Source organism: Antedon bifida, chromosome 4 (genome assembly GCF_963402885.1).
Source record: "Antedon bifida chromosome 4, ecAntBifi1.1, whole genome shotgun sequence".
Taxonomy (NCBI): domain Eukaryota; kingdom Metazoa; phylum Echinodermata; class Crinoidea; order Comatulida; family Antedonidae; genus Antedon; species Antedon bifida.
In genome coordinates this window covers 22,387,438-22,531,616 of record NC_136229.1, presented here as the reverse complement: position 1 = coordinate 22,531,616, position 144,179 = coordinate 22,387,438, and the positions used below count along the sequence as shown (strand labels likewise).

At 32.0% G+C, this 144,179-nt stretch overlaps 5 protein-coding genes across 5 annotated transcripts; 2 read left to right on the top strand and 3 right to left on the bottom strand.

Moving 5' to 3' along the window:
* The first annotated feature begins 26,058 nt into the window (after positions 1-26,058).
* Positions 26,059-77,279, top strand: LOC144840776 (voltage-dependent T-type calcium channel subunit alpha-1G-like). The gene is made up of 34 exons (XM_078696794.1): positions 26,059-26,351; positions 32,795-32,892; positions 33,070-33,241; positions 38,974-39,256; positions 41,178-41,270; positions 43,819-44,605; positions 45,086-45,558; positions 51,842-51,993; positions 52,463-52,648; positions 52,981-53,098; positions 53,577-53,732; positions 58,658-58,787; positions 59,095-59,261; positions 59,437-59,603; positions 59,739-59,985; positions 61,735-61,838; positions 62,006-62,129; positions 63,169-63,422; positions 63,759-63,885; positions 64,030-64,155; positions 64,674-64,763; positions 64,931-65,123; positions 66,146-66,297; positions 66,656-66,765; positions 66,958-67,088; positions 68,161-68,231; positions 68,848-68,926; positions 69,092-69,213; positions 69,636-69,866; positions 70,335-70,373; positions 71,618-71,650; positions 72,088-72,141; positions 73,494-73,671; positions 74,037-77,279. Exons 1-34 carry the CDS (start codon positions 26,125-26,127, stop codon positions 75,254-75,256), a joined length of 6,894 nt encoding a protein of 2,297 aa, XP_078552920.1. The 5' UTR covers positions 26,059-26,124; the 3' UTR covers positions 75,257-77,279.
* Positions 77,280-77,931: 652 nt separating this feature from the next.
* On the bottom strand, positions 77,932-83,929 carry LOC144840796 (UNC93-like protein MFSD11). The gene is made up of 9 exons (XM_078696831.1): positions 83,726-83,929; positions 82,829-83,093; positions 82,236-82,391; positions 81,569-81,692; positions 81,108-81,142; positions 80,691-80,756; positions 79,912-80,206; positions 79,064-79,199; positions 77,932-78,626 (listed from the first exon to the last, which is right to left on the bottom strand). The coding sequence occupies exons 1-9, from the start codon at positions 83,822-83,824 to the stop codon at positions 78,468-78,470; spliced, it is 1,335 nt and encodes a 444-aa protein (XP_078552957.1). The 5' UTR covers positions 83,825-83,929; the 3' UTR covers positions 77,932-78,467.
* A 23-nt stretch (positions 83,930-83,952) lies between these two features.
* LOC144840815 (large ribosomal subunit protein bL27m-like) lies at positions 83,953-85,539 on the top strand. Its single transcript, XM_078696855.1, has 4 exons — positions 83,953-84,057; positions 84,495-84,656; positions 85,024-85,094; positions 85,255-85,539. The coding sequence occupies exons 1-4, from the start codon at positions 84,009-84,011 to the stop codon at positions 85,456-85,458; spliced, it is 486 nt and encodes a 161-aa protein (XP_078552981.1). The 5' UTR covers positions 83,953-84,008; the 3' UTR covers positions 85,459-85,539.
* A 1,733-nt stretch (positions 85,540-87,272) lies between these two features.
* Positions 87,273-95,086, bottom strand: LOC144840794 (ubiquitin carboxyl-terminal hydrolase 22-like). The gene is made up of 13 exons (XM_078696827.1): positions 94,913-95,086; positions 94,246-94,378; positions 93,941-94,039; positions 93,499-93,615; positions 93,150-93,319; positions 92,662-92,809; positions 92,265-92,367; positions 91,445-91,569; positions 91,103-91,196; positions 90,829-90,955; positions 89,922-90,079; positions 89,382-89,531; positions 87,273-89,013 (listed from the first exon to the last, which is right to left on the bottom strand). The coding sequence occupies exons 1-13, from the start codon at positions 95,030-95,032 to the stop codon at positions 88,971-88,973; spliced, it is 1,587 nt and encodes a 528-aa protein (XP_078552953.1). The 5' UTR covers positions 95,033-95,086; the 3' UTR covers positions 87,273-88,970.
* Positions 95,087-96,274: 1,188 nt separating this feature from the next.
* LOC144840777 (uncharacterized) lies at positions 96,275-143,532 on the bottom strand. The gene is made up of 52 exons (XM_078696795.1): positions 143,150-143,532; positions 138,918-139,028; positions 138,078-138,440; positions 137,417-137,530; positions 137,039-137,152; positions 136,604-136,717; positions 136,164-136,277; positions 135,463-135,576; positions 135,060-135,173; positions 133,971-134,081; positions 133,317-133,430; positions 132,391-132,504; positions 131,941-132,054; positions 128,625-128,738; positions 128,169-128,279; positions 127,298-127,411; positions 126,927-127,040; positions 126,475-126,588; positions 125,009-125,122; positions 124,313-124,426; positions 123,750-123,863; positions 122,653-122,766; positions 122,278-122,391; positions 121,358-121,468; positions 120,943-121,056; positions 120,653-120,766; positions 120,363-120,476; positions 119,734-119,847; positions 119,103-119,216; positions 118,420-118,647; positions 117,826-117,939; positions 117,002-117,115; positions 116,362-116,475; positions 116,022-116,135; positions 115,725-115,838; positions 114,936-115,049; positions 114,519-114,632; positions 113,549-113,662; positions 112,851-112,964; positions 112,350-112,463; positions 109,534-109,890; positions 108,950-109,066; positions 107,796-107,912; positions 107,281-107,394; positions 105,593-105,703; positions 104,720-104,836; positions 104,292-104,513; positions 103,619-103,732; positions 102,933-103,145; positions 101,804-101,924; positions 100,961-101,119; positions 96,275-98,460 (listed from the first exon to the last, which is right to left on the bottom strand). Exons 1-52 carry the CDS (start codon positions 143,244-143,246, stop codon positions 98,376-98,378), a joined length of 6,741 nt encoding a protein of 2,246 aa, XP_078552921.1. The 5' UTR covers positions 143,247-143,532; the 3' UTR covers positions 96,275-98,375.
* Positions 143,533-144,179: the final 647 nt, after the last annotated feature.

Here is a 144,179-nt window from a genome sequence, read left to right as displayed (position 1 = left end):
GAAGAGTATCCCAGTGATGAAGATGGAAGTGAAGAGGAAGAGATCTTTCGAGAGACCGTGTTTTATTGTCTTCGAAGAGAAAATTTCATCCGGAAAGCATGTATACAGTTAGTCTGCTGGCCATATCCTTTTTGAATTAATTATTAAAAAAATTTTTTTTTAAAGCATATCAAGGTAAGTGAATTTGTATTAAAATCGAAAACTTGATTTATTCAATTTTCAGTTGACTCACTTTAAAATTAAAAGTAAAAAAAAAAAATCTTTATTAAGTCATAAACAAGCAATTGCTGTCCTATTCTTTATAAATGCAAGTATTTTTGCATAATTTATTTGTAAGATGCTAAGTGTGCCACTATTCAGCGTTCACAACCAGTCTTGAAAGTAATTGTCTAACAATCAGTATTTGGTATGTCCATTACAATCTTCATTTGCATTAGTAGGTTATTTACCAAGAATTGGCTGATTAAATTTACTAAGAGTACACTGCTGCGATGGACAATATCAACTTTTTCATGACAATAAACTAGACTCAATAGTGAAATCTTTTGTGCATGTCTTCAACAGAAGGATCCAGGATTTTGAAATAGGGGTGCGGTCGGGTAGCCCAGGGCCCAAGAATGTTCTATCTTTTACATTATAAATTTTAAAATTGAGGCGGGTACCGGGTCAAACCTCCCCCACCCCTTGAATCTACAGTACTATGTTTTCTTCAAACATTTGCCTCAACTCAATATAAGCAGGCAACCTAGAGTGGATGTTTTATGTGTGTTGGTTCTGAATCAACATTCTTATCTCTGGTTTTTCCGTTGAGAGGTGCATGAAATGTTTATTCAAACACCTTTCAATCATGGTTATGTACTCGTATCGCACCAGGCTACACCCATTCCTAAATTATAAAATAATAAATCTATGATGCGAGTGCTACAACACAACTTAATGATAAATCTTGGTGATCGGAAGTTAAAATATCTTTTTAAGTTTGTTAATAGGAAAGCTTAATGATCATAAAATATATCATGGTGATCAAAAGTTAAAATATCTTTGATGATAACACCTACGGAAGCTTGATGATCATATAAAATAAATCGTCGATAGTAAAATGTATTTGATGATAATGTGTAGAAAATACTTCTACTAGCAGTTGTCATCAATTCTGGATGATATCCCTCAAGTTAGATGAGATTGCATCACTTACAAAATGTGGAATGTTATCTCAATTTGTCTAAGTATTAGCACATTGACACTAAACATCTACAATTTTGAATATCGCATTTAAATATGACATTGCACAATTTCTTGTGCTGGAATGTGCTTGAAAAATAATATTATAATATTATATAAAATATATACAATTTGTTTGTATTTTAAGACATTTTTTACGAACTAACATTAAATTGTTATATTCAACATAATAGTTAATTATGGAATTTTTCATTCAATCAGAAAACTTAATTACTGATTGATTAATCATTGATTGATATGAAATTAAAGATAAGAAAAATGCCTTAAAAACTTTAGAAATTTAGATAGATTTACCTGAGCGAGGTATTAAAATGTAATTGAAACTTGTATAAAAGTTTTGGTTACATTTAACATTATCAAATGACTGGAATTACTATCTAGTTTCAAATAAAAAAAAAAATATTAGTTTAGGTTTTTTAATATACATAATATTGGAATTTAAATGAATTACTATAGGGAAACCCAACAACAACAAAAATGATGTTTGAGAGATTATTTATAATTTTGTTTGCGTTTTTTATTTCGAATCTAATATAACATACTGTACAAAAATCATATTTACATTCAGGGTGTACTGTAGTAATCCTTATCTTAATGTTGTTCTTATTAAAACCCTAATTGTACATAGTGACTGGTTGGTTACCATGTCAATACAACATGCCTTTTTAAGTATACAGGCTATTGGTAATGTTTGCAAAGCCTGTCGTCCTCAGTTGCGTGTTTAAACTCACTTAATTCACACTCTTTAACCAGTTCTTTTAAGAGCTCTTTCGTTGTTTGTTCAAGCCTACGCCAGCCCGATAGCAACAGACCTACACTAATAAGTGATTTCCGTCGCATCATGTTGATTATTCAACAGTTAACCAAACATTTAACTATTAATAGATGAACTCTCTTTCATTGATACATGCTGATTGAAAGAGACCAGGTGTTCTAACCATGCTGATGGTGGTGTACTTTAAGTACATTCTCATTCTGAATTTTATCATGGTGTTATCCCTGAACCTGACATTATTATTTCTCTGTCATTTTAAAAATATACAGAATCTTGAAGACTCATTGAACCAGGTGTACATGCATGAAGATACTGTGAACTTTGTCAGTCCTAAACTTTGCCAATGAAAAGCGTGAGGAGGCTGCGTTCTTTATCCCAGTGAACTTAGGGCCTGTTCAGACCTACGGAGTTATGCTTTCGTATTGTACGCGGCGTACAACTCCATAGGTCTGAACCAAGAAAAGATTAGTGGAAGCCACCTCGTACGACACTACTCTTTCGTTCGTTACGACAGCTCAAGGTACAAGATTAGTGGACGCTGCTTATGATACGAAAGTCATGCATCAACAATTTTGACCTGTAACCAATCAAATTTACTCCTGCATACCAGATGTTCACCCAAATCGGTGACAATTCAGTTTAAAACGAAAGCGTTAGCTAGGCAAATCTGAACACTTTGCTGTTACGACGCTAATTATAATAATGACATTGCTTGCGATACAAAAGCATAACTCCATGGATCTGAACATACCCTTATATTCAGTATGGAAAAAAAGTACTGTAGGTCATAGGCATGAAGATATGCAGTGCTACAATACTTAAGCTTACATTTTGGGTCAAAAAGTAACTGCCCACTATCCCTTACCTGTGACTGTGGGCTTGATTTGAAAAATTAAATCATTTTATTATCAATCAATCTGCTACAGAAACCTTCTTTTGCCTGAACACTACAGAAAAAAAATGTATTGGCATTCAATGAACTTAAGTTCATTTAGATCGTTTGAAAATGCCTTCCAAAAATAACTCGCTTCAGTATAAATCAATTTTCTATCAGCTCGTCAATGTGCCCTTTAAAGAATATGAAGGCAAATATCACCTTTGTTTTGTATACAGAAATATGAACTTTTAAACAACCGATAAATTTTTTTTGTTGCCTGTATTTATACCAGGGAGTCCTGTTTAATTCTCTCCTCTCGTATAATCACCCAAGTAATATTTGTTAGTGGGAGGAATAAAATCATTAAGCCGTGTTAATAATGTGTTGGCTACAGATCATTTACCATGATAAAGAAGTGTGGTTATGTTAACTAAAGCATAGAATTATATTTTGTAAAGATTCTAACAAGAAAGTATGATAAATTATACTTTTTTGCCAGTTTTAAATCTAATTGCTGCAATTAGTCTCATAAGTAGACGTGATTATTTATGAAATATAGGATAGCGTTAGGATATGAATTCAACAAAACCATAAATATTGATGTTGTCTCATCGTGCCTGATATACCTGGATGAACCAAAAATAGCTTCTCTGAAAAGAGGACAATTCTTCAAATCTTTTGCAAAAAGCTCTGTCTAGACTATCAAACTTTGTGTGACAAAAAAATATGATGTACCCATACAGTATATGGACATGATGATGTCTTATCACTACCATATTTAAGTATATCATTAACATAAAGTTTGATAGTGTAGATATGGCTTTAAGGACGTACACACGTAACAGCGTTACATAAGGAAATGATGATTATACGTGGCATGGTACCCAATAGAGGGTGTATTTTGGTTTTCTTCATTTTGTAAATATATTCCTCTCTTCGGAGAGAGAGGCTTGGTGTATCCAGGTAAGGTAGCACACATAGACAACATAACTGTTGGTTTGTGTAATTATTTTATTGAATAAATTCAAATGATTTAACAGACAGAAAAGTAAATATTAACAGTACTACAGTAATATCTTTTTCATTTTAGACAATTGTATTGGTTCAAAACAAAAGAAAAAAAATAAATGACACTTAAATAATATATTGTATTAATTTTATTAGTATTCAATACAATAGATTAAATTGTATTGTCAAATTTTCAATTCTCGTAGCCTATTGTTGCTTACTGTAGTGTGACACTATGATATATTAGACAATTACAGATTTATAGATGTATTGTCGTTGTCGGCTCAGTATTGCATCACTAGCAACGATCCCTGTTGGATTAAACTGTACTTCTCTCGTTAGAATACTTATTCACCTCGGCATTCTACTGTTGCTTGGTCGGTTGCACTATATTTCAAAAGTTCTCTCAAGCATAGAGTTGTTTTAATCCGATCAATGATTTGTCGCAAAAGAACATTATTTTCATTGAATCTTGTTCCAAATTTCATTTGAAACATTTGATACATAGTTGTTAAGCTCTGTCTACACTTTCAAACTAGTTTGACAAAAAAGTGTGATGTACCCAAATATGGTAGTGATAAGATATCATTTTTTTGTCACATAAAGTTTGATAGTGTAGACAAGGCCTTAAAGTATGATAGAAGATTTGTCTGTATAATTATTTAATATTAATTACAGTGAATGTAAGTTGGCCCACTTTAAGTAATGAATAGAATATATTTTAACATTTTTTCAATCAATTTTACATCCACATAATTTAATTAATATTTATTCATATTTAATGTAGTTCCTAGTTCGAATCTTGGTTGGGGCGGCTTTTTGTCAATCTCATAGATTTTGTCATTTTAACAATTTCAAAATAAATTTTTTAAAGTACAACATATACCTGAACAGTTTAGCATTTTTTTATGTCTGCAATTTTTTGTTCAATTTTACATATTAATTATAAAAATTAATTTGTTTTTAAAAATGTTTGATGTATGATATTAAATCTTTATTTTATACCGGCATATTATAAATTACAAGTTGTGAGCCTTACTACTGTACATATTGATAATTATTAATGGGAAACTATAATAGAATAAAAAATATATCATATTCAACAAAGATATGAAATATAGAGCAACACAACACAGATATTTATTTAAATATTTTATTTCAGCTATTTAATTACACATCAAAATATGACATCTGTTATTGCATAGAATATTCCGTAGAGGAGTTCTACTCGCCCACTCTACAGTCATTTGTATGCATGTCCTAAAGAAACATCATTATTATTATGTTAAGAATGTTTGTGTTATTGAGAATGGCAGAGATGATTAAAAAGGGATGGTTGAGAAAATGAGGAGTGAGAAAGTGATTAATGAGGTGATTATTAGAAAGATGATGAGAGGCAGAAAGGAAGTAATGAGAAATGTGTTGATGATGTGAAAATATAGTTTGAAATTAATGAAAAACTAGATAAAAGAGAGAGATGGTAGATTGGTGTAGCGTGTTTTAGTATACTGTGTACTATATATTGCATTTTATTTATTACATTATTATTATAATAAGCATTTTAATATTAAAATTACCTGTAGTACACTTTATAGGTTATATACAGTAGATTTTGCATTCTAAATATACAGATTATGCTTGTCTATACTCAGAAAATATACTCATTATTGACAGCCAGATAAATGTCCAAATATGGGCATGGAGAATGAGTTAGCTTAATGGTTAAGTACCACATGCTTAGGCCAGTGTAGAAACTTAATTTTAAATTGCACATGTTTTCAAGTGTTTCTTGGATAGCATTTGTAATCCGCAGATTACGACATAGTGTAGGACATTGTACTCTGTATGATATTTAATTAATCAAGTTTTTCTTACTGTGGTGAAGTTACTGTACCAATACTGTCAACTTAAATCCAAAGATTTAATCTTCAGTTTGGACACAGAATAATTGAAATTAAATGATAATAGTCCTCAGGATGATGGAGCCCAATGATAATTTATTGTTTCAATCCATACACAACATTCTGTCTACTACAATGCGGGTGTTGTAGTAGTAGGATGGTAGACAGGCTGAGAATTTGAACTTAAACCATCAGTACCCTTCTCCTTACGTAAATTTTTTGTTCAAACCCCTATATAACTTAGTAGGTAGAATGGTAAACAGGCTGAGAATTTGAACTTAAACCATCAGTAACCTACTCCTTAGGTGGATTTTTTGTTTAAACCCCTATATGACTTAGTATGTAGGTAAGATGGTAGAGGGGCTAAGCATTTGAACTTAAACCATCAGTACCCTACTCCTTAGTTGGAATTTTTGTTCAAACCCCTATATAACTTAGTAGGTAGATAAGATGGTAGACAGGCTGAGCATTTGAACTTAAACCATCAGTACTCTACTCCTGTACCCTACTCCTTAATTGAAATTTTTGTTGAAACCCCTATATAACTTAGTAGGTAGGTAAGATTGCAGACGGGCTGAGCACTTGAACTTAAACCATCAGTACCCTAGCCCTTAGTTGGAATTTTCATTTAAACCCCTATATGACTTAGATGATGGTAGATGGTAGACAGGCTAAGCATTTGAACTTAAACCATCACCTTTGTTCAATAATGATTATCATCATCCAGTCCTCTTGTGACCGGTCTAATAGCATTAACATATCCTACAAGACAGTCAAGCATAATACTGATTGCTAAGTTGATGGCCTGTGTCTCATTGGAGTTTCTACTGTGAATGTATTATTTAATAAATTCCCTCTTCTCTTATTCCCTATTTGATAGACGGTACACGCTTGTTAGATGTGAAGCTTACTAATTAATTTGTATGTAAATAACTGCTGTTTATGTAATGTACTTTTGTTTATTTTGTGATTGTAAATGAATTTAACATTAGTAAATCAATAAGGATTTCTTTATCATTCTGACATTAAATAATAATATTCAAATGTGATGGTAGATTTGCTAATATAATTTACCCTTACTGCAGTAGAATTAAAGTGCAGTAACACCGTTATAAGTTATCATAGTATTATATGAATAATAAATATCATTATCTGCTGTCATTATTACCATCACCACCGCCATTCCATCGGCGTCATTGCTAAACTGCATTGCAAATCCTCATAGGTATAACCAGACCGAACCCATCCCTTCCACCATTACATTTTAAACATGTAAATTGAAATATAGGACATTTAGTTCAACGTTTCATTTAACAATTTCTACAAGGTCCCTATTTCAAAATCATTCGCCGCTGATAGACATAATCAGTTTATACTTGTAAACATCATTATCTTCATTGTTTAGTCCTGCGGAATCAAACCTCATTACTGATAATTCCTGCTCATCAATAATTATCAACTTGCTCATCATCATAATTATTGCATTGTTTCAACACCAACTGCAATGTCCTCATCCTCCTCTCTCGGTCTACATCATCAACATACATTAATTATCATACAACATCAACTAGCAACTTATTTAATAATATGTTTATCATTTTCCACTGTTTGTGTGTCTATATTACTTTCTAAAACCATTATGATGCATTAACATATTGTTATTGTTAAAAGTATACTTGGTCGTATGCTGTGATTTACTATCCATTATGGTGATATCATACCAGGATATTGGTTGGAAATATAAATTAAGTAAGATTTTTTAATCTTATATGAATATATCTCATTAACCTTTAGGGCCCATGTCAAAACTATTATTATACAGTACTGCAGTTTACTGAAGTAACTACATTTTGTTTACCTTTTAACTCGAGTATGCTATTATTTATCAAGCTCATACTGTTTAGTGTTGATTCATAAACTTCTATGCAAAAAAAAAAATCATATGCTATATTGCCCTGCAGTAACAAAAACAGTTACTGCAGTAAATTTAGGCATGACCACTTACATTGCTAATATATAATAATTGGGTTCGAAGGTTATTGTTTTTTTGATTGTTCTATTTTGTTGGTAATTGTTCTATAATTGAGGATAATTTTCCTGTGTATATATATAGCACATTAATAATTGGATTATTTTTCATATAATTTATATTGCATCGAAACATGAAATTGCCTACGTAAAGTCAAGGGCTTAACAAAAATTATAAATAATTGTTTTAATGTTTTATGTAGATTCATAGAGATGAACATTTCTGTCGGCATGTACTACTTGTGCAGAGACGGCAAACTTATACCTAGTCATATTCTGCCACTCCCTGTAGATTGTAGAATATACAAAAAGAAACACGCGCAAATGTCAAAGGAATTTGAAAATGTCCTGATCAATGTTCTGTTACATTCATTGAAAATGGCCTAATTAACGTGCTGACGTTCATTAAAATAAATCAGACGCTATACAGCAGACATCTATTAATGTTTTACATCTGATAACCTTGTAATCATATTGATATTCAAATTTTAACTAAACAAATATACATTAAACTTCAATTGTAGAAACCAGAACTAGAATATTGAAATTTACCCTGATTAGAGTATGATGATTATTAATCAATTCTATGAATATATATTATATTAATATTATTCATTTCAGTAAACTTACAGTATTGTTAGCTGGATGGTTCTTTAAGATAAATTTATTATTAGGACATTTCTATACTGTAATATTTACCTTTAGGCCTACAACAAAAAACTTAATAATACATTAATATGGTATAGATACTGCCTAATGAAAATTCTTCAGTCTAAATTTCAATAAATAATCACAGAAAATGACACAATTGAAGTGTTTGAGGTAAATTTTTTATTAGGACAATGCAATACTGTATAGTTACCTATTATAGGCCTATAATGTTTGCATATTTACATTAATACAGTAATATGGTATAAATATCTCCTAATGAAAAGTTCAGACGCTGAATTGTATGATATTAGCCATATTAATTGCGGCTGTAATGTTATGCTTTATCAGAATATCATTACTACTTGTTTACAAGCCTCTCAAAAATACAAAGATATCAGTGTCATCCCTTGGGGGTGCTACTTCTCACATACTTAATTACCAATGATGTATGCTTAGTCACATCTTAGTCTAACTTAAGCCAATTCTTTATTAATCTGTTCGTGTAATCGTAAACCAGATTTTGTTTTATAGCCCTTACTGAAGTAGGTTTGTTGTTGACATACAGGTATTATATACAATTTTCAATTCGTTTAATCCATATGATCAGTGACTGATACAATTGCTGAAAATATCAAAATACGTTTTTCAAATATAATTTTCTGTATTGAATCGGCTACCATAGTTTGTGTACTTTACTTAAATTTAATTCTGAATGGAAGGATATATAGTAGTTAGTTTGAGCATCAACCATTTGCAATGTATGAATAAATAAATAGATATAAATAAACCATGACAGACAAATTATCTAATGTTTGTTGTTAAATGACTTAAGAGCTCAACATGAACAAATTGCTTTCAATGATAAATTGAAGGACAAAATCTAAAATATGCTGTCCATTTTTCTAGGTACGTATACTGACCTGGAATTAAATTAACCTAGTTGTTCTTTGATTTGAAATTATACAATGGAAAGTGGAAAAGGTTGACTTCTTAGACATATCTTCGTAGATTCTTTTAACATTTGTCAAAAATCTTAGGCCTGATTGTCAGAATGAAAGATTTTAGGGGAATTTTCTGAGAGTTGAGTTCTGGGAAAGTTAACTGAAAAGGTTTGATATTCCACACACGCCTGTAGCCAAGATTTGTTATAGAGGGATACTTTTTCTCCGAAAGGAAATTTACAACATCCCCCTCTCATGGCTCCAGCCACCTCCCATGGCTCCAACCACCTCCGCTCTAGCATTCTTAACATTAGATAATGTCAATATTAATAATATGGTAATACAGTATATTTAATAAGGTAAATTTGTGAGATACAATCAAAGATCAAGCCTTTTGAAAAATATAATCACTAGTTTGAATGGGGCACTTCAGGAAAAAAGAGGTTCATTTGACCCTATTGAGCGTGACAAATGTGGTGTATCTTAATTTGTGCACTTAAAGTACACATAAGACGGCTTCACTGTCAGGCGGCATTCTCTGTATTAGCACATGTGATTAATTCTTAACAATATGTATTTGATATCATAGTCTAGATTAGTAGGGCATACACAAACCAATAATCAATGACGGCCTTATACCACAATGCCGTTAAACATGGCTGATTTAACTCTTCAATATCTTCATTTTTCTTTCAATTGATTTTAACTGAGCACTGTATTTTCTATATTCTGTATGTGTGAAATAGCTATTGTAACTATGGTTTCTGATATTATTTTATAACAAGTTTTTATTATTATTATTTATGCTACTGTACGTACATTATTACAGTGTGTTTTTTTTTAACGTGCATATATAATCAGAATATTTGAGTACAATTTGCTTACTATCCCAGCTAGGCTACTAGTGCTTGTGTAATACATAATGTGCTATACCCAGAACATGACATGAACATGAAGAATTTATTGGATATGAAATTATAATGCTAACTGTATATCCCTGTAAAATGCTTGGTTTGCCATTGTGGCTATACAGTATGTACTTAATACGTGAACTAAAAACAAGTATTAAAAACAGGTTGCTATTAGTATTAGTACCAAGAACCCCATAGAATAAGAATTGCTGTATAGGATGTACTTTTATTGTTATTGTGCCTTCAACTCTATAACCCTATTTTTATGACTTTATTATTATTATTATAATAAGACTATATTATATTATTATTTTGTAAGCTATTGTCACTTTCAATTGTCATTTTTACCACTTTATGTTTTGCTACTCCAATAGTATCAGAATTTTATTACACTGTCTATACACACACAGGTAGTGGATAAAAAATGGAATGTAGTGTTTAATCCACCAACTCTTTTTAGTTTCCATAAAAAACGTAAAGTATGATTCCATACAAAACGTACATTACAATTCTATACAAAACGTACAGTACAATTCCATACAAAACGCACAGTACGATTCCATACAAAACGTACAGTACGCTTCCATACAAAACGTACAGTATGTCTGTAAACAAAAAACGTAACATAGCACAGAGCTTACTCCAGCCACCACACCGAATCAGTACACAGCTTTTATAGCAATGAAAACATGCTTACAAATATATCTGAAATATAATTTTTAGCTTTCTTAAGTTGATTAATCATAAATATACCATACTTCTATAATACAGACTCAACCTGCGTAGAAAGGCAAGCCCATTTTTGGAGTAACAATGCAGTGATTTTACAATACAGCCTAGTCATACATTTATGTATTATTTCTAAATGGGTGGAAACGAACTGTTGGACTTATTTACCATAGATAGCAAATATGTTGAGTATGTGTACTTAACTTGTTGACATTGACTTAAGAATTTGCGACATATATTCAAATCTATTATCTATTAGTTCTTTTATTTAGTATTTCACATATTTCATCCATTATAAAAAGTAATTCACAGCAACAAGTTATTTTTTATCTACTGTAAAAAAAATAGTTTTACACTCTTATTATAATCATATTCACACAACAGGCAGATCTTTTTGGAAAGATTGGTTAGACAGTTGTTTTAGCCAAATTTGCCAGAAATGATTTGGTTTTGTAATATTCAATATTTGTATCATATTCATAACAATGCGCTCCAGTAAAATACCCGATTATTACATAAATAATATGTTATTTACACGAATGTACAGATTCAAAAGTTATTTCCATGAATATCTGGTATTCAACTGTTATGTACATGAAAATATGGTATGATAAATGTTACATGAATGCACAATAATATTCCACTGTTTTTCATTACATTAAATGTATCAAAATATTAACAAATGAAAGTGTTTTTTACATGAATATTAACAGTCAGTACTGTTAAACATACATTATTTATTACAGTAGTTTATGCATTTTAATCGTAAAGGATCCATAACAAATTCTAAGGATTCTCCTTAAGGCCGACTTTGATTTCATGCAGGTTCATCATCATAGAAATAAATGTTGTTATTTGATGCAGGAATTAAATACATACAATCCCTAGAGATCGTTAATTAGCCGTGCCTGTGGCCATGTTCAGTAAGCCGAACAGAGTAAAAAAAACCTTTCGACTAACGGTTTATTCGCACAACAGCAGACAATGAAAGATCGTTTGTTGACGCAAAAGCACAGTGTTTTACGTATTTCCTGTTCTTGTAGTAATGAGCGTTTTTACCTGCACACTGCCTTGCATGGATTATTCTGTCAACTAGATTTTGAAATTTAAATTGTCTGAATAAAGATGCTTTTCATATTGCACTATGCTTATCAATCATGTTTTATTTAGATCGTATTTTAATTTTTTTATGATGGCTTTACAGTTCAATATTGTACAAATAATGAATGTTTATGAGTGTAATGGTACAAATAATGGCATGAGGTGAATGATGAAAGGTTATATCAACGAGGCAACGCCGAGTTGATGTAACCTTTCATCATTCACCAAATGCCATTATTTGTACCATTACACGAATATTAAACATTCCTTATTTGTTTTATATAACATCTAAATAGATTCCTGTCATTTGAATCAAATATAAGGTAGCCCTAGCCAAGAGGCCTACATTTCATTCAGATTGATTAAAACAGTAATATTATAATATTAAATGTTAATGTTATATTTATATGGATTTTATAAACACACCTACTTTAGTGTTAATTATGTCAACAAACAACCAAATAATCCTATGCTTAGCAAGGCTAAAACGCCTAGGCTAGGCCTAGCCTAATACTAACAGGCCTAGCTAGGCTAGCTAGTGTAGTAGTACTAGATTGGCTGAAAGGCAAAACTTCGACAGACAATTGGAACTTATCTTGACTAATTATGGTTTTTCCAACGATTCCACGTCTTGTAGGGATGTCCCCATTAAGTAATCAAAATCCTAAAAACGATCTAAAGCTAATTTAAATGCCTTTTTGAATGAAATTAGTACATATATATCTCCAAATCGTACACAAAAATCTGCTGCTTTTGCATATCTCGCGGTGGTGTTTACAAACAGAGGCAGGACGACAGGTGGCGCTGTTGTATTTCAATGTAATTTTTGTATTCTAAATTTTTTTTCATCCGCGAAACGTTTTTTTTTTTCGTACACAAAATGTTTAAAAAAGTACTATTAAACGATCGTTTAATAGTGCGTACTATTGCACGCCATGTGACCCACAATCGTCCAATCAAATGACAGGAATTTATTTAGGTGTTATATAAAAAGCTCTAATTAAATGAGTATGCGTAGATTTGATTTAATATAACTACGTACCAGTATTTACACATTCAACAGTGTAAACACTGAATTGTATTGCCTAAAATATGTATAAACAATGCTTTTATTTGCTAATTGATAACGTGGTGCTAATAATAAAATGTTGCATAATTATAATACTAATATAATCTAATAATTTGAATACCCGGTTATATTTAAAACAAATTTTAAAAAAGGGATAATTAGGGAAAATAAAATAAATAAATACAAATTATTCTACTGCAGTTATTGCAGTAACTACATTTTTTAATGTTTCAATAATTATATAAAAGTGTATGAGGCAGTCACTGCAATAACACATTGTGAATGATTATTGAAAAAAAATTAATAATTACATAAACAGGTTTAAGGAGTAAACACAATGTAGTTACTGCAGTAAATGTTTTATTTACGTCCAACTCCCAACGACTTTAATTTCACTTGAACATTTGTTACTTCTTTTATATAAACATGTATAATACAATTTTATATCAAATTGATTTTGAATATTGGATTACATAAATCAGTGTTATGATGATTGGATGTAAGTAGAGCGCAACGCTAGGGCTTCAGGATCGAGACGAGTGACAACTGAGAGCGTGATGTACTGCCATGAGGGCGACTGTTATTAAAATAATGAAAGTCTAGGAATGAAGATTTTGAATTAAGATTATTAACTTTTCAAACATTATTTAAATTTGATTTCTTAATATAGCAATCAATCTATTCATGTCAATACATTTACATTTTTTTCTATCAGACTTCAAAATAGTAGAATATTGTTTTTTTGTCAATATAAGTAAATGTCAGAATGTTAATAATGCAAAATTTGCGGTGAATTCTTATAATCTCTTCTCCAAGAAGTTGTTTGTTGGTATTTCAATTGTAACGACAGTGAACATTCAAAGTAATTTGGTTAGAAAAATAATGGACTTTCATGTTTCAGAACCTGTGGGAATTGTCTAGATGAGATGACATTTACGATGACCGCATCTTCTGATGCCATCATCCTCAATTTATTTAATCTCTGGAGGAATGTTTCCGACTGAGATGATGGCCATTCCGTGTAACTTGGTAGTACTCCATTATCTTTTTATCTTTAAATAATATCAAGAGTCAGAATTAATTATAAAGGTTTTAATTCGTTTCCTCTGGATTCTTAGTTTTAAATTGATCTTCTTCTTTTATCAATTTTCAAGAGTCACTAAACTGATTAAGAAAGTTTGTGATCTATGTTGGGTGCCATTAGCGAAAGTATGCTTACCATGTGAAGATAAACATGGAACGTAGAGTTGATATAAACCATGTATACGCTTGTAATTCTTGAGCGTTACATGATAACGTCAAACTGTAGATGACACTCTTTATTTTTATTACTGATTATATAATTAATACTTTTGTACCCTCTCATTTCAATGCACAATAAGCAAACAATTTATGTATGTCGATGTTAATAAAGTAGAATCCTAAAGTCCCTGAATAGAGATTGGCTATAGTGTTAAAATATGTTGCTCCACGTTCATTTCAGAGGAAGGAGTGACACCCCCACCCCCCCGGCCCCCCCCCCCCCCAAAGGAGGAGTTCGACTGTATCTAGTTCAGAAAAGTCCAGTGTGTCGAGTCATTGTAACAAAATTATAGATCTATAAATTTTGTTTAAATCTTTTAAATATTACAATGAAAGAAATCTGCATGACTGTTTTATAGCTACAGTCTACTTGTACAGAGTTGCAACTGTATTATAAAGGTATGGTTGATTTATAGGCAAACATTTGTATGTGGTTTAAAAAAAAGACATCGTACAAGAATGTAGGCAGGAAATATCTGGCTGCTTAGGCTAAATTGTCTCATCGATCATGATCTACTGCTTCAAATATTTCAAACTTAGCAACACGTGCTGGACTGGTAGATAGATAACCTAGCAATTTTAGAATTCCATCAATGCTTGACAGATAGGCCTTTGATTTCTATTTTTGTCCTGAACGGTGGAAATATTATATTACCATACGTGTGTGCGTGCAGCGATAATTTATTGTTCACTGATTGCCAATGACCGTTGTCAGTTATTCTTCTCTCTGTGATTAAAATGATCATGTAATACATTTTACCAAATAAGCAAGTCCTATGAACAAACCCAGACAAAATGACAGGTTGCATGTTCTATTCAACATGTATTTAATAATTCATAATCTCTATGCAACTTGAATGAATGAGTTGTTCACCCGTTTCAAAGAAATTGGTCTGAAAAACACATGTTTGTGGAAAATTGCCATTATCACATAGGTCAGGAGGAGTGTGCCAACTGCGTGAGTTTAAGCTCTGTCTACACTATCAAACTTTTTATGTGCCAAAAAAATGTGATGTGCCCATATATGGACATGATGATGTCATATCACTACCATATTTGGGCATATCACTACCATATTTGGGCACATAACACTTTTTTTGTCAAACTAGTTTGATAGTGTAGACAGTGCTTTAGTAGCAAGTAGAATACATGCTTTGACACTACTGGTGTTAAAAGATAGATGTTATTAAATCATTTAAATACAGTCCATCAACAATACATAATAAATTGTTTTATTAGTTATCCGCTTGGTATACCAAGCGGATAACTCCTTGTTATTGTATGAGATCAATATTTTTGGTTATCCGCAACTTAGTTGCGGATAACCCATGTGATTGTAAATATCTTTTTTTTCATCTTCATCTTCTTTGTTATTCTTCTTTCTTTCCCGGATTTTTGTGCGTCGCATATCCCCTATTGCTTGTGAATATATCTTTTGTATAACTTTTTCATTATATGGACATTTACCTGAAGTTGTGCACCTCCATATTTTTAATGACGTTAGAGTCGCGCAGCGTAAGTTACGCGCAATTTTATGAATTTCAATGATAGGTCATAGATTATAAACCAAAAGTCATTTTGTATTGACACTTGGTAAAAATTTAAGTCATATCAAGGGCAAACTTTCTATGGATTAAAAATGACATGTTTCACAAGAAGTTACGCGCGCACGCGCATTTAAAATTTAAAAATGCGCAAAATTAATTTCTAATCAATTTTCTACGCTGATCATGACATTTTGAGCATGTAAAAAATTCCCACGCGCGCGAAAAAATTTACGCGTAAGGTGCGCACGGAGCATGAAAATCATGTGTTTTTTTCTTGAATTATGATTTTACAGCCTTTCTTAGTCATTTTAAAAAAGATTTACATCATTTCAAATTAAAATGACGTCATACGAATACGTTGATTTAGACCATTTGCGCGCGTTTTAGTTGCAAAAGTGACAAAATTTTGTCAAAATTATGCCTATTTTGAATCTATTATAGCTCCTCAGGATCAACCGTTACCCCCAATTTTTTTTATTTAATATAGAAGCAGATATGTTGTAGATATGAATTCATGCAGAATCTTTACCCCTCGGATGTTATGACGTCATCGTATGGCCAAACGAATGTAAAATTTTGGATTTTTGACTGTTTCGTTATTGCTCATTACATTAAATAGAGCGCATCTCGCTTATACGTATTCCATTTCCTCATATATTTTAATACTGTCTAGGTCAATCAACTATCTTTCGCATGAGTTAAAAATATTTTAATTTTTATGACGTCATCATGTCTAAAAATGTAAATAACGTGGGTCACCTATTTTCATCTTTACAGTAAATTTCAATCTGTTATAACTCGTCAGAATAAAAAGTGATAATCATGATTAAAACGTTTTCTGGAAGCTATTGGATTGTAGATACAAATTCATGTGAATATTTTGCCAATCAGATGTTGTGACGTCATCATATGGCCAGTTGAATTTAAAAAGTCATATTTTCATCTCTTGCGTAAAAGTTCATTGCATTTAAACGAGAGCGCATCTCACTTTTACGTGCTCAAAATTCTTCAAATTTGTATTAATGTAATTATTTAGATAATTACCTTCAAAAATTGTTATCTTTATATGTCAATTTGATGACGTCATCTTGTTAATAATTGGATTTAAACGATGGGTCTCGTAATTTCGTCTATGCTGCACTGTATATAACATACAATGTATTCTGTAAATACTGTAATATGCTGTATGCTACAAAATAGGTACAATTCAGCACTGTAAACATATTTAATTCATGTCATAGGATGGCATAATAATTGTCGGCGTTCATATATTTTAAACGTATGTGCATGTTGCGTTTGCGCGGATAACCCGAACTCGTCGAAGTGACGAGTTCAAATCTAGTTGGTTATCCGCAACTTAGTTGCGGATAACCCATGTGATTGTAAATATCTTTTTTTTTCATCTTTATTCTTATTTCTTTCCCGGATTTTTGTGCGTCGTATATCTCTCATCCTTGTCAACATAAGATAGTATAACTTTGTCAAAAGATTGACCTGTAGCTGTAGATGTGCAAGAAACTTCGTTATATGAATTTAGAGTCGCGCAGCGCAAGTTACGCGCGATTTTATGAATTTCAATGATTGGTTATAGATTATAAACCGAAAGTCATTTTTTATTGACACTTGGTGAAAATTTAAGTCATATCAAGGGCAAACTTTCTATGGATTAAAAATGGCACGTTTCACAAGAAGTTACGCGCGCACGCGCATTTAAAATTTCAAAATGCGCAAAATTAATTTATAATCAACTTTTTACGCTGATCATGACATTTTAAGCATGTCAAAAATTCCCACGCGCGCGAAAAAATTTACGCGTAAGGTGCGCGCGGAGCATGTAAATCATGTTTTTTTCTCTTGAATCATGATTTTACAGCCTTTTCTAGTCATTTTAAAAAAGATTGACATCATTTAAAGTTAAAATGACGTCATACGAACACGTTGATTTAGACAATTTGCGTGCGTTTTAGTTGAAAAAGTTATAAAATATTGTCAAAATGATGCCAATTTTGAATCTATTATAGCTCTTCAGGATCGAAGGTGACCCCCAATTTCTTTAACTTATTATGTTAGAAGATATACTGTAGATATGAATTCATGCAGAATTTTTACCTCTCGGATATTATGACGTCATCGTATGGCCACACGAATGTAAAATATAGGATTTTTTTCTCTTTCGTTATTGCTCATTACATTCAACAGAGCGCATCTCGCTTATACGTATTCCATTTTCCCCGAGATTTTAATATTGTCTACGTCAATCAACTGTTTTTCGCATGAGTTAAAAATATTTTAATTTTTATGACGTCATCATGTCTAAAAATGTAAATAACGTGGTTCACTTATTTTCATTTTTACAGTAAATTTTAATCTGTTATAGCTTGTCAGAATAAAAAGTGATAATCATGATTAAAATGTTTTCTGGAAGCTATTGAATTGTAGATACAAATTGATGTGAATATTTTGCCAATCAGATGTTGTGACGTCATCATATGGCCAGTTGAATTCAAAAAGTCATATTTTCATCTCTTGCATAAAAGTTCATTGCGTTTAAACGAGAGCGCATCTCACTTTTACGTGCCCAAAATTCTTCAAATTTGTTTTAATGTAATTATTTAGATAATTATCTTCTAAAATTGTTATCTTTATTTGTCAATTTGATGATGTCATCGTGTTAATAATTGGATTTAAAAGATGGGCCTCGTAATTTTGTCTATGCTACACTGTATATAACATATACAGTTTATTCTGTAAAATACTGTAATATGGTGTATGCTAGTGCTACATAATAGGTACAATTCAGCACTGTAAACATATTTATTTCATGTCATGGAATGGCATAATAATTGTCGAGGTTCATATAGTTAAGTATGTGCATGTTGCGTTTGCGCGGATAACCCGAACTCGTCAAAGTGACGAGTTCAAATCTAGTTGGTTATCCGCAACTTAGCAACTTAGTTGCGGATAACCCTTGTTATTGTCACGTTTCTTTTTTTATCTTCTTTGTTATTCTTCTTTCTTTCCCAGAATTTTGTGTCACGCATATCTGTCATTCTTGTAAACATGACATTTCATAACTTGGTCAACATATGGAAATTTACGTGAAATTGTGCACCTCCATATTTTTAATGACGTTAGAGTCGCGCAGCGTAAGTTACGCGCGATTTTATGAATTTCAATGATTGATCATAGATTATAAACCAAAAGTCATTTTGTTTTGACACTTAGTGAAAATTTAAGTCATATCAAGGGCAAACTTTCTATGGATTAAAAATGACATGTTTCACAAGAAGTTACGTGCGCACGCGCATTTAAAATTTTAAAATGCGCAAAATTAATTTCTAATCAACTTTCTACGCTGATCATGACAATTGAAACATGTCAAAAATTCCCACGCGCGCAAAAAAAATTACGCGTAAGGTGCGCACGGAGCATGAAAATCATGTGTTTTTTTCTTGAATTATGATTTTACAGCCTTTCTTAGTCATTTTAAAAAAGATTTACATCATTTCAAATTAAAATGACGTCATACGAACACGTTGATTTAGACAATTTGCGCGCGTTTTAGTTGCAAAAGTGACAACATATTGTCAAAAATAAGCCTATTTTTAATCTATTATAGCTCCTCAGGATCATCCACGACCCCCAATTTTTTTAATTTAATATGTAAGCAGATATGTTGTAGATATGAATTCATGCAGAACCTTTACCACTCGGATGTTATGACGTCATCGTATGGCCACACGAATGTAAAATATAGGATTTTTTACTCTTTCGTTATTGCTCATCATATTAAATAGAGCGCATCTCACTTTTACGTGCCCAAAATTCTTCAAATTTGATTTAATGTAATTATTTAGATAATTATCTTCTAAAATTGTTATCTTTATATGTCAATTTGATGACGTCATCGTGTTAATAATTGGATTTAAAAGATGGGTCTCATAATTTTGTCTATGCTACACTGTATATAACATATACAGTTTATTCTGTAAAATACTGTAATATGATGTATGCTACATAATAGGTACAATTCAGCACTGTAAACATATTTATTTCATGTCATAGGATGGCATAATAATTGTTGAGGTTCATATGGTTAAGTATGTGCATGTTGCGTTTGCGCGGATAACCCGAACTCGTCAAAGTGACGAGTTCAAATCTAGTTGGTTATCCGCAACTTAGAAGTTGCGGATAACCCTTGTGATTGTAAAAATCATTTTCATTAGTTATCCGCATTTAGCGGATAACTCCTTGTAACTGTCCTGTTTCATCATCTTTTTTTTTTTTTTCTGTATTCTTCTTTCTTTCTGTCATTTTTGTGTCACGCGTAACTCAAAAACGTGTAAACATAACATTTTATAACTTTGTCAACATGTGGGCGTTCACGTGAAGTTGTGCACCCGCTATTGTGAATGACGTCATAGTTGCGCAACGTGACTTACGCGCGTTTTTATGAATTTCGCGTATTTAACATAGATCGAAAACCATATAACATTTTAATTTGGAACTTAGAAAAAGTTTAAGTTATATCTTGCGCTAACTGACTGTGAGAAAAAAATGGCATGTTTTACACGAAGTTACGCGCGCACGCGCGTTTAAAATTTCTAAAAGCGAAAAATCAATTTCTAATCAACTTTCTACGCGTTTTATGTCATTTTGAGCATGTCAAAAATTCCCACGCGCGCGCATATTTTTTATGCGCGCGGTGCGCACGTAGCGTTAAAAACAATTTTTTCCGCGTGATTTATGTTTTTCCAGCCTTTTCAAGTAATTTTACCAACTTTTAAACAATTTCGACTTAAAATTAACGTCATACCAGCACGTCGAATTGGATAATTTACGTACGTTTTTGATGAAAAAGTTCAAAAATTCCTTAAAATTTGTCAAAATTATACCTTTTTTAAAACAGTCGTAGTTTCTAAACTAAACGGTAAAAGTTATTTTTATTACGTATTCTGGAAGATGATGAGTTGTAGATATCGTATCATGCATCAATATTGCTAACAGGACATTGTGACGTCATCGTATGGCCATGCGAATATAAAATATAGGATTTTTGTATCTTTTGTCATAGAGCATCACATTTAATAGAGCGCATCTTTGCTTATCCGTTTTTCATTTTAACCCAGATTTTGATATTTTTTAGGTCAATCAACTACCTTTCGCATGGGGTAAAAATATTTTAATTTTTTTGACGTCATCATGCCTAAAAATTTTAATTACGTGGGTCATTAATTTCATCTTTACAGTAAATTTTAATCTGTAATAGCTCGTAAGAATAAAATGTGATAATCACGATTAAAACGTTTTCTGGAAGCTATTGGATTGTAGATACGAATTCATGTAAACATTTTGCCAATCGGATGTTGTGACATCATCATATGGCCAGTTGAATAAAAAAAGTCGTATTTTCATATTTTGCGTAATAGTTCATCACATTTAAAAGGGTGCGCATCTATATTTTACGTATTCAAATTTCTTCTACACGTTAATATGTTGTTCCTGAGATAATTTCCTTCAGAAATTGCTATTTAAGTGTTTCTTTTTTATACCGTCGCCATGTTAAAAATTGGAATAAATGGCGGGTCCCGTAATTTCACCTATTCTACACTGTATGTAATATGTATACAGATTATACTGTTTGCATGTATATACTATATGACACAAATTGACAGAATTCAGAACTAACAGCATATCATATTCTTCAGTTCTTGTCATAATGCCATAATCTTTATCTGTGTGCAATATTCCAACGTATGACGTGCACATGGCGTTTGTCGTTGTGCGGATAACTAACTCGTCAAAGTGACGAGTTTCATGTCTAGTTCTTCTTTCCTTCCTTCCTTTTTGTGAGTCGTGTTCCTCTAAAATGTGTAAACATAACATTTCATAACTTTGACAACATATGGGCATTTACGTGAAGTTGTGCACCTCCTATTTTTGAATGACGTCATAGTTGCGCAACGTGACTTACGCGCAATTTTATGAATTTCAATGATTGATCATAGATTAAAAACCAAAAGTCATTTAGTATTGACACTTTGACAAAATTTAAGGCATATCAGGGGCAAACTTTCTACGGATTAAAAATGGCATGTTTCACAAGAAGTTACGCGCGCACGCGCATTTAAAATTTCAAAATGCGCAAAATTAATTTCTAATCAACTTTTTACGCGTTTCTTGTCATTTTGAGCATGTCAAAAATTCCCACGGGCGCGCAATTTTTTACACGCGCGGTGCGCACGTAGCGTTAAAATCATATTTTTTTCTCTTGAATTATATTTTTCAAGCCTTTCCTAGTAATTTTGAAAACAATTTAGACCTTTTCCAGTTTAAATAACGCCATACGAACACGTTGAATTAGACAATTCGTGCGCGTTTTTTATGAAAAAGCTTAAAAAATCTTCAAAATTATGTCTTTTTTTAAACAGTCATAGTTTCTAAAGTAAACCGTTAACCGTTTATTTTTATTACAAAATCTAGAAGTTGATGAGTTGTAGATATCGGATCATGCATCAATAAGGCTAAAAAAACATTGTGACGTCATCGTATGGCCACACGAATGTAAAATATAGGATTTTTGTCTCTTTCGTTATTGCTCATCACATTCAATGGAGCGCATCACGCTTATCTGTATTCCTTTTTCTCCTACATTTATATATTGTGTAGGTCAATCAACTTTCTTTAGCATGAGATAAAAATATTTTAATTTTTATGACGTCATCATGCATAAAAATTTTAATTACGTGGGTCATTAATTTCATCTTTACAGTAAATTTTAATCTGTAATAGCTCGTAAGAATAAAATGTGATAATCACGATTAAAACGTTTTCTGGAAGCAATTGGATTGTAGATACGAATTCATGTAAACATTTTGCCAATCGGATGTTGTGACGTCATCATATGGCCAGTTGAATAAAAAAAGTCGTATTTTCATATTTTGCGTAATAGTTCATCACATTTAAAAGGGTGCGCATCTATATTTTACGTATTCAAATTTCTTCTACACGTTAATATGTTGTTCCTGAGATAATTTACTTCTGAAATTGCTATCTAAGGGTTTCATTTTGATACCGTCGCCATGTTAAAAATTGGAATAAATGGCGGGTCCCGTAATTTCACCTATTCTACACTGTATGTAATATGTATACAGCTTATACTGTTTGCATGTATATACTATATGCCACAAAATTGAAAGAATTCAGCACTAACAGCATATCATATTCTTCAGTTCTTGTCATAATGCCATAATCTTTATCTGTGTGCAATATTCCAACGTATGACGTGCACGTGGCGTTTGTCGTGGTGCGGATAACTAACTCGTCAAAGTGACGAGTTTCATGTCTAGTTGAACAATTTCTGTTTGTTTAAAGTTCAGAAAATGATTGACATGCAATAGCATGTTTATTGCACTTGTATAAATTTGAATCGTCTCAGTGTAGGATTTGTTTCATTTTCTTTTTACTACGTCGCTTTCGCTTTGATAAACGAGAAACAAAGAATTTCTTGTGCCTTTTTTGCCAATATATTTCTTAGAAAATAGATACATTTATATTAATATATTTTATATTAGATAATAATATAATGTAACTTGAACTTATGATGTAATATGTCTTGAATTTGTTTCATTTTCTGTTAATACGGTATTATGTATCTCACATCCTTACAAAAAATTAAACAATTTCTGCCAATTTTCTTTATATAATAATTGTCTTCTTTATATTTCAACATTGTGGTTTTTCGATAGAAAACCACCAAAACACCAGATGTGGAAAATAAGTTTTGCCTCATAAATATGCATGAGACTTATATTAAATATGCATGAGACCATAAGCCTAACCTAACCTTATAGGTACCATTGTGACAGTGTATACAGAACTTTTCTATGATACTGGATATGCCATGTGGAGATACAGTACAGAAAATCTGGTGAAACGTGGTAGAATAGAAGAACATTGGGTACATTTGGTATTTATCAAATATGGCTTAAGATGTCATATCACTGTTATATTTGGGCATATAACTACCATATTTGGATGCATCACACGTTTTTTTCAAATTAGTTTGATAGTATGCCCTGTCTACATTATTAAATTTTATATGACAAAAAAATGTGATGTGCCCATATATGGACATGATGATGTCATATCATTACCATATTTGGCCAATCACACCTTTGTTGTCAAACTAGTTTGATAGTGTAGACAGAGCTTTAGTGTCTCTTGTACTTAATGCTATTACATGATATTCTGTATTATGATTGACAAATGTGATCTGTAGCTGTGTTTGCTTTGGCAATCTGTTGTATCTGTAAAGTGTGCACTGCATTACTAGGTTGAGGTCACATTGGAATTAATGGTCAAAGCAAACAATAACTTTGACAGCATTGACTTTGATTTAAAGAATTAATAGTAAAACGATGTGAAAACTCAAAATAATTTAATTATGATAGACATTACAGTTAATAGTTCGTCATTTCTGCAAAAATTTACCATTGAATTAATTTGATATGACATTATTATGATCCTTTTAAAAACATGACATTTTATTATTATTTATATATGCATACTAGTATAGAAATGTGTTATTTTATATTCTATTTCATGCCTAGCTTTTACTTGATTAGATGAAGAGAGAGAGCGCGTTATAATATGAAAAGACAAAAGACCATGGCCACACATGGAGACGCCCCCCCCACAAACAGCCGTCATCATTTCTTTTGTAATGTTGTTGTGTTACGAGCTACAGTACAAAGCATAAATGTAAATTATTTGACATTACCTTTTGGAACACATAAAATACATTAATGAAATGTCTCCACTGAACTTTAAAGTGATTTTTATATTACATTATCCGATCAATGCAATTTAACCTTTTTTTTTTATTGCAATGCATGGTACTGTATGTAATATTTTGTAAGGTATATTTCTTAGTGATTTTCTATAAACTATCTGTTTTTATACAAATTTATTATAGTTTAACTAAAACTGTGATTTGTAAACTTTAAAAGTTATAAATTACTGTAAGCTATCATTTAAAAGTTCATAAAGTTCCAAATATTTGTAATTATTTTTTCGACTTTCTAAATACCAACTTGGAATTTGTACTTTTTCTTCTTCAATCATCACTTTATATCCATCTCTTCTACTACATAAACCATGCATGATTATCACACGATTTACGCGTGATTAATTCCAATGCGCCTAGACACGCATAAACTTTCTGATGCTATTAACCACTGCATTGGTGTGAAGATCGCTTTTTAATACAATTTCAATGCATTGGGCACGACTCCCCGGAGACTGGACTCGGCTATCAATGCCATAGAATTTAGGTTAACATGAAGTTTGCAACGGTTCGCCAGATATGAAATTATTATTGTTTATACCATGCTGTGTCAGGTTTTCGCACAGAGTTTATGATTGTAAAATAGTCAGTAAAGAACAGATTTTAAATTAATTGTTCAAGTATTGGCTGTTTTCATAGTATTGTTATAATTCGTGGAAAATTAAAGATTGGAGATTACATTGTTCTCCCAAATTAAAATCAATTGCAGATCAATTAAGCAAGATAAAGATGAATGAGAAGATGTGATCTAATCTAATACAGAAATCACAAATGTATTATACTTTATCAATTGACAAAACAAAAACATTGTGTCTTGTTTAATCCTTTTTTTAACTTGCCAAAAAAATATTATTATTTACCAAAAGAATATTAGTATATTCAATAGTATAATGTATTCGTGTTCAATTACTAAAACATATTTCATAGTCTAAACACCCACTCTTCCATGCTTTCAGTCACGTTATGTCTTTAGATTATAACATGATAGAATTTTTCCATCCATAGAAACATTCGGCTAAGATATAATGCAATATAAAACAGTATAAATATATCACAATTTTTCCATTAAATTTTTTATATTATCTTGATAAATTATAATTGTTTTATCTTATACAATGGTTCTGTAGATGCATTCAGTATTCTTTAAAAAATGTTTTTCTTAACAATATATTTACATGGTTTGAGCGGGTCAGTATGCTAATAATTATCTTGAACTGTGTGACACTGGGGATGTATCGTCCGTGCGAGGACACAACATGCGACTCAACTAGGTGCCTGGTGCTAGCAGGATTCGATCATTTTATATTTGGATTTTTTGCTGTTGAAATGCTGATCAAAATGACTGCGATGGGAATTAAAGGGAAAAATGGATATTTGACGGAATCTTGGAACAAACTTGACTTCTTCATAGTATTAGCAGGGTAAGTCATTTTAATTACTTAAAATATTCTAGTCTGTTATAAACTAACCTGGGTGTATCTTTGCCATGTGATTGGTTGATTGCGTATCACATGCCATTTAATAATTCTACTATTAGAATGGAAAAGTGATATTTAGGCCCTAATTTTGACAATGAACAGTGCTAAAGAATGTTCAGGTTTTTTTTAACATTTTCTGTTGTTTAATATTATTTGTATACTGGTCTCTGTTTTGGTATCAGTAACTGACTATTCAAAACAACCTTCTAGTGTCAGTAACTGACTGGCAAATATATTTTTAACAATAATAAAATGCAAATTAAAAAAACAGATACACATAATATTGTATGTTTATATACAGTGCTCAACATTTATTTATTTTTTTTTATTTTCCCACTTAAATTTGTGTTTTTATTTCAAAATTCAGTTATTACTTGTTTAATTAGTGCAGGCAGCTTTTTAAATGTATATGCAGTGGGGTAATATTTGTTGGATATGATTAAAATTAAAATCAAAATGTAAAAGAGCTAAAGAGATGGCAAGATTTCTTTCATCGATGCTATTTTATTGTTACATTTGGTGTATTGTCTGCAATATGCGTAACACTTTGTTGTTGTACTGATATCATGTAATCAATTTACTTCATCATATGGCTTTCATGAAAAATGAACAAAGAAAAACGGTAATTAAGTCATCACCGACAAGTCCTTACTCATTAGTCCTATCTCATGTTAATGAACAAAGCCTAATTAGTACTTATTTACTAGAAACACCTATTCCAATTTTCAAATGTAAATTTATTTTTCACTTTGAAACCAATCAAGAATCTTGGAAGACTACATACTGGAACTAAAGTCTATGCTAACAGTAGTAAACACATTAGAAAATAATAATAATTATGTCATATTTGGACTGGATTTGTTTTTAAATTGAACAGATTTTTTATATTATTCAACAATATGGCTCTTGCAGCATAACAATATGGGAAGGTCTTAAGAGAAGGCCAATTTTATTATTATACTGTATTAAAACATTATCATCATAGTAAATATAATACTCCTCTACAAAAGACATATTCTGTAAAATAAAAATATTCTTTACAATTAAAAATATAGTTTTTTGAATTTTATGTGTAACTAGAGGGTATTCAAATGTTATGAGCACTATGATTAGTAACTGGCGTAACACATAGGGAAAATTAGGCCCCTGGTTTAGCACTCCTAAGGGGGCCCTCCAATGCTGGGGCGTTATTGTATTGGACTTCTCATGCTCTGGGGCCCATCCCCTAAGTTTAGCCAGTAAGTATTCATAGCCATTACGCCAGTGACTATGTTAATTTATTTTCAACAAATTCAAATTCAGCAGTTCAGCAGCAAAAATAAGAAGTCGGCCAGGTACTGCTAACAAGATATCTTCAAGAGACTATAATACTAACTCTTAAATATGAACTTTGTATCGTTTAATTAAAAAGTTAAAAGATTACATCATTTATTATAAATCTAATTTATATCACAGTATACGATTAAGCCTTTGATACCAAATTTGTTGCATTTTTAAATTGTTATTTCATCAGTAGACTAATACGATGACTATAATAAGGAAGAAAGAAATACAGAAAATCAGACCAACTGTGAAATTACATATTAAACTTAATGCTTGCTCTTTCAGCAATTTAAAGTCGCTCTTGTTTTCTCACATTTGCTTAAATCTAAAAGGTTTGCTTTTAAAACAACTAGTTTATTGAGAAGACTATGCCTAGGGGATGTCCAATACATAAAATCCATATTATACCTCTAATCACTGTTTTTATTTGCTAAGGTGCTGTATATATTTGAATAATTATAGTAATCCACGCGAATAATTACCATTAAGAATTTCTTGTATATATAAACATTTGTCTGAGATCATCTACAGTATAGTCTTTATAAATCTTAATTGTTTATATGCGTTATGACTATAGTGTAATATCTGTGACTTCCCCCCCCCCCCCTGTTCTGATATAATGATAAGAATATGTAATTACCACATTTAATACAAACCTGTTAATGTCGGTAGTCTTTCACACACCCGGTGCAATGATATCAAAATAAAGTGATAGTTCCTGCAGGTGATACTTTACATATTTCATCACCTGAAGAATGATGATAAAATATTCGGAGCCTTCAAAAACATCTGAGACTGATACCTCAAGAGGGATCTTTGATTCCAATGAGTTCAGGCAGCTAATTTTCACTTGCTACCACCAAATTCTTTGACTAATTAAAGATTATTTAACAAATAAAACACCTGGAATCGGTCTCTTTGTTCACACTGAAACAAGCATGAGAAAGTATGGCAGCAGTCTCAAAGTGCATTTGTATCTCATCATAAAACAGCAAATTGCTTGTAAAAATATAGATTGTCAGCACTTATTAAAAAGGTCATACTATAAAATTCAATATTGGTTGATTTAAAATTAACAATGGATTTTTGTTGTTGCATACAGGTACGATAATCACAAATAATAATAATATTTTGGCTAATTTAGATTTATATTAAATTTATTATCGTATGTTTGGTAGAAAGATTCAATGAAATCCTATCGACTTGGAAGAACTACAGAACTAACAATTTATGGTACACTATAACATTAAAACAAACATTAATATCTGGAAACCCGTCACACGTTTATATAACAAATTATGTATTATAACAAGTAATGCTCTTTAAAAAAAGTCTTTTTTTATCTTACATTCGGATTAATTCAACAAAATTATTGTTCTTCATTTCTCAAAGAATAACCATGTATTGCAAAATCTTTCTCAATTTATTTATGTAAATTACATGGGGATCGTGATCACGAACAGCGCCAACAATGTGTTTATATGAGAAATATTTATGATTTCTATGAACGTCGATAACGATGGTTCTTGATGTTATCAAATATATAAATGTCATTTCGGAATACTGAATGTTCGTATTTTTAGATTGCATTTCATGCACTTATGATTGCCTGTGCACCTTCAGGCAGGCAATCTCATTTTAAAGTTGATGCCTTTAGTAATTATTCAACAAGCTTCTCCAAAATGGTTCTCATCTCATCAAACTAACTGTTGCCATAGTGATAATGCTTAGACTCCTTGATAATAAGTGAAGAATAAAATACCGTATTATAATAATCATATGACTTCACGAATCTTGTTCTTTTAATAAAAATAACACATAGAAGATTTTGTATAACTCGATTTAATATTTTTTATTATCTGGATTGTTATTCCTGTATTTATATATCATTTATTCTTTCTTCAATTTCCTTTTTGTTGATTGCTTATAATAGGATTTATTTTTTCCTAACTAGGTATAAAATGCTTAACACCAAAATTTGACTTATAATTAATATTAATGGCAAAGAATCGCTATCCATTCCAACAAAATAATCATTAATATTATCATGATCTATGTTGACCTTTTATCATCATCAGTTTCCTCCTCAATGTTGCCGTCATCGTCATCATATCATCATCAGTTTCCTCCTCAATGTTGCCGTCATCATCATCATCATATCATCATCATCATTTTCATCATCATCAGTTTCCTCCTCAATGTTGCCGTCATCATCATCATCATGATCGTCATCAGTTTCCTCCACAATGTTGCCGTCATCATCATCAGTTTTCTCTACAATGTTGTCATGATCATCGTCATCATCATTATCAGTTTCCTTCTCAATGTTGTCATCATCATCTGTTTCCTCCACATTCCTGTCATTGCAGTGGTGTAACGCAGAGACCTGATGCCCCTGGCTTAGGAACCCCAAGTGGCCCTCCAACGCTGGAGGCCTCGGGTGGTTTTAGCCTTTTTCGACATATTTTAATGCCTGTGTTTTCCTCAGGGGCCCACATAAGATCTGGGGCTCAGTCAGTGAGCGCTCATAGCAGTAATACGACAATGCGTCATTGTCATTGCTATCTGCCATCATCATGAAAATCATAATTTCATTTTTCATCATCAATCAATGTCATTGCCATTATTAATGCCGTTGTCAGCAGTATCATTGTTCCTTTCATTGTCCGGTGCCATCATCAGTACTGTTGCCGTCATGTTCACTTCAATACTATTGATGTCATTACAGTTATTACATCACAATGTGAATTTTTATCGATTTCATTATGTAAATCACATTCACATTTTTGTGGCTGACGGATAATTCATCACAGTTCTCTATAAAAATATATTCATTGGTGACCTTAACATGACTTTCTATTCTATTTCATACAGTTAAAAAAAAATCTTAATAAATCAATCTATCATCTTTTGCAAATTTTTTTTTTCTCTTTCTTTCTCTGGGTCAAAGGTTAACCGAGTATATAATGCAGTAAGGATTTTTGCAGTATATTTCCAAAATAGATGCTTGTTAGAAAGAATGTATCATTATATATTGATCACCTTTGACCCCTCATCAGCCATTATCAGAAACACTCTACTGACAATGCATGTTTACCACAGCACATTTAGACATAATTAGGCTAGAATCAATGAGAATCCATCAAGTTCATTAGAAAATAGATACATCAACAGTGATGCTGGAAGAACACTTAACAGTAGAATAATATTAAGGGTACACATTAGGGGTGAAATGAGTGAGGAGAAATGTTAACACTATAGCTCCTATTAAGGGGACACTCCTATTAAGGGGACACTCCCATTAGGTGGACTCTCCTGTACTTTACATCTCCCATTAAGTGGACTTTCCTTTTAAGGGGATACTCCTATTAAGGGGACACTCCTATTAAGGGGACACTCCTATTAAGGTGACACTCCTATTAAGGGGACACTCCTATTAAGGGGACTCTCCTATTAAGGGGACTTTCCCATTAAGTGGACTCTCCTTTTAAGGGAACTTTCCTTTTAAGGGGACACTCCTATTAGGTGGACTCTCCTATTAAGTGGACTCTCCTTTTAAGGGGACACTCCTATTACAGGGACACTCCTATTATGGGGACACTCCTATTACGCAGTCACTCCTATTATGGAGTCACCCTATTAAGGGGTCACTCCTATTAAGGGGACACTCCTATTAAGAGGACACTTTGTTGCTATCCTCTAAATAAGAGTTGTGCTATATTTATACCACTAAATATACCACTTGTTAAAATATTGGCAATCATTTTAAGAGTTTACAGTAAAAATCAAAATTATCGATATATAATGCTAAAACTTCAGTGTAATTCTATTTGAGTATTATGTGTGTGTTCAAGATGCAACTCATAGCCATATCATGTTATATAACATTTACAGGAAAATTACTGCGGTAACTGTGTTATAATGCAGTAACTGTGTTATAAGATACATGTTTCTTTATTTATTCATGATGGACATTCTGTAGGCCTTCTGTATTTGCATTCATCGTTTGCATTTTTAGTTAGAATTTAATCAAGTATTCTACACCATATCACATGTACACTATAGATTCTTCTTACTTAATAATCTTATTAATGACATAACTTTGATAATTTTCTTTAACGATTTTGCATTAATTGTGTTCAATGTCATTCTAACATACTCAGAATATATTAACATTTAAAACTCGCATTGAATTTCAGTTATATACTTTACTTTAAGTTCTGAAGTTTATTGCAGAAAAACATTTTTTTTTAAATTTTTTACTTTATTGCTTAATTTTTATGATTTTTATTTTGAAGTTAATAACTAACAAAGCATGCAACATATGTGTGTATAGTTTGTACTTGCACTTTTATAACTATTTTAAAAAAAATCCTATTTCAAGAATGAAGTCCATTCTTTTTTGGAAATTTGGAAGGGTGTTTTTAAACGAAAGAATAATTATATAATTAAGAAAATTTATTATGTAATTATTAATATTTTTTTAAAGTCATGTTAAAGTCACCAACAGCAGGTTAAAGATTAAGACATGAATGTTTATCCATCATTTTCATAAATATACTTATTTATATAATTATTTGTATTTTATATAAAGTATCCATGTAATTGTGTTACCACCAGGTACCATTTTGTGTACTATATTCTTACTTCTGCAGTTGCTGTTCCCAAGAAAAGTGACTTCATTGCTGAAATGTCAATTTAGTTTATTAATATTTAGGGACCATGTCAATATCTCTCTACTGCAGTTACTGCAGTAACTACTTGTTTTTACTGTTTAACCTATGCAATTATTTAGGAAGTTTTTTTTGTGTGATCATACATACTGTTTATTAGAGCCAATGCCTCAATAACTTCTAATTGTCAAAAAAAAACACCATAAAGTTACTGCAGTGACTTCAATAGAATATTATAAATCTTGAATTGAGTTTTGTGTATGTATCTGATATGCTAATATTCTAGTTATAAACTATTGAGTCATCCAAATTATTTAATCAACTTTTGTATAAAATAATATTATTTTGTTTAAAAGTTAATCAATTTATAAATGTCTTATTCTCTTTTAGGACGCTTGAATATTCATTAGATTTAGATGGTGTGAATTTATCGGCGATACGTACAATTCGAGTGCTTCGTCCTCTACGTGCAATTAATAGGGTTCCAAGTAAGTTTTGATTTGTTTTTCTACTTGGGTTTTGGGTCTACAATGCCTTGTCTACAATTCTTTGTAGTTTATATGTATTTTTTTATTGTAATATTTATGCTAGCTTGGAGACTGCTCAGTGTGTGGTATATTTCAACAAATGTTAATCCATTCCTTTTCTTATACTTCTTCATATAGGTTTACGTATTCTTGTAATGTTGTTGCTTGACACATTACCAATGTTGGGGAATGTTCTTCTTTTGTGTTTCTTTGTTTTCTTCATCTTTGGTATCATTGGCGTTCAACTATGGAATGGATTGCTTCGAAATAGGTGTTTCTTAGATCTTCCGACGAACTTAACAACATTTGAGTAAGTACAACGTTTTAATGACTTTATTTGAGCGATAATTAGAGCGTGGGATACAATTAAGCCTTTAGGAAGTTGTGTTGTATTTGAAAATAAACTATTAAGAAATGAGATTACATTTGAGCAAAACTAAGGAGTGGGATTATATTTGACAATAAACTAAGAGTTAGGATTATATTCAAGGCTTATCCTTTGTTAAATACAGTCAATGAAAATAGAATTTATTTATTTTTAATGATCACAGTAACTAGTTATTTAATGCACATAATTAGTTATCCGCTTGGTATACCAAGCGGATAACTCCTTGTAATTGTATGAGATCAATATTTTTTTTCTGTATTATTCTTCTTTCCTTCCTTCCTTTTTGTGAGTCGTGTTCCTCTAAAATGTGTAAACATAACATTTCATAACTTTGACAACATATGGGCATTTACGTGAAGTTGTGCACCTCCTATTTTTGAATGACGTCATAGTTGCGCAACGTGACTTATGCGCAATTTTATGAATTTCAATGATTGATCATAGATTAAAAACCAAAAGTCATTTAGTATTGACACTTTGACAAAATTTAAGTCATATCAGGGGCAAACTTTCTACGGATTAAAAATGGCATGTTTGACAAGAAGTTACGCGCGCACGCGCATTTAAAATTTCAAAATGCGCAAAATTAATTTCTAATCAACTTTTTACGCGTTTCTTGTCATTTTGAGCATGTCAAAAATTCCCACGGGCGCGCAATTTTTTATGCGCGCGGTGCGCACATAGCGTTAAAAACATATTTTTTTCTCTTGAATTATATTTTTCAAGCCTTTCCCAGTGATTTTGAAAACAATTTAGACCTTTTCCAGTTTAAATAACGCCATACGAACACGTTGAATTAGACAATTCGTGCGCGTTTTTTATGAAAAAGCTTAAAAAATCGTCAAAATTATGTCTTTTTTTAAACAGTCATAGTTTCTAAAGTAAACCGTTAACCGTTTATTTTTATTACAAAATCTAGAAGTTGATGAGTTGTAGATATCGGATCATGCATCAATAAGGCTAAAAAAACATTGTGACGTCATCGTATGGCCACACGAATGTAAAATATAGGATTTTTGTCTCTTTCGTTATTGCTCATCACATTCAATGGAGCGCATCGCGCTTATCTGTATTCCTTTTTCTCCTACATTTATATATTGTGTAGGTCAATCAACTTTCTTTAGCATGAGATAAAAATATTTTAATTTTTATGACGTCATCATGCCTAAAAATTTTAATTACGTGGGTCATTAATTTCATCTTTACAGTAAATTTTAATCTGTAATAGCTCGTAAGAATAAAATGTGATAATCACGATTAAAACGTTTTCTGGAAGCTATTGGATTGTAGATACGAATTCATGTAAACATTTTGCCAATCGGACGTTGTGACGTCATCATATGGCCAGTTGAATAAAAAAAGTCGTATTTTCATATTTTGCGTAATAGTTCATCACATTTAAAAGGGTGCGCATCTATATTTTACGTATTCAAATTTCTTCTACACGTTAATATGTTGTTCCTGAGATAATTTCCTTCTGAAATTGCTATCTAAGTGTTTCATTTTGATACCGTCGCCATGTTAAAAATTGGAATAAATGGCGGGTCCCGTAATTTCACCTATTCTACACTGTATGTAATATGTATACAGCTTATACTGTTTGCATGTATATACTATATGACACAAAATTCAGCACTAACAGCATGTCATATTCTTCAGTTCTTGTCATAATGCCATAATCTTTATCTGTGTGCAATATTTCAACGTATGACGTGCACGTGGCGTTTGTCGTGGTGCGGATAACTAACTCGTCAAAGTGACGAGTTTCATGTCTAGTTTATTATTATTATTATAATTTATTCAGGCAAAAGATACATTTTACAAAATATAATACAAATCAACAAATTAAACAAACACGACACAAGAAGAAAACATAAAATCATAGTCACTAGCTGCCAGTAATGCACAAAGGCAGTCTAAGCCACTGTCACCAATTAGGTGTGTACCTCCAACCAGTGACTACCGTACTGACGCGGGTATAACATGAAATCACGTCAAGTTTGCGGGGTGGGCTTATACCCGAGATAGTCAAAAACAGCACATGGACATTCCTCCTCACGACGTTGCCTAATACACGAGGTGTAGAGTGACGGAAAATTAAGCTTATAGTTCGTGTAATTTATCGTAGAATATCTTATTTTAAACATCAATTGAACAAGAATTTATCGAGCAGAAAAGCAAGTATACAATGTTCGTTAAATAGAAATGTACCAAAGAAATTTAATAAGCTTGTTTATGGCAGCCGATACCAAATAGGGGTTTTCCGTTTTGGAGACTTGTGAATCGAGCGTCGTGTGTGAAGCGATCTTCGACCGGGATGAAGTGTAAACAAAACAGGACCGCTAGACCTCATATGGCCTAGCGTATATTACCCTGGCGTATATTATTAGCCTAGCTTAGTTATGATCAAAGGTGTATGGACGTCGCCAAATGCAAAATAATGTATTACACACACTGTAGATCTTTGAAATAATGGGTGGGCTTATACCTGAGTGACTCATTTTTCATGAAAATTAGTCAAAAGTCGGGGGGTGGGCTTAAACACGAGTATGGGCTTATACCCGCGTCAGTACGGTAATTATAATTAATTATAGTTTATGAAAATTGACAAGATAACAGGTATCATGAGACATTTCATTTCTGGAAATGAAGTAGTTTAACAATTTCATAATGAATGAATGATAAATGTTATGTTGTAAAAGACAGTACATTAATGTAGTATCGTTCTATTTAATGCATATTTCATAGTATGCTGTATGCTGTAAATTATGTAAGCTATGTGGATTTAGATGAAGGAAGATATGTGTTTAATATTTAGCAAACAAGATAAAATTGTTTTTTTCAAAAAGGGAAGGCTGATGTTCATGTTTGCTTAATTAATATGGGAAGTTATGTAAAACAAATGTACGGACACACTGGGTCACATACTCATTAAATAAACCTGTCAAAATTTAAAATATAAACATTTAAAGCATAAATTTTCAAGATAGTACCATTTATTTTTGATTGAAATCGTAAGGGTGGCAACATTTTAATGACTTTCTAAAGAGCAATTTGTAAGCTGCGGATGTTTCACGTTAATTAGAACTTGTTAATTTATTGATGAGATTACTACTGAGATTTTCGATGTAGTACCGGAAAAAAAGGCGGTAATCCATAAATAAAAAATGAATAATTTATGTGAAACATTTCACTTGTGTGACTTCATTTCAATTACGTTGATTTGCTGATAAATAAAGCAAGATTGTGTTTTGCCTTGCGTGCGAACAATTAATAAGCCAATCAACACATCCATCGTTATTGATAAATCAATAAAACAAGTTTGATTCGCATGTCAACTACCTCAGTCATGTGGGATAATTAGTTTTAGTTGAGGGCATAAGCAAAAATTCAAGTATGATGCTCAGTTGACATTGTGGGTTCTCCGAGTGTAAGGGCCCGTCCACCTACGTGTTATGCAAAATTGTAGATCAACCTACTACTTTTCTTCCCTAAGTTATAAATAATTTACATGACATGTGGGAGTTTATTATATCTAATAATATGTTTTTTAATATCCCAAACTTTAGGCCATAGTGTCGTATATTTTAATATTTAATATATTCTTCAGTCATTTCCTGACAGCAAATTCCATTAAAACATGCAAGAGGTGTATGTAGAAATAATTGTTTGTACAGAGGCCCTTAAAAAATCGAGAATTTTTTCAAGTATTTATGTTGAGGCAGCTTTTGTATACTTCATAGTACAAATATATATAAATAGAATACAGGCAATATAGAATATTAAGCATTAGTAATGACCATTCTTATAATGAATACACTTAAAACGAAAACCTCTATTTATGGGACATCCCTATTAAAGGGACACTTCCCTATGAAACAAATGGGGGGGCAATATGTTTCAAAGTCCTGTATACACTATCAAACTTTATGTGACAAAAACATGTGATGTGCCCATATATGGACATGATGATGTCATATCACTACCGTATTTGAGAATATCACTACCATATTTAGGCACATCAACTAGTTTGATAGTGTAGACAGAGCTTAACATTATACAACCAACCCCTAATCAGGGGACACTTTTTGTGTGTATTAAAACATGATTAATTTATAACATAACAGATAATGTCAGATTAAAGGTTTAAGAACAAAGTTATTTTTAGTTTTCAAAACATGTATCACATTCCTAATTGAATCTCAAATGTAAACCCTTTAGCTGTTACATCATTGAACCCTTTTAACAATTTACGATAAAACTAGCAATATTTTTTTTCAATAAACGTAAAATAATTCTGTAGAAATAAGGTCTAAACAGATCGCATCGAGTTGCACAGCAGTTATTGATTTCACTTAATATTTATACTTTGTCTCGTGTTCAGTGATCTACGTAAATACGCAGTAAATCACATAATTGACCATGCTCTAAAAAAAGGGATTGAAAGTAGATGTTGCCTATGGTAGTTGAATTGATTGACTTACGAACATTCTGATTGGCTGCGTTACACACCTCATGACATTTAATGCACTATTAGCACACATTAGCATTGTCGTCAACACTGTGAAATATATAATCATATTTAATACATTATTATTGAGATGCAGTCAGTCAGCATAAACAGAGCGTTTGTGCGCATACTGGTAGTAGACTGATTATACTATGTCTTGATATCTCTAGTTAGGATAGGTTTCAATCAGAAGCAACAATTTGAAATTGTCACCCAGATGAGACAAGATCACCTAACTGTTATTCAATAAGTACATTATAGACCATTTAACAATTACTCTAACTGCAGTTACTGCAGTAACTACATTTTGTTTACTCTTCTTTTGTAGTTATTTTGTAAACCTAGTTTATGCCATTATTTACCTGTTTTAAAGATAATCATACACTGTTTTTATCGCAGTGACTGCCTCATATAAACTTCTACATTTAAACAAACTAAAGTCATACATTATTGCAGAAATTGTAGAATCCCCTATGAACCTGTAAAGTTTGCAATTTTGAGGAGGGGATATAACTGCACATCATTCTTGGCATGTGTAAAATACACTCTAACATTCACTGTGAGCTTTGCATTTTTTTTTGTCATCCCTTTTCATTTGTCTTGTTTTCTTATATTTCAATTACGCAATTAGATCAAAGAAATAAATGAAAATGCTATTGTCATAATTATTATTAATATTAGATAAATATGTTTAAATGTCAATTGATTATACAGAATATCAAAGTAAATAAAAACAAATCCACATTAATGTCTTGAGCAAATGTGCTTATCAAAAGGTCCTTCATTTCTCAATTCAATAAGCACATAATGTTGATGACGTCAATGCTACCTTATGTCTGCATTAAGATGTTGTCTTTAATATCAGATTGATTCCTAATTGTTAAATCTGAAGTTAAAAATAACTTTTTATCGATTTTATTCACTGCTCTCAAGGTACCTCAAGTATTCTTGTACAAAATAGTAACTTAACACAATTAAAACAAGGACTTATAACATTTACAACATATTCAAAGAGGAAACACATTAATATAGTGTTTTGTATGCACAAGCCTTGACGTGGCATTTTGCAATTCATAATAAAACATATCAAGAATATGTAATTTACCATAAATAAATATAGACAATGTATTATTCATATTCACAGAAATTTGACCGATTTTTATCGACCTGATGACGTGTACGAGGACTTTGTGTGCAGCCTTGAAGGAGACAAGGGGATGCTGCAGTGCACTGATGATATCAAGCCGTCCTATCCAGTAGATGAGACTATTTGCAATAACACCATGTTCATAGGCAATGGGTCTGATGATGGACAATGCACAAACTGGAACCAATATTATACTGTTTGTAAAACTAGTTCGTTCAACCCATTTCTAGGTTCAATTTCATTTGATAACATCTTATACGCATGGGTAGCAATCTTTCAGGTTAGTTACATTTATTAATTTAATTTGCCTTCATAATTATTTCAATATATCTCCAATTCAATGGCCAGCTTTGTTTATTATAAATTATAAATAATAATTAAAGATATATAGCTCGACGTTATGCATTTTGCAGACCCTTTATCAAAAATGTTCTCCAATGGCCCACACAGACCCTATATTTTCACCAGTAATATAAACCAAATATATTTTTACAGGCCTTTGAACTTGTATCAGGCCATTTACTTCTTCAATATTATATTGACTTTAAAATCTGTACATGACTATATAGTTGCAGGAAAGGCTGGGGGAGGAGGGTACATAATTTGGCAAAAATAAGAGGAATAAGATTATAAATATTATATTATTTGTTATATATTCCAAGGGGATAGGGGCAAAATTGATAACTATTTTGTTCTGTATATGTTTTGGCAAGTTTCAAGTTTATTACAGGTGCATGCAATGCCGGTATATTGCATAATAATGGAATGATAGCCACTATTATAATTTAATTGCAATTATCAACTTCAATACGTAGAAATTTAGAAAGGAAATTAAGTACATAGCATGTTTTAAGTAGACTGTTTGTCTACTGGTAGTGGCATGTTCAAAGGTGTTCACACCGCTTCTTAAATGTTATTTCCACTCTAGTAAAATAGAAACCAAATTGTTCTTCATGGATTGAGACATCAAAAAACGAAGTCAATTATTGCCTTTACAAGAGATACATTTGTGTCTTTTAAGAAGCAGCACTCCAATTTAAACTTAATCATCACTTGAGTTCTCACTTGTTTATTTAAACCAAATACTTACTATTATTCATGTGATGCCTTTTACATATGTATGTATATAAAGCCAAATGCTGAAAAAAATTACAATGCAGTGTGTATTGATGGCTGGATCTCAAATAAAATAATTAGAAATCTACATCAAAACGATGACGTAAAACAGCCAGAAAGAACATGGCAAGCTTTTGTCAAATACTGCTTTCTTGATCAGATACGGTTCAAATTTGATTGGATAACAACTATTTAATACTCTTGTCCTGGTACATATATATATACATTGTAAAATTGATAAACTAAATAATGTATTTTATCACTTATTATTTTATACTTGCTTATTTCACTGGTGCTTGCAATGAATGATTTCAATATGAATTGATGTTCACATTATAATTTGCCCCCATCAATAATGTTGATGATAAACCTTGATGCTTGCCATATTTTATTAAAACCTCACTATTTTGTTTCTATTCCCACCTATGATTTTGGTGCTTGACTCAGTAGCTTATTCAGAGTAGAAAGTGAAAACAATTAATAAGATATTATACGGAAGAATATAAATGAAGTTCATGTCGAGTGCCTTGCTTACCTGGATAAACCGACAGTAACCCATGGTCTTCCAAGGAAGGGCTAGGATTCAAATAACTTCAAGTTCCTAGAGCACCCCTACCATAACAGTCTATTCTGTCACCCACACCCTCACATTGGCATCAGGGGTGGATCCAGCATTATAGATTATGGGTGCAAAATATTTCATAAATGATAAAATCGGGTTGCAGAAAAATAAAAATAGTCATTATTTTATTTTAAAAAGACATCGCTGTTAAATTTTAGGGGGTGGGGCTAAATCGCGCCTGGGCATCCCTATGTACAAACATCATCATTTTCAAAACATGAGAACGGTATTCCAGCTAAGCAGCACTTGTAGTCTATCCAACACCACTATTGGTTCAAGTGTATTTTATCTCTGAATGAGCTACTAATGATTATTTTGATTACCTTGGATGATCCAATATTAATCCCCCTTTTCATTGGATAATCCTGTTTTCCTATACCTACCTGGATGATCAAACACTGTTAATCCCCTGTTTTATAAACAGTTAGTCAACCCATGAGTTTGCTTACTGCTTGTAATTTAGATCATCAGCCTTGAGGGCTGGGTCGATATACAGTACCAACTGCAAGACAGTCACTCAAAATGGGATTGGATCTATTTCGTTTTTCTGATTGTAGTAAGTAATAAGTCGCACGTGACAATTCCTGGTTTGTATCATGCATTACCATATTCATGCATATTAACTCCCAGCTAACTTTTTTCAAATGGTATTTTTCTGGTTGCACTATTTGTTTCAATATTCTAAACAGATTTTTCTCATTCAAATTTCCAGTAATGAATGCTTGATACAGTTTTTAAGAAAACATAGCCTCTTGAGGTTTTGTTGGCCAAAATTTGTGCTTAACATTATTTATGGTAATGTTATAGTCTATTAAAAATAACTGTATGAGGCTATAAATGTATACCCAATATAATTTAACAATTTTGTGGAACTGATTTAAAAAAAAAATTGACAATAAAATAGTTAATTTGTAAATTCGGTGAAAAAAATCTGTTTGGAATATCTATCCTGCTAGAATCATTGTATGCACCGCACACATTTCATTCCTCCACCACAATGTAGTCCATTGATTTAGAGGGCTCACTTCATCGCTGTTTCTATCTGACAGGTTATAACCCTGGAAGGTTGGAGTGAACTAATGTATTATGTTCAGGATGTCCATAGCTTTTGGAACTGGACATACTTTGTTGTTCTTATTGTAGTAAGTATTTCAAAGCTTACGCTATACGGAATACTATGATGCATTAGAGCATAACACCTGCACATGCTTACAGACATAGGCATTAAAGTCGGTACATGTTGTGAGCATGTGCAGATGTATTATACGCTCTATTGCTTTGTAGTCTAATGGCCAACTCAGACAGCATCATACTGTGAGGACCGACGAAACGTCTTGACTCGTCGGTGCTGTCTGAGTTGAATCCCGAGAGGCGAGTCGTCTTGAGATATCGTTGTGCGTAGTTTCAGTTAAATTTTCTCTCGACAAGATGGCTCGTCGGTCCTCATCATACGACGCTGTCTGAGTTGGCCTTAAGTTTACTGTGTTCAACCACACAGTGAATCAAACCCTAATTGCCAAACCCATGTTCACTCATAAACCTAAGGGATAATTAATACCTTAATTTTAACAAAAACTTGCTTTGTGATTCTATGCTTATTATGCTATTTGGAAAAAAAGTTAAGTTTTTGTGCATAGGATGATGTATGGTAAGTATAATTCAGTTTTCAGTTGCATATCCAGGGGTTACTGAGGGTGGTCCAGATATAACATTTGTACTGACTTGATAATGCTGAATGGTCAATAAATACGTGAATAATATTTATTAGTTCTCCTTTAAAATGGAGGAACTTGCTTATAACGAGAGGTTCAACTCATACAGAAAGTTAAAGACAAAATTAAATGCTGTAGTTTATGTTGGATACAATAATGTACATCAAATGGTAATAACTGCTTATTTGCTGGTTGTAAAATTATAATTGTTACTGTATTAACATTATTACAAATGCTAATATGGTAATTGGGTTAAGTTGGTCTGAAACCAGAATGTTAAAACCAAATCTTTTATTTGGCAGGGATCCAGCATTAGAGGGGCTAAATATTCTTAAATGATAAAAACGATCCATCAGGTTGCAGACAAATAAAAATAGTCATTATTTTATTTTAAAAAGACATGGCTGTTGCCTGTTTAGCCACCGTGCCTGTTAATTCCTGGACCCATTCTAGCTATTCCCATCCTAAGTTCCTGGATATGCAACAGGTTTTCATACATTATATGTAACATTTCTATGTATAATTATCATTCATTGTTCAATATTGAACATTTTAGATTTATGTACATTAAACAGCACTGTTTATGAATTTGCTAAAATAATGCACACATTAATTTGTTATTTGCATAATATTTTCTTAAAATACTTTGTATTCATGTTCAAATATATTAATAATGTAGCTTATATATGGCAGGATATCATCTAATAATATATTAATTATATATAAATATATATTAAATCATGTATATTTTCTCATTTTATAATATTGCCATTCTCATACTGTAAATATTATGTAATAATAATGTATCTCTTATTCAATTATTTAAACTACTTTCAGACAGACTTAAAATAAAAATAAATACACATTCATGGTTTGATATAAACATTTAGAAATGTAAACTACAAAATAATTGATTGAATTGTGTGAATATAAATTAAGGCAATGCAATATTAAATAATGCAACATTAATACAAATAATATCAATAATAAGCTTAATTTATTACTGAAACTTAACTCTACTATAACATGTTTTTCACAGTAAAGACCTTACTCAAAAGAAAACAAATACCTATAAAAATATGTTATTGTCATAGAATATAAAACAAACTTTAACTAAGGTTTTTAATGAAAAATATAAGACATTTACATTGCAATTGAAATAGAATAAAATAGTATAGTGTATTATAATATTACTACCATTTGAATTACAGTACCTGTATAATGAATGCATTTAAACTTTGTATTGTACAATAAGTATTCTACGATTTTGCAATTAGCAGTTAAATATAAATGTGTTTACATTAGGATTGCTAATGGACCTAATTAAAGAATGCCAGTTACTTCAATTAAAAGCATGAATTAATTATTTTATTAATTTATTTTCCTTTATAGATTGGTTCCTTCTTCTTGATAAATCTCTGCCTTGTTGTCATAGCAACACAGTTTTCTGAGACAAAGCAGAGGGAAAACCGTTTAATGGCGGAAAATCGGCGGCGATTTAAATCGACAAGTACTTTATCAACGTACGAACAAGGAAGCTGTTACGGAGAAATATTGAAATACATCGCGCATCTTGTACGTCACGGTAGACGTAAGTTAAGACAGTGGCGCAAAGGTATGGACGGTAAAAGCAAAATTACTCCTGCATTATCGCTTCGTAGAAAAAAGAGAAAAAAGTCAGTGCATCTGCATCATCATCATTATCACCATCATCATCACTATCATTTTGGTAACTGTACGCCTGTACCACCTCATGCAAGCCCAGAGAGCAGTGACATTGGATCGTCGCCGACTCGTCAAAATCGTTTTTTAGTTCCACCCACGAACAATCTAATGCCAAGCTCAGATTCGTTGCATTCCATAACATATTGCACAGAAAGAATTGCTCACGTGGATGCGGAAAAAAGTAAGAAATTACCAGAACCAGTTAGGTCGCCCCGTACCCACCTTATTACAACACTTTCAATTCATCGTGCTTCATCTATTAATTACCCAAATACGAACTCAAAGGATAAAAGCCAGGCTTCGGTGGCGGCTAATCCTAATGCTAGTGAGGGCGCTAACATTGATTCATCAAATAAGCTCCCTGAGGAGTGGCAGCGATTTAAGGATACAGACTCGTCCCTTAAACCTTTAGCCCGTTTACCTGCCATATCTAACACGTCTGCGGATACTTCAGGTAGGATCACTAATTAACTTGCTTGTTCCAGAAAAAATTTCCCAAAATTGTTAATAAATATTCATACGAAATACACACAAAAAAGAGCAAAGCAACAGCTGCAATATTGCTATTTTAAATAACTTAACTAAATTTTAATTTTGCTTTGCTTTGTTTTAACCATTTTGAACATATTTCTTCAACTATATATGATCACTCTTAAAGTTCACCTTTCCTGAACATGTTGGGGTTTTTTGATTATAATAAAATGATGTTAGGAAGGTGGAATTATATTAAATAAGTTCATAATCATTATTCTATTCTAAAATTATATTCATATTCATTTATTTTACAGTGTTTGATAGCATTAGTAGAGCTAGATATTATCAAATAAAATTAAAACTTGGTTACTTCATAAAGCACCAACATTTTAATTTGACTGTATATTTATTTTATATATTTTTTATAGATTTTTTAATAATATTGTTTTTTATCCTTCAGCCTTAAAATCTCTACGTCCTCCGAAGCACCAGCCACTTGCCGAGAGACTTTCTGCCCCTTGCTCTCTAGTTCGTGACTACCCTCCGTCCCCACTACCAGCCATACGTAATCAAGCCTGCCTATCAACCCAAGCAAAATGCCCTATTCACAACCCATGTCCCCTTCACAAGCCTTGCCCCTCACACTGCAAACCGTCGTACCGTAACCAATCTTGCCCCCATACCTGTGACGAACATCACACCTTGCAGTACGAGTATACCGACTCGGATTCAGACAACAGCGAGTCTGCATTGAATCAATCTGAGGAGACATGCATCACTGGACGCAAACAACGTTGTTGGAGATGTAAGAACCGTTGTCGATCTTTTCAACGCAAACTTGAGGGAATCATTGAGAGTGACTTTTTTATGCGAGGAATTCTAGTGTGTATCTTGATCAACACTTTGAGTATGGGTATTGAATATCATCAGCAGGTATGTAACACTTTTTTTTTTTTATATTTTAAAGCCTTGATTTCTTTCAAATATTGTAGCCTATATGGCATACAGCAATGTTTCTTTCAACTTGACAACCTATGACCTAGGAAGTAGTTACTTGATGTTAATTCATTGTGCGTATGCACAGATATTGGGATGTGCTTCCTTAATCGATTCATTACACAGATTCTAGGTCCAGGTGGTAACGACCATAGACACAAATAGGATGTGAAAGAAGGTCCTAGGTCCTAGGTCATCACAAATAGAAAGCTACCTAATATAAAACCAGCATCTGTTCCTCATTTCTTAAAAATCAGTGACAAACAAACATAAATGACTACGGTACAACTGGTTCATATCAGTCTTTTTCTTAATGAGTGCTTTTATTTCAAATTTTAAAATCATAAAAATCTACTTTATTGGCAACGGGGCATATAAAAGTCAGCATAAAATGTGAAATAAAATACATCAACATTAGGAATATGACAAGTTCGATTTAAAAATCAGCATAATTATGCATTGACGTTTGCATGATGAATTCAGATAAAGACTTCTCAGAGCAGAATACATTATTTTATATTAAGGTTATTTTTGATCTGGAAGCTTATTCATTATTAATAAATAAAAAGAGAGGGCGCTTCTCAAAAAATAATTTAATAGGGTTTTCTTCTGTGTACTGTATTGATGTTTACAATTTGGATGTATGTGGGTGTATGCTTTTTAGGACAAATAAATATGTGAAAAACTAGTCTAGGTTCATTTTGGCACACATGGCATGTCATACATAAATTTAGAGTGGAATAGTAAAAAAATCAAAACGGCTGCAGAATTACTAACAAACAAAAGACAATAACACACGACCTTGTTGAGAACTGTGATGATGTTCAAAATAACTCCGTGTTCACATTAGAAATTGTATATATATATATTGATTATTTTTAGCTTAAACTCATTGAAATAATACTGAAAATAGCCTGTTTGTTTATATTGCGGATATTTGTGTGGATTATGATTTATACAGCTGTCATTTACTTAATAGTCATGTGACTTTGGGGTCAATGAACGCACAGAATAATTCATGGAACATCTTCAACTGCGAGGTACAGATATAGATTTATGGTCGAAATGTACGATTGAAAGCGAAACATAACTGCTATAAATTTTGTGCAAGATATGAACATATACTGTACAGTGTTTAGTCTGGACGGTCAATGACCTTTTACAGATTAGTTTTAGGCTAAACATAATTACCGTAAATGCGCAGGTGCTTCATTGAACAGATTGGAGGATTCAACGATGATTTTATAAGTTTAGATGAATACAATGCTTTTTATTTGTTTTCTATATTAAATAAGATATTTATACTAATGTATAATAGGCCTACTGACACTAATTTTATAGTTCTTTCTTTGACCATGCCCATTAATAAAGCAATCCACAGTAGTGATAGCTCCCATGATTACCCCAATTTCCAAATTCCTACCAGTGTAAAGTAGTAGACATTTGGTCGGCCATGTGATCATTGTTGCCACTGAAAATTAATAACCAGATTGCAATATAAAGCACTACTAGATATATTGACATTTAGAATAATATAATTTATTCATGTAATTTATTATTGCTACATATGATGGTAGCAAACGACTTGCCTTTTGTTGTAATAAATGCAACATATTGTTGATTATGAATATATTGATTTAAATACATATGCAACATTTCAATGTGTTTCCATCAGACATAACATTTTAATGTGTTATTATAAGCGTAAGTTGCTAAATTTATAGGTAGGCAATTTTACACTCTGTTAAAATGTCAGGTGGAATATCCTGTATTTTGTAAAAAATTAATAATTGGAATTTTCAGTACACAAAAAGTGTACTTCAATAAATAATTGTATGTTGCTTTATGTTTATTGAAAAAAAAACATTTTACAATATTATCATAATTTTTCTTTTCTGGAGATTAGTGTATCTACTTTTGCTCATCTGTAATAATAATAATGATAGTTGAATTATATAGAACCAAATACAAATTAGGTGCAATAACCGTATATGATTGACATTATATACCAACTCGTAATACATTATATAATTAATTGATATTGGATACTAGATACAAATCTTCTCGAATTATGTTTCAATACAGATCTACTGGTCTCCAAACATGTGTCTCTGCTTTATACAAAAAAGTCTTTAATAATATCCTAAAATAACTAAAGCATATTGAAGATAATACAGAAGAACCATTTTCACTGTTTTCCAGCACTTTGAAGCTACCAAATGATGAGAGCTCGTCGGAATAGAAATCACAGGAGTTCAAGTGAAAATGGCGCTTACTAATCTATTTTTTTTTTAACCCGGTAATAAATAATAAAAGAATGTTCCAGAATACAAAATCTATAAGTGTACCTGCCTATGTAATATACTGTATAACATAATGTTTTTAAAATGCACCTCTTTTATAATGTCATTTAGATCAAGACTAATAATTCAAACATAACCTCAGGTTCGGAGACCAGAGATCTGTAATTAGTCATTATGTTTCTTCACGATCTATTATTATAAAAAAATATCCCAGAATAAATAAATTATTACAAATGCACCTTCGTTATAACGTTATTGATAACAAAACTATTTAAATAATTCAAGCAGAACCTCAGACAAAATATAAATATTCATTATCTTTCGTTATGATCATAATAAATGAATATCACAGAATAAATTTTGTAATAGATTTCTTTAAAGGAATCTATTACAAGTGCATGTTGAGATCAGCACTATACTAATCATTCAAGCAGAGACACATGTTTGGAGACCAGTAGGTCTGTATTGAAAGATAATTCGAGAAGATTTGTATCTAGTATCCAATATCAATTAATTATATAATGTATTACGAGTAGGTTTATTCTATTATGTCAATCATATCCGGTTAGTTTACAGTTCTATTGGACTGCGAAGAATACATTGCAATTATGTCTCTGAAAATGGAGATTGCGTTTGGTTTACTCATACGTGAACAAACTCAGATAAATTTCCAGCTGCTATGTCAGACATGCCCTAAAGGTTTCTACTAGATTCAATATCATCTTGTGATTGATTACGGTTTCAGCAAAACTGGAAATTCTATTGTTTGTCATACGTGTTCTTTCCCAGCGATTTTTTTAAAGTTCCTAAAGATGTTCTGTTAATACCTAAAACTCCACAGTAAGAAGAAGCCTTAGCTTGCAATGACCTAGGAACAAGTTAGTTGATGTCATTGGTTGTCTTCTGAACTTAGAAACCACCAATACAGTGTCGAGGTATAGAGCAAGGAAACACACACCAACTTCCCCACATGACATAGTTAGGTCGTTATATATAATTTGCAATGACCTAGGAACAAGTTAGTTTATGTGTCATCGGTTGTCTTCTGGACTTAGAAACCACCAATACAGTGTCGAGGTATAGAGCAAGGAAGCACGTACCAACTTCCCCACATGACATAGTTAGGTCGTTATATATAATTTGCAATGATCTAGGAACAAGTTAGTTGATGTGTCATCGGTTGTCTTCTGGACTTAGAAACCACCAATACAGTGTCGAGGTATAGAGCAAGGAAGCATGTACCAACTTCCCCACATGACATAGTTAGGTCGTTATATATAATTTGCAATGACCTAGGAACAAGTTAGTTTATGTGTCATCAGTTGTCTTCTGGACTTAGAAACCACCAATACAGTGTCGAGGTATAGAGCAAGGAAGCACGTACCAACTTCCCCACATGACATAGTTAGGTCGTTATATATAATTTGCAATGATCTAGGAACAAGTTAGTTGATGTGTCATCGGTTGTCTTCTGGATTTAGAAACCACCAATACAGTGTCGAGGTATAGAGCAAGGAAGCACGTACCAACTTCCCTGCATGACATAGTTAGGTCATCGATATTGTTGCAAATCAAAAGTTCCCTATTAAAGTAACTTGGGATTTTAGTGTGTGTGCACCAATTCCTCTTGGTAGATACTTAAGTAACCTCCAAGATTGTTGTATCAATGACAATATTTGGAGGTAAAAACAGATGTTGCAAAAATTAGATTATTGATTATATATATGGGCACTTTAGAATTTATTATTTTATAAAGTGCTTGGATATACATTGTACATTAATTAACCTAAGTAAATGAAAACATATAGCCTGAAGAGTATTTGTCCAGGTGGCAAATTGTAGCTGGGATGGAACATCGTTAATAACATCTCAAATTTTCTAGTTGTGATTTATACGGCTGTTTTTAAACTGGCACAGAGTTATGGTAATGAGTCGTGTGTAGTATAAAACAAGTCGCACGCAATCCTCCATTTACATTGTCATTTTTATGTTACATTTTGTAAATTGTTGTTTTGGTATTTTTTTAGATAAAAACAAATCAATTATTCTGCATAAATAGTTGTTTAAATTGAATAGGTTAGGACTTTCTTGACCCCAAAGTAAAAGGGAAAATCTGTACATCTGTTTCATGTGAATGTCACATTTACAAACTTTTCAAATGTGATAATATAATATTAGATAACAACTTTATTTTGAAACGTATCCAAAACTTGATTCACCAAATTGGGGTTTTCACCTTACAAAGATCTTACGTAGATCAAATCATTTTGTGAAATCTTTTCAAATTTTATCTTTATCATTTCAATTGATCATGAATTCCTTTCAAGATAATAAAAAAAAAAATTATCAGTTCTAGAATGTAACTTCAAGTAATCTTAAAGTCTAAGAAACAGTGACAACTTTCTATGAATAAGACAACTTTATTTGATATTTCTTATAAACCAGTGAATTTATCATCTAACAAACGAATTACAGTTACAGTTAATTTACCAAGAATCATACAATTTTTTATTCTTGACTATCTGACACAGAATTGATAGCTAGTCATTTACAATTCCGTACTTGATTAAAATTCTCCATCGTAATGATGTTGATGAAGCATTGTTATCGGTGTGTCTGAATTGTGTTCTACTTCTCTCTACACGTTACAGTCTTCTCAATTTGCATGTATAAAGAATCACACATTAAAAACATTATGAGAGAATACACTATAAAAATCATAGTTTTATGTGAAAACTGATTTTTAGGAAATGCAATGAGACTTTTTGTTATCATGGTGTTTTTTTTCTCAACGCTATTGTATTTTTCTTATGCTGCTTTTTGCTATGTGTTTTTTAAATAAAGCAAAATTATTCTATGTCTAAATTATCAAATTTAGACATGGTCCCTTACTTTTTTTTTCTCAAAATAATTTGGAAATTAGTTGTTCAATCATTGTAATAGAAAACCACTTAATTTAAGTAGAGCATCATCAAGGTTTTGGAAATTGAAAAACTTCCAGCCAGAAATAATTTACTCTCATATTTCCAACAATAATATAAGTGATCAGCGTGATTAAGGCAATATCATATAAAATGCTATTTCGCAATCTTTTTCATATCGTAATCTTAAACTGGCTGAGAATGAGTTAATCAACTCAAAAGGTTTCAGACAAATTATTATGATTAGATAACGTACCTAATGCCTTCCATACTAATTGTAAATAACACACTTGTATTAAACATTACCTGATCAACCAATATTGTATTTTTTTTCTTGTATGAAAATTTGATCTTTGGTAGGATTAGAACCCATACTGCTATTGTACATGTTTGCCTTTTAAACTTATTTATGCAATTGATTTTGTAAATATGGACGTCCGTTTCCGAAATAAAAGTAAAACGAATGAATAAAATAAATGAATAAGAATGGCACCAAACCTAGGCAGTTTTAAGAATAAATTGAGCACCATTGACATTGAAAATACTTTCACAAAAGCGCACTTTGCTATTAAGTTATCTTCTTGCACTTGACCCCTGACCAACGTACGCGATAACCAGAAATTGTGTTTGTATGTTAAGGGTACAGATACAGTGCTGGAACCAGGAACAATTGTAAAATAAGTGCTGAACATAACCTTATGTACTACATTTTTCATTTCAATTTTCCAAATTTAGGTTGACGGAGGAAGTTAAGGGTTAGGGTATGGGTGATTACTTACTGCCTCTCCCTCCCCTTGGAACTGCCTATGAATACCATTAGACCATGGCAGAATGCCCTGTTATAAGAAGAAAAGATTCTTATTCCAAAAATTCTTATTACATTTTTTTGAAACATGAAACTCTATAAACCTACCCTTCAAACATTTTTACTGCTCCCTGTTTACATCTACATGCATATTTCTGTTTCTAAATTCGTCATATATTTGTATCTTTTAGCCAGAGGAATTGACGCAGGCTATTGAAATAAGCAACCTTATTTTTACCAGTATATTTGCATTGGAGATGATTCTGAAGATTTTAGCCTATGGTTTGATAGGTTATGTAAGCAATGGCTTCAATGTGTTTGATGGAACTATAGTTATTATCAGGTAATTTTGTTTTAGCACGGCCAAGGGAAGAGTAATTCCTACAAATTTTAATATCGCAAGACTTTATGAAAGTATTGTCAAACAGAAGAGGGCATTATAATTTTGTTAGAATACATCCAAACACAGAGAGCAACTATTTAAAGCAATTCTTGTGCATCAGCATTCTTTAGTAAAGAATGGGTATGCCAGACCCTTTCCAATCTTGGCAAAATGTGTCGCCAATGTAGTAGAGCCTAAATGCTAAATTTATGAAAATTCTGGATTTATTTGTATCTAAAATAATCGATAGACATTGCACCTTTAGTGGGAGACGACACATCACATAGAAGTCTGTAGATAAATAAAGATATGTATATATATTTTTTGGATGTTCAATAAGTTGAAACAACTTGAATTAGACTAGAGGTCTACGGTTGATTTTATTAACATTTGTTAGTAATCTAATTTAACTATACAATATTGTTTTCAGTGTGGTCGAGATCGCTCAAAATGGTGAGGGCGGTCTTACTGTGTTGCGAACATTCAGACTTCTCCGGATCCTGAAGTTGGTTCGGTTTATGCCAGCGCTACGTCGTCAACTTCTCATTATGCTGAAAACGATGGATAATGTTGCTACGTTCTTCACCCTCCTTGCCTTATTTATATTCATTTTTAGGTTAGTATATATATATATATAGGTTAGGTTAAATATTATAGATTTAAATATTCTTTTTACAGCATTGGGAGATGTTAAACTGTAACCTAGATCACTAATTTCTTGTAATATTAACATTGGCATTGTATCGATCTAAGAACAACAACCACAATATTAATATCAATTCTTATTAATAGAACTCTACTTTTTTTACACAAGATACTGTATTATCACATTCTTGGAAAACTAGCTGTTATTTACCTAAACTACAAACATAAATTGTATAAGAAAGAAATCGTGCAACTACAATGGCGAAATAGTTGTTGAACATGTTTTGAATACTTCATTTACAGTATTTTGGGCATGCATCTGTTTGGTTGCAAATTCTGTTACGATCTCGAGGATGGAACCCAGGAATGTGATCGCAAAAACTTTGACTCTTTGCTATGGGCAACTGTGACTGTCTTCCAAGTAAGTTTTCCTGAAAGTTTGATTTTCATTATAATTTAGAATCTTCAAATTCTGGTTTTGGTGCGTTTTTTATTTTGAAAAAGACCAGTTTTGGATAGTTTACATACTTCTTTCACTTTTATCAGTTGCACTAATATCATCTATCAGGAGGGACTTTGTAGACCAGTATAATAATAATAATATGTCAATCTTATATAGCGCTTAATGCACAAAGATTCTAACATTGTTATCCTGGTATTGTTTTGGATCAAACACGTCTGGAAACATGCTCCCATAATGCTGCAATGATTCAGCGCAGTTGTGTTTTGACCTATACCAGGTACCCATTTGTACACCTGGGGGGAATGAGGCAAACGTCAGTAAAGGTTACAAATGATGCAGCAAGCTTTGGATTCAAACTCCCGATCTCATGATCAATAGTCAATAGCGCCACATGCACACAGATTTTATTAATTTTATTCTGATTACTTCTATTTAGATTTTAACCCAAGAGGACTGGAATATTGTGCTTTATAATGGCATGTCCAAAACCACTGCCTGGGCTGCCTTGTATTTTATTGCCCTCATGACGTTTGGTAACTATGTTCTCTTCAACCTTCTTGTGGCAATATTGGTTGAAGGTTTTGCTGCTGAGGTACGTATATTTTTTTTAGCTATTACTCATGGGCTTGATGGTGTAAAGCTCTATCTACACTATCAAAGTTCATCAAAATGTGATGTGCCCATATATGGACATGATGTCATATCACTACCATATTTGGGCACATCACACTTTTTTTATCAAACTAGTTTGATAGTGCAAACAGAGCTTTATATGGCTAATTAACCTATGGTCAACTGGTTAAGATGCTAACCCTGAGGTCATAGGTTCTAATTTGCCCAGATTCATCATACATTTACTATAACATTTAATTGATTAGTAACGCATGATTTGAGTACATACACTAATATATACAAGTTAAAAATACTGATTACTCAAAATGTAATTGCCATGCGATATCAATTCACTCTAGTTTGTATGTACAGTATATATATATATATATATATTGATACTCTGTATTATAACTTGGTTAGAAACCTTCCAATTATTCAAATTACTCAAAACGTAAAATATCCATATCAATTCACTATTGTTTATACAGTATATATATATTGGTACTCAGTGTTATTAAACTTGGTTTGAAATATTTTAATTATAAATTATGTACACCGACAAAATTACAAAATTCATAAAAGGTGTTACCACTTACCACCCACTTTACACCAGGGCGCAGAAAGTATTATTACACTAATTTAAAGCAGGTCAGTGTAGTAACACATTTGATTAGAATCCATCATTTCATTTTAGTTAATGTGTGATCCTATAAATAAATAATCATATTTGCTATCAGATCTATCATATTAATCGATTTAAAGGCTGTTTTCTCAGAAAATTATGTCTTGTAGTATTTATTCAACATATGTTTTTGGAAATGACTCAAATATTGAAAAAATAAGATAATTATCAATAAATAATCATGTTGGTAAATGACGTTTGGCTGATGGTGTACTATATACTGTAGGCGTTCTGTTTAAAGTTGAATTTATATATTTAAGTTTTGTGATACCAAAAGGTTATTGTTGGATTAGAAGATTTTAGTGCTATATTAGGAGGCTAAAAAGTGTGATGTACTTAAATATGGTAATGGTATACTTAAATATGGCATCATCATGTCCATATATAGGCACATCACATTTTTTTGTCACATAAAATTTGATAGTATAGACAGAGCTTTAGGGATGGTGATTGAAGAAAGCGTAGAAGAAATTTAGATTTGGTGACCTCATTTCAGCTTGTTCGAGTAGCACCAAACCGTCCTACTATTTAGTTGTTTGTTTTAAATAGAATATTTGAATATTAAACAATATATGCTTATCCTAACTCTGGTGAAAAATTATTAATTTCAACAAGTTTTTTGTCTACAGTTTCGAACAGAAGACAAAAACAAGGTAGAGAAAATGTAATTTTAAAAGCAAAAAAAAACTGTTGAGTTTAAGAATAAAATGTATGCATTACTTTGACAGGCTCTGCAAGTGAATATCTGCCATAGCTTTTCATAGCTTTTATGTTCAATATATTTTACTTATATGGGAAATACATGTAACGGCTGTAACATTATCTTTACATTATGTACTTCCAAATTTGTATTCCAACTTTTAATTTCCAATTTACCAAAAAAATAGGTCAATTGCATATTAACCTCCAAAGCCAATCTGATAGCTTTTACGTTAATTTAGATAGTTTTTAAAATATTACAAAGATAATTGTTGGCTTCATTTTCATTGTACGCCTTTGTTTTAACTCTGTCTGAATAAGCTAGAAAGTTCAATCTCAAAGACTATGCTGTCAGTAACAATTTTCTCTAACTTTGTAGAAAAATAATATTTATACTGTATGTGATGTAACTGGGTATTGTCTGTCCCTCTGTTTGCCGCCTTCTGTTCGATATCAGCTATTTATCTCCTCCTGGTTGGCAGCTATAATTCCTCTTACATAGCCACTACTGCTATGCGTAGTTACAAACATTGTACATGTTTGTGAGGCAATGATATTTATGTTTAACATACAATAATTAGTATTAGTTAAAATTTGTATTTAATATTCGTTTACTTTTGTCTTTTATGTGATAACAATTTCAGTTTAATATTATCATTACTGATGTTAATACAGTAAGTGGATCACAGATATACACAAGCAATACTAATATAAGCAGTACTATTTTTACAACATTTTTTTAATATACTAGTAATGCTATTGTAAGATTAATTAAGAGGTATTTCTACAATATGTCTTTGCTAATATGCTGCAAGATTATTAATGTTTTTATTTATTATATTAATGTTAATTATTATTATTGTTTTTATATGAAAATAAATCGCAAGTGAAATTGATAAGCCCCATCCTGCAGAACCTGAGAGCCTTACATGTAGAATACAGATATGTTCTTATAAGTGCTTTCTTGATTGAGGACATTAATAGAGATATTGTTCTTATGTACAAAGTAAAGTAAATATTTAATGAATGAAATGTCTTTAGAAGAGATAAATGCAGTTTTCTGTCTTGCACGTTTTTAAATACAACGAAACTTTTAAATTAACATTCAGGGATTTCATACAGCCCATATTAGCATCTTTTCTCCAAATAACATTTTCATTCATCAATTAAATTACACATTGGAGAATCAGAAACTCATAAAAATGTCATTGTGCTCCTCGTTGTTGTTTTGATATTAAATGCCAGCAACATTAATGCTTTAACAACAGTATATGTGGTTATGCTTTATTAATTATCATTAATAAATCAATATAACAAAGTGAATTTTCAAATTATTTTTGATTTATTTACTCTCGGAAATCGTGCTTTGAGACCATGGCATGAAGCTGTTTAACTGTCTCAATTTACAACAAAATAATGATGTGATATGAAAATAATGTGGCAACCTTGATCACTAATAAGTTTACATTAATAACATCTCCAATCATTATAATTAATAATTTAATATTCTTTTATTACTTCCAAATATACCATTTGTATTGCTGTAACTTCCAACATTATTTTAATATTCTGGTAAGTTGTTGTATTGATATATGTACATGTGATAATGTGTACTGTATATAGATGTTCATTGATGTATATTGTGGCAGATTCAGAAAGTTATTAATGGGCATTTGGGGGCATGACCATCTACATGCGTGGCTTATATAGAGAGGTGATGCTGGATAGCACAACTCTGGGGCCTGACCATCCGCTGTTGTGGCTCAAACAGAGAGGTGATACTGGGTCTGCGACCATGGGTATTCACTGTCATGACTTAACTAGAGAGGTGATGCTGGGAAACACACCTTTGGGACTATGTCCATCCACTGTTGTGGCTCAGAAAGGTGGTACTGAATAACTCAACTCTGGGGACTGACCATTCACTGTTGTGCTCAAACAGAAAGGTGATACTGGGTCTGAAACCATGGGTATTTACTGTCATGACCTAACTAGAGATGTGATACTTGGTAACGCACCTGTAGGGCCATGATCATCCACTTGTATTTGTATTCAAAGTGTTCATGAAAAGGGCGGGGGAGGGAATGGGAGAAGGGCGTTCTGTACATGGATCTGTCACTTACATAAGTTGTGTTTAATGCTGTTTGGTTTGCACCAATATTGCTTTCTTGAAAACTAATTATTTTAATTTCTCGACAACTCTATTAGTGCTGTTTTTTTTATACCACTTTAAACCACTAACTAATGTGCTGTAGGATTATGTTCTAAACCAAACTATATGTTGTTGTTTATGTCAATTAACTTTAATCATAAATTAAAATTTGTTGTCCTTGTTAAATTGTTTTGTAACCATTTTTTGCTGCTGTCTGTATTAAAAGCTAATGTTATAAAATCTCATAGCTGCTTTTCTAACATCATTGTGTAATTGAATGTGTAGTTGCATGCGTTTGGTCACCCATAATATTGTCTGTAAATGTCATATTGTCTGAATGTCCAATGTTCCAATAACTTCAGGTCAAATTTGAAAGTGTGTGTTGCTTCTGAGCATGACAGAGGCTTGTTACTATTATGTAAAAAAAAATCGGAAAATGCAATATTGGATTTTAGGATCCATATACAAACCAATCAAAAAGCTGTTAAATTAGGGAAGTTTCACTTAATTAATTCATAGAATGACTGATAAACTTGTTTATTATTTTGATAGATTAAATAGATAGATATCTGTTATCTTAACAGATGGTTTGAACTAACCATTCTTATATACTGTGTTTTGATACGAGAATGTGTTTCTCTATCATTAATTAAGCTGCTATGAAAGAAAGATGATACCTGTCTGGTTAATTGTTTAAAACCGGAGCAAAATGATCAGCTTGACGTCAAAACATTATTAACATCAGTTGCCATAGTAACGACTGATCAGAAAACTTGGATGCTGTAATGAAAAGATTTCAAATACAGTATAACTAATAATAGGATAATTTGAAAAGGAAAACCTTACCACTTAAATAAATTATGTTTTTTACTAGTAAAAGCCAAAACAATTCTGTTATTCAATAGTAATAATTCAATTCAACTTTCAGACAACTGTCCATATGAAACATATAAATACAAAGCATTATGTGACAACCGTCATGGAGAGAGGACTAAGAATTATCTGTTGACATAGTACCTCTCTCCACTTAAATACATTTAGAATAAATAATCATATATACAGTTTAACATTTTGTTTGTGCAATCTGTACTATGTTATTTTTTAATAAAGGATGTTGAGGTGAACAACATATTGTTAATTATTCTTTTGTTTTCTTTTATAAGCACTTCCAGCAGGCGTTTTTTTTTGTTCGTAACTAGATTCTCGCTAAAATCTACCAAAATGCTTCTTTTTTCAAATGAATAATTATACCTAATCGCTATCTATAAATGTGCTTGTGACCAGGTCATGTTTACTATAAATATTTTTGCTATTTTTTAATTTTGTTTTGAACTTTAATGAGACCATTTTAACATTGTTTTTGTATGAATAGGGTGATCAGAAAAAGGAAAACTCTGAGACTGATGAGGAGGAACAGTATGAAGGCGATTTTGAGATGGAAGCAGATGAGAACAGATTGAATCAAGAATATTGTTGTATGGAAGAAGCACATAAGAATAATGGTAAAGATTTTAAATGAATTAATGGCAGATTCAAACGGGTCGGGTGCTCACATTTGTTCCTCCATGTATTAGTAAAGTCTCAGGGAAAACTGTTGATAGTATGAAATAAATACAAAATGATTCCTCTGTATGCACAATAGTATAGTATTTGACTGCTCTTCCCACCCACACATTTCAATTCTGATCTCCAAGATTGTTTACCTACATTCCTGCAAATCCAAAATCACTATCACTGTCCTTGGAAATTGCTGTGGCTTTTCCTATTTGTTTTCTGCCCTTTTACCATATGTAATTTCTTTTCTATTAGTTTTTTCATCTTCGATACTTGCATCAAACACAGGAAACCAACTCCAAAGCCCTCCGATGATAACCCACACAGAGGCCACCCCGCAAGGATCCCCACATTCTGAAAACAGCCATGAGCTTAAACCAGTGATTAATATCAAAGATGCAGAAATCGATACACTCTCAGTGGTAAGTGACATTACATTTATTTTATACATGTATCACAACATCACAGAAATCTATGATAGATGTATCTTCAACTTGAACTGATAATGTCATTAGCATATGTAACTGTAAGGCAAAAATATATCTTGAACAATTACTCTTGTGCTGTAATAAAAGAATTGTATTTGTCTCACAATAGAACACACAATCTCTACGAGGTTCTCCACGATTGCGGAGGTCAGGAAGTGCCAGGAGTGCTCGAAGTGTACAAAGTGAGGGCGCTATTCAGTCTAAGCCAATCAACGGAAACTTCTTGAGTCCATTTAGGATGTACGACAGTGACGGAAGTCATTTAAGTATATGCAGGTGAGATGCAAAAATGAATTTATATTATAACCGAGTTAATGTTATTCTGATTAAGTTTACAAAGATGTTAGTAATCCACTACTTTTAATAATAACAATATGCAACATAACCAATATTTTAAAAATATTTCTTTAGGTCTCAAGATGTTTCTAGTCACAATGGCTATGTGCCTGACAACGAGAGCAGTCGTAGGTCTTCCATCTGCAACGGAGACAGTAGACGGGTTTCCTTTTGTTCATGTAATGGACTGGCACCACCGATCAGTCAGACAGTTCGTCCAATGTCATTGCCTACAAAGGATAACTCTATGATTCGACCAAGCGAAGAGTTAAATCAAGCAGATGATGCCGATATTGAAGATCCTGATGCTATAGATGAAGGTGTAAGTATTTAATAGACAAAAAGTTTTATCACATTACATTTTTTGTTACTGTGCATCAAAGTGATTCACAGAAGAAGACCCTGCTTATCTTGGTTCGGTTAAAAATTGTACTTTTAACTGGACTAATTATTATTATACTATGCCATTTAATGACGCATGAGTTTTATGTGTGATAATCCTGTCATGTGATCTTATTCTTTCTGACTCTAAGGCTCCAGTATCTCCTGACATGTCAACTATAGCCTCTTCATCCAGACAGTCCAACGATGAATATTGCTGCTGTATTTGTTGTGGGGTAAAATCAAGGTCCTTCTCCTAATGCACACAAGAACATAGGCCTACCTAACAATCCTAAAATATGATGAATGTTGTTGCCCTATATTTAGGCCTCCTTGCACATATTCATGTTGCACTATATTAGCATACCAAATAGTAAAGTTACCCTGAATATTAATTCCAGGTCTGACAATATCTCAGTCTGTTAGTGTGGCTCTAGTCTTTATTTATCTCTCTTAGCAGTGCATTGAATAAAATGAAAAAATTGAAATTAGTGAAAAATGATGTTTTCAAATTCAAATAAGAAACAAGAATTGTGCTTTTGCAATTTAAGTTTATTATATAGAATGTATTATTAAAAGATTATCTTGTTTTGACTAATAATACAATAACATTCATAGTAATAACATTGTAATGTTCTCCATTATTAAGAATGAACAGTAAGATTTACTTAAAATGTCATCAGAGTATGAGGGGTTTAATGGATTGGTGGAATATACAATGTGAATTAAATAGATTTTTGAAACAGGTGGTGAAATAGATCAACACAAGTAATGAATGTTTAAATATCAAACTATGAACAAATAACATTTGAGACTGGGGGGAAATTACTTTGTTTTTAACATCAATTTGTTTTCTATACATTCTTTCACCTTGTGTATTCCATGATCCATTTAAACTATTAAAATTTTTTTCCCCCTCAACATTCTTAGATCTTCTCCCATCTCTACTGTTTAAACCACCCTACTTTATTCCTTCGTAATACATAATATTCATTTTTTATTTCCATTTTACAATTATTATATTACCGTAGGAGAGAGTACAGGTAATAATAATTAGTTTTTGAAAGTTGTTCACTAATATTTACAATATAATTTCTATTCCAGACTACTGTATAATTAATGATATTGTATTAACTATAGTGTAGTTGTATGTTAATTTAGTGATTTTGATGTTATCGAGTTTTAAATTTCACAATAATATTTACGACATGAATACCCAATTTTCCAATTGTGCTGATTGAGTCAGTAAGGTTTTGGCACATTTTCATTACGTTGATACGTTCTAATGCTGGAATGGCGTCTAGTGAAATTCAAAACTCCTTAATAACGAGTAAGGTGTGCATTTGTTATAATGCTTACTAATCATAGTATTATGTTTCATCCGATCGCCTTGTCGTACAGTATGTAATAATTTATGAAACATATGTATTATAACTATAGTCATTTTTACATTCCAGATTGATTCCTTGTAAACAAGTTCATGTTTCTTAGATTTTAATCCAAGATCAATGTTATAACAAATTATCATTGATGTTAATAACAATTTGTATTATTAACAATTTAACTGTTGTATTCACCTATAATTATATTATCTAATTAAATCTTAAGTACTTGGTACAGCTAAGTAAGTACAGGTATCTTGTATGTATCTGTTGTATGTTTTTCATACATACTTATTTTTTTGTTATAGGATTGTGACTTGTTTTCAATGATTGGCAAGTGTTTACCAGAACCACATGGGTGCTTTCTCACACGACAAGAATACTCCCTCTATCTTCTCTCACCAAAAAACAAGTGAGTATTATGTTGTTAATTTTATACTCGCACACAATATAGGCCCACTGATAAATTTTAAAATTGAAGGACTAAATAGGTATGTACAATAGATATGTCTTTCCTGTTCTAACCACTATATTTTGGTCCTTGCAACTGTGTAATTATTACTCTTTTTTTTGTCACAGGTTCCGTCATAATATTCAGTACTTGATCAATAAGAAGTGGTTTGACTACATGGTGCTAGTAGTTATATTCCTCAACTGTATTACTCTGGCCATGGAACGACCTTCCATTCAAGATGATGACTGGGTATGGAAACAACCACAATACTTGTTATTATATGCAATATTGGCAGCAAGATTGCTATCATCATTAATGTCAATTTCATCAGCATCAGTGTCACTATCAACATCATTATCATAGGCATCATGTTCCCATCATCAACATCAATGTTACCATTATCACCATCATTGTCGTTATTACCATATGTGCTACCATCATGTGACCAACATCATTGTCACTATCTGCCTCATTACCATAAGCATCATGTCAAAATCATCATCATTATTGTCAATATCACTGTCACCATCTTTAGCATCATTGTGGTCCACATAATTGTCACCAACATCATTGTCATCCACATAATTGTCAACAACATCATTGTCATCCACATCATTGTCATCCACATAATTGTCACCAACATCATTGTCATCCACATCATTGTCATCCACATAATTGTCACTAACATCATTGTCATCCACATCATTGTCACCAACATCATTGTCATCCACATAATTGTCACCAGCATCACTGTCATCCACATCACTGTCATCCACATCATTGTCATCCACATCATTGTCATCAACATCAACATCATTGTCATCCACATAATTGTCATAAACATCATTTTCATCCACATAATAGTCATCCACATAATTGTCACCAACATCATTGTCATCCACATAATTGTCACCAAGACCATTTTCATCAACATCACTGTCATCCACATAATTGTCACCATTATCAATTTCACTGTCACCATCATTGACGTCACCTATTATCAGTATCATTAACATTTTCTTTTTCATTTTCACCAACATCATTGTCATCCACATAATTGTCATCCACACAATTGTCATCCACATAATTGTCACCAACAACATTTTCACCAACATCATTGTCATCCACATAATTGTCATCCACATAATTGTCACCAAGATCATTTTCATCAACATAATTGTCATCCACGTAATTGTCATCCACGTAATTGTCACCATTATCAATTTCACTGTCACCATCATTGACGTCTCCTATTAGTATCACTGACATTTTCTTTTCTTTCTTTCAGGAACGCACATTTTTAACCATAACCAACTACATTTTTACAGTTTTATTCACAATTGAAATGTTTCTGAAAATCGTAGCAAAAGGATTTGCAATCGGAAAGCATGCATACTTGCGGAGTGGTTGGAACGTCATGGATGGTTTTCTTGTATTCATTTCTTGGCTTGACATTTGCATATCTCTAGCATCTCAATCTAGCCCAGATATTTTCGGAATTTTAAGAATCTTTCGACTTCTACGAACTCTTAGACCATTAAGGTAAGTACTCTTAGACCCTTATGGTACGATGACTGATTGTTTTGTACTCTGTTTAGCATTCAAATGTAAAACATGTCTAGTAAGAAGTGGGATAAGGCAGGTTTTTAGTCAATACAGTAACAAGACCATTAGGGGAACTGTGGCAGGTACAATAGTGACTCTGAGGTGTATTTTGAACATATCTCACTGGTAGTACAAGGAGCTTAGTTATATAGTCATAGTAAGTTATGTGGATGATTTAAATTGGAAATTATGTTTAGAAAACAAGGTCTCAAAGAATTCGGTTCAAACAATTAAAATACTCTTTCTAAGTATGTTTTCTATTTTCATAAACAGAGTGATAAGCAGGGCACCAGGATTGAAACTAGTAGTACAGACATTACTTTCCTCGCTACGTCCCATTGGCAACATTGTGCTCATTTGCTGTACTTTCTTCATTATATTCGGTATCTTAGGAATTCAGGTAATATATCTATTTGTATTTTCAATTACTTTTCTGTTCTACAGTAGCTATAGCACCAATTTACTTAATGTCCCTTTCATATTTTACTGCTCTACAGTATATATAGCACAAATTTACTTATTTTCTCTTTCATATTTTTTGTAGTTATTTAAAGGTAAATTCTTCCACTGTGTTGGAAAAGATATACGAGATATACGAAACAGAACGCAATGTGAGGATATGGGCTTCCATTGGATAAACCAAGAGTATAATTTTGACAATATCGGAGAGGTAAGTCATAGCTGTTGTTATCTGGCTGCTTTCCTCTTAAGCTCTGTCTACACTATCAAACTAGTTTGACATCAAAAGTGTGATATACCCAAATATGACATCATCATGTCCATATATGGTCACATCACATTTTGTTGTCACATAAAGTTTGATAGTGTAGACAGTGGTTTAGACTATCTTAAAACTCTTTTATCCTGGTTTTGTGCCTTTTTTGGTTAGTTTTCATACATTGATACCTGGTAAGGTCAAGACACAACTTTGCGCTGAATACTAGATGCATTATGTAGTGTAGTATGTTTCCATACGTATTCCAAAATGACTGGGGTAATAATATGTACAGCACAACATTAGGCACTTTCTAAATCCAGAATAATAATATATTTATGTTTATAGCAATACAGAAAATATCTGTCAGGCGTATTTTACATCTGTAGTACAAATATAACAGTTGCTGTATTCATCACAAACCTTTTTTACCATCATTTTAATTGCTAAGACATCTCAATTTTTTCTTGCAGGCTTTAATGACATTATTTGTGTTGTCATCAAAAGATGGCTGGGTGGAAATTATGTATAATGGCATTGATTCAGTTGGTGTCGATCAACAAGTATGTAAATTTTAGCCTTTGACATTTGACCTTTGATTAATATTTGTATCAGCCAAACTTTCTATCTAAATTAAAATATGTATGTGTTTTGACTTTTTATTGAATGCTTCCAAACATAATGTTCATATCCAGGTGTGGTTTATAATGAATTTGTTTTTATTTTTCAGCCTGTTCGAGATAACAATGAATGGTTAATCATCTACTTTATCTCGTTCCTTCTGATCGTTGGTTTCTTCGTCCTTAACATGTTTGTCGGAGTTGTCGTGGAGAACTTTCATAAATGTCAAGAAAAACAGGCAATTGAAGAAGCCGAGATGCGGGAACTTAAAAGATTGCGTCGCATTGAGAAACTGAGACTTAGTATGCAAATTCCAGAGCTGGGTTTGTATCACCGTCTTTGTCTAGATCACCTGAATTGTCCACAAACCAACCAATCAAAAACATCATTTTTATTTCAAATTTTTCAAATTGCACATTCGCAGCAACAGATTTGATAACACTTAAATTACTTCATAAATTTATTCTCATACCATTGGATTTATGTTGTTTTTTGTTTGTTTTCTGTTTTATTGTAATGTGTGAATGACTAAGCATATATCTATTTGTTAAAATACATCACGCATATGCTTCACTAAAATGAAATAACAATTTTGCATATGTTATTTTTGTTTTCTCTTTGTTGTTGCTGTGATTTTAACATGTTGTTTGCTGTAGAAATTTGCGTAATTATAAAGAAGATTTTGCTTGAACATATAACAAGATCTAGTAGCTTAAATCCTGCCTATAATGGTTATGCTGTGTGTTAAATTGACAAATTCTTTCACTTCATTCATTTGATTAATCATTCACACTATTTGTTTACTTCAGCAAAGCTAAATTATATAACTAACTAGCCTTATGGCTTATATGTTCAATTCACTTTACACTCTTAGAAAATACAATCAAAGTAACACACTAAACATTTGTGAAATATTAATATATTTTTTTTTCAAATAAACTTTGGTGGTGGAATTATCTATGAAGGTACTAGGCATTTGGGGTGTTTACTAACTTATTTTCTGATTTCTATTATTAATAATTATTTAATTAATTAATTTAAAGTCTGGAAATAGTATATATGATAATATTTAATAGCACAATGTTACATAAATTGTATGAATTTGCTTGCAGCTATTTATACTATAGCATGATTGCATATGATATTTAGCTATGTAAGATGAACAAAGAAACAGATGCGTAATAATCAAAACAAGCACTTGACCTTTAGCGAGCACATTTCCCTTCATTGCCATTTATTATTATTCACTCTCTCATTTCAACATTAATGTTCTAAATATATTTTATGTTGATATATTGATTATTATTGTTTAATCCCATTTTAGGAAGGCTTGAGCCGAATTACTGGGATAATTACGGAAGAACACGACGGCGATGTCATGCTATGGTTGAAAGCAAATACTTCGACCTTATTATTGCTTCTATAATCTTTCTAAATGTCATCACCATGGGAATGGAATTCTATGATATGCCACAGGTTGGTTTGTTTGTTAATTCGAACCTCTCTATATATATTTTTCACATTTGTTCAATTTTAAAATTTAATATTTTTTAAACTTTTTATTAAGCTTCAAATTGAAGTTTTACGGTTGTATTCATTCTAGAAGCCATTTTAAAGATATATGCCTACTCTATATATATTTGTCCCATTTTTTCAATTTTAAAATCTAATATTTTTTTACTTTTATAGCTTCTAATTGAAGTTCTACGCTATTTTAATTATGTGTTTACGGTTGTATTCGTTCTGGAAGCCATTTTTAAGATATATGCCTACTCTATATATATTTGTCACATTTTTTCAATTTTAAAATTTAATATTTTTTTTACTTATATAGCTTCTAATTGAAGTTCTACGCTATTTTAATTATGTGTTTACGGTTGTATTCGTTCTGGAAGCCATTTTGAAGATATATGCATACAGTTTTAAACGCTATATAAAAGACAAGTAAGTTATCCAAATTATTAATATTCATATATAATCATCATTTTGTTATTGCTAATCATTATTATTATAATCAATATCATCATTGTCGTCATTACAATCCATATCACAGTCCCAGAATAGTTTTGCCTTCATATTTCTGATATTAATTGAAATTTTGTGTTTTAATATTGATTATTCTTTATATATTTATAGATGGAATCAACTTGATATGATGATTGTAATATTGTCAATTATTGGAATTGGTTTAGAAGAAGTAGAAGGCGATGTTATTCCAATTAATCCAACCATTATACGTGTTATGAGGGTTTTAAGAATTGCTAGAGGTAAGTTAGTAAAGTGATACATTGAATATCATACAGTATTTTTATATGTAACAGAAAAAGCTTTAATTCTTTATTGTCTATATCTACCCCTTTTTATTTACCAATTCAATTTTTTTCTTCTCTTACTTTTAATATTCATAATATATTGTTTTTTCTACGCTGACCTTTGACACTACAGTGTTAAAAATAATGAAAGCTATGAAAGGGTTACGTGAGCTGTTGGGTGTATTGATGGGTGCGATACCACAGGTAATTTCGAGAGTACATGGCATAAATTTGGCATGTATTTTAATACCCATTACCCGTTCCTCCTAGCATGCTGTGCTCACTGTATTTATACCATAAGATGGTTTGCTTTAGAGATGTGTTGTTGCCAATTGCATATTAGCTATACAGTGCATGAATGTACTGATAATGTAGTGAAATGTATGTAGATTGTTGTACTGTATATTGTTGACATCAAGAAGCTTATGTAGCATCAAGTCAATGTTTCTTTCCTGTATCTTGTCACTTGTATGTACATTTCCATGGGATCTTGCACGAGACAAGAAACTTTGTCTTCTTCTAGTGCAAGATACCCAATAATGGTTAAGTATTTAAATGTTAAAATCAAATGCTTATTGTTATGCCATTATTGAAATTCATACATGTTCTTGAATTGAATGATGTATGTCATGTCATGTGATACAATTCGATAAATAAAATGAGGTCAGCTGGATCCATTGTTGACCTCAATCTTGTGTTTGTGACAATTATGACAAACTGTTGCTTGATGACTTTATGGCTTCAATTTTCTGAATATGTCATCAAACGTCAATGTTGAATTGGAATGTAATTGTACTAGCTTTTATTGTAGTATGTAACTTCAAACTCATGTTCTCAAAACATAGGAAAACAATCAATTGGATGTTCTTGTTTGATACAAACAAATCTTTAATGCTTTTGAGAACATGGGATTGAATTTTGTTTATAGACTACCTGTATAGATATTTTATTTTGATGTTGCATGTTGTTTAATAGTGTATTGTCTGCTTTTTCCCCCCATTTTCTTTGCATGTTGTGTCTTTTGTAGTTCTCAAGTTGTTAAGGTATGCTCATGGCATCCGTACCCTTTTGCTCACTGTACAGAAATCTTTTCCTCAGGTAAAAATTGTGGAGTATTCATTTCAATTTTACAAAATATAGTAATAAATATATACAGTATATGTATTTAGTGATTGCAAGTGCCGTAATTGGCACAGCTTGTTGGAATCTATGACATCATCTATGACATAATAGTTATTTTTGTTTGTCAAATGACTTTCATAACCATAACTTAAATAACATTTTTATATAGTTGCAAATTATTTTCTTAGTATTATTTGTTAGTATTGTTTGTGTAGTTTTATAGTGTTGCTATATATAGATTTACCTTATGTAGTATAATTATAATAAGTCAAATATGCTTTTAGAAATGCATGGGAATAATTTTGCATTGTAAAATTTAGTTTATATTCAGATATTTAAAAATAATTTGTATTCAACATGCTGTATATTTAACTATGGGATTACAGACAGCTGTAACGAATTGAACAAATTATATAGCTCAATAAAATTCACTTTTCTAATTATCCAAATTTGTTTTATTTTTCAAAATGCCAGCCCAAGGGTGCCCAGTTGATCATACTATTAAATTAGCCTAAGAATTCCTTTCTATATGTTCTTATGAGATAGTTATTTATTTATAAAATTACTAATTTATGATTTTTTTTCCTGATAGGTTGGAAACCTTGGTCTTCTTTTCTTTCTTTTATTTTTTATATTTGCTGCTTTGGGAGTTGAGTTATTTGGACGATTAGGTAAGATGACATTTTAAATAGATAAATAAATTGTATCTAAATAGTATGACTGATAATACAATGATGGCAATGATGATTGGTGGTGATAACATCAACATGACAGATGGAGCATCTTTTATAAGATTAATTATTTATGCTGTTTATTCATTTGTTTATAACACATAGGTTGTTCTGAAGACAATCCTTGTGAAGGTCTTGGCAGACATGCTTCTTTTGAAAACTTTTTTATTGCTTTCCTCACACTGTTTCGTGTTGCGACTGGTGATAATTGGAATGGTATTATGAAGGTAAGGTATGATTAGTGTACAAATGAACACAAAGAGACTCTCCAGCACCTGTGTAAATAGTAAAAATGAGTTAAAACACATTGACAGGAGGGAATATGCAGCAATGGTATAGGGAATTATGAACAGTTTCACTGTTGATTCAACTTTTAGCGTTGTTAGCCCAAAACATTGAACATTGACAGAGCCTGAAATGGTCTAGAATGCCTTTGTAGTATGTACTCTTTTCCAAAAGATGCCATGCAAACAAATATTATTTATACAAAAAATATTTGCTAATTTATGTATTTATACTTGCTAATTTACATATTCATATGCTAATTTGCACAACCATATGCTAATTTACATATTCATATGCTAATTTACATACTCATATTCTAATTTACATCCATATGCTATAAATTTACATATTCATTGATTTGCAGGACACACTTAGGTCAGATGGGTGTGATTCATCGGCAAGTTGCAAACAGAACTGTTGTGCGAATTCAGTAATTGCTCCGTTGTTCTTTGTATCGTTCGTCCTGATGGCGCAATTCGTCCTTGTGAATGTAGTGGTGGCAGTGTTGATGAAACATCTTGATGAAGCGCATAAATTAGAGAATGAAACTATACAAGAAGAGGAAGATCTGGCAGAGGCAATTGCCCAAAGTGAAGTAAGTTAACATCAGCAACATAATCTTCCGACACTATAGAAGTAAACTTGGATTAGAAGTTTAGTTTATTTGTAGCCTTGAGTAGTGCTCATGCTCTTTGTATTAAAGTTACTTCAACCCATAGATTCAATCCAGCAATGCACATAGGACATTGGGTTAAAGTTCAGTACATTTTACAATTCTATTTCAAAATCCTGGATCTGTCACTGAGCCTAAAGCTAAGTTACACTTGATACTGTTTAAGAGTAACCATGCTACTTCCACAAACATTTGGAATACCAAGATAGGTGCTCACGATATGTGCAATCAGAAGTATGGCTGTGGATGTGAACTAGCTATTGTTCAAAATTAATTAATGTTCAAAAAATTATCAACACAATTGTAACATATGTTGGATGCTGAAACATGTTGGCATGGTGCCTCAATATTTGTTCTTCAAATTATGTTGTAAATATCTTTTTATCACAGGCAGAGGATGTGCAAAATAATTCTGAACAAAGCAAAAAGGTATAATAAATATGATGATGTACAGAGCACACATGCACCCCTGGTTGAATTTTGTTTATATAAAAAGGAATTTTTATTGCTTTTAATATTTACACAACAATGATAATCATTAAATTTAATGTGAAGTTTTAAGAGAATATGTAAATAAAAATTGTAATAACTCAATATACATTTACAAATGAAAATTCCTTTTTGTTGATATTTGCACTCAATACTCCTGTAAGCTGTATTTATTTTGGTGCGCTTTATGAATGGTGGCAGAAACTATATGATTTTTTATTTATTATTAAAGTTTTATAATACTTGGTTAAGTATTGCTTATTAAGTTGCTTGCTAATGCAATAAATTAAGATAAAAAATACATCATTGATTGATCATTAATTGGTCAAATTAATTGATGTACGCTTATGTCCCTTGTGTTGTGTCTCGGTTGAAACCAAAAAGCTATATAGAAAAATCCAATCTATATTAGGTACAGCCAGCGTCATAATAGTTGTTGTGGCAAATGTTGGAATTCCTCAATGATGCACTTATTATAGTCGGATGTACATTTCACCACTGTGGATATTTTAAGCTTCCCGTTGCACAATGACCTTTGACCTACTGTATGCACATTTGTTTTTCTTGTGTGAATATCTTGTCAAGATTCCAAGTCACTTCTTTATTTTCGTCATCTATTTATTTCTCCACACTACATTCTTCTATAAAATATTTCACATTTGTTTTTGCAAGTTTAATCACCACCGAAATGAGGATGTTTGTATCTGTAGTCAATTTAGCATCAAGTATGTTGTGTAATGTAAAAAGTAAACCTACCTATATGTCTTTAGAGGAATGTCTTCCCATGTGTTGTGGGTACCTACTTTAACAATTAAGGTTTGCATGGGACAATCTGTACTGTATAATCTCTTAGTTCAAATAGGATTTGTATGTTAAATTAAATTTTGATTTCAATAAAGAAAAAGACATAAATAACTGTGTTCCTAGGAACAAAAATAGGTGTTCTAACCTGTCATATAAACACCTTAATTTGATTACCTAAAATTAATTTACTTAATTAAACTACTTTTATATATTTTGACAGACTATTAATATCATCTGTTAGCGCTGCCCCATTTGATCCTAGATCCACCCCTGTGTGCTAGTATACAGTAATTAAGTTAGTATGAGAAACCTATAATTCTCTCCACTATTTTCACTGTTGTTGTTGTTGTTATGTGCACAATTCTTTTTTTCTTCTGCAGGAAGAAGCTTCAGCTCTTACTCCACTCCTTAAGGTACTTTATCCTTCTCTTCCAATTCTTAAACTCATCTTTTCATCTAAGTTTTAGGTCTCATTGTTATTGTTATGTTTGTTATATTTGATTATACTACAGAAGAGTAATGTTTCACTCTTTACTGACACACAACCAAGAAAGAGTATGTTTCACTCTTTACTGATTACACACTCAACCAAGGAAATTATCTCAACTTTGGCATAAAAATAACATTTATTTTTTGAGAAAACATTAATTAACATAACCACAATGAATCAGTTAATACAATTAATAACAGCAACAAACAATTTCCGACAAAATAACATTAATGAAAAATGAGTACTTTTTTTTTAGTATTAATAATTAACCTTTAACCTTTATTTAATTGTTATAATGATGAATAAATGTTTGTCTAATGTTTTGTGTTTGCCTTCTCCCTATTTTGTTCTGTCCATTAGCTTATATCACCAGCCGAAGTCGTTCTCTCTCTGGGTTATGATAGAACACATTTGGTAAAACATGTTATTTTTATTCATTAATACAATTTTTGGTGGGTGCAGATATGGTCAGTGCCAAAACCAAATAAAGCTTGTCTAATATATAGACCTGTACCCTAGTAATATAGATCCGCACCCATGTCATCATATAACCTCTGACCTGTACTATAACATACAGATCTGCACCCATGTCATCTTATAACCTCTGACCTGTACTCTAACTTTTACAGATCTGCACCCATGTCATCATATAATAGACACCTTTCAAGAATATCTCTTATATATCTTTCACCTTTTCCACCAATTTATTTTTAAAATTATTTACATACTCTAACAGAATTTCATTTTAATAGTTGTTTTTTTTTTTTAAATGCATTTTTTTTAACATTTTTTGTTCAAATCAATTGCATGCACTAATAGATTATACACACCTTGTGTATATTTTATACCTACGCACAAATATATTAACTTCAAAATAATACATATTATTTTTCTTTACAACTGTATTATAATATAGTACTATTCATATTATTATAGTACTAATAGCAGCAAATTGTTTATTTGTATAAGCTCACGTCCAATAAACCTGTATCTTTAGTGTATAGTCTTTGCTTCATATTATTATAAATTGTTTCAAGCTAATGCAAAACATAATTAGCATGGCTGCTATGCAAAATAATTATAGTAATAGTCATAATTTGTGATCTATATTCATAATAATAATATTTATTCATAGATGATATTAACGCATTGTACATCTACTTTAAGCTAATAGCAATGCACTAATAAATTGTTTATAACTTTACCAATTCATTTATGGCAAAAAAATATTTTAAACTGTAAAAGTTTCACAACTAAGATTTGAAATTTATTTTAAAATTTAGCTACTGTGACATACCAAACATGAGGACGATAGTGTAAAAGTCTAGTTGACATTTACGCACCAGTAGGAACGCGATCATAATCATGTAATATTTATGAAACATCAGACGATTTTTTTATGTACTGATCTATGGAAAGAATTTTAAAATAGCTGTTAGTAAAAAACGTCATGCTGCTCCAAAATTTGATGAAGGAGTGAATGTGAAACTGTCACATTTTTTGTCTACAGCTCTGTCTAAAAAACTAAAAAATGTGTGATGTGCCCAAATATGGTAGCAATATGAAATCGTCATGTCCATATAAGGGCACATTACATATTTTGTCACATAAAGTTTGATGTAGACAGAGGTAAATGTGTTTGTTCTAAATTTGTTAAAAATGAGCCCACTTCACACAAACATTTTCCTCAAGAATTGTGGATGTTTGTTATCACCATATTTGTTAGATTCTTATAATTACCTTTTTTGTCTTCTTTTTTATTTTAGACTGAAAATGAGGGTATGGAAATGGGTATGACCAGCTACAGTTGTCATAGTGACAATCTACAGGATCATAGACTCTATGGTCAAAAACAACCCGTCTCCCGTGTTCAGTCATTACCATTTAGTTTCAAACCTTATTGTGAAAATGACAGCTCCACTACAGAAGCAGAGATCAATGCTGGTTAGTTAGTTACTTAAATATGAAATGTTTTGAGGTTCCTTTTAACCAAAGAGCAGGGCTTGTTTGTCTTAGATTTAAGACAAAATTAAGCAAATATATTTGCTTAGATATATTAATAAATCTGACTTAAGCAAAATAAAGGATTTAAGGCAAAGTTAAAGACGATTTTTTGCTAAACAAGTTTGATAAATCCGGCCCCTGGTGTTTAATCCGCCTATTAGCTTATAATATCACACATTGATACTTTTGCTGAAAAGTTGCACTCAGTTGAAATACAACAGTCTGTTAAAACATGTAAATTTATGCTATATTTTGAAAATTATAAATATTTTTGAATTGGAAAATGTGTATTTTTAATCTTTCAGAAACCAGAAAACCAAGGCAGCGATCTTTACGGAAAAAAGCTCGTCACTCTAACCCATTCAGAGGACACTGGTCTCCTACACCAGTAGCTAGGAAAAAAATGAAATCGCATGATGAATCAAATGAATCTCTTGACCTAAAGGCAATGACTGAACAAAAGTTGATTAATAATAATGCCTTTCTTCCGGTGCCTGCAATTGTGTTAAGTAATGAACCTGATTTTGAGTTGTCTGCGGACGAATCAAACGATAGAACAAGACTTAGTTCTTCAAATACACTTCAATTAGCAGATCCAAAGTTAGATAGTTCATACGAAAAATTGATAGAATTAGACGATGAAAATATGCCAGTATTTTCACCAGAAAATAGTAAAACAGAACAAAAAAATGTTCGAAACGAAACCGAAATCCTTCCCTTGGCTGCCTTTTCAATCAGTGATGAAATTTTTTCTGTGAATGAAACAGAGGATGATAAAGTAAACAAATCAAATTCTGAAGAAAAATTACAGATTAAAGACAGTCCAGCACCGATACGGGTAGCCAGGGGGTCACGACCTACGAGGAAGGATGAGGTGAATAGTAGCGATGGTGGATTGGTGATCTCTTGTGATGAGCAAGAAAAGGACAATAATTGCCAATCGCCTAACATAGTTTTTAACAGAAATGAACTGATAAATAGTGATGCTATGAACTCTAGCGATGAACTAGAAAAAAGTAATGGCTGTTTATCACCAGAATTAATTTATTGTAGTGACAATAGTACGACGAGGCCGACCCCTCAGAAAGAAGAACAGATACAGAAAAACAAAGTGGCAAATCAGTCTGACAACACTGATTATCAGTCGCCTAAATTAATTCGCAGGGGATCAAGACCTAGGCAATCAAGAAGAGAACAGATAAAAAATAATGATATTGAAATCTCTAGCGAGGATAATAACTGCCAAGGGCCTAGTAAGCCATCTCCAAATGGAACAACTCTTAGGCCTTCCAAGGACTGTCAAGGGCCTAGTGAAACAGCTCCAACAGAAAAAACTCCTAGGCCTTCTGGGGACTGCCAAGAGCCTAGTAAAACAGCTCCAACAGAAGCAACTCTTAGACCTTCTAAGGTCGACAGCCAAGAGCCTAGTAAACCTGTTCCTCCAGTTGATAACGATGAACATTTATCTACTCCTATATGGTTACCAATAGTCCAAGTGGAGGAATGCGGCTCACAGAATATATAACACGGATACAGTAACTATAATAGTAGAAATGGATAGTTTTAATAAAATAATTATGAATACATCATTAAAATAATTGTACGCTTTAACATTCAGTATCTGCCATATATATAGGTAAAATTAGGCAATTCCTTTAAAAATTATGAGTTACAGTTAAAAAAATCAAACCCAATCCTGGTGAAACTGTGCAATTGTATATTATTTACTTTAAAAACCTACCTTTCATGCTTCACTAAATCTATATATAATTATAATTTTTAATATTTCTAGTTTAAAATTATAAATAAAGTATAAACAAAAACTATTTATAAGTAAATGAATTTCTATTTATGTTTTTAATTTTGTTTTAATTTAGAGTCAAATATATAATGTATTTATAATGAAAATGTAAGTATCTCTTTAATTTATTCACTAAATTTAATTTTATGTTTTGTTCTATTTAAATTAATCTGAATAATTTTCTAATTTGTTTGAATAATGCACAGTGTTTTCATTTTGCAATTTCATTATTACAAGGGTAAACAAAAAATAGGATAAAATGTTTTTATATTGTTGGGAACAGTGATGTATCTATCATTTTCAAGGAGACAATACAAATAGCATTTTTGTCTATTCTTGCATACATTCTTATATAAAACATTGCATACACCTTTTTATTTGGTAAATTTTTAAATTAAGTTTTTTTAAAATAATAATAATAATTCATGAATAACATAAGAAATCATCCTAAAACACATTTTTTATAGCACTGTGTATTCTTTCACATAATTTTAAGTAGTAACTCAAATTTAAAAAAGTGAAATTACACCATAGGCTCTGCAGGCTTTCCAATAATTCAGAAATGGGGTGCACAGGCCATAAAATCAAACTGAATTGATTTTTAAATATATTTTTTGTATTAATGAACAGTGTAAAAATGAAGGTACTTACTGGGACAACTTGCATATATTTTTTGAATTTTTGCACCAAAAAATGTCATTAAATAAAGGAGCTAAATAAAATTCTGTTGAGATATATGTAGAAATTTAAGTTTGATACAATTATGCAATTGAATGTTGTGTTGTGTTGTTTAGTTATGTTGGTTGCCATTTATCTAACTGAATAATTCCTGCACGGACTCTCATTAGGCATGCACATAATTGGGTACATTTTGGGAAGCAAGCTGAATACAATTAATTAAAATTTGGGTAAGAATATATTGTAACCATTCATGGAGGTTTAGTCTGCCTCCATACTGCAGTGCAGTACAATACATGGATTGAATTCAATTAACTTTATGTTTATATTAAAAACAATAATAACCAAATGTATAAAAATTAATTATGAATTGTGATAAATTTAATATTTTGCCTAATTTATCAATTTCTATTCTTTTGATAACATTATATACACATTTACAGAATTTATATATACTACTTTTTATTAATATATAGTTTATGACGGTGACTGTTGCAAAGTTCTATAGTTCTACGGAAGCTGCTCCCAATAATGATAGAATATCCAAAGTAATATATAGTATCTGGACATGATGATGACAAAGACAGATTTGTAATTAAGTATGGTTCTTCAATTAATTAAGCACCACATTCATTTTGACACAGCAATACATTTTAGCACTTTTGCTTTGTAAAGTATATCCGATGATTGGTTTCATTTTGCAGGACAAAGGTATCGAAACTAAGATTAGTAAGTATATAAGCAAAATAAACAAAATGTAATTTCTGTTAAGTTCTTTTTATTTGCTTTGTAGAGAGCTATGAATATTTTGGTATCATAGCATAAAACTGAAATTGTGATTTAAAAATGTTAAAATTGTAATTAGAAAAATAAAAAACATGTCAAACTTTGTTTAAAACGTTGTTGCTATTGCTGCTGTATTAATCAAACCATTGTCTTTCAGTTCATATAAGTCAAATAGTGATGTAAAATTGGCACACATTAATGTTCTAGGATGAATGAAAGCACATGTTGTCTGCCGTACTAAAAAGAAACTGGTCATGTGGTTGGTAAAATATTATCATTTATCTAAAAAAAAAGAGATGCTGTCATGGATGTCTGGATTTTTTTATATACTGTTTATAATCCTATGAGCTTGGTGTTTTGATTTGTATTTCAACATGCATCACGGAGGCTTTAAACTTACATCTTACATACTTTGTACTAACTATCAGTCTGGTGACACCCGGTGGAGGTATGTCTCTATACAGAATAGTTTACAAATCCACCACCACAAGTGCATCTAAAACACACTTACTGATGGACCGACTCTTGTCAGAAAAATCTAGCAACCTGGTTATTAATGCATCTCATTTACTTGACTTTTTCATTTATTTAAATCCGTTAACAGCTGCAACATTTCTCAAAGTATCAATATGTAAATTATTATTATAAACACCATGGCATAAAAATACACAAATCAACAATGGTGTTGGTAGTCTGAGTGCTAGCTTACCAGGATAAACCAACACTAGCTCTTTCTCCTCGAAGACCAAGATATAACTCGAAAAGTAGACATTTCATTCCACAAATGGTTTAGTCCATGAACTATGCCCCCAGGTGGGAGCCTCCCCACAAACCACCATCATCATTTGTTTTCAAGACATGAGAGAGTAAACATTTCTTCAAGAGAGCTTGTACAGTGGTTTGCTGTTGCAATAGATATAATACATGGAAACGCCTTAATAAACCAACTTATATATTTTATTGCATTTTCATTGTTATCATCACCAAATTACAATATAGTACAATTAAATAACAAATGAAATTAACATGATACAGTGTTATTCAGACAATTAATAAATATCTGTAAATAATAATCATAATTACTTTACATACCTAATTTTTAAAATATACATTTTTATCAACATTAACAGTTTGTGCATTTTTTTACTGTAATACTCTTAATTTTGATCGCCTATGTGTAAATGTCATCACCTTTAAAAGCATTGTCTAAATTGTTCAAAGAATAAGGTTGATAATTAAGTACAGTAGCATGATTTTATTCAGCCTTTATTCATTAATTCTAAGGTTTAGACACCACCAAGGGTATGCATTGAATACAAAGGTTAGTAACACTCCAATATGCCGCCATAAGAGGGAGACACTGGCACAAGTCAATGGAACATAGGCTCCATCTTGTACAACTGTATTCTGGTAGCATATTTAGCAAGAACCCTTATTGCATTGTCTATTTTCGATGTTATAGTCTATCAAGTTAAATTTTGCGATAGCCTGTTCTTGAAGCCTCGCTGGCAATTCTTTCAACCATAAAGAAAGTGATCGTTCCAAGAGTTCCGGATATCACCAGTATTAACAACTGCCATTCAAGTTGAAGATGGTTACTGTAGAAGAACCCAGCAGCAGCGGCCAAAGACTAGAAGAGAACAAAGGTACCTATTTAATGGTGTAAACTTGTGGGTTGGTGTTCATTGACACATGACACATTGGTTCATACACTTTATCAAGAGGTAATTTTAATTACTTTTCTGGGCAAAATTCAACAGTGGCATAGTAAAGTGAAATAATTCTATTATATGATGTTATGATATTATTATTGACTTTTTGACTTGATATTGATGTTAATACCTTTAGGATAGAATTGTTTTAATATTTCTTTTTCCGTTATGTTTTATCTTTGTATGAGACAAGCACCATTATTTCCACTTGTTTTGTGGACGAAATAAAGTTATCTTATCTTATGTAAATAAGAGGTCAAAGGTTAAACTGTGGACAAAAATAGACTGTTGTTACTTTATGATGGAAATTAAATTTCACATTCACTTTCGTTACATGATCATACACATATATTACCTGTGTAAATTTAAAAAGTGCAAATGCTGGAGCACTGTCTTCTGGAAACATGTATCCAAGAATAGAGTATATTTGTGTATTGAAACAGCTGTCACCGAACCCTAACAGAAAAGCACACAACAAGCCAACACCAATGCTGAAATGCAAAATATGTTGTAGCTAGTTTGGGATATACACAACATGATTAACCATACCTTTGGCTGTTAAATAAAGTTTGATGTGGTTTAAGGCCAATTTACACAGACAAGCAGTATTAACAGTAGGCAAAAAGCTATGTAGCTTGTCCTAAGTACAATCTGTATCTATCCTCTCAGCAGAAACGGTCATAAAGAATAGATTCTATATTTTTATTCCTGTTACTGCTCATCTGTGTAATTTGGCCTTCTGTGTACTGTTTATTTAGATGGCGTTAATTTAATGTGACATACTGCCTATTATATGCCTTCAATTCATTCAAAATTCAACTTTTTAAAAGGCATAGTCAGTAAGATTCCGATATATTGTTTAATCTTAGCTTATAAACTTTTTTTTTTTTCCTCCTTTTGCTGTCTTGTTATGTCCCTGTCCTTACGTCCTGTATTTTTGAATTTTCGACCGTCTTACCTGTGTCTGTAAATAGGCTGGCCCGCCACAAGATTTGTATCTTCTTGGGCACTGCCTACTTCCTTTTATTGATACCTGTATACTTTTTTTTTTATCATCAACTGACATGTTTTATATTTTACTTGAATTTGTTATGATTACCTAATTTTATTGAAGGAAGAAATAAATGTTTAGTTGAATTGAATTGAAAAGTAGAGTCTATTGTGGATGCTTGTAAATATTTTCAATTTGTATTTAGTAGTCACCTTGGTTCAATATATGCATTTTCTTCAGCTTTGTGCAGTGGTGCATTTGCAGGTATATTTAAAAGAATCATATAGAAAGCTATTATATGGACGATATACCCCAAAAGTACTATAGGATCACGACCGTGCTTGTTGGTTTTATAACCCAGAATTCCAAATGTGGCGCCTCCGATGATCTCTCCGCAACCAATCAGAGTACCGGTTAGTCCAATGTAACCTTTAGCCTTATCACCCCAGAATGCAACGTTTCCAATGCATGTCCCGTAAACACCGCTAAAAAATGTCATCTCAACACCTACATAGACAATTTTGTATTATTATAAATCAACAGTTAAAATTATGCTAAAAATATTCTGCACTATTTGTATGCACATTTGAAATCATTATTGCTTTACATATTTATTTGCTTTACATATTTTGATTTACATATTTATATTTTGCTCTTCTTTGTTGTTTGTATTTGAAATTTTTATGGCTTTACAAATATTATTATTTTTATGTGTTTATTTTTAGTTAAAATTATAGTTGTTATTTTCTATGCCTTACCCGTGTAAATTACAAAAAAAAATCTATTCTAAAAATATTCTGCACTATTTGTACGCATATTTGAAATCATTATTGCTTTACATATTTATTTACTTTGCATATTTTGATTTACATACCTATATTTTGCTCCTCTGTGTTGTGTGTATTTGAAATTGTTATGTTTTTCAATTTTTTTAAAATTTTTATGTGTTGATTTTTAGTTTAAATTATAGTTATTGTTTTCTATGCCTTACCCGTGTAAAAGAAGCAGACACTTAATAGTAGTAGTTCTTTGGTACAAAACAGTTGAAAAGATCTCACTGAAACAACAAATACAGTTATTATTGTAAGTTTCATTACAAGCATTCATTTACCATCTAAATACCAGTTCACACTTAGGCTAACACTTAAAATAAAAAGAATATCTCCTATCTAAGTGAATACAATTTAAAGGAAATTACCTAAATACCCGTTTCTCAGTGTTTTATCTCCACATATGACAATATTTGCTCAGTAATACAGATTATGAGGTTAGGTTATGGTCTATCATACGAGGCAATATACATGTGAAACACATGTGATGCTGTAGTACAGAATGTTCCTATGATACTGGAGAAAATCTATACAGTATCCAGAATAAGGTGTTTAATTTATTTTTGTAAGTTTCTTACCCAGTGCCTTCCAAGGCTTTTCCACTCGATTTACACTGAAAAATAAACAATAAATTTAATAGACACCTAGTTGTTTAGAAAAACAATTTATTTTACAAACACATTGTATTTTTATGTTGATAATGATTTTTCTTTTATATTTTTGCAAATAGTTTAAGAACCTGTATCCGTCATATAATGTATTGTTTTGATGTATTATGTTAAATTGGATGCACCACTTCTGTGTGTGCCACCGATGCAAAGGTGTCATTTCCTAATAAATTATTTATTATAGATCTCAAATTGTTTACAAAAACATGTTTGATTTTTTATTAATCATCCAACAAAAAACTATGTTAATAAAAACTATACAACTACAGTACGTTTGATTCTTAAACTTTTGTTTTTATCTAGATCATCAAAAAGAAATCAAATACAATCAATAAATCCAGATGAACGTTTTTACTAATGTTTATTTGTACCTAGAATTTACTGATAATAAATTGTCCGTGTCTTCTGGTCGCTTGTCTCGCAATAGAAGAAAGAGTGCAACCCCAATAGCGGCCAGTACTGTTAAAACCGTGTACACAGTAACACGTGTACTATCTGTAAAATAAAAAGAATGAAATTATAAAATATTGAAATCTGTCAATATTATACAGATATTGCCTGCTTAGAGGTGAAATATAAGATTTGACATCCCCAAGGGAATGATATTATGTTCGAGGGAATATATATTTCCCGAAGCGCAGCTGAGGGAAATATATAATTCCCCGAGAACATAATATCATCCCAAGGGGATGTTAAATCTTATATTTTACCGATATAAAAGGCGATATCTGTTATATTACATAGCCAACAACAAGTAGAATATCTGCTAGGTCGGGTAGCTAGGCTAGGCCTCCTTTTTGTATTGTATGTAAACAAGCTGCCTAGACACCTTACCTTGAGAAGAATAATATACAGATAATTACTAATTAATGATTCCTTGGCAATAAAATATTCACTAGCCTAGGTCGTTTAAATAATAACAGAAGAATTTCCATCAATAAGCCTACATTAATATAATAATATTATCAGGTAGGCCGAATAAGCTATAGCTAGGCTATGTAATATAATTGGATGCTGAATTTGCGTAATAAGTTATACCTTCTATTGTTTCTTTTCCCTGCCACTCAAAGTAGATAAAGACATTTCCGAAAAGAATACTACATTGCATTAGTGCCCAAAATATACCACTGTTGCGTGCCATAGTATCTGAATTGGAGTTGATTGTGAGATAGTTGCCTTGCGCAGTCCACAGAACTACAACAAAGAATTCATTAATGATTAGAAATAATACATTTTATTTTAAATCTAAAGTCATAAAACAACTGTAACTTGATATGAGAAAAAATGTATTTATTTTTATGCAGTCTTTTATATTTTTATTTTATTTTTCCAATTTTTTTTAAACCTACTACTGTATATATTTGTTAATGCTTTTATTGGGCAATAACAGTTTGTTATTAATTAATTACCAATTTGACAGATATTCTAAGTGTTTTTTTTTTATTTCTTTTAATAAAATTCCACATAGTATTGTAATATATAATTGTTTTCTAATTTTTTTAATCTCTTTGTATATTTCTATATAAATATTGGTATGGTTACTTGACATCAAAATTCATAAAGTTATATTATTATGTCACGAGCATTTATCTGAATGGGTGTTTTTTTTAATTGTTTAATGTTTGTCAAACCTGCAGCTGCGAATCCTAGTAACACTGAGCCAGTATAAAGACTCCACACCATTGGTTTTATGAAGCTCAAGATAAAAAGTGTATAGATGATTCCCCCAGAAAACATTGAGAATCTCGGACCAATCATCGCCACTACAGATGGCGCTATCCAGTTAGCAGCTGCAAATGTTGCATAAATGATGGATAAGCTGTAGTAGCCAGTGGCTTTGAAGTGATGCCCTGTCTTGTTGAGTGTCGCTGCATCTACTGAACTGATCACCGTTTCCTGCAAACGAAAAACATTTTTTTGTTTTGTATTTTTTGTTGTAAATTTTTTGATTAGTCGACCATGTAACATACAATCAATAACAAACGCTCTACTACACCTCTCCTCACCTAGGCTGTGTTCGGAAGTAAAATCAGTTACATGTGTAACATTACATGTGTAATCACTGATCGTTCGGACGATGAACAATTTACATGTGTAAACTAACCCAGCAGGGTCATATTTCATGCATCTCTTTACACTATTAAGGTCAAATTGCTCCTTATCTTGCAGTTAATCAGCTTGCGGTTTAAGGTGTAATTGAAAAATCCGCCTCATGAGGTGGATTAACTGTCACTTTTCTTTTACATTAAAAATAAAATGTAAATATAATTACACTACAGTATATAAATAAGGCAGTATATAAATAAGGATACTAATTCACAGTGCCATGATTTGTACTAATAATTTGGCGGATACCCATTGGGCCATTGATTGTGTATGTAAAGGCTGATTACCACATGTTGGGGCTAGGCCCTAGGCCTAGACTAACGACACTGTATCACACTTCGAAGAAGGATTCTAACCCCCTGCAGACTTGATCAACCGAACTCGGCGGTCAGCGAGTCAGAAGGAATATGATGTGAACTTACTTCAATCATCGAACTCGTCTGGAACGCAGTAAACAGAAACATGAATGCTAGCCCGAGAATTATGACATTGAACAAATGAACATCAAAAACTAATGCCATGGTTACTGTATAAAGTATATGTTATTATGATGTTTTAAACAATAAGAAATAGGCCTAAGCTAGGCCTCAATTATTGACACATCGGAATAAAACTCGTGATGAAAACATTATATCAACAAACAACCAAATAAAAAACTCTTGATAGCCGTTGATGGCGCTCTCATCTTTTTGATTAAAATACACAATGCTGGCCATATCAAATCACCTTAGAAATGTATTTTCTATTGGAAAAGGTAATTAATTTGTAGAATTAAATATCATAATGGTTTTATTACATTTTAATTTTCAAATGGAGAAAGTTGTAAATTTTAAGTAATCCGAATCTGATGCTAATTTGGCCTCTAATAAAGTGTAGCCTAGGCCTGTCTGGATTTGTCGGCGTGACTTTCTGTACTGACTGAGTGAGCTCAAACCCCTGAGCTAGAGATGTGAGCGGACCATCAAGGCTTAGACCAGCGGCCTAGCTTAAATCAGATTTTGTCTTTGGTCATACAATATATGAAATAGCTTGTTAATTTGTATTTAAATATGTATATAAAAACAAAAACAGTTACTGCCTGGTGTTGGTGATAAATACTGCAATTTAATAATAAATTAATTTAAAACCAGCGTGGTAACCAACTTCACGCCGGTTAATTTAAAACAATATTTCTTCATTCTTAACATTTAGGTTTACTAGTTAATTCTATATTACAACAAACATGTAGGCATATATTGCCGCCAGCATCAATGGTATTACCGGCAAGATGTGCATCAAAAAAAGCAAGTAGCAGCAAAAGAAATACAGGAGGAAAACGAAGAGGAAAACGTCTTGGCTTAAAAAAACGTGACGGTAAGAAGCAAAGAATACATACAGCATTGGTTTAGTTTATTCAATCAGTGATATCTGACAACTGTTGTTTATTTGAGGGAGACTTTTATTTTGTTTTGGTGTAATATGGTAACATGTATAATGCCCCCAACATTTAAAAAAAATTACAACACAATTAATATCAAGAAGTAATAAAATACTTAAAACTTGTATAAAAATGCTTAAAATAGTTTGATGGGTTGTGATAAAATATTGTGTATATACATTTAATTCCAATTGATGTTCTATGGTGGGTGGTGGATAGTTTTTATTTAACAGTGTGTATTCGAATAAATACATAATTTTATCTTCAAAAGTTTCATAGTTATTTATATTAAATTTTGTACAGGAGAATTTGTGCAAGTTGGAATGATACTGGTGCGGCAAAAGGGTGCTTATCGATGGTTACCAGGGCAATATGTAAGTAAACATTAGCAACTTTAATACAATGTGCAGCCAAAATGAATTATACTCAGCATAACATGCTTTAATGCCTTCCACAACAATAATTTTCACACTACCAAACACTCTGATCATCCTAGTCTTTTTTAATCGGCTTAGAATAAATTTTTCTTTGCAGGTTGGAACAGGGCGTGACAGAACATTATATGCAATGGAACCTGGATATGTGTTCTTCACACGAGAACAGTGGATCCCAGCACCAGTAGATGATTTTACACGAGATGTAGCGCCAACGTTACCCGAAGAGCGCATGCTTAAAACATTTGTACACATTCAGCCAGAACCACAAGTTGGACGATTTAAACTGATTGAACAAGTGTAACATTTATAAATCTGAACTGAGTATTAAAAAATGGCTACAATTATGAGAAGCGTAGATATAAATGATGATCGTGCTGATTATTGTCATCTGTGGTGCTTTTTTTTAATGAGCAAATTTTGAAATGTTTGGACATTAAATTGTCGAAAAATGACAAAATTTCGACACTTTTATTTTTTAAATAACTGGTTACTATGACTATATATGATGTTGATAACACAATATATGCGCATATATGGCAATATTATTGCATAATAATTGAATTTTAAAAAGTCAATATTTTGGCTATTTTTGAAAAAATCCTTGAACTATAGTACAGGGAAATTTTCGAAAAATGACCAAATTTCGACACTTTTATTTTTTTAATAACGCTATATGATGTTGATAACACAATATATGGCAATATTATTGCATAATAATTAAATTTTAAAAAGTCAATATTTTGGCTATTTTTAAAACAATTCCTGTACTATAGTACAGGGAAATTTTCGAAAAATGATCAAATTTCGACCCTTTTATTTGTTTAAATAACAGGTTATATTACTATGACTCTATATGATGTTGATAACACCATATATGTGCATATATGGCAATATTATTGCATAATAATTGAATTTAAAAGAGTCGATATTTTGGCTATTTTTGACAAAATCCCTGTACTATAGTACAGGGAAATTGTTGAAAAATGACTAAATTTCGACACTTTTATTTTTTAAATAACTGGTTACTATGACTCTATATGATGTTGATAAAACAATATATGTGCATATATGGCAATATTATTGCATAATAATTGAATTTTAAAAAGTCAATATTTAGGCTATTTTTGACAAAATCCCTGTACTATAGTACAGGGAAATTGTCGAAAAATGACCAAATTTCGGCCCTTTTATTTTTTTTAAATAACTGGTTACTATGACTCTATATGATGTTGATAACACAATATATGGCAATATTATTGCATAATAATTGAATTTTAAAAAGTCAATATTTTGGCTATTTAAAAAAAAATCCCTGTACAGGGAAATTGTCGAAAAATAACCAAATTTCGACACTTTTATTTTTTAAATAACTGGTTACTATGCCTCTATAAGATGATAACACAATATATGCGCATATATGGCAATATTATTGCATAATTGAATTTTAAAAAGTCGATATTTTGGCTATTTTTGAAAAAAATCCCTGTACTATTATAGTACAGGAAAATTTTTGAAAAATTATCAAATTTCGACACTTTTATTTTTTTAAATAACTGGTTACTATGACTTTATATGATGATGATAACGCAATATATGCGCATATATGGCAATATTATTGCATAATAATTGAATTTAAAAGAGTCGATATTTTGGCTATTTTTGACAAAATCCCTGTACTATAGTACAGGGAAATTGTTGAAAAATGACTAAATTTCGACACTTTTATTTTAAAAATAATTGGTTACTATGACTCTATATGATGTTGATAAGACAATATATGCGCATATATGACAATATTATTGCATAATAATTGAATTTACCAATTTTCAACCCTTTTATTTTTGACATAACTGGTTACTGTATCATAATTGACATTCTCAGAACCACATAATGTGTTCTGTGCATATGTTACTTCAATATATACATATTTAAAATAAATATTGAGGTAAAATATGTACAGAACACATAATGTGGTTCTGAGCATGTCAATTATGATATAGTAACCAGTTATGTCAAAAATAAAAGGGTCGAAAACCATATTTTAGTTACTTGACATGACATAATAATCACTGTATCCTGTAATCAGTTTCACACTATAATAATTAATAGCAGAACTGAAAAAAATTAATATTTATTTCACTATATTAACAGCGCCGTTTGCATACCTAACGACTTATACAGGAATTACTAAACTTTTTAAATGATGTTTTGAATATTTTAAGGACAATGTCGCCCTCTATACACTTACTTCTTATCATAAATAGCTATTGAAAATATGAAATCTAATTTAAGTAAAAAGGCCAGCCAGTTACCACTACTAAGCATCATTTGTTTTTTGAGGATTTCTGAAATCCCTCTTTATCATTTCTAAAAATTAAATTTCTGTTTTCTAAACTAAAACTGCAGATTTTAGCAAAATCTATTGAAATATATAGCATAATATTATATTCATGTCTCTGTAAACCAGAAATATTTGTTATTTTAATATTTGATGCAATTTTACTCTCACAAAAATATCAAATCATTCATATTGATATTTTAAACAAAATATTGACCAACAAAACCCTTTTGATTGCTACAATTTTTGTTTAAATACAGCCTTAGTCCTGATGCTTTATTGACTGCTTTAACTGTCTATTTGAGAAGGTATAAACGAAAATATGTATAAATAATACTAATAATACAGTAGAGCCTCTATTAAGGGGACAGCCTCTATTAAGGGGACACCCACTTCATGGGAAAGTGTCCCAGTAATAGAGGTGTCCCAATAGAGAGGTTATGTACCAATATATAAATATCATTATTATGTATTAAGAAATTATTACCATAATATAATATTACAATTATGAAAATTGAACTGTCAGAATAGACACACTTGTCTGGTGCACACAACTATCCACTGGATTGAATCAAGGAGTAAGGATATTCAACTCGTTACTGTAATCTAACCATTGGAGAAAGATGTTGAAATGAGTGTGATGATGATGATAGATTTTGTCAATTTCTATTACTGTATGATACTGTATATTAACAGCCTCTGTACCACCAGCTTAGACGTTGCTTATTAACGCATAAAACGCTTATTTGTCGGCATACAAAAATGCTTTCTTAATGAAATTATTAGCCACATACTGGTCCTAATAAATATATCAACTACTTATTAAATAACAGTCTTATAATAATACATACAATTCTATTATAAAAAAGTAATAATTTTAGTATTTATAAATACAGATGATTTTTTTTAATACTTTTTTTTATTATTTAATAAACTAAAGTGTAATTAAAAGCACCAATCGGGTTCCCCAACAACGTTCATCAAATATTAAACCTCCTCTACATGGATAAATATAAAGGACTGTAATATTATATTGACATTATTGTAATAATACACTCTCTGCTTACTACTCTAAGACCCTCAAAACAAGTTCACAAAGAATTATAAATATGAATTAAAAATATATGTCATTAAATATATTTTCAGTTTGTTTAATAAATAATTCTATTCATTTCATATTTATCAGTTTCTAATTAAAACATGCCCATCTTATTCCCTGATTTTTAAATTCTTAAGCCTAATTCAATATTAAACTTCTCATTGAATGCGACCATACCTCAAACTCTACCATTTTGGACCCTTTGAATCACCTCAAATGTCTGTACTACATTACAGTCTGAGGTTTGATAACATGTTGACCATTATGGTTCCATTCAACGTTGGATTATATTCTAATAATAAGTAATACCTTATACACATACCAATATCTATTACTTGTACTAGCTGTACTTCATGATCCGTTTCACTGCTGAGGTCTATTGATATTCCAGAATCTGCTTATGGTAAAATAGTAGATATCTGTTGAGAAAAATAATTTGAATGTTGCTACTCTACGTCTATTTAAATTTCATTTCTGCTAAATTGAATGATATAAGTAAAATGTTTTTAGATTGTTACTATATCACTAGCAAATATCCTAGGGGATTCCCTCGTCGAGTCGCAGAGATGTGCGCAATTCAGCCCAGTAGGCTGCAAGTCACAGGTTATTCCCCCATTTACATTTACATATCTACATTTTTATAATCATGGGTTGGGGGGAAATATATTGTCCCTATCATGGTCAGAAACCATTTTTAGGTATTTGTTTCAAATCCCTGGTGTCGCTCCCACATTCAAAACGGATCAGAAGCTTGGTTTGATATCTCAAATAAATGTAAATAAAATACCCTTCACTATCTAGCACTTCACCGAGTGTAGCTCTAGTGATAACTGCATCATCACATTTAAACCACTGATCTTTGTGTTGTCTAATAAAACATGTATAATGTCCTGATTCTAGTGTACCAATGTGGTTGACAACTGCAAACAAACAGTACCTACAAAAAATAATGACAATGATGATAAAATACTCAAAATTTTAGGATTAAATAACTTTAAATGATTCTAGACAGTTTTAAGTAACTTCTAAAAACTTACTTGTTTCTTTTTGACAGCGCTATGAGCAATCATCGTTAGAATGGCATTTTTAAAATGGAACGACTGATTGATAGAATACAACCCCCATGGGTGGATCCAGGGTTAACATATAATATTAATAGTGTATCAAAAATAGATTAATTTAAGAAGGCGGATGGAGCGTGCACCCCTAGCTCTTCTCCTGAATAATCCATTGACAGCATAGAGCAAATAATAAGGAGTTGCAAAACATTATGACCTGAATATCAGACACTCACTATATTGAAAATTCATTAATACGGAAAACTTACTTATTATTAGTTGGTGATATACCGATATTAGACCTAAGATTATTACGCTGACCATTAGATCGTCTGTGTGATGACATGTACGGAGTCATATCAAGCTCATGAGGGAATGAAATAAAAGTATTAATCTTCTTACGGGAACGGGTACTATGCTCAAATCTCTGAAAAAGAATGTAATATACACTGTAAGAAATAGACGGAATATTTTTAATTCATTTCTTTCTTATACTGGATGATCTCTTCAGTTCAAGAATGTTCTTCCAGAGGGTGCAGTACAGGAGCATGATCAGGAACAACAACTTTATGTTCCATTTGGCAATCGGAGAAAAGGATCTTACTTAAGGATACAAGCATTCTGGAACTGACATTTCTCGAAACAAATGCCTCTAAAGCAGTGTCTACACTATCAAACTAATTTGACAAAAAAAGTGTGATGTGCCCAAATATGGTAGTGATATGCCCAAATATGATATTGATATGACAGCATCATGTCCATATATGGGCACATCACATTTTTGTTGTCACATAAAGTTTGATAGTGTAGACAGAGCTTTATACTGGATGACCTCTTCAGTACAGGGTGCTGTACAGGAAGATGATCAGCACACGATGACTCTTTTTTTGGATAGTGTAACAAAGTTCTTTATGTGCACAGGAACAACAATGTTCCATTTGGCAATGGAAGTAAAGTATCTTACTTAAGGATACAAGCATTCTGGAACCGACATGGCTCGAACCAATGCCTCTTATAATATCATGTATGATTATTTCATACTGTCACAATTGAAATAGTTTAAAGCTGCACATTCCATTGTAAATATTTTCGGTAACTGCTCTTGGATACAAAAGTGTAATGTAAAACTGTACTATGTTAAGTGTTTACCAAAACGGTATAATGATGATTGTTTACCTTAAGATGGAAACATGCGACAATTGGAAGTTTCTTCATGGTTAGTTGCTTAGTTGATTCTTCATAACTTTGACATGAGTTGCATTTAATCTTTGCGCTGCTTCCCAAATGCTCTGCCCTTGTAAATCTGAAAAAGTAAACACATAATGTTGATAAGAGCCTCATTGTCTTGTAAAATGCTCCATCTGTGTCTAAAAGTCTAAAAATAAAAAACCAAACACATGAGTTGCTGCTTCCCAAGTGCATTTTAATTGGTCATGTGTGAAAAGCCTACCTTCGAAGACAATCGTCAAGGGATGTAGGAATATCTTCAAATCCAGTCGGAGATAATAAACTTGGGAAATCATCAATACAGTTACAACTAGAGCCTACATGAAAATAACAAGAAAGTTTAGTTATATTCTTCAGGTATATTATACAAATAATGCCAGTGTAACATAAAATTTGACATCCATCGAAGGAACTATATATTTCTCAAGGGATTATGTGTTGAGGGAAAATAGTAGTCCTGGTATTCACAAAGTTTTGTTGATTTCTTATACAGTATTTAGAAATATTAATCCGATTGTATTATTATTATTACAATTAATGTTTGAATGGATCAGATCTTGCTTACCAGATGAATTACTGTCATTTGAGAGCACCGATGTATTCACTGAAATTGGATTTAAAAAATGACTGCCTGATGAGCCAAGGTCTAATGATATATCCCAGAAAGGATCAACTGTTGTACTAATTCCCCTGCAGAAAAACAAATAAAAAACTATAATGACGCAGAGAAATAAAGAGAAATTTCTATATAGATAATTTTGCATTAACAATAAAATTTGTGAGAAGCTTATTTTATTGTATGTCTTTAGGCACATGTGGCCAAGGATTAGCAATAGTAAATTAATTAATGTCCTAACAGATAGGTGGTAATCCCCCATATACAGGGGCTATTTTGTGAACCAGTTCACCAGGGTAAGCCCCTACTCGTCTCGAATGAACTGGGATCTTTAAAGTGCACATAAGTTATAACTCTGTACACTGGACCTATAGTTCATAGTCCTTATCCGACTAGTCGGCCTCAAACCTATGACGATATTGTTGGCTCTTTAGGTACAGTAAAGGGCGCCCCAGTTAACTGCTCGGCTATTTGACTTGCAGTGAACTCCACCAAAACTGGACACCCTTGGACTGGCATAACATAGTTTTCAAGAAATGGTGGTATTTTTAATGATAAAAAAAAATTTTTGGACCTTTTTGGACCTCAAGAAAAGTCTGGTTTTGAGAGACTTTCTGGTTTTAGGGAATATTTTTATTGGGTGACACTCGGTCATTTGATGACTGTTTAGAGACCAACACATGTGCAGATGTCTACATATCCTACGACAGTAGACATAATCAACGTGCAAAGCTCACTATCGTTATTTGCTACAAAGTTATTTTTATACCTGCATACTTGACAAGTGACATCTGACTGCAGACCACCTGTAAATATTTGGTCTATAATACAATTACAATTGCTTGGGTTACTGCTACGCACTCCATTGTGACCTGAAAGATACAAAAGACAATTCCATAAAAAAATGTTATTTCCTTCTGAAAAAATTACATAAAAATAAACACAATTGAAGTGGAGTGCTGAGGGTCCTGAGTTAGGGCCGTAGGCACCAGTACGGTTGGTAGGGTTTCAACCTGACCACTTTTTTACAGAGGCCTTTGACAACCCAGTGGCTTGAACAGAGATCGTTCCCTTTTCTTGCGAAAACCGCACCACTTTATTTCTTGTGGCTACATCACTGAGAGTAGCGATACCAATACCGAGAATGGTGTGAACCTACAACTTACCTTTGCAGTGTCTATGTAGAACATCTAATGCTGCTATAAAGAATTCATGCGCATCTTGCTGTTCATAACCTGCTAAATGCCTAGCATGTGTCCACACTAGATGCAGCAAACGATATGGAATGTGTACATGGCGTCTACCTGAGTAAAACTATGAAATGAAAATTGTTTGGTTATTATTATAAATCGATATATGGTCTGATGCGTAGATTCAATTCAAGTGAAAATGTTTTAGTCTCAACGATTATTGTGAACGTCTTATCTTTTCCCAGGTCAAAGATTCTCTCCAGGTGGAATGCCATCCTGAGATGAGTACAGTAGTAGTAATTAGTACAGTCTTGTTTATTTTAAATTAATTTAAATGTAATTTTACTTTCTATGGACCACAGATTCCGAAATAAAAGATTGAATAAATGAATTATTAAACAAGCTAATATCAAATGTATACTTTTAAATGCATATGTGTATTGCTAAATAAATTAAAAACATACCTCTTGGAATAGTTTTGACATCTCACATACTAAACATTGGCCATGCTCTAGCATTTGGCATTGGTGACGATCAGATAAGAAGTAATCTCGTAGCAGAGGTGTGTGGGTTAGTGCTTGTACTATACAGTTCATAAAACAAGTATTACCTAAATTGATCAAGCCTAGAAGACCTTTAAAGAAAAAAGAAAATTATTTGAGAAATTGTTCAACATGTGTTTGACAAAAATACAATTGTCAAAATGGAACTCATAGTATGAAAATATGATTGGGAATTTCCATTTTTTTAAACAAAAATCTACAATAAAAATATGAAAATTAAAAACTTACTACGTATGTACAAAATACTTGCCTATTGTTGAGTTGTCTGTAATTTTTCTTCGCTTTGGATTTCGTAGCAGTAAATCTACTTCACGCTCCGATGCCTCCCAAAAGGAAAACTTATCTATACTTAAATGAGATGCAGATTCTTAAGATAAAAGAAAGAACAAAAAATTTAGTTAGCATTATATTAAATAAGTAGATGACATTTAATTCCAGGGAGTGTGAAAGATATTTCTGTTCATGTCTATTTTACCAGATTCAGTTATAATGGTAATCTTTCCTTCTTAAATATAAAAATGAATCTGGTAGGAGATTTTTATTAAGGTGCTAAGCAGTGTGTTTTTTCCGTTTGTTTATTATTTGCTAGGCCTAGGCCTTCTGGGAAAACAGTGTTGTACCAAATGTATTGCATTTATTTGACCATGTAGCCCACAAATTTCTGCAGAAATTCAACAATGAATGAAATGCACCTTGTAATTTAAACTTTTCATTAGCTTCCTCTAATTCTTGATCATAAATATAATCTCTACAAGCACAACAATAAACAGCACCATATGCCAAGTCCACAGCTGAGAAAATAAAACAACAACAAAATTATTATTATTCATAACACAAGATATCTTGTTTAAAATGAAAATACAATCAATTGCTTTCATTGTAGATTTAGGTGGCAGATTTAGGGAGCAGGAACTTGCACTGTTGACCACACCCACATTGAAACCAGGATGCATCAGAATATAAATTTTAACAATAATGGATGGTATCTCTTGTTTACCTAAGTTGTGTTGATTTAATTTAGCATGATCATGAATGTGCCCTCTGTTGTAGCATCCAAAGTATATGCACTGAAGACAGGCGTGAAGCCGACCATCATGACGATAACATGTGTTACATTTAGAAACTTTTGCCTGAAAGAAAAAATAGTTGATGTATATTGCCTGTGTCACTATAATTATGATATTATGAGAACGCATGCCTGTTGATGATTGAAAGTATTGAATGCCACCACCACAAATTACACCTAATTTAAGTGTGATTACGTGTGATAATAGATCAGATGTTGCATGTACATTTTATGAAGGAAGTATAGCTTTAGTTAAACATATTATTATTATGATATCTCTTATGTTATGGCTAGACTATGTCGAGACACAATGGAAATAATTGAAATTGTCCAGTATAATTTTTATAATTTATTATAGGTTATTTGCTCATCTCCACAGTAAAGTAGTAGTGTTTACAGTTTAAGAGACTTTCATAATTTGTAGACGTTGGGACATTAGGCTAACCTTGCATTACTACTAGTCATTGGGCAAGCTTATAATACTACTCTAGGCCTAGGTCGAGGATTAGAGGGAGGATGGGTCCGGTCAGGCCTCCCTGCCTTGAATGAAAATAGAGGGGAGGAGCTATCAATCTAGGCTTAGCCATTGGTTACTTACCTTTCTTTCTCGAGCTTCCACGGAAGAACAGGCAACAAAATATCTATGTATTATTGAATACGGCCTTGTTCCTTTATTCGCCTTAAAGGTGCCTAAATGTGGGCAGCTTTGGAGGCTCATAATTTGAAAACAAAGCAACTAAACCATAAGCTAGTTGCGGAAACTACAGTTGTTTAGCTCGCTTCTTCATTGTTGTCCTCAATTTGGAGGTATAATTTTAGTACCAAATTGGTATAATAAAAAATCATCCTAAATATAATTTTTTTTAGAAGTCTAGAATATTACACATCTAAAATATTTACATGAAATCAGCGCGGATCGCTTATTTAAAAGAAATACATGTTCAATCAAACTGCTTGGTAACATTTTAGAGATTTTAATAAACATTACAATGCAAAAAATAAATCTGGTACTGGGAGACTAGGCATAGAACATATAAGAATACGGATTCTGACGGTTGCGGCTGAAAACTTACCAACCAATCAGATCTAAGTACTCAAGTACTGGACCGTACTTTAAATAACAATACCAATTTGCTTTTGTCGGGGCTATGTATGTGTACTAAAACTACTATGCACATACTTAGATTTAAAGTTGTATTGTCCCCCACAAACATGAAAAACGAAGATTAATAAAATCAGACTTTAAATAGGCCATTTTGCAGTTTTAATAAAGTTATTGACTTCTGTAAAAAAAAAAAAAAAACCCAAAAAATGTATTTAACTTATAAAAAAAATGTTTAATTTTAACCAAAAACCATTGTCTATCTACTTTGTCCAAGTACTTTTACTTGCACTGACGAAGTGCTAGTGTTGCCCGAAATCTCTGCTAACTTTTCTGGCTGTTTTACTTTAGCTTTTCGCTTTCAGATCAGTCACTGATACCCACAGCATTGTCATTTTTTCAGTAATTTGCCTTTGGATTTATATATAATGAATTAATTACCAACCTTTAAGCACTGTCGACAACAGGTTGTAGTTATCGAAATTTAACTTAATTTATATTTATTTTATGTGTAAGTTATATAACTTTAGAAGACTTTTGTTTTTTAAATGCAGAACTCCTATTATTAATTGTGTCAATTTAATAGGGGTTGGCTGTTAACACATATATTGCCCTTGGTCGTTTCACAACAAAGTGTCCCCTGTATAGAGGTGTCCCGGCTACGACATTTTTGTTTACATCACACCTTATAGATATGACTAATGCATTATTCATGTTTATTTTGTAACGTTTCATGAGGAGTCATGTACGAAAAAATTGCTGAATAAGGAGAGTCTTCCAATGGAGGGCTTCTACTGTACTACATAATGTAGGCTCTAATGAAAACAATGACATACAAACACTTTCTTTAAAATCTCAATTCAAACCTTTATTTCCATATTTTCATAGTAATCAATACAAAGAAACAATGTATGCCTTATTGATAAATTGATTTGCATAAACCATCTTAAAAGCTCAGCTTAAAAATGAACACTCAAATGCAAACCAAGAAAATGTATATAGTACACAAAACCCCAGCAAATTGTATGGAGTATTAATCACTTGTTAGTCATCATTAGAATTAGCATTTAATGCATAAATACCACAGAAAAGTTGAATACAGAATTAATAATGACATGTTCTACACATCCATAACTACAGAATTAATTTAAGTAAAATCAAAGTAAATAAGAATATTATAAAATATTTTATCCTTTATCTTTTTTCATAAAAATAATACACCTTACCGAATTAAATTATTTTTAAGTAAGCAATTAAATAATTAAGTACTGTGTTGATTAATAAATCATTAAGTATATATTTGGAACACCAATAAGCAATAATATTCAAATACAATTCCGATGAAAAAATATGATTCCATTATATTAATACTTTCACATTTCCAGGGCCTGTTATGTACAAAAGAGCTACAGTAGAACCCCTATTAGGGGGACACCTTTGGAACCCAACAATGTGTCTACTTAGGCTGGCAGGCTGAACAATGATAAATTTGAAACTAAAACAAAATACTGACATTTTGTATTTCAATACAAATTTAACACATTATTTATCTATTATACAGTATCTGTGTATATTATATCCCATAAACAGAATAACATATTTTCTTACAAAGGTCTGTATTTTTGAATTGATCTAAACTTCAAACTTGATTAACAAATTTGAAAAAACAAATGTTGTACAGTAAATAAAAAAAGAAAAGATAAATTATTTAATTTATTTACGAAATTTATAGAACGTTTACTATCGAAAGCACACTTTTAAATTTGAAGTATAAACAATAATAAAAAAAATTTTTAAAAACAACAATTTCTCACTTTTACAAGAATAATATTGGACGGATTCTAAGGTCTTGAAAATGGTTTAACCCATTTAATTTAAACTATTCAAAATAATATACAATACAATGCAGCAATAGAGCTTTTGACTACAGCTTACCTAATGTCCCAGTTACTATACTATATGTACTAATACATGGAAAATGCTATTTTGCTATTGATACAGTAATTTAATTATTTAATAGGTAATTTCAAAAGGAATAGGAGCAATATACCAAGGTGTGTGCACAGGTTTTAAAAAAGTTAATTATATTCCTTAAAAGTGTATTTTATTCTTTTTACAAATAAAATAGAATTTACACTCCATAATTTATACAGTATTTACAATAGATTATACATTCAACAAATGTTGGTTCCTTCACCATAACAAAATGACAACATTAACATTAGTCAAAAACCACAATCATCGTATAAAAACAGTTCTTAATTAATTTTTTTTAGAACATTCCTACACTAAGACTACAAAACAACTTGGCACAATCTGTGTTGTCATAGATTGCGCAGCTACCATAATTGTTTTTTTTCATTTGGCATAGTTGTGGAAGCTATCACAACACAGACTGCTATTCTCTAAAACCTCATAGTCTTGAATGTTGTGTAGCAAAATCAACTAAATTCTATTTAATATGAAGATAGCTTCTTCACAACTAAAAATGATTTGTAATTAATAAAATGTTTAAAATCAATAATTAAAAAATGATTGTCAAATTAAGTATTTACAGCTTAACATATATTTTACTTTGCAAGACACAGACATGCCATTCATTATCCTCACAATTGACACTGATTAAAAATGGAAAGTAGAGAAGGCACATTTGAAACCAGCATATCATCAATGCATGAAAACTGAATCTTGTTTGTAATCACAAATGAATGTATCAATTTCTTGTTATATTAAAAAAACAACAACAAAACTGTCAAAAGGTATTTACCATAGAATTTCATATTTTTATTGATTTGATAAAAGAAATTTATACATTCAAATGCAGTCACCATTAACTAATTGACTGTCTGATCAACAGAAATTATCTTCTTCTCAACTAATTAATTCCATGACATAACTAGTGCACTATTAGTAGTAAGTTACAGACTATATAGAAAAATAAGAACATTTTGACAGTAGACTATAATGTTGTTCGTGGAGGCTCAAATTCTTCTGTGCTAACTGGCCATGGGTTCTCGTAACTGTTGATTTCAGCAATTGTTGACCTAAAAAATATAAATAAATGAAGGTGTTACCAGTATAGTATTTGAAAAACGTGGAGCAGACGGGCAGTTGGGCTCATGATATATACAGATTCTGTGTGGGACAAGCACACAGAGGGTTGGCAGCTAGTCAATATTATTATTTATAATTTTAATTAATAAATATTTAATATTATATATTTAGCATTTTTATTAAAACACATTATATTGAGTAAAAAAAAATTCAAAATACACTTTACATATTTATAATCAGCATAATTATACAAATAATATGCAATGCATGCTATGTAATTATACATACTACACTTAGCTTTCAGTCAGACAGTGGAGAAAAGAAATTCAACATTTGATGATACACTTTTGAGAATTTAAAGTTTCAAATTTCTCTCGCATTGTTTTTTTTCTCCTGAGTTTGACTGTAAACAATTACACTACTATAAATTTAATACACAAAAAAATTAATAAAATAACTAATATACCAATATATACAAGCGAGTATGAAATAAAAGCATGATAATAAAATGCATTGTAAGATTGCTATATGCATGATTTTGTTGTCGATACGTCACGGTTTTTTTTAAAGGGTTGTATGCGAAATATGTAATTCAATAGTGTTTGTAAACGTTTAAAATATGGTACTATAGTATGGTTATTTAAAATCTAATTAAAAATGAATGTCAAACAGTTTGGTCTAATACTAGTGACAATAGTAATTTTGTTGATTAGCGTTTACAATGTTAATTTTATAGAGCCTTTGTTACCAAAATTATAATATATAACAAATAATAACTGAGTTAAACAAAATGAGCAGCAAAACCTCACACCAACTTTTATAAAAATAATATGCAAACCTGCAACCTTTAACCTATGACCCAATTCTACTGATCTGCTATTACTATTTTCACTATTTCTAGCAATAAGCAATTTTAAACCATTTTATTTCTCTACATGCAAATCAATAGCCATTTTTTCATTTCTATAGCATTTAGGCAAGGTTATAAATGCAAAAAAATAGGAAATGCATTTTAAAAAACACAGCAAAAAAAGAAAGAAAAAAGAATTATCTGGAAAAATGGCCAATGGCTCCAACTCCAGTATTTCACTCCATAGGTGCGGTAGTCAATTTTACATTGTAATATTTTTTTTGTGCTTAAATGATAAGAGCAATTATTAAAATGATAGGACGTGAGTTGAGGCAATGTGTTGAGTTGTATTTTGAGAAGATGGAGTTAATGGAACATTTACATCCAATTGGAAGGGCCTAGAGCCTGAACAGGTTAAGAACACTCCATAGTGCAATATTTTAGTGTGTTATATTTTACATTCTAAATAAAAACAGCTCTCACATCAATCAAATTATAAAATTATCTATGTCAATAATAATTATATGATAACGATTGTATGATATTGATGAAGATGTTGGGTAATTATGATAAAGATGATGCTGACCAATTATTATTACTGATAAATATATATTCAAAATTAATAAAAGAAAAAGATTTCTCCTATTAAAATATGTAGCAATCATGAGCACAGTGACTGGATGCGAGGAGTCTATCTCCAATCTGACATTCAAATTTTAAGAAAAATACTTTTTGTCTAAACTGGATTTATAATTAGTTGAATATACTTTATGTAATTGTAAACAAGACAGGTTTAGTATGAATGTGAAAGAAATGAGTGCAAAAAGGTAAGCTATCTATAATTGTCTTCTCTGCTATATCATATTGAGCTATAGGTATATGTAGTATTTGCTAAATATCCTAATTTTAAAATTGAGTGAAGAGTTTTCAACATGCACTTAAACAGCTAGTGTTGCTGACTTTTTAGAAAGACAGAGCTTACAAGATGCAGATTGGTAATAAGGTATGTATATGTCCATCATGCTACAGTACGTGTTTCTATTTGTATGTCATGTGAAATATTCTCTGGTAACATGCATATAAATGATGCTGCATCACTAGTTACATGCACTTCTAATCTAATACTAATGTCCTATTATTAGAGCATTCCTTTTATTATTCTAATGGATTTAAATATCCCCACATCCATAGATTAAGATCCTAAGAATTAACATGCTATATAGAGTAGGTCTCTTGCTATGAAGTTGAACAAGAGTAGGCTAATGAAAGTACTTCTTGATATACTCCTTGCTGACAGTCCTAAGAAGAAGGCCTGATAGGCCAAGATGTCATGCCATAGGGTTAGGATTAAAAATGAAAACTTTTTGGTTGGGGCGAAAACTGGGATTATCATATTTGCATGCCAACGGTGTTTAGTAGATCAATTATTTGAAACAGCCCTATAATCATTTTACAGAATAAAATAAATTTAATCAAATTTGTTGAAATATGCCACTGTGAGCCTTAAGGCTGTTTCAAAATAATTTAGAATTTAAAGAATTACAGAATGTAAGCACCTGTCATGAATGCTGGGAGTTGGTGTGGCGCCATTCATATGGCTTTGACCTTTTTTCTGGATGACCCAGTCCTGTGCATCATACCTGCTACCACTATTTGGTGGAATAAAACCGTACTCATTTTCAGCATTACTCCGACTCTTGTGAGGCGGAGACGGGATGCCGTTTCTCTCCACTATGTCATCATCGGCATGAAGACGAGATGCTTCTTCCTCACTCATTGCATAGTTTAGTCTTCTGTCTCTATATTTTGAAGGAGAAAATAATGAAATCCAAAATTAAAATTCAATCAACAAATTTCACCACATAAAATTTGATCTAATACAGAACTAAAAAAATCTCCTAAAAGTACTATTTAGAGAATAATATATGAAATTAATTTTCAAAAACCATATTAACTTATGTTATTTATGTGAAAAAATAAAAAAATTCAATATAGGGGACTTGAACATAATTCTTAAAATATATTGCATTTGTGTGTACAGTACATCTATGAATATGTAATAACGAAAATTTATTAAGTTTAAGTGTAGTAGAAATGTATCCGTGTTTGACCAAATAAAATTGAACTGAATGATGTATGTTATATACATAATTTTTATTTGTAGATTAAGCATACATAAAAATATGTTCAAACCACAGAAGACAAAATAGTAAATATAATAACATACTTATATATACTGTGTAGTGTTTACAAAAGCATATAACATTTTATACAAAGCAAAATTTACCAATAGCTAAACAGCTGAGTTACTTAATGAGTACTTACATGAATGAACTTTAGTTAAATGAAGTGGAACACCCTCCAAAATAATAGAACAGTCCATCCTTTCTAACTTGTGATACTATGCAATCATTTTTAATTGTTATAAGTGGAGAGATTGGATGAATAAGGAACAAAACGAAACTTTTAAATGAATAACTTACTTAGGTGAGAACCAATAATAGAGTGTTACAGCAAGGACTAACAAGACGATAAAACCGAGAATAGCACCAACGATGATGATGATTTCTGTATCGTCAAGACTACTAGTTGAAGATGTTTGAACTGTAAAAAAAAAACCAGTGAAGAATTACATAATGTGATGGCAATGCTGATGATGACAAAAATGATGATGATAATAATGTGATGGCAATGATGATAAAGATAATAATGTGATGGCAACAATGATGATAATGATGATGATAATAATGTGAGGACAATGCTGATGATGACAAAAATGATGATGATAATAATGTGATGGCAATGATGATAAAGATAATAATGTGATGGCAATGGTGATGATAATGATGATGATAAAAATGTGACGGCAATGATGATAAAGATAATAATGTGATGGCAACGATGATGATAATGATGATGATAATAATGTGAGGGCAATGCTAATGATGACAAAAATGATGATGATAATAATGTGATGGCAATGATGATGATAATAATGTGATGGCAACGATGATGATAATGATGATGATAATAATAATGTGATGGCAATGATAATGATGATAGTAATGATCATGATAATAATGTGATGACAATGATGATGATAATGATCATGATAATAATTTGATGGAAATGATGATGATGATAATAATGTGATGGCAATAATGATGATGTTAATAATGATGATGATAATAATGTGATGGCAATGATGATGATGATAATAATTATCATGATAATAATGATATGGCAATGATGATGATAATAATGTGGTGGCAATGATGATGATAATAATGTGATGGCAATGATGATGATGATAATAATGATGATGATAATAATAATGTGATGGCAATGATGATGATGATGATGATGATAATAATTATCATGATAATAATGTGATGACAATGATGATGATGATAATAATGATGATAATAATGTGATGGCAATTATGATGATGATAATAATGATCATGATAATATTGTAATGGCAATGATAATGATGATGATAATAATGTGATGGCAATTATGATGATGATAATTATCATAACAATGATCATGATAATAATGTTACCAGTAATTTTATGAAAAAATATTTGTGCGAACATAAAAAATTACTAACGTGCATCACAGTTCACGTCTACACCATTTTGAGAGCACATACAGGTATAAGATCCAACTGAATTTACACAAGAACCATCACTGTCACAGGGTTTATTAAGGCATTCATCGACATCGTCATCACACGTTGCGCCCTCATATCCAACGGTACAATCGCATTGGTTGTTGTTAGAGTTACATACACCACCATTTGAACAGGTATTTTGTTCACAGCCTGGTAAAGAAAGAAAAAATGATTGTTCATATTAATTTTAAGCAACAATCTCCAGTATAACTAATTGATGAAAAAAGTATTCCAAATAGATGCAATCTGAGTAAGTAGGTACTAAATAAATACTGGTCCTATCCAATGTCCTAAAATACATTTTAAAACATTTGACAATTTTGCAAATAATTTCAGTTGATAGTTTTAGATGTTTTGACTACATTTATGTTTTTTTAGTTAGTTTAATATTTTGATAGTTTATTAATATCTCACTGTAATAAGTGATTGAATTCCTGCTATTGGATATGATTTTAAATTAAACAAACAAGATAATCAAGAAATCAATGAAAAATCAATTAAAAAGAAATAACAAATACATTTAAAGAAAACATGTACAAAAATTAGCTCTTTAGCATGCAAATTATCAAGCAATATGAATATAATTATCTCTGAAAATACAGTATTGATAAAACATTGCAGACCTTCCGTTTGGCAATTGGTTCCAGTAAAGCCATTGGTACACGAGCAAACATATGAACCATTCTCAGAGGCAAAACAATTGCCATTGTTTTGGCAAGGAGACGATGAACAAGGACCTAAAGCAACGTGCAAAAGAACAGCAAAGTTGAAAAAAAACCCACAAAAGAGAGTAAAAGAAGTACCGTACTGACACAAGTATGAAACAAAATGGGTTAAGTTTGGGCTTGCTTACACTCCAGATTGTGCTTATGATTGATATCCTAGTGTAGGCTTAAACCCCAGGTTGGACTGATACTCCAGGGTAGGCTGACACCCTAGGTTGGGTTTATACCACATGCTTTATACAGCATACTTATATGTGCTATACATGCTCATATATATATGTGTCAGTAGGGTACTAGTCTAAAAATGAAAAATTCTTCCTCATACAACCTCCTCATACAACCAGGTAAAAGAAAATAAAATTGACATCATTGTCAACTGAGAATAGAGATGAGCAATGACTTATATTAATTATAAATCTATGCTCAGCTCTAATTTAAAAGAATCAATTGAATTAAATGACTCTTTAAGGACAAAAATCTATAAATATATATGATTGTATAAAATGTAATAAATATGAAAAACCATAAACGTAAAGAAAAAACTAAAAATGATCAATGAATAAAAACCTACCATCCTGACAATTTAGGCCACTGAATGGAACATTGCTACAATCACATATGTAACTGCCTTCTTGATTCGAACAAACTCCTCCATTAAGACATGGTGTAAGCAAGCACTCGTCTACATCGTCAGCACATTCTGGTCCAGTCCAGCCAGTGACACACGCACACGTGATTTGAGAATTTGCAATACTACATGTTCCTCCATTTAGGCAGGGGTTAGTTTGACAATCTGAAAATAATTGTTAAAAAAATATGAATGTGTGAGAGACCTTTCTTTACGGCCTTAACCGGTGCATTGACTATTCCATTTTTAAAGTAGTAGTGTCTCATAAAATTGACTTTTTAAGTAGGGATTTGATGACATGCATGTACAAGCTATGTAAAATATAGGTTCATATTTAAAGTAATCAATAGATTACAGAAGGTTTTACTTACCTGCAAACTGGCAGGTTTCACCATAAAATTGCTCAGGACATTGACATTGGTAGCTTGTACTGTCTACTGCATCGCAATATCCATTATTCTCACATGGATTTGGGTTGCACACGTCATCTGTAAAGACAAAATACTCATATTAACATTGGGTTACACTGGATTGCTGAATATGGTGAAAATGATACATGACATGTTAAGTCATTGGTCTTGCACATAAATGCACAAGTTCAGGACAAAGACCTGTTCTATTATTATTGTTTCCAAGAGTGATGATCATGGTAGACACGGAACTGTGACTTCCGCTTCTGAGAATAGAAAGAACTGCTACTTAAACACAAGCAAGTAGAAAGTTGGAGTAATTTTGTTTTCTATTTTACTAATTCACACTATTTCAAGTTTATCTTTCTGTTAAAATGTATAGTTACTATTAGTGATGATGACTGATGATATTAATTAATAAGTCGATTATTACAATGGAAATATTAAGAATATGGATGATATAAAAGATGGTAATGATAATATGAGAAGATTAATGCTGATAATAGTATAATGAAAAGTACCAAGATACTGTTCTAATATGATGACAACTACAGTATACAAACTGTATACAAACTACAATGACTAAAGCCTTATAACATACAATGATTAAAACCTATATATTAGTAGAAATATCAACTAATACTAACTACTACATACAATGATAAGCCATTATGTACATGTTGTAGACAGTATGTTAATAGTAGAAATATTCCTCAAAAAGATGAATCTGGTCTAATCATAGAGTAAGAACAGTGTTAATTGAAGCAAGCAATAATGGAACTAAACAATCTATATCATTACACAAACAAACAAAACATAAAAACATAGACAGACCTTGACATTGGGCACCCGAGAACCCTTCTGTACAAACACATATAAATGTTGTTCCAGAAGGGGTACACTGACCCTCGTTCATACATGGCATATTACTACAAACATCAGTGGCTAGAAGATGAGTAAATTAAACAGTAAGCCTCTTATATTATTAAGTTGCCCAAGATGGACAATTACACACAATCTTGTATTATCAAATGTACAGAGTTGGGCATATCTTCCTAGGCCTATTACACAGAAACAAAAACCAATTATTACCCTAAAGTTAACAAGTAAAGCGTTGTCTAATCCTGACAACAAGTCTTCAAATACAATTTACTACTACGATTACTAAATTACATAGATAATATTTTGATGACATTTTTAAATGTTAAGTGGTAGAAGCTATTGTATCGCTGCACATAGCGCTAGAGTTAGGCGAGACACAGTTAGGCTACATGCAGATACAATATATAGCTAAAATTCTAGACAGCGACTTGGCTTAATATTAGAAAAAATATTTGACCCATATGAGCTGGAGGAACAAATTAAAATCCCTGCTACTGGTGGCACTTCATATAATGAAACAATAACTGGATACTTATGGTAAGTCTACAATTAAGCAAGACTATGGCTAAGCTAGCTAAGACAAGAAACTATGAATGACTGGTGGCAGGTACAATTAAACCAATTACAGTTAGCTGTACTTTATCTGGTAGAAATTAAGCCAGTTAGCTAAAGTTGTGCAGCAACAACATCTACCTATCAGCACCACATCTCTTTACCTAATTGTGTGGTGGTATCTTGGGTGCAATCAACACCAGATAGACAGTAGCAACCATATGTGTTGCCAGACGAAATGCACTCCCATGGAGGCTCACAAGGAGAGCTATCACACGCTGTGACTGTTCCATGTAATGTTACACAAATTGAAAATAAAATTAAAGTTTATAATCAATTAAAAAAATATAATTTATGCAGTACAGTAGAATCCCTCCTTTGAGACAACACTATTCAAGAGACACTGTGTTGGGTGTGAAAGGTTTTCCCTTAATAGGGGTTTTACCATGACAAACTTTATAAAGTATATATTTTTTCTTACAGACAGATACTCGTCTTTTACATTCTTAATCTCACATCATCTAACACTCAGCTGTATCTATATATAAATTTACGTAAGGGCAAAATTCGGTAAATCGCGCGTTATTTTTAGAATGTTTACTCGATGGTATATAAAGTTGGTTAGAATCTTGGTACTGATTTTAACCACCTGATGTAACCCTGTTTACTAATTAAATTGAGTTAGATAATTAGTTATTGACAATTAAAACAAATTTAGGTTGAACGATTTTCCCCAAATAGGGGTGTTTTCCGATCGTGGTATACACTGTCTAATGGATGTCCTCTTGAAAATACCTGCACACAATAATACGAGGATGCTTCGCATTTTCCTATCTCCTCCTACGATAATTGTTTTTAATAGCTGAAAACCGGTTGAACAACTCGAGTACAGTATCTTAATGTTGAAGCCGATTTTCTTTAAAAAATACTATTTTGATAGATTTAATATACGTTTATACAAATGTATTTATTTGCGATGAATGGAACATTCCAATCTCTCAGACTCCCAGCTTGTAGGTAACAATCCACAACTCCTCATTTTCAAAACACTACTTGATTTGATCTCTACATACAAAAATAAAACTTACTTGGTATCTCGCAGTCCATTCCAGAATATAATGCCTCACAGTTGCATATGTAAGAATTTCCAGATTCAATACATGTTCCACCATTTTGACAGGGGGTAGCATCACAGGGTGAAACTAGAATATGAAGCAATTGCAATTAATAAACAAATAATTATTATTATGTGTAGAAGAATTTAACATACAGTTAATTCTCTCAATACCAGACAGGCTGGCCTAATATGTCAGGATGTCTGGAAAGTCTAGTATTTTGGGAACACTTGGACCTCAAGAAAAGTCTAGATTTGGGAGAGTTTCGGTTTTCAGAGAGTCTGGTATTGGGATAGTTGACTGTATTATTAGAGAAAATGTAATAAAAATATGTTAGCTCTGTTATGTGCAAGTTATTAGTATAAAATGTTAGCTTAAAAGCATATAGAACAATTTAGATCCAATTCAATATATTGAAGATATCTTTTTTGGGGAGGGGATGAATTAAGAATCAAGAAATGACATGATGATGATGCATGACAACTTACTTGTGGTATCACAGAACGAACCAAAGTATCCAAGTGGACAGGCGCAGACCAATGACCCACCACTGTCCATACAGGTACCACCGTTCTGACATGGGGACGAAGCGCATGGCAACGGTACTAACAGAATAATGAAATGAATACTACCATAGAAGCTATACTAATATGAGCAATGACATGTAATAGGAAGAGATTTATCGCAGATAGCGAAGAAATGCGTGACTCATGATGGTATGGAACCCTAGGAAACATTTACTTGATTTTTTATTTTATTTTTTATTATATATTTAGGCAAATTGCCAAGGATAACCATAAGCAAATTCATTCACTATCCTTTATAAAATTGGCAATCCTGTTCACAAGACAAACATACACAAGATGCTCTACATAAACAAAGTCTTATTACAAGTCTTTGGGAGTGGAGTTGTCCTTCCCAACATATATTGTGCAACAAAGCTTTGTCACGATATCAGCTATTTGCGATAAACCTTATTATTAAAGCAATGAACTAGCATGACAATAAACTAATATTAGAATAGTCAAAGCTACTGCCATGATAACAGTTTTAGTAGTAGAATATGACAATACTGTTTATTAATGTTTTGTGACGGTAGTCAAAGGAGTGGTAACTTAACAGACTGTGACAATTGGAGGGTGTATTCCACCAATTTTACTAAATTACCACCTCTTTTGTCTACCACCCACAACGAAAGCTTATTATTAGAGCAATAACATAAAAACTACATGGTTAGTGGAACTACAATATTAGTAGTGAAGACTAAGTAAATATGATTATGCAGAAATGAAGTAAGTGGTAAAAAAAGTAACTATAACTAACACTAACCGCAAGATAATGACCCTAACCTAAAGGTATAAGTTGGTTTGGGGACTCTTAGTTTAAGTTTGGCTGGAGTTGGTTTAACAGATGTTGCACTCCAATATGAATAATCTTTAATATTGTTATTAAAAACATAATTAAAGGTGGTAATAAATGTAGGATTACCAAGAGTCAAATAAACAGAGATCAACCATAGTTAATTAATACAATTCTGTTATTATAACGTAATCTACAGTGCTATGTTATGAAATAGGATTAGGGTGCATTTTGGTAACATTTGGACAAACTCTCTATATCGGTCTTTCTGCCATTAAATTACCTATTTCACAGTTGTCACCGGAGTACCCAAGCACACATGTGCAGGAGTAAGTTGTTGAGGTCAAAGGTAAACATGTTCCTCCATTTAAACATGGCGATGTATCACACAGGTTGGGAACTGTGGAGGAAAAGTTTTAAAAAAGTGAAACAGCAGTACTAGCTTACAAATCACATAGACTTAAGGGTTCAAATCTGGTTCAGTATCAGTATATTGTTTTTCAGGAGTAAAACAGAAATAATTTCACTGCTAAATGAGTCAAGTAGCATAGCACACACTACACACAGCTGGCTTGTGTGTAGTTTAGGAGCCTAGTGCATTAGTCCAACGTACTGGTCTATCTCAGCTCATCATGGACAAAAGAATAAAAGCTGTCTGGTACCACTCTCGAGACCCTTAGAAGAGATGAAAGTCGTTGTATGAGACATCCAGTTCATTGCACTTTGTTCACAAATGTGTCTTTTAAATAAGAATCAATTGTGAGGCTGTATAAGCAACATATATATATTATTACTAAAAAGGCTTTTAGAGGTGAATCATAATTAAATTTGCAGTTGAATATAGTGTAATAATTAAATGTTGCATACCATAGCATGTGTCTTGTATCTCCACATAAAAACCGCTCTCAACTTTAGTCCCGTCTGTCACAAATTGCATCCACATCTGATTAAAATTCACCACAAATGTATCGGGTACAACACTGCCTGTAAATTCAAACAACTTGGTTGAATCATCAGCTGCATCCGTTTCCCCGACAGACAAGACATCATGTTCGTCTTCAATATCAAATAGAGAAAAGACGACGCGTATCTCTGCACCCGGTCGTAATGCATAGAACCGCCACAGGCAGTTCAAGTTGCTATCATATGGTTGAGGAAAATTTGGTGACGTGAGTAGTACTTTGTCACAACTTTCTATTTCGAATACTTGATTGCAGCCAGTAGCTAATGAAGATAAAATAGATGACAATATAGGTTTAGACAAGGAAACAATAGAACATCTAAACACATTAATAAACTCTGTTTAGGAAATAACTTTAATTGGTTAGTGGTTTTCAGAAAGACAAAATTATCATATGTACTTCCATGTCAGTGTCACAGAAGATTACCATAAACTTTTCTAGTTCAGACCTATAAAGTTGTATGTCAATATGCCTCTATCCACAACGTTTACATTTACACCGTGTTTAACAAGTGTGTGAAAGTAACCAATTATTCCATGAAATATTCATGTATGAATTTCTACATTTGTATTATGTGTGAATCGGGTACTAGATTGCTCACTTGGTGTCCTTACTAATCATATCTGTTTTATTCAATTTATTAGATAACAATATGTAAAACTAAAGCTCTGTCTACACTATCAAACTAGTTTGACAAAAAAAAGTATGATGGTAGTGATATGACATCATCGTGTCCATATATCGGCACATCACATTTGTTGTCACATAAAGTTTGATATTGTACACAGAGCTTAAACCTATATAGTCAGGTGGCTTAGCGACTAAAACGTTACACGGTGGACAAAAGCACCAAATTTGGCATGAGGCTTCTTTTAGGCGTACTAATTGATTTTTGCCTAGGAGCCACCCGATCAGCTTCCGATTTTCCAAGATGGCGGCCAAAATCCGAAATGGCTGCCAGTAAATTGGTATATCATATATCTCTGGCTGTAAAAGTTACAAATAGACAAATAATGTACTGAATCGAGAATTTCTGAGGTCAGTAAAACTGATTCAGGAAATATTATATAAAGTGAGTTCCAAGATGGCGCCCAAAAATAAAAATGGTAGCCATTGAAATTGAAATACATATAATCGTATACAAAGTCACAAATAGCCCATTTCTAATGTATTTTAGTCTGCAGATCAGAAGGAAAGTGCAAGCATTGCATTTTATGAATTTTTTAACCATGCTTGTTATAAAAACCCATGTTATCAAATTTCTAAAGTTTTTTCTTGACCTTTGACCTCAATTTGAATATTTTAATCCAATTGAAAACAAAATAACCATATCTCCGCAACGCTTACATTAAATTAAATAATTTTAGTGTCAAATTATTTGGAAGATGCATATTAATATTCGTCCTAATGGAAACATTTGTCAAAAAATGACCGGAAGTATGATTTTTGGTATTTTTGACCTTTGACCTACATGTCATATAACTTGGTAACTAACAGTTGGACAAACTTTAAATAGGTCTCAAATTAATCAGAAGATGGATGTTTCTATTCAGTCTAATACAAACTTTTCCAAGAAAATGACCCAGATTCTTGTTATTGACCTTTGACCTGTACTGATAGTACACATTTCTATATCTCGAAAACTAGTGGTCGTAAAAGTTTTTTTATGAGAAATTGTTAGAAAAATATATATTTATATGTTTTAAAATAAAACAGTTTCTATGAAAATGTAAAAGAATCCTATTTATGATAACTAAATTTGTAATTTGTTAACATCCAATAGTATTTGTTATGTATTAAAATGTGTTATATTTGCTGATTTTAGGCACTTAACGTAAATTTATCTGAACTATGGATATTTAATGTAAAATTTGTTTTCTTTAATATAAAGAAAATGTAATCATCTATCAAATAAGACCATTTAAAAAATATTCTGACAAAAACTTAGTTAGTTACAGGTAAAAAAGTGTACTTTTACTTATTTGAACAGCGCCCTCAATCTTTATTTTCCCAAAAATACCACATTTTATGTGGTTTCAGAAACTGAACTGGATATAACTTTTTTTTATAGATTTGTTTTACAGTTACTTGTAATTTACATACCACCTCTACCATTTACTACAGCTACTTCATTTACATATTACGTCTGCCGTCCACAGATACTGTATGTGATTTCCTAGTTTACTGGCAGCCATTTTGGATTTTTCCACCACCTTTGCAACGAGTGACCTATATTATTACCATGTCTAAAATATGTTTCAATGACCATGATTAGGCCTACTCCGTGTTTTCCAACTTCGTTTGATACCTATATGCGATTTCTGCAACCAGAATGATATTCCAGTTTAGGCTACTGCCAGCCATGTTGGATTTTGGCCACCATCTTAACAACAAATGACCCATATCATGCAACATGTCTAAAATATGTTTCAATGACCATGAATACTTATGTTTTGATAGTTCATTTGCCTATATGTGACTTCTGCAACAAATGAAATGTGATTTTCCAATTTATTGGCGGCCATTTTGGATTTTTGCCGCCATTTTGAAAAATAAATTACGACCAGAGTGGCTCCTAGGCAAAAATCAATTGGTAGGTCCCAACGAAGCTCCATGCCAAATTTGGCGCTTTTGTCCACCGTGTAACGATTTCCTCATTTTTTGTTGTTAGTAGATGTTTCGATACTATGGTAAATTTAATTACTGACTCTTGGTACTTACTTAGTTCACAATGTGTACCAGTAAAGCCTTGAGAACACTCACACCGGTAGCTATTAGTTTCATCAAAGCATACACCACTATTTTGGCATGGGTTTGGCGTGCAATCATTAACATCTATCAAATAAATAACGTAGATTGGAAAATTTAGTCATTGTATAGAGGGTTTTGATAGAAATTTAATCAAGCAATTAAGATAATAGGTTTCCATTTAATAGTAACAGTTTCTATTTGTGTAGCACCATTCCAACGATCATTGTTCATGGCTCTGTGGACTTGGATTTCAACTAAGCGTCATGCCATGTGTGTGACTAGTACACCTCATCTCGAAAGATGTACTAAGTTCTTTAAACTCTGGACGTACAGTTTATAGTCCATATCTAAGAGGACTTGTTCTACCACCACTAGTGAGCCTTAAACCCTTGCCATAAAAGCTAAAGATTACTGTTCCACAGTCTTAACCACTTGGTCACTCACTCACCCATTCACTCACTTAATACTTACCCTGTTCACAAAGAATTCCAGTGAAGCCAGTACTACAACTACATGTAAACATGTTGGCACCATTCACACAAACTCCACTATTCTGACATGGATTGCTGTCACACTCATTGATATCTGTAACAAAAAATGATGGTAACAATTGTGGATGTTGGAACACCTTTGGGCTGGCAAAATATGTCTGGTTTTCCGGAAAGTCTGGTATTCAGAAAGTGTTTTTAATGGTAACAAGGAATTTGGGACCTTTTGGTAGTCAAGAAAAGTCTGGTATTGGGAGAGTTTCTGGTTTTCAGAGAGTCCGGTATTGGGAGAGTTGACTGTAATATAACACAGACAGTAGTTATGGTAAAATGAATAGATCATTAGTTATTGACCTATATCACGTATAACTTGACAATAAATAAAAAACTCAATAGTATGTTCTGTGAAAGCCAATGGAGAACCAAGCTGCGTTCCTTAGGTTTATTGCGGCTTTTTCTCATTCTCAAAGTTTTCCTTTATCGTTTCAAAATAAAGAAATTAATATTCAGTATATCACCCGACACTTTACAATTTTTGATAATTCTTCTATGTAAACGTCCATATATATATCTTGGTATCTTTGGGCAATTATGTAAAAACATAATCTTTTGACTTTTTTTGTTTGTTTTTTACCAAAAAAAAAAGTTCTTTGTGCCATGTAAAATTAAATGCTTTAATACCATTTTCACAGTTATCTCCATTCCATCCATTTAAACATATACAGCTGTAGTAGTTTATACCGTCCAAGCACTGACCACCATTTCGACATGGATTGCCATCGCACTCATTTTCATCTGAAAATTTAAGATAAGGTAGTAATACACTCTAGTTTAAAAAAAACAATATGTATATCAGAGATAGCAATATTTTACTTTAAAAATTTGTCTCTTGAAACACAAAAAGTAAAGGTCAAAATATTCTACGTTTACGTAATTAACAGGTAAATTAATTTGATTACATTTCGTCTGGAAAATCGTCGCGAGCGAAAGTAAACAAAGATTTCAGACCACGAGTATGCATTATGCATGATGCCAATTAGGATTGTATACAACTCGTCACGATTGAGAAGGAGTTTTCACAGATCCAGGGAAGTTTTATGATTATGCATACAGAGTAGCCAAACAAGCGCGTTGCATTATGAGATATGTTTTGATGGAAAACTTTGACTGGATGTCAAAGTTATTTTTTGAACAAAAAAACGTCTGTAATTCAGTTAAATGAGTTTTTTTCGACTAATTTTTGGTGAAAGTATCTATTATAATACTTCAAAATGACACAATTTTTTTCTAAATCTTTTTTCTTAAATTTTATTGGAATTAGTCAAAGGGACAATATATCTTTAATATGTGATGAATTTTTATGATCTAGGAGCCACAGTGTACAGTATAGTTGGTATTCACCGATCACACTTAAGTGAGATATTTCCTTAAATTTTAAGTATTTCACTTAACTCAATAAATATTTACGTATTTCACTTAGAAGATTTTAGTGTTTTCCTTAGCCTAAGTGTTAATGGTGAATACGGCCACTGGAGAGGAAGTGTGTCCCAATATCCTCACATAGTTCCTAGGTTGTTGTGAATCTAATCTAATTACTAGAAAACTATGTGGTAGGCTTAGATTATGTTTTTGTAGCAAGCATCATACTAACTTGTATCACACTGTGTGCCCGTATAGCCCGGCTGACATGTACAAAAGAAACCATTGATTGCATCCGTGCAAGCTCCTCCATTTTGACAAGGAACGCTAGAACATTCATTGTAATCTGGAAGATAATAATAATGAAAATAAGCAAAAGGTTTATTGATTGTTACATAATGCTAGTAACTTTTTCATAGCTGCCCTCTTACCCTCTCTCTACACTATCAAACTTTATGTGACAAAAAAATGTGATGTGCACAATGATGTCATATCACTACCATATTTTAGCATAGTACTACCGAATTTGGGCACATCATACTTTTTTTTGTCAAACTAGTTTTGTAGTGTAGACAGAGCATTAGCCCTCATCCAACATCCTGTAATGTGATTACTAACCTTCGCCCCCACCCTTAAACAAACAACGTACCTTGATCACAGTTTGTACTTGTAAATCCAGGTGCACAACTGCAGGTGTACATATTAACAAGATCGTTACAAACGCCACCATTCTGGCATGGTCCACTTAAACAATCATTTTGATCTACAATTTAACACAAAATAAACAATTAGAAGCAAATCAAAGGAATACAATAATGCTTTAAAGGTAGCTTTGTGTTAACAATTTCCAGTGTTTATTATTAGCCTTTGCATTAATGTTAATAATAAACCGGTAACAATTTGTCATCAACTGTAAAGCATACATGTTTGAATTAAAATTGGTGGTTCTAAAGGACTTTTTGTAATGTATCTTCAATATTAGTGTCTTACAACCAAAAGAACAGCTATAACTGAGCAGTTGAGCCTATACTGCTCAAACAATGAGTTTGAGTCAAGATTTCAGATCTACATTCATTCCAATTATCTAATAATAGGAGAATAACAATGGCTAAAAGAATGGCTGAGTCACGCATATGTATGGCAGAAGATGGATGTTATGCTTCTGTATCTGTTTTTATTTGTTTTTTTAAAAAAATATATTAAGACAAATTACCAAGGATAACCTAAGCAAATTCATAACACTCCAAACTTTCCTTTACTGTCATTGATAACTATGTTATATAATCTAATAAAGCTCTGTCTACACTATCAAATTAGTTGGACAAAAAAAAGTGCGATGTACCCAAATATGGTAGTGATATGACATCATGTCAATATAAGAGGACATACCATTTTTTTGTCACATAAAGTTTGATAGTGTAGACGGAGCTTTACTTACTATTGTCACAGTTTGCTCCATAGAATCCTTCGGTACATGTGCATGTGTAAGATCCTACAAAGTCTTGACAAGCTCCTCCATTCCGACATGGATTAGGAGAACATTCATTAATATCTGACAAAAATAAATAAGGTTTATGGTTAAAAGAATTTCGTTTTAATATGTAGGTAGGACAGTAAACATTTTTCAGTATCTACCAAAAATAGTCAGTCCAACAGGAAAATAGTGTCTATACAATTATTACTGATTTAATAAAAAATGATTTTATTTAATACTTTGAACAAAATAGAAAATTACCCAAATCACATATTACGCCTCCATATCCTGGCTGACACTGACAGGCATAACTATTTGCACCATTTATGCAAATTCCAAAATTTTGACACGGTCCACTATCACACTCATTAATGTCTTAAAAAGAAAAATAATTACAATATATTAATTGCACTGAATCTATTCTCATGAAAATTCTGACACTTATTATCAGCATAAATTTTACATTGGGCAGTGGCGCAACGGCTATGAGCGCTTAACTGGCTTAACACAGAGGCTTATAGCATTCTTACTGAAATTTTCATTTATTTTTTCTAAATTAGCTTGCTTTAATACTGAAATGATATTTGAATACGGTACTTACCAATTTCACATCTAACACCTGTGAATCCAGGTGTACAATCACAAATAAATTGTGTGAAGGAGTCTCGGCAATAACCACCATTACCACACGGGTTGCTAGCACATTCGTTAGTGTCTAAGAAGTACAAGTGTATTGATAATTGTCAATGGTATTTATATTGTGACTTCACTGCTATTTTTGATTCCTTTATAAATGTCAATATAGACACAATTTTAGTTTAAAACTGTTGAGTTCATTTATGATTTAATTTTAATATTCAATACAATTCAGACTCATATTTCATTTTTATTTCACTTAATAACTTAATGTGGAGGAGCCTAAATGAAAGTGTAATGAATAGGCTCCTCAAAACAAAAACAGAAAAATATAAATATTACAAAATTAGGAACTTTAAAAACAGACTTCATATAATAATGAAGATTTTTTTTCCCCTTAACTAACATTTTTTCTTTAACACATATTTTTAACAAGTTAACAAAAATAAGACATGTAATTATATAACTTAAATAATGTCTAAATATGGAAATAATAAAAGAAATATATAATAATAAAAGTTAATTACATATAACAGCCCACCCTTTTCTAATTAAATTATAAAAAAAACAGCAAGTTGTGAAAATGCTTTGAAAGCAAGACTTACCAGCAGTGCAAAACGGTCCCTCCCATCCTGTAGGACAATTACACGAATACTGTCCAGGTTCATTCAAACATATTCCACCATTTTGACAAGGCTGGCTATTACATTCATCAATATCTGTAATAAAACACATAAATTACCATGGCAAATTAATTTAAGCATTGAGAAAAATAATAATACAGTATTGAGAATAATAAATCACTGGAACGCATTGCCATATGACAACATCTGTAAACGTTTTTGAAGGAAAATTGGACAAGCATTGGTCAAATAAGGACTTTAATATCATTCTGGGCTTCAAATCATAACTGACTGTGGGTCACAAGAGGCAAATTAGCCTATGTAATATATACCCACACGCAATAAGTTTCAAGAATAATAATGGGACATTTATATAGCACTATTTCGTAAAGATCAGAGTGCTTTATCTAGACTATGAGCAGGAGATAGGCGAACCAAAGACAATGTTTGGTTAATTTAAGTTAATTGGCTAATAAAATTAAGCTAACGTCAGTTAAGTTAATTTATTCCAAACTATATATTGTTGGTTTCTTAATTTAAAAGATCAATAATTATAATTCATTATCAAGTTGAATAAGGCCAACTCAGACAGCATCGTACAGCGAGGCCAGAAGAAACATCTTGCCTCGTCAGTGATGTCTGAGTTGAATCCTGACGAGTCGTCTTGAGAAATCGTCAGGCATAGTTTTTAGCTCTGTCGGGAGAACTTTAAACATGTTTAATTTTCTCTCAAGGAGACGATTCGTCGGGCCTCATTGTACGACAATGTCCGGTTGGTCTTAAGTTGATTGAGTTCAGTTACATACCAATTTGACAGTTAACACCTTGATAACCTGGTAGACAATTACATCGATAAAAATCACGGCCATTGTCACAAGTTGCTCCATTCCAACATGGATTACTTGAACATTCATTAATATCTGAAAATATAATTTTGTGTGAATAAGTGGGTAAACAAGTATATAATTATTATATATCTATTATAAGAAAGAGAGTTTGTACAGTTGAAATTACTCCTACTGTATGCACCATACAACTATAACTTTACTGGGAATGATTATATAACATTTCAACAATATCTTCCATTTTGGGCATTTAAATTCCCACTTTTCCACACTTAAGCTGGTTGTCTGTTACACAAATTGTACTTATCCATTTGAAAGGTTGTAAGCTACATATGAGAATTGCCCCAGAGTGGGGATAGGGGTTATGGGTACCCGCTCTGTGCCAGTTTTCTTTGCTATTAATATACAATATTTAAGTTTATATGTAGTAGGTACCCAACAATGGGTTATTCGGGGGTTTGCTTGTGTAGACCACTAATACAAGGCAAATATTTGTATTTATTTGTGTATACCATTAACGATCAATTAATAAGTTATTATAAGTCAAAAGCTCACCTTGATTACAATTTGTTCCAGTCCATCCATCAATACAATTACATGTGTAACTATTCTGACCATTGTTACATTGACCACCATTTTGGCAAGGAGCAGAATCACATTCATTAACATCTTGATCACAATTTGTTCCCATCCACCCAGATGGACAGTTACATTGGTAGCTGTTGATGAGGTTAATGCAACTTGCTGTACCAAGACATGGGCTACTTGCGCATTCATTTATGTCTGCAGATAAAAAGAATATAATGAGATGAAGATTACACAATGGTGAAGAATCAGAAGAGAGTGTAAGAAAGCTTGGGGCACCCGATCCTGTGTACTGAATATGTATCACATATGGCGTCTGTATTATGTCCGGGGTGTAGCCAGCGTTTGCCTCGTCTGAAATTTTAAATTTTCACCACCCAATTTCCCAGCACAGATCGTCGTATTTTATATTAATAATTATATTTAAAGCATGTTTGCCTCGTCTGTTTTTAACCTCTCGCTATGGCCTTGTATCTTACAGTAACAGTTAGGTTAGGCTTATGACCTATGATAAAGGCAACACATGTGATAAATAGGTGTCACTGTATTACAGAATCCACGTTATTATGGTTACCATTATAATATCAAAAAAATGTACGATTGATCAGTTCACATATAACACATTAGCACTTTGGAAAAATTAAATCCTTTACCTGTTTCGCAGTTGGTTCCTGTGTATCCCAGAATGCATGCACAAGAGTAAAAGGCTAGTCCATCTGTGCAGGAGCCACCATTGAAACATGGGTTACTTCCACACTCATTTATTTCTAAAAATAGATTGTTTGGGTAAAACATTATTTTTTAGCCCTTCCCTTGATATATTATGTTTTCTTTATGTTTAGAATGTTTATAACTTATTTTTGGGTAAATAAAAAGAAAGGCAACATAAAGATAATAATGATGGCAAATGAAAAGAAAAGAATTGACAAATGATAATACTAAATTAATTTGTTAACTGATGATAATATTATGAGAACATACTGTAATACAAATGATGAGAGGATAATCATAAAAATGAAAATATTATGAAATCTTATATTATGACTAAAATTCATCTCTTTGCAATGCAATATATTACTATTTAATAATTTTTCTATTTGTTTTGTAAATTCAAAATTCTTTATTCATCTCAGGTGGGGCAATTTAAAAATATATTTCTATACGTTTGTTGAATTTTAATAAAGATAATGAGATATATATATTGATAAAAATGATGAGAAGATAATGATAACAATGAAGACATTGACAAATTTATAAGTAGTGAAGGTCACATGTTGTTTCTACCTGTGTCACAGTTCACGCCTTGGTAACCTGCTGGACAGTCACATGTGTACTGATTGGCTCTGTTAACACATGTTCCATTATTCTGACAGGGGCTGGAACTGCACTCATTTATATCTAACAAACAAGAAAAGAAAACTTATTATTACTTATTATTTATTTTGATTTTTAATATGAAGAATCATAATGCAGACTTCTCAACTAAAATGTGTTTTTTTTTGTATGTATAAAAGATGTGAAAAAAAAACTCTTGGCGATAATCGTGAGAGTTTATCGATATTTCCAATATCTCTCGATAAAATGCAATTTCTCTCGATTATTTTGGTATACAAAAAAACATCCTGATAATGTATAAATCTATTAATTAGGCTACAAGCTGTTTGTAACTAAACATGGCGAAAATGCGTGCCTGAAAAGTGCCTGGCATGTTCATTGTTTACTATAGATGCTAATGCCTAAGTTTTTTTTTTTATGAAAGTACCCTCTTATTTTTATAGCTTCTTCTCTTGTTTGGATGCTTTTATCAATTCTCCCGATGTTTCATTTTTCCAAGTTGAGACTTTTTGTTAATGAATGAAAAAATGTGATAAATAATATAAATAATGTTACTGTAAGTAGAATATTTAACATACCTATATCACATGACGTTCCTTCCCAACCTGGCCGACACAGGCATACCCATTGATTGATTTGATTTGAACATGTACCTCCATTTACACAAGGGTTGCTCTCACATTCGTTGATAGCTAAAATAATAAAATAATTGAAGTTAACCAATATTCTGATAATAAAATCTAATTTTAAAACAAGCAATATCAACAGTTAATTTCCGTCTCATTAGATTTTCAACTCATGAAATATTCTCACCATTTAACTAATAATCATTCATTAGTTGTATACTATAACTGACAAGTACTCATACCTATATTACATGTTGTTCCTGCAAAACCTGCAGGACAAATGCAACTATACATATTGATATCATCAACACATTGACCACCATTTTGACATGGAAAACTATTGCATTCGTTGGTATCTGAAAAAAGAAGTAGTGAAAAAACGTAAGAAAAGTGAACAGATTGAAGACAATGTGTTTTTTCTGTAAAAAGGTAACTCTCTTTTGTAGAAAAAAAATGTGAGTCTATAAATAGAATTGTTTTTAAGTAAAAGAATATTTCATTTTGTTTGTATACAGTACATCAAGCATCTTACTTGTCTGACAGTTGACTCCTGAATACCCATTCACACAAAAGCAGGTGTAAACGTTTTGAAGATTAAAGCATGTACCACCATTTTGGCAAGGGTCACTAATACATTCATTTATGTCTGAAAAAAAAGGTGAAAATCAGTATTAGAATATTCTACAAACATGATCAATGTTTGAAAATACATATATTACACAAACCAACAGCGGTGTTGGTAGTCTATAAGTGAGATAATTACCTGTATAGTCTCTACATATTCCATTTTCCTTTCGAGGGGTGTCCATATTGAGAATAATGACATATGTAGAGTCTATACAGGTAGGGGTCTCACGAAATAGATAGATAGATTCATATATGTTGTGCGTGGAAAAAATAAAACCAATTAAATTTATTGAGCTTTAATGAGGAATTTAAATGCATACCTTCATCACAGTGTGTACCATTCCAGCCTGCTTGACAAATACAAGTGTAGCCATTCTCTTCATTTTGGCAAAATCCGTTGAAACAAGGGTTGCTCAAACACTCATTAAAATCTGTTGAGGATATAAGATACCAAAGTTACAAATGACAAATCATACAGTCAACTACTAAAAGACAACTAAAGTTGTCGCTAACTTTGGTGGTTAGGTCACACACTTACCATTAGTAAAACTATGCCCGAATTATATTAATATTATAATATATTAATATTTTCTGTACTGTCAACTCTACCAAACTCAACATATATACAGTAGTAGAAACAAATTTGAGACTTTTAGAAATACATTTGCCTTTCTGTTTCAGGTAGCTAATTATGATCAGATATTAAGTCACTGGACCCAAGTACAACATGATTTGAAAAAAAAAACTAGGGAAGTATGACTTTAACCCATTAATATGATCAACGCAACGTTGGGCCGGTTGCGTTCTGGATGGGAGACCGTCTAGAAATCGTGGCGGGTGCTGTATATACTGGAGAGTGATGGTGTAATGGTAATATCGGACTAGCATGTGATAGGCATGGGTTCGAGGTTATCTGTACCATACTAATTGCATCCTTAGGCAAGATGCTTTACTCTCATTGCCTCGTCCTTCGGATGGGATGTAAAGCCATTGGTCCCGTGTACTTAACAGTGCACGTTAAAGAACTTGGTACACTATTCGAAAAAGAGTAGGGGATCGTCTCCCGGTGTGCTGATCTGGTAGGCGCTGCACTGCTGGCTGCCGTGGGTCCGTGGAGGGCCTAATCCGAATTTCCTCAGTTTCCAGTTAAGCTTGAGGACAAATAATAATACCTTTACCTTTACCTTTAATATACTATTTAGAGGTTGGATGGCATATGCCTAATACCATTGTTTCTTACCTATTTCACAATTAGTGCCTTGCCAGCCTGGTTCACATGTACACTGATATTGGTTTTGTCCATTGTTGCACATTGCTGAATTTTGACATGGGTTGGAGGCACATTCATTTATATCTAAAAATTTTAATTTACCATAAGTTTAGAATTGCAGAAATATTTTTTTTTTTTCTACACTACCTTTTTTCTACAGGAACCTTATGTTTGAGAGACAAACATAATACTGTAACATACAATGCAATATAAAGTATAGCATAGTTATATTAAATAGTTTATTGTATCATTTATAATGTGGTTTGCGATGATCGTTACTGGTTCTCGGACCAGAAAACATTTGTGCATTCTCATACAGTCAAGGCTGGAAACATTGAAACCTACCAATATCACAGTTTATCCCTTGCCATCCTTCAGGACAATAACACTGGTATTTATTGGCGCCATTCACACATGTTGCTCCATGTTGACAAGGTACACTTGCACATTCATCTTGGTCTGTGGAAAAAGGTCAAAAGCATTGAAAAAAGTGCCACAGAATGAATGACTGCATGAATAATTCTCTTCACTCTTTAAATGAGGAAATAACTAAATACCTGAAATGAATGAATGAGTGAGTAAAAGACTGAAATGATGACTGAAATGAATGACTGAAATGATGACTGAAATGAATGACTGAAATGATGACTGAAATGAGTGAGTGAATGAGTGAGTGAATGAGTGAGTAAATGACTGAAATGATGACTGAAATGATGACTGAAATGATGACTAAAATGATGACTGAAATGAGGACTGAAATGAGTGAGTGAATGAGTGAGTGAATGACTGAAATGATGACTGAAATGATGACTAAAATGATGACTGAAATGAGTGAGTGAATGAGTGAGTAAATGACTGAAATGAGGACTGAAATGAGTGAGTGAATGAGTGAGTAAATGACTGAAATGAGTGAGTGAATGAGTGAGTAAATGACTGAAATGATGACTGAAATGATGACTAAAATGATGACTGAAATGAGGACTGAAATGAGTGAGTGAATGAGTGAGTAAATGACTGAAATGAATGACTGAAATGAATGACTGAAATGAGGACTGAAATGAGGACTGAAATAAGTGAGTGAATGAATGAGTAAATGACTGAAATGATGACTGAAATGACTGAAATGAATGATTGAAATGAATGACTGAAATGAGGACTGAAATGAGTGAGTGAATGACTGAAATGAATGACTGAAATGATGACTAAAATGATGACTGAAATGAGTGAGTGAATGAGTGAGTAAATGACTGAAATGAGGACTGAAATGATGACTGAAATGATGGATTGACGGAATTAAAGACCAAGTCAGTGACTGAAATAAATGACTGAATGAATTAAATGAATGCCTGAAATGAATAAATGGAATTAATGACTGAATGAATTATGTGTATGTGAATAATTAATAAAGAAATGAAACAAGTCTGAATGAATAAATAACTCACCATCTAGACATTGAGTACCTGTAAACCCTGATGCACATGTACACATATAAGAATTCATCAAATTATTACAAGTAGCTCCATTGGCACAAGGATTACTTGTGCATTCGTTGACATCTGATGACAATAAAAAATCATGAACAAATAAAACCTTAGATGAAGCATTAATCTCTGTCTACACTAGTTTGACAAAAAAAAGTGTGATGCACCTAAATATGGTAGTGATATTCCTAAATATGGTAGTGATATGACATCATGTCCATATATTTTGCTGTCACATAAAGTTTGATAGTGTAGTCAAGGCTTTAGACTAAACTTCCAACAATGTGCTGGTTTTCTGAATTCAAGTTTCAGATTCCATTTCAATTTATTTTGTAAAAGTAATTTGTCTATTTTCAGATTGTTTGGAAAATCTTTAGAGATGTGACTCAGTATGCATTGTTTGTTTTCATTATAACTAGACAGCCATTCCAATTTGGTGAAGTGATCATTCACATTATATATTTTGCAACATGTTGGGGGTAAATATGCTTTATAGAAATTTATAGGGAAATAAAAATGTTTACCAATATTGCAGAAGACACCCCTCCACGCTGATGTACATTCACACTCAAACATGTTAACTTGATCAGTGCAAATGCCTCCATTCTGACACGGAGTAGAACTGCATTCATTTACGTCTGTAAAAGCATCAAAAGAATTTGGTTCAAGATGAATACAGGCTAAACTTAGGTATAAAGCTAGTAATTTGGCATTAACTGTTACAGTACGTAGAGCCAGTAAAGGCTATGAGCACTCACTGGCTAAACCCAGGGGCCCCAGAGCTTACGAGGGTCCTTGAGCAGGGTCCTGATGAAAAAACAAGCACTATAATATGTCGAAAAGGGCTAAAAACGCCAGAGGAAGACCACTTAGAGACACAGACAGACATCAACCTGTGCCATAGCAGTACAAATAGTGATTAAGATAGGCACTTAGATTTGCCCCAAGTCTATAATTATTGTCTTTTTTATGTTAGTAGATTTTTGTCTGAAGTAGTCTACATATAAAATGCCACATGTGCCAAAATATTTATCTTTTTACTAATATTAAGTAAACACTCCGTCCGAACCCAGACTACTAAGCACTAAGTCACTAACTCACTAACTTACTGCTTTCAGTAACTATTATAGACTATTATACAGTAGATATATGTTAAGACGTCAATTTGAAATCCGAGTCAAGTAATGCCTGGAAGATAATCCGATTAAGCAGTTACTTACCATTTTGGCAGCGGGTACCATCATAGCCTGGTAGACAGGTACAGGTATATTCATTTGTTCCATCAGTACACACACCTCCAAATTGACAGGGGTTACTACTACACTCATCAATATCTGTAATAAACATAGAAGGAATGCAAATATATGTGTAAATGAGTTATTAATTAGTTTAGTATTTAGTAATTATGTTCCCTGTACAGGACCAACATGGTTCCATTAGTTTTCCCAATAACATATAGTTTCTCACATGTTTTACCTCTAGTTAAAAATATGTGAGAGAATTTGGGCTTTTAAATACATTTTCAAGGGGTGGTCCATATAAAGAATAATGGCACTTGTCATATACAGGTAGGAATCTCACAAAATAGACACATGTTCAGTTTTCCATTATATAATTAATGTTGAGCTGACCAGTACCTCTCTGTAAAAAGTATTAATTTGTCTGTATACTTTTAAAAGATAAATGGGTAATAAAATTTAACACAATTATTTTATAAAAAAGTTCCCATTGAAACATCATGTAATGGTGCACCAGAACTTTTATAAAAATAATGTTGCATGTTTGTATCGAAAAATAAAAGCTCCTTAATTGCAAACAAAAACATAATAAAAATACTGTATAACAATAATTGTATCCTTAAAATACAGAAAAATTGTCTTAGCAAATAAGCAATAAAACCCTCAAACCAAAATTATAATTGAAATAATACCAACAACCTGATTGACAATAAAGTGTTGAACATTCATGTAAATTTTATACAAATATTGTACTGATTCAGGTAAGTTTTCATCGATGGAGGTGTACCCAATGGGGACCACATGGGTGATGCGAATTGTTTTAGTCTTAAGGCCAACTCAGACAGCATCGTACAATGAGGCCCGATGAAACTCGTCGGTGCTGTCTGAGTTGAATCCCGACGAGACAAGTCGTCTTGAGATAGCGTTGGCCGTAGTTTTTAGGTCGCTGGGAGAACATTAAACATGTTTAATTTTTTTTCCAGATGAGACGACTTTTGCAGACTGATGAATCTGCAGTATTATGGAATCAACCAAGCATACAGCGAAAGCGCACCGAACATGTACATTATAAATTATTGGTCGTAATTCCACGTTGGCACCCCATTGATAAGTCTGGCTTGAGTGGTGTAAAGCTAAACACCACAATTAGTGTAAATTTTATGCAATTAAATTAAGTCTCATTAATAATCCTCCTTATACCAAAGTCAGTACAGTATTTGTTTACAAACACAACAATTAAATAAGTAAAGTAAACTACCAATCACCTTTATCAATTAAAAAAAGGTACTATATCTATCTGTGAATGAAATATTATTTATAAATTTAAAAAAACAAGACAAGTGTGTAGAAGTCTTCCACCAAACTGTTGCCACCATCTATTATATGTGACAAAAACAGCATTGCATGCACCCATAACTGATGGGTAAAACTGCTGCAGTGATGGCTACCTATGTCACAGTTTGTGCCAGTCCATCCGTTAATGCAGGTGCAAGTATAACGATTGATGTCATCTTCACAGTTGCCGCCATTCTTACAAGGATCACTGATACATTCATCAATCTCTGAAAATAATGTGAAAGAAGCATTATATAACTATCAAACTTTGTGTTAAAAAAATGTGATGTGCCCATATATCGACACAATGACAACAAATCACTACCATATTTGGGTACATAACACTTTTTTTTGTCAAACTAGTTTTAGAAAATTGAATAAAATTTAAAACCCAATTGAAGGAAGATCCCCTATATTCAAGTGGTACTGTATACCATGTATTTTACTGTGAGCTTTATTCAGCTCTGTACTGTATACATTTGTGTGTGACAAGGAGAGATGTATACAGTAGCTATTATATGGTGACAATATACATATTACGGGTTTAGCAAATATAAAATCTTACCTGTTTCACAAAGTAATCCTTCATAACCTGATGGACATATGCATTGATATCGGTTGGGAAGATTTGTACAAATCGCACCATTCATACATGGGCTACTACTGCATTCATTCACATCTATCAATGAATAATGAAAGAAAATATTTTATTTTCTGGATCTGTCAAAAAAAAGTGTGTTGGTAAATTGTTTTATAGTTTAGTCCTACGTACAGTGATTAAGTTCACTTTTGATAATTCTTGGCTCTTAGTTTTGTTGGGTTTTTCCCTCTGTAATATTTGTTGTGCCAAAATGTAAATAGTGTAGTGTAAAGAGTATGTGTATTGCTCTCTTTATATAATAATATAAAAGAAAATGTAAGAAAATATGTAAGTACCCATGAGACACTGTGGTCCTGAGTATCCATTAAAACATGAGCAATTGTAACCATTGATTGCGTCTTGACATAAACCACCATTAAAACATGGATTGCTATTACATTCATCAATCTCTGCAAGGTTAAAAAAAACATTACATTAGTTTTTATATCCTAATATAAGTGAAATTTGCTGTTTTTGTAACCTGTAATTTATATTAAGCAAATTTAATAATTCTGGTTTGAAAGAAAAGTATAGTATGTTCAGGTCTATATGAAAATTGGTGGCCCATTAAGGTGGTAATTAAAGTGGTAATGGTAACAAAAATATAGAATCTATGTTATTCCTTATGACCATTTACACACAACGCAGAGCGGATGGGCAGTTTCGTGCTCAGGATAGATAAAGAATCTATATGGGACAATGTACGCGATTCCCGCTTACCGTTACCGCTCGTCTGTGTAAATTGGCCTTTACTGAGGTTAGGGCAGGTTTTGGCAAGTTGAAAATACTACACATGACTTACGTGTAATTATATCTATAGCTATGATGGCTATAATCGCAAAATTGAAAATACTTGAAAACAGTCATTAAATAGAGCATGTATTAGTAATTGGACTCTTAAGCCTGTTTTCCTGTCGACGTTATTCGATGCTATCGTTCTACGTAAACATTGAAACGATTTACAGGAAAAGGTACTCGCTACCATTATCATTTCAACTTGATCGTTTTCAAACGATCGTCGTTGAACTATTAACGATCAACGACGATAGCGTCAAATAACGTCGACAGGAAAACAGGCTTTCGAGAGCATACTGTAGAAAGGTTTACCATAAAAACTGTATATATATGTTATAATGAGATTAAACATAATTAGGGAAAAAAGCATACCTGTATTACACTGTTGGCCTATGTAGCCCTTGTTACACTGACAAGTGTATCCATTCACAAAATCTGTGCATTGTCCATTAATGCATGGGTTACTTCCACACTCATTAATCTCTGAAAACAATTATTTAATTTTGCTATGAAAATCCTGTTTACAATGGAGATAGCAATCATTGGGGTATATGTTTATGGTTTCCTAAATTCTCTGAGACAAGTTATAAACTATCGGTTGTAAATAGGATAGTGGTAATGCCACAATAGAGAAAAAAAAACTATCGGCTGTACTTCAAATTAAAACCAGACTGTGTCTCATAGTTTTTTATTTGTTTTTTCTTTGTCTTGCAATATTCACTCTTTTCAAAATTCTTTTTATCAAGAAATTGGAGTAAAGAAGTAAATATAAGAATGACTAAAATAAGTATGGACTTCATGAATATAGCAAATGGAACAGAGACTTACCATTTTCACAAAACAGACCAATGAATCCTGGTAGACATCCACATGTGTACTGGCCAGTATCATCAAAACAAATGCCACCATTTTGACAAGGGTCACTAGCACATTCATCAATCGCTTTAAATGGAAAAGAAAAAGAACAATTTACAATGATACCACACAATTATCATTCTTTATATTACAAAAAATTGGGTAGCTGACTCATTTGAATTACAGCGATGTATTTTGCTTAAGCTGCCCCTTCCCAGCATTTTGTCATCTCTATTTTTTTTTAAATATATTTATATTGTATTGATTTTATGCTGTTCAAATAAATAAACGAAACGATATTAAAAATGAATATACAATGAATAATACACATGCTATTCAATTACTATACAAACATAACTTAACATTATTAGTTTCATTATTAAGCTAAAGGTAGTGTCTAAAAAATAAATATATGTAGAAATGATGAGTAAGCTTAGGCTATAATTAGCATGAATACAAAGTATGGTTGATTAACAATGGTGAGTAACTATGGTAACATGAAAGCAATACTATACACAGTGAATTACACTTGATGAGTTATATTTACATACATTGAACTACAGAAAGAAGTTGTTAAAGTGAAGTGCATGTTTAGATGACAAAATGGCGATGACGTTGGCAATGACATTATTGTTTCTTATGATGACATTGACAATGATGATGTTGGTGATAACTGTGAGAATGGTGAGAATGATAAGAATGATGAGAATGATGAGGATGATAAGAATGATGAGAATGATGATAAGAATGATGACAATGATGAGCATGATAAGAATGATGACAATGATAAGAATGATGAGAATGATGAGAATGATGAGAATGATGAGAATGATAAGAATGATGACAATGATAAGAATGATGAGAATGATGATAATGATGAGCATAATAAGAATGATGATAATGATAAGAATGATGAGCATGATAAGAATGATGACAATGATAAGAATGATGAGAATAATAAGAATGATGACAATGATAAGAATGATGACAATGATAATGATGAGCATGATAAGAATGATGACAATGATGAGCATGATAAGAATGATGACAATGATAAGAATGATGAGCATGTTAAGAATGATGACAATGATGAGCATGATAAGAATGATGACAATGATAAGAATGATGAGCATGATAAGAATGATGACAATGATAAGAATGATGACAATGATAAGACTGATGAGCATGATAAGAATGATGAGAATGATAAGAATGATGACAATGATAAGAATGATGACAATGATAAGAATGATGAGCATGATAAGAATGATGACAATGATAAGAATGATGAGAATGATGAGCATGATAAGAATGATGACAATGATAAGAATGATGAGAATGATGAGAATGATAAGAATGATGAGAATGATAAGAATGATGACAATGATGATAATGAAAATGAAGAGAATGAATAGAATGATGAGAATGTTGACAATGATGACAATGATAACAATGGTGATGATGGTGACTGCCCAGTGATACTGGAAATTAATTACAGTAATCAATTTATAGATATATAACCATTTTTAGCTGATGATGTGTTTAAAACTCTGTCTCCACTATCAAACTTTATGTGACATCAAAATGTGATGTGCCCATATATGGACATGATGATGTCATATCACTACCATATTTAAGGATATAACTACCATATTTCAGCACATCACATTTTTTTTTGTCAAACGAGTTTTGAAAGTGTAGACAGAGTTTAAGACTTCATAATATAGGCTTGACAGTGCTTTGAGAAACATGCTACTAGACTTTCAACAACGTGTAACTAACAACAACACAAATTACAAATACCATAGAGCAACAAGGCAAATACTTACATTGTACATGGGTGAGGTCCTCACAAAAATACAGCGTCTCTAATGACATTTAAACTCAAACAAACAACTTCAGGAAAAATGTTAAGGTCATGATTTATACAAGTAAATAGAAACATTTACAAACACAGAAATCAGATAACAAGCAATAATAATATAAGTAATACTGTCAATATAAAATGTCAATTCAACTACTAAGTTGAATAAACATAAATAATAGTATGACTACAAAAATGTCTATATTTTGTTTTTTCTATGTTTATAATGATTATTAACAAGTCCGTAGCCAGGATTTTTACACAAGGGTTCGTTTTTCCACAAAAGCCTTTTTACTATTACTTCTCATGCTAGGCTCTAGTTGAAAAGAGCACTTCAGACAAAATAGTGGTTCATTCAAACCCTTGAACCTCTGGCTACAGGGTTGTAATATCAATAACATAAAACATTTATTCTTAAAATAGTTAACATTACCCTCTTGATTAATGTGAAATGTCATTACATCTGTGGTTATTACATTCATGTTTTAATTAAATGTAACACGTTTGCTCTTTTTAAAAGTTTGTCAGCTTTCAACAGAACAAACAAAAGAACTGTACCAAATATAAAAGCAGTAGTTATTCATAACATTACAAACAAGTTGATTTTGTGATGCACCTACGCAGCTATTGAGTCGAAAAGTCATTGATTGCAACATACAAATATGTGCAGAATGACTTAATTTATAGTTCTAATGTGCATCATAAAACGAAAACTATATTTCATAAGAATACCTTGATTGTAACTAGCAAAATTATCAATATATACAAAGAGAAGGATTAATAAATGTGTGTGGTGAAGCCACAATCAATAATATATTGATTTTCCACAATAATACACAAAGACATTATTGGTAAAATCAATATATAATACCACCTGAATAATACACACTTGCCGCATCATGGCTGTCATGCTTACAAAATGTTCAAATATTTAAAATTAGAAACGTCTAATTTTCTTATCACTTAAAATGTTTCCTCTTATATTATTACAATTTATCTACTGTAGGTATTGTTTTGCTACTTACTGAATATAATTAAGTAAGTTTTTACGGTAATTATTTAGAAATATAAAAATAATATATAATATTTATTGGTTATTCTCTTTTAAAATGTAGTATCATAATAGTATTTAAAAGATGCTAGTACATTGTAATATAAAATGTATTATATTCATTACTGAAACATTACACCTGTATTTCATAAATAATAAAACCAACTTACACTAAACATAGTTAATTAAATAATTTCTTTTTACTTTCCAATCAGTAGTTTGTTCATATGAATCAACCATGTGCATTCTTTTTGGATACCTAGCATACATAGGCTGTTTGTTTTTTAGTCAAATACAGAATTGTAGGTACACATGTAAGGCTCTTTCCACTTTGGCCACAGTAAAATAAATGCAAAATATAAGAATGTGTTTACCTTGATTGCATAGTATGCCTGTCCATCCTGCTACACATGTACAGTCGAAACGGTTCATATTATTTAAACAGGCTGCTCCATTCTGACATGGACTGCTGGCACACTCATTAATGTCTAAAAGCATAAATTATAATGGACTTATACAAATTTCAGTAAACCATTACATGACATCATACACATGTATCTACATTTAAACATTCCCTTTGGAATAGAGTATAAATTATTTGAGAATTTCAATTTGGTATAAGTATAATTTCTGGACATTTTTATTGTTAATGTTTATCATTACAGAGTTGTAACACAAAATAAAGGTCATGAAACAGTTAGCTAGTCATGTTATATATGAACGTATAATGAATCTTTGTCATGGTGGGCTTATAAAGGAAGAATAGGCAGTTATATTTATGTATACAGTACATACATACCTATGTAATCACATTACATACATACCTGTGTCACAGTTGGTTCCTTCCCATCCTGATTGACAATTGCATGTGTACATGTCGGGGCCATTGGAACACTGTGCATTGTTCATGCAAGGAGAAGATGCACATTCATCAATGTCTGGAAGTAAAATATTAGTATCATTATAAAACAATGATTTCATGATTAACAGAAAACAGAAAGTATTCTTCAAATTTAACAACATAAAACTTTCCTCTTATGAATTCAGTCTAAAATGTTTCAAATTGGTTTGAAAATATTTAAAAAAAAATATACTTTTCTTTGGTAGTTCAACTATATATATATATCAATCAATAAATCAATTGTTCCATTTGTATAGGGCCATTCCATACAGTTGAACCTCCGTAAGCGGCCACCTCCCTAAATGGCCGCATTTTCAAAAGCCTGTTTATTCTTCCTATCTAATTAGAGTACCTCCCATAAGCGGCCACCTCCCGTAAGCGGCCGCAGCCACTTTTTTTTAAACTAAAAATTAGATTTTTTGTGTGGTAAATTACCTCCCGTAAGCGGCCACCCGAAAAAAATTGTATTGACTTTTGACAACAAAAATACAATTTTGATACTTATTGTGCTTTATATATTAGCTTTATTTAGAAGCGGTTTTAAAAACGTTTCTGTGAAGAACATTTCTGTGTTTTTTAAATGAGATGAGAAAAATACACAGATTTTGACCGACCATATTCATATGATAAAAGCTTTTAAAATTTGTCTGAAACAATAAAATACAATTAGCTGGAGAATGTAGAGGCCTGTTGTGTTAAGAATGCAGAAAAATATTGTGCATGGCCAATATGTGATTTTGGCCTTCTATCAGCAGAACCTCCCATAAGCGGCCATTTTCCCGGTCCCGAGGGTGCCCGCAACTGTACATAAGCCTTATTAAAAACCGGATTACTACAGAATTTCCATACCTTGTGAGCATCTAGATCCTTCCCAACCTGAGGTACAATCACATGTATACTGGTTTAAGAGATTATTACAAACTGCTCCATTATAACACGGATTACTGCTACATTCATCGTAATCTAAGAAAAAAAAAAAGAATGAATGAAAAATATACACAAAACAATACACATAAATATTATTATAGTACAATCATAAAAGATAGATAGAGAATATAGGAAGAAAATGGGAAAGGAATGACAGTGCATGGAGGGTAAAAGAGACAAATATAGGAACTATAGAGAAGGAAAAGAGGAAAATAGGGGGGTATAGAGAGGAGTAAAGTAAAGAGAGGAGACGAGTACAGAGAGGGCACGAGTACAGAGAGAACAGGTGTACAGAGAGAAATGGAATACAGAGAGGAGTTGAGAGTTTAATATAGAGACGGAATTATAGAGTGAAGGAGAGTGTAGAAAGAGAATGAATTACAGAGAGAAGAAGGGTACAGAGATGAATATAGAGAGTAAGGTAAAAGGATGTAGGGAACAGAGAGAGTTTCTAGGTGAGGGAGAAGTTTATATTTATATATTGTAAATACATCATTTTCATATTAAGGCTTTTTTAACTAGAATGAAATTTCTCTGTGAATTATAAAATTTAAAAAAATATATATAACTTCTTACCTAAATCACATCTTGTTCCCTGCCATCCAGCATCACAAACACAGGTAAAGGAATTCAAGTTGTTCACACATTGGCCCTGGACACATGGGTTGCTTGCACATTCATCAATATCTATTAATAAAACATGTAAACATTATGGACAATATTGGGAGTGAGATGAGGCATAATGAAGTAACAAATACCATGAAAAATTTGTATATCAGAACACTACTATGTTGTACTATTTAAATGGCAACACTGGTCAATGTACTATGTATTGTAAATGGTAACACTGACACCATGTACTATGTAAATGGTAACACTGACACCATGTACTATGTAAATGGTAACACTGACACCATGTACTGTATAAATGGTAACACTGACATCATATACTGTGTAAATGGTAACACTGACATCATGTATTAAGTAAATGGTAACACTGACACCATGTATTAAGTAAATGGTAACACTGACACCATGTACTAAGTAAATGGTAACACTGACATCATATACTGTATAAATGGTACCACTGACACCATGTACTAAGTAAATGGTAACACTGACACCATGTACTAAGTAAATGGTAACACTGACACCATGTACTAAGTAAATGGTAACACTGACACCATGTATTAAGTAAATGGTAACACTGACACCATGTACTGTGTAAATGGTAACACTTACACCATGTACTAAGTAAATGGTAACACTGACACCATGTATTAAGTAAATGGTAACACTGACAACATGTACTATGTAAATGGTAACACTGACACCATGTATTAAGCAAATGGTAACAGTGACACCATGTACTGTGTAAATGGTAACAGTGACACCATGTACTGTGTAAATGGTAACACTGACACCATGTACTGTGTAAATTGTAACACTGACACCATGTACGATGTAAATGGTAACACTGACACCATGTACGATGTAAATTGTAACACTGACACCATGTACGATGTAAATGGTAACACTGACACCATGTACTGTGTAAATTGTAACACTGACACCATGTACGATGTAAATGGTAACACTGACACCATGTACTATGTAAATGGTAACACTGATACCATTGCTAATACATGTATGATGTGTTCTTACCTATTTGACAGTCTGCTCCAGTCCAGCCAGCAATACAATCACAGGTGTAGCGGTTCACACCATCTATACATAATGCATTATTCTGACATGGATTACTAGAACATTCATTGATATCTGTAAATAAACAAAAAATGTTGAAACATAAATATATTACAAATATGTTGAATGTAATGAATGCGCATGTGTAAAGGGTGTTATTAGTTAATGTTGTGGACATTAATGTTCAAAACACTATTTTAAATTGAATTGGTACATTACAATTTCCGAATACAAAACAAATGGTTAATTATCATCAATATCACTTTTGCATTAGGTAGGGCTAATGCCTAATTAACAAATAAAAGTATTTTATAAAATGTATTATAAATAAATTGATTATTTATAATAAACATTATGTGCTTACTTGTATCACAGTTGATCCCAGAATAGCCAGCTAAACAGGTACACGTATAGCGGTTCGCTAGATTAACACATGCTGCTCCATTTTGACAGGGAATACTGGAACACTCATCAAAGTCTATAAGATTATTCAAAAATAAATAATAATTCTTAGGCATCCAATAGAGAGCAACTATATTTATATATGCTTATAAACCAAGTCTCATTTGAGGCTGAGGGAGGTGAGTGGGAAGAGTTGTGTGTTACAAAACCACGACACTAGGTCAAAATTGAACCCTAGACCTTGGGATTGAAAGGCAAGCACACAAACAAGCTACTGCCACTTTACATTAGCTATTCAGCAGTATGATACTACAAAAGTTGCCTGTATAACATGGACAAGTTCCTCAATGAGTGCTGCTTGCAGGCCATGGATAAATGGTGATCGCAGCTGTTGTTACCCGCTGGAGAAATCCAGCAGCTACAGGCCAATGGTGCTTGCAGTTCATACAGTTCCTGAATAAATGGTATTGCAGCTGCTGCTTGACAAGTGTTGCCAGCAACTACAGAACAATATGATGCTTGTAGCTCAGAACACATGGAATCGAAGTTCCTGAACAATTTAATGCTTGCTTGCAGCTGTTGCTGGACAAATGTCAGCAGCTAAAGAAGGTAAAGGAACAAAGCAAGCAACAAGCAATCAGTGTATAAAATAGACTAACTTACCAACATTGCAGAAAGTACCAGTCCACCCTGATGTACAAGAACATGTGTACTGAGCGATGCCATCAGAACAAGCTCCACCATTTTGACATGGCTGACTTTGACACTCATTAGTATCTACATAAGTAGCAAATGAGAACATACATTTAATTTCAGATGCCCGTTTCAGAAAGAATCTTAAAAATATATTGTCCTCCTAAAAAAACTTTTTTTTTCACATTTTTTTTTAATATGCCATTTTAATGTCACGAAATAGTTATTCACTTTGACCAGAATGGAAAATAAAATTATTTACCTTTATTAAAACTACAAAATGGCCTATTTAAAGTCTTTTTTCAATAATCTTAATTTTTCATGTCTTTGGGGGACAATACATCTTTAATGATTATATATGATTGTAAAAAGATTGATAATACTGTAACAATAATAAAGAATAAGCTTACTGGTATTACATAGGGTTCCTTCGTAGCCTGGTAGGCATGCACAAGAAAACTGATTGACTTCATTAACACAGTTAGCACCGTTAAAGCACGGACTTGATGAGCATTCGTTGATATCTGAAAGAAAATGCAGAAATTGTTACGATTTAAATACATCAGTCGTTTCAATTGGTGCCGGTCAAGTCAGCCCTAAACCACCTTGGCCAAATTCAAGTTGGCCCCACCTCAGCCCCATGGCACAGAACCAAGCATTAATATAATATTATATCATTATTTGGTGATGCTTGTGTATTACTACTTTTCCTATTAAATTCAATCCAGTTACTTTTTTAAACTATACTTATAGAGCTAAAGTTGTGTTCAGATACATTTTTATTTAAATGAAGATATATCACCAACAGTGATGCATCTATCTATTCCTCCTACTGAAATACATACCAATGTCACAGTTAATCCCTGTCCATCCTGGTACACAAGAGCATGAATACATGGCTATCCCATCTATGCAATTAGCTCCATTTTGACATGGATTTGACAGGCACTCCAGTGTGTCTAAAAAAATAGGAATAACAATGTTATCGAAATTATGAGAAGTTTAATTTACAATAATGATGAATTAAAAGTGACTGGAAGGAAAACCTATACTCAAGAATATTAAAGTCTGGCACAATTCTTTGATAAATGCATTGTTTAATGCATAGTATAGTATAGTCAAAGCCAAATTCCATAACCAGGCTCCATGGACCAATACTAGGGTATGTCTTACATATTTCTTCATTTAACTGTTTAAAATGTCCAGTATATCAATTTACTTACTTGTATCACAGTTGTCGCCTTCATAACCAGATGCACATGTGCAAGAGTATGAGAACTCTGCATCATTGCAGATGCCTCCATTTAGACAAGGAGCACTCAGACAGTCATCAAGATCTGAAATAAAAAATGATGTCATGTGTGGGAGACGTTTATATGTCCGCAGCGCTACAGTACCACCTGAATGTTCCATTTTGAGTTTGAGAGGTGTCCATACTCTGTGAATAATGGCAATTGTAGGTAGCAAGGCCATAGCGTGAGGTTAAAAACAGATGAGGCAAAGATGCTTTAAATATGATTATTAATATTATTAGGGCGTGTGGCGCAGTGTGTTGAACGTTCGACTACTGATCGTGAGATCGAGGTTCGAATCCAACTCTTGCCGCATTGCTTGTATCCTTAGGCAAGATACTTTACTTACGTTTGCCTATCTCCACCCAGGTGTATAAATGGGAACCTGGTTAGATCAAGACACAACTTTGCGCTGATTACTAGCTGCATTATGGGAGTATGTTTCCATACGTGTTTGATAAAAAAAAAATGACTGGGGTAATAATGTTCAGCGCTTAGAGGTGGTTGTCGTCTGCTTCATGCATCAATTTTCTTAAATAGTTTTTTATTTTTTAAAAAGTGAATAAACAAACATAAACAGAATGCTACATACCTGCTGAGTAAGTTAAGCTCCATCCTGTGCGTGGATTGTTAAAATCTGGCTTAAATGAAATCCATGCCGAGTCATCGATAATTATGAATTCATAAGGTAACGTAAAAGGAGACTCATTCGGCAATGCTGTGTTACCTGAAAACTGTGCAATTGCCATATTAATGTTTGCTGTGCCGCCTGAGCCATATTCAAAGTAATCCTTGTCTTTTTCTGTGCTAAATGCAGTTATTGAAAACACAATTCTTTGAGCTTTTGATACACGAATAAGATAAATACAGGTTCTGTCATCATCATAATTTTGGGGAAAATTCTCTGAAGTAATAGTACCAGTCGGTTGGTAATGGTTTGTTCCACAATCTTGCCCTTTATAAATGAGATATAATAATAACAATAAATAATCAGATAGTTATTTGACAATCATTTAGTTCGGCCTTCCTTTGTGAACTAATTTAGCATGGTGGTTAATAATTTTCTGTAGAAGTGAATGTACACTAGTTTGTTATTAAATATGTTTTATTACATCAAGTCTTCTTTAGTCTGTATACATCACTCTCTGTTAGAAATTTCTAATGTAAAAGTCGCGGATTACTCATTCTTGTGAGGGTATTGTACACGGGCAGGATCATTTTGGAGGGATACCGGAAAGGTGTCTGGTATTGGGAGAGTTGACTATACTACTAATACTACTGTACTTTTACACCTAACTTTAAATCACTGGGCATTCACAGTCACTCAGCATCACGGCCGCACAGCTGGTCAAATTAATTGATATCAAGCACATACTACTGCTCTAGGCGTAGCTTTCAATCTGAAAAAAACTGAATTGAAATGTCACAATACCTGTCTGCTGATCACAGTTTGTTCCCATAAACCCATATTGGCATTTACAAATGTACGCACTAGCTGCTTCCTCACAAGGTGCTCCATTCTGACATGGCCCACTTAAACACTCTATAGAAATATAAAAAATATTACAGTTAACATAATACACAACAAAAGGTTGGCTACGTTATCCCACAACACAGGGTGACACCAGTCCAGTATTATAAATAATTATTTTTATTATCATTTTTAATAGGGGCTTATTTTATTTAGGGCCTATATTAAAAGCAAACTTTATTTGAGTCCTCATTTATTCCTTCATATCATAATTAAATACATTACAAATTATCAGTAATATCTGTCTTCATATGTTCTTTCTTTAATTATATTGTTTTCCTCCTTCTTTTTCCAGTTAATTTCTTATATTTTTCTTTGTATTATTCTGCTCCAAAATAAATACAAAAATGTATCAGTAATTTTTGTAAATTTTAGTTTTAAAAGCAAACTTTCATCTTGTGTTTTATGCACTTGTCAATTGTATGACCCACTATACGACCCACGGGAGAGGTGCGTCATTTCTCCAATATGTGTATACCATGACGCACCCCTACGTCAAAAAAGTGACTTATATATTAGTAATATTAGGTAACCACCATGATGCACCCATTTTGAAGAACAAATTACCATGTTGTTCATGATATGGTTGGTGGTAAATTGACGGACATTGACACACTAGGCCTATAGTATTGTTCATTGATACTATTTTTGTACCATAATTAATTGTAAAATGAGGTACCTCTTGACAAGTGCATTCACATAAGCTTAGCTAGATTGATAGGGCCTAGGCCTAGACTAGAGGGCCTACTAGGCTAGTAGTATTTGTATTTATTATCTGAACCATGCATGGAAGGGATTCCCCATGATGCCATGATGGAAGTACCTCATCATCAAGCAAGGTATGGTTGGTTCCTGGACAGGAAGCCCATCTGGGCCATCATAGACATGCCATTATAGGCGGGCCTACCTAGCTAGGCCTATCCTAGGTCCTCTAGTAGGCCTAGCCTATAGGCTAGATAGGGAGGCTAGCCTAGGCCTACTAGGTAGGCCTATATAGTAGGCTAGCTAGAGTAGTAGTAGTAGTAGGGCCTAGGCCTAGGCTTAGTAGATAGCCTAATATTAAACATCCTAGTTAGGCCCTATGGCGTATCCAGCTAGGGCCTACCTAACCATTTTTATTGCTTCAGAAAGTCATTTCAAACGCCGCGCCATTTATCGTCAGTTTTTCATGATTTGAAAATTGAGGGCAATGTTTTGCGTTATGGCATGCAAATGATGCAAAAATGAGAAGGAGAGAAATTTGGTAATCAAGAATAGTTCAAAGGTAATAAAAAACAAATGTTATAAAATAAAAATACAATTTGTGTTAATATAAGAAACATATAAACATCTTCAACCTAATTATATAATTAAAGTAAGGCAACATTAAGGACTATTAAAGGAATGGCGGTACATGATAAATCATATATAATTTATTTTGCTCTAATTCACTCAAGTCATTTGAACAGCTACAACATCTGTTTAACATGTTATTGTAAGTAGTAGTAGTTGTAGTAGTAGTAGTAGTATTCTTGTTTATATCACGGAATAATACACAAAGGGTATAGAAACGGTGTTTATACATTGCCATGGCAACTAAGCATTGCCTATTGTTATGATAAACCTTTAAAATCATTGAGCATACAATATCACTGTTTTGAAAGAGCATGGTGTCGAGTCGTATTGTACGGTTGTGATTTTATGTACCCAACTACAAGATGGCGTAGGCTATACTCAAATTACTCTCTGTTTTTTTTTACCTAAACGTATAGCACCTAATTCTAATTACCGTCTAGGCCTAATGCTACATATGCTTTGTCAATAATTTTGATAATAATAAATGTGCACTTTTGTATAAATGGCAAATGATAGGCCTAGATGGAATTGCCAATTTTGTTTTTAATCAATTTATGATACCATCTTTATTATTAGCCTATGCATGAGTATGACCGAGACTCCTGTAGCATGTTTGTGCTCTCTTTTAAGCTTTGTTAACACTCTAGAACGCAACGCAAGGGAAAAGCACACGTACCTCAAGCATTCATCGCGTCGTGATTGGTTGCGCTTACGTCATTGCATTGCGTAATAGTAAGAACCAAGCTTTATTTGCTGCATTATGATTTTTTTAAAGGGCCGATCAGATATATTTTGCATTGTAGGCTATTTAGCATAGTTTCAACAAAATAGAAAATTTCGAGAATTTGAAGCCATATGTATAGCAATTATTAAAAAATATATTTCATAACATTATTCATTGCTAATAATTGTGAAACTCTATAATTCTATGTCATAAACCTTGTTGGTATCATCTACGTAAATATTATTATGTAAATTAAGAAAGGTTTTAGAATTTTATGATTACTGTATAGTCTTCCAGGTTTGCATATATACAGTGTGTATTGTGCCTATATAGTGATTCACACACACAGAGCGCATTTATGAAATTAGATATCGATTGGTAAGCCGTGGATGGGAAACAGTCATTAGCATAAGAATACAACTTGTTGACACACTATAATAAAATCATTGATTTGTATAGGTATTTTACAGCGGCTTTTAAAACACCAACACGACTACTCAATGTGATTCTATTTCAAGAAATAGAATAAAACAAATATATATCATACAATATTATTTATTACACTGCAGGAAGTAGATTTTTTTAAAAAATTCATCAGGTCATTGTTAGAAATGATAGGCCTATTATGTCATTGCTAATATACATTATAATGTACAAATAATAGGAAAATTAATAAATAAATTATCATGACAATATTATTAATCAATATACCTATAATGTCATAATTATAAGTATTAATATCATCATTATTCCTTTATTTTACTTCAATTTCTCTCTGTTCTCAATCTTCAATGTAACACATTTCGTTTTATTTTGTAAAATGATTTTTTTTGTGATAAACTTCTTTGTATTAAAATTCCTCTCTTTACCAAATAATTCCGGTCAGTTCCTTATTTGGCATCATGGTACACTTCATGTGGCCAACGCGCGCGTAACGTGGTTTTGTGAAATATTAAAATTATTCCATGAAAAGTAATTAGATATGCAAAATCAACCCCACGCATTTGTCACCTAAAAATACAAATTAACGCACTAATGAACTATTGGATTTAACTAAAGGCCCTAATTAAAGTACAGTTGGCCTAATCTACTTTAAAAAAACACCACCACCACACAACTACGCCTGTGTTATGTCCGTGTCATACAAGTCTAAGCCGCATGCGTGAATTCTTGAATAAGTTAAAAGTGAAGGTAAAACCGTGAAGTTAAAAGTATATTAATGACAGGACAAAATTATAAGAAAATAACAAAAGAAAAAATGAATGAAGTATTTCTTAGGGGAAGAAAATTTAGTTTTCATTTAATTGTAAATAATGTTTACATGTTGTTTAAATTGTGTTATATTTTACCAGGGATGAGTGTAATATCACTCTTCTCTGTGTTTACATTATAATATAAGCCAAGTTGGTAGAGTTCATGGTGTACAGTATTTTAAAAAACAAATAATCGATTCATTAGTTTTATAATTCCCCCGAAAAAAATATGTTTATCGTTTCTCATGTAAAGCAGTCTCTGCAAGAGGAATTAAAATTAATTGTGTGAAGACATTATAATAGGCCCTATATAATATAATCTTCGAGAAGTACAATATTGTATAATGCAATTGTGGTTTGATCGGAGTACTAATAACCGTTTGTTGTGCGGCAATTTTGCTATTTAAAGTATGGAGGACCCTCCATTTAAACCCAAAATAAACGTGGGATGAATCTTGTTCTACATCCTATCCGATATTAGAGAGTTTGGAGGTGTTTCATTATAAGCAATATTTCGTTTTTAATTAAATAGTAAAACTTAAATACTGTAGCAAAATTAATATACAATGTTTTTTATTAGTAGATATATATATATTTACTTTATCGTTTTGATTTAGCTTTTCGCTTTTTTTTTTGTATCTCCATTGAGATCCAGCCACTGATACCCACAGCATTGTCATTTTTTTCAGTAATTTGCCTTTGGATTTATATATATAGAATATATATTTTCAGAACTAATATACGTGGTGTACGCAAACTTATATCAACATTTGATTTCGCCATGCAAACCTTCAAACAATATATTAGGTCTATATACTTACCGTCTGTGCCCCATACCATCCAACCACGATTTAGAATACACAAACAGATTATAATAGTCCTCTGTAATGAAAGTAAATGTATCTTGGTGGGAGACATTTTGTTTTTTAAAAATAGTCCTGTGTTCTTCTGTAATATTCTTCTTCTTAGTTGACCACCATAAAAATTCCAGCAAATGAATGTAGGTATACGCTTAATTGTTAATCACTGTTGCTAAGTGTCTTTCGCAAACATTTCAAAGCCGAGCGAAACACAATATCACGTCTGGTTGTTATATTAACACAAGATTTCGGTCTTAAAACACGAATAATCAGAAATAAAACATGCTGACTTATGAAAACTAATAACATACGAACGATAATAATATCATTGGAACCAACAAAATATCTCTGTTTCCTACAGACGCTGACGTGAAAGGAATCGATCAGGTTTGAAGCATCTATCCAATCATATATTATGTTTCATAAAGGTTGTATTAAATGACAGCATTTTTGATTGGTTCAGTGAGCAACGCGTATTGTTTCCATTTCTATTGAATATTACCTGTGATGCGAGTTGTAAATACGTTTGTCTGTGACTTTATTGATTAATGTATTGTGTACCTTTAAATTTCAAATGAAGCTTCTCTGTTCACTTTACCCCACCCAGATTACTCAATAGCAATTGAAACGGATGGCGCTGTGAATTTTTTTTCTTTTCAGTTACGATATTCACTCCAATTTAGGTGAGAGGCGATACAAAACCTGTACAATTTTCTTCAATTAAAATGAATTGAATATAATTATTTTTGTATCCGACAGAATAAAAAAAAAATCATAAAATAAATAAGAATATTTTCAATGAACTTTCTTCACGTCCTTTATTAAAAATTATATATCTATATATTATTATGAGCATGGAGTCGTTAATCAGCAACTCCCTGATATGAGTTTGAGGTCTATACTGCTTATGAAAACGCACTTCTACGGAAGCCTGTTCCTGTCACTTTAGTATAATTTCAATTTATCGAATAATAATGTCAACATTTCTACA

Bases quoted from the DNA above. Each gene is read 5' to 3' on its own strand.
- LOC144840796 (XM_078696831.1), bottom strand. From the start codon at position 83,824: ATGGCATTAGTTTTTGATGTTCATTTGTTCAATGTCATAATTCTCGGG. The intron at 83,094-83,725 runs GTAAGTTCACAT...TTTCGTTTGCAG, and splicing joins AGACGAGTTCGATGATTGAA to GAAACGGTGATCAGTTCAGT. The intron at 82,392-82,828 runs GTTTGACAAACA...TCTTTGTTGTAG, and splicing joins ACTAGGATTCGCAGCTGCAG to TTCTGTGGACTGCGCAAGGC.
- LOC144840777 (XM_078696795.1), bottom strand. From the start codon at position 143,246: ATGTCTCCCACCAAGATACATTTACTTTCATTACAGAGGACTATTATA. The intron at 119,848-120,362 runs GTATGTTAAATA...CTTGTTTGTTAG, and splicing joins AGGAACGTCATGTGATATAG to ATATAAATGAGTGCAGTTCC. The intron at 105,704-107,280 runs GTAAGTTTTATT...CTCATCTTCTAG, and splicing joins AATGGACTGCGAGATACCAA to CCACTGATGTTTGTAGTAAT.
- LOC144840794 (XM_078696827.1), bottom strand. From the start codon at position 95,032: ATGAGCCTCCAAAGCTGCCCACATTTAGGCACCTTTAAGGCGAATAAA. The intron at 94,040-94,245 runs GTAAACAAGAGA...TTATTTTCTCAG, and splicing joins ATTAAATCAACACAACTTAG to CTGTGGACTTGGCATATGGT. The intron at 91,570-92,264 runs GTATAAAAATAA...GTTTTTCTGCAG, and splicing joins GTCACTTGTCAAGTATGCAG to GGGAATTAGTACAACAGTTG.
- LOC144840815 (XM_078696855.1), top strand. From the start codon at position 84,009: ATGCTGGCCATATCAAATCACCTTAGAAATGTATTTTCTATTGGAAAA. The intron at 84,058-84,494 runs GTAATTAATTTG...CTTAACATTTAG, and splicing joins TGTATTTTCTATTGGAAAAG to GTTTACTAGTTAATTCTATA. The intron at 84,657-85,023 runs GTAAGAAGCAAA...AATTTTGTACAG, and splicing joins TGGCTTAAAAAAACGTGACG to GAGAATTTGTGCAAGTTGGA.
- LOC144840776 (XM_078696794.1), top strand. From the start codon at position 26,125: ATGCTAATAATTATCTTGAACTGTGTGACACTGGGGATGTATCGTCCG. The intron at 45,559-51,841 runs GTATGTAACACT...TGTATCTTTTAG, and splicing joins GTATTGAATATCATCAGCAG to CCAGAGGAATTGACGCAGGC. The intron at 64,156-64,673 runs GTAAGTCATAGC...TTTTTCTTGCAG, and splicing joins ATTTTGACAATATCGGAGAG to GCTTTAATGACATTATTTGT.